General features: G+C 55.6%; 5 protein-coding genes and 1 long non-coding RNA gene across 8 annotated transcripts; 2 read left to right on the top strand and 4 right to left on the bottom strand.

The window, feature by feature from the left end:
• The first annotated feature begins 18095 nt into the window (after positions 1-18095).
• Positions 18096-56539, top strand: PAK6 (p21 (RAC1) activated kinase 6). The gene is made up of 11 exons (XM_081113169.1): positions 18096-18110; positions 19336-19416; positions 32085-32202; positions 44782-44990; positions 45820-46464; positions 51516-52013; positions 52138-52271; positions 52607-52733; positions 52839-52964; positions 53421-53555; positions 54989-56539. The coding sequence occupies exons 4-11, from the start codon at positions 44787-44789 to the stop codon at positions 55154-55156; spliced, it is 2037 nt and encodes a 678-aa protein (XP_080969295.1). The 5' UTR covers positions 18096-18110; positions 19336-19416; positions 32085-32202; positions 44782-44786; the 3' UTR covers positions 55157-56539.
• LOC308526579 lies at positions 30365-30985 on the bottom strand. The gene is made up of 2 exons (XR_013996561.1): positions 30895-30985; positions 30365-30635 (listed from the first exon to the last, which is right to left on the bottom strand). It is a non-coding gene; the product is annotated as an uncharacterized lncRNA (long non-coding RNA).
• Positions 56540-57984: 1445 nt separating the features above from the next.
• Positions 57985-61579, bottom strand: ANKRD63 (ankyrin repeat domain 63; the record flags this gene model as incomplete). The annotated part of the gene is made up of 1 exon (XM_081113181.1): positions 57985-61579. One exon carries the CDS (start codon positions 61577-61579, stop codon positions 60425-60427), a length of 1155 nt encoding a protein of 384 aa, XP_080969307.1. The 3' UTR covers positions 57985-60424.
• A 4940-nt stretch (positions 61580-66519) lies between these two features.
• On the bottom strand, positions 66520-86697 carry PLCB2 (phospholipase C beta 2; the record flags this gene model as incomplete). 2 transcript variants are annotated; one of them, XM_081114063.1, is made up of 31 exons in its annotated part: positions 66520-67636; positions 67993-68079; positions 68694-68751; positions 69189-69284; positions 69401-69477; positions 69580-69730; positions 69812-70037; positions 70449-70524; positions 70658-70752; positions 70925-71029; positions 71540-71639; positions 72299-72463; positions 72950-73104; positions 73676-73800; positions 73922-74006; positions 74767-74863; positions 74983-75143; positions 75269-75419; positions 75927-76011; positions 76255-76337; positions 76604-76761; positions 76928-77074; positions 77172-77338; positions 77492-77592; positions 80933-81008; positions 81115-81168; positions 81253-81332; positions 81468-81608; positions 82162-82230; positions 82781-82858; positions 86614-86697. In XM_081114063.1, the coding sequence occupies 31 exons, from the start codon at positions 86695-86697 to the stop codon at positions 67433-67435; spliced, it is 3537 nt and encodes a 1178-aa protein (XP_080970189.1). In that variant the 3' UTR covers positions 66520-67432. The 2 variants fall into 2 exon arrangements, with proteins under 2 accessions (XP_080970189.1, XP_080970190.1); XM_081114064.1 differs by having other exon boundaries at positions 74983-75119.
• Positions 86698-96235: 9538 nt separating this feature from the next.
• Positions 96236-99209, top strand: INAFM2 (InaF motif containing 2). Of its 2 annotated transcripts, none has more exons than XM_081113147.1 (2): positions 96236-97346; positions 98912-99209. In XM_081113147.1, exon 1 carries the CDS (start codon positions 96473-96475, stop codon positions 96926-96928), a length of 456 nt encoding a protein of 151 aa, XP_080969273.1. In that variant the 5' UTR covers positions 96236-96472; the 3' UTR covers positions 96929-97346; positions 98912-99209. The 2 variants fall into 2 exon arrangements, with proteins under 2 accessions (XP_080969273.1, XP_080969274.1); XM_081113148.1 differs by having other exon boundaries at positions 96236-98042.
• Positions 99210-108210: 9001 nt separating this feature from the next.
• CCDC9B (coiled-coil domain containing 9B) lies at positions 108211-113672 on the bottom strand (the record flags this gene model as incomplete). Its single annotated transcript, XM_081114083.1, has 11 exons — positions 108211-108741; positions 108824-108866; positions 109399-109498; positions 109605-109658; positions 110273-110331; positions 110608-110804; positions 111381-111503; positions 111594-111749; positions 112302-112409; positions 112577-112690; positions 113463-113672. The coding sequence occupies 11 exons, from the start codon at positions 113670-113672 to the stop codon at positions 108211-108213; spliced, it is 1695 nt and encodes a 564-aa protein (XP_080970209.1).
• Between the last annotated feature and the right edge of the window lie 10910 nt (positions 113673-124582).

The raw sequence follows: 124582 nt of genomic DNA, 5'->3' as shown, positions 1-124582 counted from the left end.
TGAACATCATTAAAGCATAGTGATTAATCACAAAAACAATATGTAATTATATATGTGTTTTCCGATGGTCTTAGGCGACCCCTGTGAAAGGGTCGGTCTACCCCCAAAGGGGTTGCGACCCACAGGTTGAGAACCACTGCTTTAGGTGTTCCTGACCTTTCACTAAGTGGTCTAAATTGAAAAGTAGATAAAATGATTTACACAAGGCCCGATTTTCTTAACTTTCAAGTGGCAATATTATTTTTTCAATATATCTTAATTAGAAGCCCGGCCTGTGGGATCGGGCCAAAACCAGCTCTCTGACATCCCCCAAAAAGTCCTGGATTGCAAGAGGGCACAGGCCAGCCCCAGGGACCCCACCGGTGCACAATCGGGGCTGGGGAGGGACACGGGAGATTGGCCAGCCCAGGAGGAACTGTGGGAGGCTCAGTCCCAATTGGCCGGACCCCAGCAGCAAGCTAACTTACTAGTCAGAGCGTCTGCTCATTGGTGGTCAGCATACGTCATAGCGAGCGGTCGAGCGGCCTTAGCATATCATTAGTATATTACACTTTGATTGGTCGAACAGACGACCAGACACTTAGCATATTAGGCTTTTATTATATAGGACGTTTTAATTTTTACCCACCAAACCCCTTTGTTTATATAATCTAGAGGTGGTGTTGCTACTGGGCCTCTTGATTGTGACAGTGGCTATTAGAAAGGAAAAGGAAAGGTTTGCAATGTGGTTTAGCGACCCTTTAGAAATGGAATGATCATCATTCTGTTACATACAGAATGACTTGGTAGAGGCTTGAAGGAATAGAAGATTTTGTTGTTTAGAAGATTTGAAGAGGCAGAGGTCAGAATAAAAAAATAAAATAACTTGAAGTATGGAATAATTTGTAAGAGAATGGTTCTAGATGAAGTAGTGAACCCCCAAATGGAAGCATGAACTACACCTGGCCTTGGTGATAGGGGAAAAATTAGTATAAAAGGGCACTGAAAATTATCTCTTCATATCTAAACATCAAAATTACCAAATATAATTCCATGCAGATGCCTGATATTTTTTAAAGCTCTAGTTGTCACTGTTACTGCTGTGACAGTGAAGATTGCTGGAAAGTAGAAAATTCTTAATATATCTCAACTAAAAATATTTAAGCATATATAGTAGTTGAAGCACTGAAACATGATTTGGATCTAGAAGATCCAAGTTAGAAATTCTTGCTCTTATCCAAAATAACATTTTCATGTTTCCTTCGCATACAACTGATGATGTAAAGTTACGTGTCTGTATCTTCTATGTAACTGAGCCCTTCAGCACCTCTTCTTTCCTCATTGTTCCATCTACTGCTTTGCACAAAGTGATTACTCTGAGGTTGGACAATCAACTTAGATTCTTTCTTAGCATAAGCTTAGTTACAGTCTAGTGAATTCTTCAGCAACCTTGACAGCATGGCGACAAACCAGTGCTTTCTGGAGAAAGCTGTATTTCTGAAAGTCCACTTAGAGGAGAGCAGGAGAATCTGAGGAAGCTACTTACTAGAGAACTTGCAACTGTTTTGCCACCTCTCCCTCCATTTCTCATCCCCTCCAACTCCAGGCCTTCTTGGTAGAGGAGAGAAAACAGTATCTGGTCAGTTAGGACATCTTAGCATAAGCATAAAACCGCAAAAAGGGCACATTTTCATTTCTCTTATATTTTCTGCTTGTTTGTCTTGGGAGAAAGAAGCCTGTGATTTTTGGCAGAAGGTTCAAATCTTATTTCTTGTCTCATTAAGGCAAGGATAGCATAATGAGGATTTGGAAGAGAAAAAAAAACAAAAAACAGCTGAAAAGACAGGATTCTCACTTTTGTTTGAGAAGAGACCATGGAATATATAGTGCCTCACCATTCACAAAGTGTGCATCCACTAATCTTCTACCTCCTTGAAAGCCTGTGTCCTCCTGTGCCGGTTGTATAGGAACCTTCCAGTTACAGTGCCCTAACTAATGCCAGGCCTGAGTGGAAATAAAACGGTTTCCTATAACAGCTGGACTTTAGACTGTGAGTTGAGCTATTACCTCAAGGATGATAAGAAGCCTTTCAGATGGTTAACACAGGCTCTTTGAAATGAATCTCCTGATTGTATTTAGGCTAAAGTTTTTAAGCAAAGAAGTGCTTCTTTTCTGTTACATCTGAAAATGAGGAATTATTCATCCAACTCTTTCTAATATGTTAAAATTTGCTTCTAATCTAGCTCCTAAAGTTAAGACCTGTGAAAAAGATACATTAAAAAAAATTTTTTAATATAACAAACTTCAACCTTAATGAGGTTCATGGTTCCACCACAGACCTGAGAAGCCACGACTAGAATAGGATGGAGGTGGCATTCAGATCGGTGTGGGAGGTGGATTAGCTCCTCCCTGCTGTGGAAGCAGTGGATTGGAGATTGAGCTCTGTCATCAGCGCCACCACTAGTGTGTGCAGTACCTCCTTACGAACTGGAGGAGGGCCCTTCCTCTAGTGCAGTGATTCTCAACCTTCCTAATGCCGCGACCCTTTACTACAGTTCCTCATGTTGTGGTGACCCCCAATTTCATTGTTACAAATTGAACGTAATTAAAGCATAGTGATTAATCACAAAAACAATATGTAATTATATATGTGTTTTCCGATGGGTCTTAGGCGACCCCTGTGAAAGGGTCGTTTGACCCCCGAAGGGGTTGCGACCCACAGGTTGAGAACCGCTGCTCTAGTGGGCTCTGCCTCTCAGTGCACTGTTGCTTGGCTGATTTCAGCCCCTGCTCAGCCTGGTGCCCTTGTGCAATGAGTAAGTTGCATGGCTATGTACTGTGGCCTTTGCCTATTTTACTGCTTACCCACAAAACAATTTTAGATAGATCAAAAATGTTAGTATAAAAAATGAAAATATAAAATACTAGATGACTTCGTAATCTTGTCTGTGTAACATAAAACTAAGATATAAACAAGAAGATTGCTGTATTACTATAGTAGGTAAACAAAATCTAAGATGGCCACTTATCTTTCCCCTCAGAAACAAGAAAAACACACCATAAATTCAAAGCAGGAAAAACTACTTAAAACATATACTAGCATCATCTTTCACTTGGATTGTCTCAAGGTCTCATAACTGTCTCAGTATTTCCCCCACCTACCTCCAGTCATATAGGAACCTTCCAGTAGCTTTCCCTCTCACAGCACATCTAAAGACCTACCACCCTGACAAGACCCTACCAGATCTGACCTCGCTGTTTCCTGACCTCTGTCCTGACTCCTGGTTTCCTTGTTCACTCCATGCCAGTCTGCCCAGCTGCTTGCTGCTCCTCCAACATGCCAACTGGTTTCTCTCTTTATGGACTGTTTGCTTTGCCATTTCTCCTGCCTGGAATGTCCTCTCCTGGGTTTTCTTCACATTAATTACTCCCTTATTTCCCTTCATGTGTCTTCTCAAATACCCATTTTATCAGAAGTCTTCCCTGGCCATTCTGTACAAAACAGCATCCCCAGACTCACTGCTATCACCTTCTACCCTTCTTTACTCTCTATACTCGTTTATATTTCTTTTCTTGTATCCCACTACAATCAAACCTCATTTCTCGAATGTCTCCCATCTCAAACAGTTCCGTTCTCAACCAAGTTAACAGACAAAAGTGTCTTGGTTGTTCACCAAAACCTCCGTTTCCAACCTAACAACCTTTTCATGCTGATACCTCAGCATAACAAAAAGCATCAAGCTTTTTGGAGAGAGTGCTTTTGTTGCAGGTGATTAGCACTATTTTAAAGCATAAAGAGGCCATCAAGAGTGCTAATGTTGCTATGGGTGTGAAAGTGCTCACAAAACAGCAATCACAGGCAATTGAATAGGTAGAAAAACTTGTTGATTGGATAAAGGTAAAGCAGTTAGCCGGTGATAGCATTTCACAGGCAGTGATATATGAAAAATTCCTTTAAGGCTAGTAAAGAATGGTTCTATAAATTCAAGAAGTGTTTAAGAAAAGACATATCTAAACTAATAAAAGGGTAATATGCTAATTAGACCAGATGTCCTTCTGGACAAAGCCACAGTGAGGGGGCGGGGGTGGACAAGACAGAGGAGGTTAGGGGCTATCAGGGGAGCAGTTAGGGAGCGACCAGGCAGCCAGACAGGCAAGCAGTTAGGAGCCAGCAGTCCTGGATTGTGAGAGGTTTAGGCCCGATCCTGCAGGGCCTAAACCGGCACTCAGACATCCCCTGAGGGGTCCCAGATTGGAGAGGGTGCAGGCCTGGCTGAGGGACCCTGCCCCGTGCATGAATTTTGTGCACCGGGCCTCTACTACTGGTTTAAAATTGAATCAAGTGGGGGTCTGAAATGGATTAATTCAATTTACATTATTTCTAATGATTCAGTTTTATAACAAATTGTTTCTCAGCCTTCTGAAACAAATTAAGTTCTAGCAAGAAGGTTCCACTGTACTGGAATTTAAGCTCCTAAGGACAGGGGTTTTGTTTCCTGTAAAAATGCAACATAAACCTGAAATTTTCATCATTCACATAGTAAATAGTTGAAAATTGTGTTTGAGGATGAGAACAAATTTAGTACATTATTGGGTGATTTGGCTGTTTTTATTAAGTTTAAATATTTATTTCCTTCAGTTGATAAAGTTCCCTAATATTTATCTTAAAGAAAACTTGGCACAGGTGGTCAAAGATAAAGCACTGTTTGTAATCATTCATTGTCCTCCCTGCTTCTAAAGCTCATTATCCCAAAAGGATAATCAGTGTGACAGATCCGGGGAAAATAGGAGTCCTGGAACTAATACAGAAATGTCAGGCTGTTTTTTGTAGACTGGGGGTGCCTTGGCATTGCTACTGGAGGCCAGTCTTCCAATATGGCATTGAGCCCATAGAGATGGCAGAGCCTGAGTTAGGCTTTGAAAGATGAGTTGCAGGCATTTTCAGCTTATGTTTTTAAAAAAGCTGAGGGGGAAAAGTTATTGCCTTTAGGGAGAGTGTATAGTAGTGGAGTGAGGAAAGAATGAAGGCTTTTACTTTTTAATTTGTACATTTCTGCACATGTTATGTGTATTACTTTTGTTTTATGTCTATAGGATAATCCAGGCTAAGAAATTATGGGCCATGGTTTTGTCATTTTTTCCCTTATCTACATTTTCAAAATAAAGGAAAGCCTAGTGAGTGTTAGTTTTTTGTTTTTTTATGGGAAATGTAGGACTCTTTATTATCCAAATATAAAATTAAGATTAATTTGGAATTAAAATGAGAAACCGAAAATAATTTTAAATAACTGAAGATGATATATCTAAACTTTTCTTTTTAGTATGCTAAAAATTCATATGTGTTCAAATGTTTTGTAATGTTTCTATTCAAGATATGCTTTGTAAAATTACCATCTTCCTACTATTACAACTTCCTATGTCTGTGAAGGGATTGAATTATATAAAGCTCAACTTTTTTTCAAAACAAATATATTTTTTGGCTTTCACATAAAAACTTGACATTGTATGATTAAGAAAGGAACAAACAATGATGAACTTAGGCTAAACTTCTGTAAACATCCTTTTTCCCATCAGAGCATACTGCTTTAAGTAATCTTGCTCTTGTACAGGCTCCTGTGGCAAACTTGGCTGCTAAACATTATTGTCCCATAAGTTCAGATTTCTCTCCACGGGAAATAGTGGTTGCCCAATCAAACTGCTAGTTTTCAAACCCCATGTGAGCAAAGGACTGAGAGCATAGCTCTCAAAAATAAGTAGTGAATTTAAATGTTGGAAACGTGCAGCAATGAGTTTTTAAAGATGTATATTAGAGCCTTGGGGAGGATGGAGGGTGGGATCTATCCTAGGCTCTAAATGTGCCTGGTATGGCAATGTCACTTTCATATCTCTGTGTCACTGCATGTGTGTTTCTTTAACCTTCAGTTGTCATTGGCTGCTGACCTTACGTCGTGCTACACTTTATTGTCCTGTTTACTCTTTTCAGAATTAAATATTTTCACAGATTTACTTATTCCATCAAAATGTGTACTTCATTTCCCATGTATGTTTAATTCAGCTTCACATTTATTTGAAACCGTTATATGAATCAGTGTATGCTGCACTTTTCAAGTGGCTTAATCTCACTGGCCTGGTCATGTGATGCATTTTATTTAATTGCTTCAGTCCTGCAATTAGCAAAGTGAGGATGGCATTTCATAAAAACAGATACCCATTAAAATCTGTGAACAAAAGGATGAATATACATTTACTTGTGTGTTTTTTCTTTATTTTCTTTTCCCATCACCATTTATTTCCCCATACCTTCTTCCCATTTACTTGTGTGATTTTGCATTTTTTAAACAAAATTGTAAAAGAAATTTGGTAACACTAGAATAAAGTAATAAAAATATTGAAAAGCATGACACATGAAGATTGGATCATTTAAGGAAATGGAGAGTGAAGGATGAGTGTGTATGTGGTACAGTGAGCCGGGGAGTCCCCGTGAATCCAGGGGGTCAGGTGGGCAGAAGTGTGAGCTACGCAGAGTAGACAAAAGTTACCCAGCGTTGCTAGGAGGGACTCCAGGTCAGCTGTGCCCGGTCACTGAACAGATAAAAGGCCTTTGCTCAGGACTCCCCCAGCCAGGTACATCCCACCGCATGGGCCAGTGGTCGAGGTTCCATGATGTGTAGACCACTGGGGCGGCCCATAACGCCTATCTTTAGCATTCCCTACCACATTCTTAGTTGCCTAGGAAAGGTACGTGTACATGCCTTACCTCTAACTCAAATAGGCTCTTTGGGAGAAGATCTGTGTCTTTTTATACCTAGTTATAACTTGCATGTAGTGCTCACATTATAGGACATCAACTTCACAGGCCTAGGACCTCCTAGAACCTCCTCCATATTGAGGTGCCTCCCTGCCTATAGTACCAAACCAAACACTAGCATGGTGGTTACAAATGCTCTCTAGAATCCAAAATGCCTGGTTTTGAATCCTGGTTGTGTGGCATTGAACAAGTTACTTCCTCTCTGAGCCAATCTTCCGGTATAAAAGGAACCTGAGTGCCTAGTTTACAGAGTATGGAGAACTAAAGCTTTTAGTACAGATACTTGTAGATGTTGGTACTGATTTAGTTCTAAAGTTTAAGTGGTCTAAAGTTCTCTGGAAACCTCTCAAGTACATTGGGATCCCAGTTAGTTGATTGGAGCCTCACTGTCTTGGATTAATTTACAGTACAGAGTATAGCAAAATCTGTAACATAATGAAGATAAATGAAAGAAATGTATTCTGTAACTTTAAGGATAAGGGAAAACAAGTTGTTTCTGTTGGGAGTTACCTTAAGGGAACCAAATATTTGTACAGTCCCAAGATCAGTCAAATACCAAGCTATCAGGAAGGTCCATCTGGTCCCCAATCCTTAGTCTCAAGATCATTTCAACCCAAAGCATCTCTGGCTTATAGCCTCTGTTGCTTCTGTGCCAAGTTCAGAACACAGGAACCTTGAAAAGACGGCCCCTGGTCTGGTTGCTCTGATGGCTCGGGCTGAGACTTGCTGCTAACATTGGTGGGAAGCAGGCTGCAGGTCCCTTCTCTAGCCACCTACAGACAGACACATCTTAATCCTCTCCTCTTTCTCCTGTCCCATATCAGAGGAACAAATTTCTGGCTTGGGGAGCAGGTCCTACTCAAGCCAAGATACTTAGTCTTCCTGAGACTTCCTTGTAGAGCTTGGAGCTATTTCTACTTTCTACTCTGCTACATCCCTGTCCTGAGCCAATGGATGAAAGGTGACGACTGCGTAATAGGAAAGGGGAGGCACAGGAAGCCCTATAGACTTGATCCAGGAACTGGAAAACCTCATATCGTCCATCTGCTTCTTACTAGCTGCTGGATCTGGGCAGGTCAGTCTGCCATGTTTAAACCAGTGCTGATGGTTCCTACCCCAAAAGGCTGTGAGAATTAAAAACATGATATGGTGCCCTGGCCAGTGTGGGTAAGTGGTTAGAGTGTCGATCTGCGCACCAAAGTGTCATGGATTCGATTCCCATCAGGGTATCCATGGTCAAGCCCCGGCCCTGGTGCATGCAGGAAGCAATTGGTCTCGGTCTCTCTCTCTCTCTCTCTCTCTCTCTCTCTCTCTCTCTCTCTCTCTCTCTCTCCATATATACTGTATATTCTAGCCTATATAATAAAATGGTAATATGCAAATTAACCGTCACACCCTCACAAGATGGCTGCCTACGACCAGGCTGGCGGGGGTTAGTGAGGGATGATCAAATGACTGAACAAGCAGGCTGCGTGGGGTGACCAGGCCCAGTGGGGGGAGGGGGGGGCCAGTTGGGGCAACCAGGCCAGCAGGGGGGGCAGTAAGGGGTGACCAGGCTGGTGGGGGTGGGGGGCAGTTAAGGGCAGTCAGGCCGGCACGCAGAGGCAGTGAGGGGTGATCAGGCCAGAACAGGGGGCAGTTAGGGGCAACCAAGCAAGTGAACAATTAGGAGCCAGCAGTCCAGGATTGTGAGAGGAATGTCCAACTGCCGGTTTAGGCCCGATCATCAACCGGCAGTTGAACATCCCCCAAGGGGTCCCGGATTGGAGACAGTGCAGGTTGGGCTGAAGGGACACCCCCCACCCCCAGCACGAATTTTGTGCACTGGGCCTCTAGTATATATAACTAGAATTACATATACTATAGTTATATATAACTATATATATATATGGTAACTATATATACTAGAGGCCCAGCGCATGAAATCGTGCATGGGTAGGGTCCCTAGGCCTAGCCTGCAATCAGGGCCATCTTCCACCCGCTCACCAGTCCCCAGCCCCGTCCCACTGCTGCCACCTACCCTGGTTCCCCGTTCGCCATCCAGCGATCGGAGCTGCAGGGTTGTTGTGGGGGAGGGACCGAGAGGTGGTCAATGCACCTCATAGCGACTGGTCGAGCAGTCGTTCTGGTTGTTACGCCATTATGATCACTGGGCTTTTATTATATAGGAGATATATATATATATATATATATATATATATATATATATTAGTGTGATACACACACACACACACACACACACTAGAGGCCCGGTGCAAGAAATTCGTGCATGGGTGGGAGGGTCCCTCAGTCCGGCCTGTGCCCTCTCCAATCTGGGACCCCTTGGGGGATGTCTGACTGCCAGTTTAGGCCCAATCCCCACAGTCGGACATCCCTCTCACAATCCAGGACCGCTGGCTCCTAACCGCTCGCCTGCCTGACTGATCACCCCTAACCATTCTGCCTGCCTGCCTAATCACCCCTAACTGCTCTCCCCTGCTGGCCTGATCACCCCTATGCAGCGCCAGCACAGCCAGGTTTGGTGAGCCTTAAAGGGGGCGGTGAAGGATTAAGAAAAGACAGACAAGAGAAGAAAGCTGGGGCTGTGTGGGATGCTGCTCTCTCTGATGGAGAGGCAGCGCCAAGGCCTGCAAGCCGAATCTTTATTTTATAGCCAGATTCCATGAGGCAAAGTAAGGGCGTGGTTACAGTGTTCTCCTGGGTTTCAAATCTACTGAATTACATGCACTTGATCAATTTGTTTACTTGCTGCACCTCCCCCAGCTTATATCACTTAGCCACGTGGAACCACAGGTTCAGACCATAACTTGTCCAAACACTGTAGCTGCTCTTCACAGCCCCTAACTGCCTTTCCTGCCGGCCTGATCACCCCTAACCACCTCTGCCTTGGCCCCTGCCACCGTGGCTTTGTCTGGAAGATGTCCTGTCTAATTAGCGTATTGCCCTTTTATTAGTACAGATGTATTTATCTGCCCCTCCTCCCTTTCTCCCTTCCACTCTCTAAAAATCAATGAAAAAAATGTCCTCAGGCGAGGATTAATACACACAAAAAATAATATGGTTGCCAAACATGAAAGTTTCCTGGCTCATAACAAGCAGCAGAGTCCTGTCTATCTCCTCAGCAGCCAGCCCAGAGCTGGGCACATGGGAGGCAGGTGGAACTGGTGTAATCCATTGTAAAATCTAAACACTATTGAAATGCCTAACATTGTTATTTAGTCAGGCTTCCAGCTGCTACCTGTTGACGCCTTAATTTAACGTGTCCATTTACCAGAAAATATCTCTAAATGTGTCAAAGAAGGTTAGCCAATAAATATTTATTAAGCTCTACTAGAGCTCCAGTAAGGATGTAAAGAAATATAAGGCATGCTTACTCCCTTCAGAACGTTTATAATTTAGAGAAACAGGATATTACAGGTTAAAAGCCAAGACAATAAAGAAAAGTAGGTCAAAGGACATCTCAAAGTAAGCCATGACCAGAAGCCGAAGGAGAGGAGCAGGTGTGTCAGGACACAGCAGGATTGAGGGCCAACTGGGTTGGGGTGTCCTGGAAGCCATAGTGCTGTGACAGGGTTTGGAGGTGGTTTACATTAGGTCGTCTTCACCTGCGCATAAAAGAAAAAATCAGAAAAAAAATCCAAGATACTATAAGGCAGTGGTTCTCAACCTTGGCTGCACATTAGAATCCCCTGGGAATCTTTAAAATCCTGATTTCTGGGCCTCATCCTCCAGAAATTCTGTTTCTTTGTTATGGGGTGGGGCCACATTAGTAACAAAAACAATTTCCGGAGGATGAGGCCCAGAAGTCAGGATTTTAAAAAGATTCCCAGGGGATTCTAATGTGCAGCCAAGGTTGAGAACCGCTGCCATAAGGAGTAAGAACACCTGCTGTTTCACATAATGAGCCTGGCGTTCAGCTCAGAAGAACCCAGTTTCCACCCGTCTGTCCTGCCATGTTCAGCATATTGGTTTGTCTTCAGACTGGTCCCCTCAGGGAACCACAGCTCCAAGCTCAACAACTTGGAGTAGCACAAGAAAACTTACCAAAACCCTCCCAGCAAATGTCCCCTCCTTTCTTGGCCATATTGTCACATGCCCTGACAAAAGGAAGGGAATTACCAAAACTGGTCCAAACTAATTAAGATTCACCCTTGGGACTGGTGTGGGGGGCCCTTCCCTGAGTACACAGGAAGGGGAAGAATGTACATCCTAATACACTGGGTTTCTTCCAGCAAGTAAGAAGGGAGATGAGATTGCTTTAGTGAGGCAACCGGTAGTGTCTGCTGCACGGGTGCTATTGGGAAGGAAAAGGGATTTGGTGGCAAAACAGCACCTTGGCCCTGGCCAGTTTGGCTTAGTGATTAGAGCGTTGGCCTCTGGACTGAAGGGTCATGGATTCTGTTCCGGTCAAAGGCACGTACCTTACCTCAGTTGCAAGCTCGATCCTGTCCTAGTCGAGGTGCATGTGGGAGGCAAGCAATCGTGTGTCTCTCACATGGACGTTTTTCTCTGTCTCTCCCCCTCTCTCCCATTCTCTCTAGAATCAATGAAAAAATATATCCTCTGATGAGGATTAACATCAACAAAAGAATAGCATCCTGGACTCTGAAGCCGATTCTAAAACCCTGTCCTGTTAGTGACCTGAGCAAGTGGGTTAACTTCAGGAAGCCTTAGTTTCCTCATTTCTGAACCAGGATAATAGTTCCTACCTAGATTGTTAAATTACATGAGGACAGGGACTCGAGTTTTGTACCTAGCAAGTACTCAATCCAATCCATTCATTGAATGGATTCATTCATTGGGTTAGTTGAGGATTTAATGAGTTAGTGTATGGTAAGGGCTTAGCATAGTACATAGCCTATGTGTTCAAGAAAGTTAGCTGTTAGCCAGTCATTGTAGAGACATCAGGAACCCGCCACCTATGTCCATTCGCCGCTTTGTAGCACCTGTGCTGCCAGATTATCACTAGTCCTTGCTCATGCGAACGGAGAGTGTTAAGGAGACTGCTCCCAGTGGACTAGGGCTGGGCTGGCAAAGACCCTCACGTCCTCTGCTGAAAAGAGGACACAATTGTGATCCAGCCCCTGGGACTCTGCTGTGTGTAACTCTGCTCTGACCAGTTTCTGAGCCGCCCCTCACATTGCTAATAATATCTCAGGGTCAAACTCCTGAAGTGCCTGGGACCAGCCTAGTGGACAGGGATGCCCATTTCACCTTTCTTTTTCACTCCGTCTTAGCAACAGCCTAGCCAGTTTCTGCTAGTCCCACCTTTTCCGTGCTCTGACAGAGATGGGTCAACCCGCCCATAGAGGCTGCTCCCAGGACAGGCTGGCCCCTAGGAAAGGCCTGCTCCCAGCCACCGAACTGGGGCGTGAGTGCTGACTCCCTCCTGAAGTCTAAAGGCCCGCACTGTCCCACAGGGACGAAAGCCATCGGAGGCAGCACTCAGCCCATCAGAGCAGGTGTGGTCAGACCCCAACTGTGGGCTCCCTTCAGGCATCTGTGCAGTGTCACCCACCAACAGTCAAGCCAGAGCTGCCCCAGGAGTGCCTGCCTCAGCCACGGGGGTCACAGTGAGCGCCAGGGCAGTACGCTGAGCCTGATTCCTCATCTGTACAAATGGGGATCATAACATTGACCTTTTGGTGTTTTGAGGATTCAATGAACTAACAGGTGGAGAAAGCTCCTAGCCATACTATGCTGGCACATGCCAAATACTTCATAGAATTGTTTTCAGCTGCTGCCACCCCATCTCACAAAACCAAGTATTTTCACACTTCCATCCACCCCTGGAAAAGCAACCCATTACTTGAAGCATACTGTTTCTCCTGAGGGGAAACTCTGGAGGTCAACAGCAGAACCCCTAGCCAGGGTCACCCCTAATGCTGATGAGATTCTGGTCTGTGCTCCCACCTCTTATGCCCCCTGTAGCACCGTGATGGGCTGGGCAACATGGGAAGACCACCTGACCCTCCCTTCTCTGGGTGTCTCCCCGCTGACCATGCCACTGCCAGCTCTCTTCTGGCTTCCTCCAGTGCCCCAGCGACATGGGGGATGCTAAACCAGCTTTTCGGACATAAGCCCTGTTTTCTGGGACAGCACTATGGTCCCTTCGCTTCCTCCCACGCCCCTGCCCCTTGGTCCAGGCCGGTTCTGCAGCCCAGACGAGGCTATTGGAACGCCGCCACGTTCCCTCTTTGCTTTTAGGCAGAGGGCCAGCCTTGGGCCTTCTGATCAAGGCCAGAGTGGCAGCAGCCTGGCGGCAGGGCTGTTGGTTGTAACTCCTCCCAGGCTTTTCCAATGTGCTCTAGTTAAAGGAACAAGTTCCTGGAGAAACCCCCCAACCTGCAGCCCAGTAGGCACTCCTATTCCATGGAGCATGATAGAAGCCCCTGCCGGCCATCCCCCACACAGCTGGCCCTGCCCCCAGGGCACTTCACTACCATGGGCACGCGCGCGCGCACGCACACGCACACACACTCACACACACGCTCACACACACACACACACACACACACACACACACACACACACTGGATGGGAGAAGGAGTGGGACCAGAGGAGTGAGCACAGAAGGTCCCCAGAGCATCTTTATCTGACAGGCCCGTAAGCATCCTTCCTACTGGACCTTCAGGACTTGACCTGGTCATCCTCCCATTTGCTACCAACACTGGAGCCTGGGTAGGTGCCCTGGAGGCATCTGCTCCCCAGGCACCCCACCTGCCATGCAGGAAGCCATTTAGGAACATCTCTTGGAGGTGAGGCTCTTCCTTCTGGCCTGGCTCTCCTGGAGGCCCAGGGCTGAGGGACACTTCTGAGGTAACAGCAGCCTTGGAGTGCAGGAGGCACCTCCAGTGACAACACCTGCTCGTTAATCCCAGGCTTTCTCTCTGGAGCCTGCCCTGGCTTGGATGGTAGGAGGTGAAGGCAAGCAGAATCTGTTCCTCCCTTCCTAGCCCTGAGGTGCAAGGTGTTGACAAGTGTAGACAGGTGAAGACAGGCCCACTCAGCCGTCAGAAAACCTGTATAAGGCACCCTCTATCCATGCAGCACAAGAAGGTGGGAAGTGTGTAGAAGAATCTAAAGATCTAGAAAAATGTGGCAGTGAAAGGGAATTTTTCCCATATGCTAGAACCCTAGACTTTGTTTCTGAAACTTCATTCTTTGGGAAAACCTATGAAGCATGAGTTCAGGAAAATTTTAGGACTTCATTGTTACATGGCCTTTCTAAACATATCTCCAGATGATTCTTTTAAAATCATGCAGTAAGACATCGTTGATGTGGGCAATCATTCCAGCTGAACCTGACTCACCAAAATAGTGCAGATGAGGCAAGTTGTTTTTGAGGCTGTAAGTATATATCCATTTTCAAAAACAAAAGAGCTTCAAGTGAAAGACTTTATTAAGAAATTACAGGCCCAGTGCACAAAAATTTGTTCACTGGAAGGGTGTCCCTCAGCCCAGCCTGCCCCCTCTCACAGTCCGGGATCCCTCAGGGATGTCCTACTGATGGCTTAGGCCACAGTCTCGCCTCCCTCTGCAGGAGGCGACCGGGCCAATCGGGAAGGCGCCGTCCCCATCACCGGCCACAGTCTGGCCTCCCTCTGCGGGAGGTGACCCCATTGCCCCACTGCTGCTGCCACTGCCAGCCGCTGTGGCTGCCGGTCCTCCTTGTCCCTCGCAGCTGCTGAGGCTTTGTCCAGAAGGATGTCCGGTCTATCTGATCTAATTAGCATATTACCCTTTTATTAGTATAGATTGTTGCCCTAGCTGGTTTTGCTTAGTGGATAGAACATCAGCCTGTGGATCAAAGGGTCCCAGTTTCAATTCCAGTCAAGGGCACGTACCTCAATGTGTTTCTCTCACATCGATGTTTCTCTCTGTCTTTCCCTCTCTCTTCCACTCTCTCTAAAAATCAATGGAGAAGTACCCTTGGATTAAAAAATAAAAATAAGGAAGAAAGAAAAAAATGAAGAAAGAAATTATAAGGACATCATCCTGACTGATTTGCATTGCTGCAACCCAGGGAGCCAAGATTCAAAGGCAGAAATGCCTGTGGTGACATCACCACCGCTGCCTTGACTAAATTACAGAAAACCACACTTGGGGCTTGAGGTAGAATGAACCTGTGGGACAGCAAAGGGAACCACAGGCTTGTAGGAGGGAAAACCACGTTCCAGTCCTGACTCTGCCTCCAATTTCATATGTGGCTTTGCTGAGTCACCTAATCTCTAGACTGCAGTTTTCTCACCTGGAAAGAGGGGTGGGGCTGATGACCCTAGAATTCCTCTCAGCTCCATAATTCACCATAGTCCAAGTAGGGGTGGCCAGAGCACAGAACCTCTTCAGATGTTCATTCAGTCATTCATTCATTCAACAAAGATGCTCATTTGCATGAGCATCTCCTGTGTGCCAAGCACCATGCTGGGATTCCTGCCCTAGAGCGCTCACAGCGTACTGGGAGGCGCAGAGAGGTGAGTCCACTGGGATAAAGAAGGGCACAGGGCACACCACTGGCCCAGGAGCAACAGGCAGTCAAGCTTCGCAGAGTTTTCTCCAAAGGCTGGCAGATCACACACTCCCCTTTCTACAACCTGTGAAAGAAATGGATGTCAGTTTGCAGATATTTTCACCAAATCAATAAGTCATGCAACATTATAGAGCAGAGGAATGAGACTGTGCAGGCTATCAGTTTTCAGAAGTCCCTTGCCGCGACCTGCATGGCTGAATTCAGGAACTGAGGAGGGGCCGATGCACAAATGAAAATGCTACACATTGCCGAAACCGGTTTGGCTCAGTGGATAGAGCGTCGGCCTGCGGACTGGAAGGTCCCAGGTTCGATTCCGGTCTAAGGGCATGTGCCTGGGTTGCGGGCACATCCCCGGTGGGAGATGTGCAGGAGGCAGCTGATCGATGTTTCTCTCTCATCGATGTTTCTAACTCTATCTCTCTCCCTTCCTCTCTGTAAAAAATCAATAAAATATATTAAAAAAAAAATTAAAAAAAGAAAAAAAAGAAAGAAAATGCTACACAAGAAATATGAATTTAGATGGCATTGCGGGCCAGGTGGAGCCTCTTTCTTGAAGAGACACACCAACTTCTGGCCTGGTCCACTATTTATTTACTTGAATACACATTTGCCCTTTAGCAAGGCATACAGGCATATCAAAGGTAAAGTCTGGTAAACAGTAAAAGGATTATCAGGTTAGGAAATTGCCTTGAGCCACCGCTTTCTCAACATGAACAATCCGTCCTTAGCGTCAGCCCTGCTAATGCCCAAGGTCCATCGGCCTTCCGTGTTCCTTGGTGACAGTATTGGCAAGCAGTGGCTTCCCGCAGTCCATGAAGACAACACAAGAATCAACAATTACAGACTATGACACTCCAAAATTTAAAATTATTAGAAAAAGTGCCAAAGATGCTGTGGTGACCTTTGGCTGGTTTGGGGCCTCCATCACCCTTTCCTTTAGAAACAGCACCCTAATCTTCACCACATCGTGTCTGGTGACAGAAGCACTGTGCCCCGGCTACCCCACCACCACCAAAGGTGGATACATGACCTGAGGCGGCCAACCAGATGCACCCTGCTCTGGACTAGGTGTGGAGGTGCTCTAGGTGGAGTGTGTGGTGGGAGCACTTCTGTCCAGGTCAGTCCTGATGCCTAGAGACCTTGGGGCTGCCCTGGCTTCTGTCCTAACTTGATGCTCCAGACTTCTCATCAGTACTGGGAATTAGTTACCTGATGGCTATAAAAAAAAATTTCTTTCTTGCTCGAAATGGAGTTAAGGTGGGTTCCATGGCTGGTAGTTGGAGGACCTAATTGAAGTTTTTATGATTAATGCCATGTGCTCCAATACTGTGCAGTTCAATGTGTTCAGCTTGAGACCTTTGCACAGGAAGTGACTGAGGTCCCGGTTTTGGAAGATTAATCTGCCACCAGTTGGTAGGTGGATAAGAATAAGCAATGAGCAACACAGTCATGACAGCTAAGAAGAAAATTCATGTTTACTGAGCTCCTGTGCCAGGAGCTTTGTTCACTTAATTCCCACAATCCTGGAAGGTGGGCAAAATCACCCCCATTGTGTGGATGAGGGAATTGCGTTTAGTTGGTTAAATAACATGCCGAGGTCACTTGGTTGATGAGCAGAGCTGGGACTTGAAGTCAGGACAGCGAAAACTCATAGCCTGGGCTTTTAACCAAATGCCATGTTGCTTTACTATGGAAGAAAATGGATGAGTTTCCAATATAATATGAGCAGCCTAGTGCCACCTCGGAAATGAGGGCCAGGTTCCCACCTGTCAGCAACAGTGGGCCCTGGGAGCAGGAGCTGGCCGGTCAGGGGCCAGGGTGGCACCTGCAATGAAGCGGCAGGGTGTTGGCCCCGCGGTGAGCTTTTCCAGGTTGACGGTCAAAGCCACGGAGAGGACGGTGTTCCACCCGCGCGTGGGGAGAGAGGATTAGGGAGTCAGAGCTGAGCTTGGGCATCCACAGCTGGATTCTGGGAGAAGTAAAGGAGCCAGTGAAGGAGGCGGGAGGCTGGGAGAGAGGGCACGGCGGCAGGCCCGCTCCACCTGGCGCGCTCAGAAGGCTGGCCGGTAGGTGCATGCGCAGAAGAGCTCACGAGACTCACCTGCACACGCCCTGGTTTCTGACGGGGGAGGGGGCATGATTCGCACGGGGCGGTTGAGTGGCTGGTTTCACTGGTCCCTGCAAACCCAGGACGCCAGCGTTCACGCTGCCCAGCACTCCCTGTGTGCCACTCACAGCAAAACCAGCTGAGACCCGGCAAGGGAGCTCAGCCCAGCTGTGTCAGGGCCAGGCAGGTCTGAATCCCGCAGCGCTGCGGGGGTGGGGAGCCTGGGAGGTCTGGCTGCGGAGCTGGGGGAGGCGCCCCCTGATTCCGGCAGGCAGCTCTTCCTCTCCTCCCGCTCGGTGAAGGAAGGCAGGGGAAAAGGCTTTTATAAATAGCTCCAACCCCAGCTGATTTGTAAATTCAGTGGGTTTGGTTTTTTTTTTTTTATGTCAATGACATCACTCTCCTCCCCATGGCAACACTCGACGATATCAAAATTGCCAAGCAACGTTGGAGCAGGTCGCTGCCTGAGGATTTAATGGAGAAATCCCAAAGTGAGCCGGGGCGCGCGGTGGAGGAGGGGCGCGCCGTGGCGGGGAAGGAAGCTGGGGCCCGCCGCCCGCGCCGCCGGCCCCGCAGCCCTGCGCCCGCGGGAGCTCCCGGGCCGCGCTCCCGCTCGTAGCGGTGGAAGCAGGTGGAGGAAGGGCCGCTCCCCGCCCGCCGTGCCGGGAGCGGGAGCAGCCATCCAGGTGACTAAGCTGGCCCACTGGCACTGAGTCACCTGCTGGCCCGGGGGTTTCTTTCTTCTCTTTTGCATCTGATTATTTTGGGAGCTGGAAACTTGGAGCTGCATCTGAGTCCCGCCCCTTCCAGCCGCCCCTCCCTGCCTTGGGCTCCGAGGAAGATGAGACCTGCTGAGACTCTGCCACCCCTTCCTGAGGTTATAGAAGGCGCTGTGGGGGCCGGAAGTGCCATGGGAGAGGCGCCAGCCACCGAAGTGCAATAGCCGAAATGGTGATCCGGCTGCCTTGTCCTCCAGAGGTGCTGGGAGAGGAGGGGAGTCTGGTCCATGCCGACTGGATTCCTCCCGGGCTGGCTTTGAACTCACCTCCCACGAGGTTTTTCTGTAAATGAGTGGCTTCTAGGGTCAGAGTGGCATTTGGAGAGCGAGGCTGGATTGGCTTAGGCCGACCTGGGCAGGTAGGTGGCTCTGTGCTGGGTGTGGCCCCACGTGTGAGAGAGTGTGTGTTGTCCCCGTGCTGAGGACAGCAGGGAGTCCACAGAGAGCCGAGGATGCGGGATTTGGCAGCAGCTCGTGCTAACTGATGCTGGGCCAGCCCAGGTCCTGAGACGGGTGTTGTGGAAAGGGACACAAGCGCCTGGCCTGAGCAGGGTGAGAGCAGCGCCCGCTCAGACAAGCCCAGGCCCTCTGAGTCCACAGCTCAGACACGCGGCAGAATGCCGGGGCAGGGAGCGGTCCAAGGGCTGGCCAAGGATGGAAGCCAACCTGCCAGCCAGCCGGACAGCACATCGCTGCTCCCTCTTCCGACAGCCCTGGGCTCTAAGGAGACAGCTTTCTACCCAGGAATGCTGTCACTCGCCCATGCAGTGCCAGTCAGCATCTATGTGTGTTCTCTGCCAAGCTCACAGGGGCGCGTTTCCTGAGAAGAGCGCCGGCCAGGGCACAGCTTCCCCATACTCAGGGCCCAGCCAGGGGCCACTGCTCAGCCTGGCCCCCACGAGGCATGCTCTGGTGCGTGTCAGGCCGAGGGGCGTGCCCCCCCGCCCCCCCCCCGCCTCCCCCACACAGCTGGCAGCCTCACGGGCACACCGGTGAGTAAGCTGCGGAGGGAGGAGGCTGTGTGCCCACAGAGGCAGGACGACACCAACCAGGAGCCTTTGGGAGAAGCGGCTGGGTGAGAAAAGCACTGAGGTTTTCTTTTTCTTTTCTTTTTTTCCCCCTTTTGCCTGAAGGGAGTGGCGCTTCCTGGGCTAGAGACAAGCACCAGCCTGCAGTGGGGAGCTCGAGGCCCAGCTGCCCGGAGGAGCGACACGGTAAGGTCCCGGCTACCTACATAGGCTCGGGCTTCCCAGGCAGGGGTGGGGATGTGGAGGTGTCCAGGCGATGTGCCATCTGGGCAGGGGCAGCAGCTGTGGGTTCCTGTGGGCCCCATCCTACCTGCCACTCCCTTTCCAGATGGATTTTGAAACATCCCAGTCCAAGCTGGCCTCTGGCTTCCCGGCTAGAGAGCGAAATGCTTATTTCTGCTGTTCCCGCCTGTGCCTCCCCTCCTGCTGGGCCGACCCAGTGCCACCAGGACACCCCTCCAGGATGTCCTCTTACCCTACCACCTCGAGGACGCTCCCCTCTTGTATTCATCCCACAGATATTTACGGAGCATCTTTGGGGCCCAAGCTCCAAGTCATGCCCTTATGCAGAGCCTAACCGGGCACAGATGCTGACCCTGACACTCAGTGGCAGGCCGGGTTCCGGGGGACTGGCTGAGCAGTGAGGCCTTGGGCTCTTCACTTCCGCTGCAGGCGTTAGAGTCCTGGTTTGCTCTAGGGTGTCAGGCCCAGTGAGCTTGGGGTGTTAAAGTGCCGGGGCCCAACCAAGAAGCAAGGCTAATATAGCGTGGTTTGTTCTTCCCTGGTGTCACACACCAAGGCCGGGAAGGGGGGGGGGGGGGCTGCTTGGGTTCTTTTCTACGCCGGGAACTGGGCTCTAAGAGTTGAAGATAAGCTCTAGGCTGCCAGGCCCTTGGGTCCCTGGAAGCTCATCAAGCTGGGAATCAGGCCTTTGGGCCAAGCAAGGGGTCCCTCTGCAGATCAGGAGGGCAAGCGGGGAACCCTAGTGCCTAGTCAGGACTGGGTGAGCACCAGGAGCAAGGCTTCTGTTCTGGAAGCACCTGATTTGGGTGGGAAGCTGTGTGCCCCTGTGGGTAGCCACAAGGGGGGAGTGTGGGGGCTGCACGGGTCCCGAGGACAGACTGACTCTGTGCGCTGAGTTCCTGGGACGTGCCAGGCATAGGGAAGGTGCTGCAGGAGGGGCACATGAGCCCAGCATCAGGATGAACCCTGACATGTCCCCACCTGGCTCTAGGATGAGCAAGTCCTGCTCTCCCCCCTGCAAAAGGTGACTCCAAGCCTGGGGGTGCGGGGGGATGTCTCTCGTGTGTGCAGAGCTGAGCAGCGGCTGGTGCCCAGCAGCTGGTGCCCAGCTGGGTTCAGAGTGGCAGAGGCTGTGGAGTGCCTGACAAACAGCAGGCTAGCAGGGTGGCAGCTGATGGAGCCAGGAGGGAGCAGAAGGTAGAGGCCAGGTATGGGGGCAGGAGAGGGAAAGCCTGCCTGGAGTTTAAGATGGCGGAGGGAGGCCCTGGACACTGATTGTCTCATGCCTGCCCACCTCTGTGGGACAGCCGGCAGGGAGTGGGCGGAGACGCTGAGAGACTGTATTCCTTACCCAAGGGGCCCAGAGACACCTCTAGCACACTCTGTCCTGGGTGCAGAGGCCCGAAGGCCTCGTGGAAAGCTGTCCTGCGGCCTGAAGCAGGGCCCTTCTCACAGGATGCCCTCTCCACCAGGAGTGGGAAGGCCCAGGCCTCAGGAGCCGTTTCTAAGACTTGGGCAGTAGGAAGGGTGCTGACAACCCTCACCCACAGGCATTCCGCAGCTGCCCCTGTGAGGGCTTTGGGAGAGAGTTCATGCCTGTGGCCCAGCCTTGGTGGAAAGAAGTGGGCCACAGGCTGGAAGAGCATGGAAAGGTGAAAGCTTCAGAGGCAGGAAGAGCTCTCAGCCTCCTGGCCCCCGCTGGGCCTCCTGCCTGGGAGAGCAGGCTGACCGGAAGCCCCTCTTCCGAGCTTAGCCCTGGGGCCCATTAAGGGCTAAGGTGAGATGTGAAGGGTGTGACAAGAAGGGGACTATGTCTTTTCTTGGCAAGATGAGTGCTCCAGGCAGCCCTTGGAGATGGCGGTTGGCACCTTGTTCTGGCTCACTTGCTTGTGGGCAGAGAACAGGGGTTGCCTCCTAAGTGCAAAACACGGGTGGCAGGAGCAGGGGGTGGGAGGAAGAGCCACGAAATGACCAGGACAGAGCCCTCGCCCTGGGGAGTGCACAGTCCTTCAGCAGAGGAGGGAAAGGAAGCATGGGGCCAACCCCACCCGAAACCAGCCGAGAGCCATGATCAGCAATGGGCGGGCGTGGGGGTTGCCCTTCTCTTCACTCTGGGTCCCTGATTCATCACGGTAATTGTCAGCCATTGAGTCCAGGTAATTTATAAATTTAGACCAGTACCAGGAGATGGTTCTTAACATAGAACTTTATAAAGATGAATAAAAAAAGATTAGCCAAGAGTGAAAACACAAAGGAAGAAATAGCTTCTACTGTTATGGGCAGAAGGCAGATTCTCAGAGTGATAGATAGGAAAAGGCAGAACAGTGGATGGTTACCAGCAGGTGAGTGTCAGGCCCGGGGCTGCCTCTTCCCGCCTGGGTGACCTCAGATAAGTTACCTCACCTCACTAGGTCTCAATTTCCTTTCCTGTCCAAGGGAGATAATTACAGTGCCTATGAGTTCGGGCGGTTGAGAAGATTAAGTAAGGCTATATGCAAATACCCTTAGCAGCATGGCTGGCACATAAGTGCTCAGCAAAGATAATGTTATCATTGTGATGAATATGACTGTTAGAGGGACAAAGCGCCAGGAGGGAGAGACCACACTGGGGTTTTCAGGGCAATCAGAAAAGGCTTCATGGAGGAGGTGGCTTTGGAAGAACCCTTCCCTGAAGAAAGCTAGCTGTCAGAATGCTGATAGATCCATGCCCAATAATGCTGGGAAGGAAAGCACTACCAGATCCATTCTTTTCCAAATGGCAAATTGTTTATCCACTGAAATTCTCTAAGGAATGGCAGAGGCTGTGGAGTGCCTGACAAACAGCAGGCACTATTAAGAGTTCCCTTCTTTTGGGGGGTTCTAGAGTTTGAAGTCTTGAGAACTTGACGTGAACTGTATATAGTGAAGGAATCCAAAGTCTGACTGTGGTCACACTCTTCTTTGGGCCTGCAATCTTGTCACAGGGTGGCCCTGATTCCTTGAAGAACTGCGTACTAATGAGCCCCATCTAAAGCACACACTTGGAGGTGCTTTGTACAGAAGGGCCAGCCTGGAGACCACAGCAATCTCCTCGACTACCATGACGTGACTTAGAAATGCCCAAGAATCATAAGGCTCAGACTCAAAGGGTTATCATTCTATTAATTTAAGAAAGGTAATCCCAGGTTCTGTTCACCTAGAACAGTGGTCGGCAAACTGCGGCTCGCGAGCCACATGCGGCTCTTTGGCCCCTTGAGTGTGACTCTTCCACAAAATACCGACTTCTGCGCATGGGCCACGAAGTTTCAATCGTACTGTACGTGCGTGCCCGCATGTGGTATTTTGTGGTATTTTGTGGAAAAGCCACACTCAAGGGGCCAAAGAGCCGCATGTTGCTCGCGAGCCGCAGTTTGCCGACCACTGACCTAGAACAAGGCAAACCCAGAACATGACAGACTTTCATATCCTGGGGGAATTAGCATACAAAAAAACAAACAAACAAAAAATGGGTTCCCTCATAACTACATGTGGCCTCTCAGCCCCAGCAAAGGGACACCCACACTGGCCAGCATCTATACTAATAAAAGGGTAATATGCTAATTAGACCAGATAGACGGGACATCTTCCAGACGTCCTTCTGGACATCCTTCTGGACACAGCGGCAGTGCTGTAAGGGCTGAGGGCTGGCGGTGCGGGAGTGGGAGAGGCCGCGGCATGGGCCTGTCCAGCGTCGAGGCCCCTTCTGCAGAGGCAGCCACAGAGGCAGCGGCGCGGTCCCGTCCTGGTGCCAGGCCTCCACAGAGGCTGGACGGGGTGCGACCTGCTGTGCCTCAACCTCCCACAGCCCCTCCCCCGGCGGGCCTGGCCCCAGATCGCCTCCCACCCACCAGTGGACGGGGCCAGCGCTAAGAAGTGAGGGCTGAGGTCCGGCAGCTGCAGTGGCAGGCTGGGCTGAGGGGCCCCCCACCCCCAGTGCACGAATTTTCATGCACCGGGCCTCTAGTTTTCTATAAAATCTCATTATGACAAATCAGGCAGTGCAAAATCAGGCAGTGCAAAGACCCAAGTCTTTATAGAAAGACAACGAGGACCCTTTTGTACACCTATGGGTTCTCTGTGGCAAAACTGCCCCCTCGGAGTGCTGTGTCGTCGGCAAATGCCCGCATCTTCCTGCTTGGCTCTGGTTTGCCCAACCCTCAAAGCACTCAGGCCCCTGAGCCTCTGGCTGAGGGGGTGGGGCAGGGCTGTGATCTGCACACTCAGGCTGTCCTGGACCTGGAGTGGGGGCCTCTGGGTGCTCAGAAAAGAAAGTCCAGAAAGCTCAGGTCAGCTGCCACATGGTTCCGGTTTCTAGTCCCAGTGCAGCAGGTCCCCCCAAGGCAAATAGCAATGAACCAGTCACGGTGCTCACGGCAGCCTGCCTGTGTGCCCCGTTCCTGAAGGCTGCAGCAGCGGCAGGGTTAAAACCAGAAGGACTGGTTCTCTGGTTCAGCTTCCTGGCCTAGAGCCTCCAGCCTCCATTTTCTTTCTTTCAGCTTCAAATGAGGCTTCAAGTGGAATTACGCAAAAAGGCGCAGAGGGTGTAGGGAGCCGGGGACCCGTTATGCCACAGCCGCCCTGACCATCAAGGGCACAGTCCCAGGTCAGTGGGTAGATGCACAGAGGTGGAAAGGGCTGCTCCAGAAAGGAGCTGGCCTTGGATTGCTGTAGCACATGCAGGCCAAAGGAAGTCCCCAAGAATGTTTAATCCAGCCCCCAAACTTTTAGAGGAAAGAAGAGCCCCAGAGAAGGAAAGTGGGTCCTGGGAGCGCACAGCTAGCGGCAGCAGGGCCAGTTTCAGGCCTGGGGTCTCTGGCTCCCAGTCCAGTACACTCACCACCCAGACGGCCTTTCCATGGGCAGCAGCATCAAAGGCACCCCGAGGAGGGACAGACACTTGATGGCTTGAGAGAGGTGGCCTGACCTGACAAAGTGGGAGGCCAGACAGGTCCCAGCACTCCTCTGTGCCTCCTGCCCTCATGGGGCCCTAGTCCTGCCACCCCTGCCCCCATCTTGCTCCACATGGAGCCCCAGCTCAGCTCCTGCTCAGTCAACAGAGCCCCCAAGAAGAGGCTCTACCCACCCCACCCAGGCCACTCTCTGAGTGTAAATGGATGGACTCAAGTTGTATTTGCCTGGGAAGCACTTTACATTTTAACTAGAAGGCTGTCATTGCCTTAAGCCAGAGAAGGAGGGAATGATGAGGGCATCTAGGAATGAAAGGGAAATCTGGGCAGAGGTTAGAGGAGGCAGCCTTTTCAACGGTATATACTCTGACCCCAGGCAGGAGTATAAACGTCCACTGGCCATCATCAGATGTTGGATCTCAGAAGCAGGAGGCCTATCATCTGTCACCCTATCACCAGGCCCAAGTGGACAAGACGACTTCCGTATTACACTGCAGTGGGCCTTACTGGAGATGGTGTGTCTGGGGTCAGGAACGGTGGAGAAAGGTGGAGGTCTCAGACCCGGGGGAGGGATGGAGCCAAGGCCAGGAGAACAAATGCAAGGCCAGGAGAGCGCAAGGGTGCAGGCTCCTATGGAGGAGGGGGGTCAGGACAGGAGGAGGAGCTGCCTCCAGATGGTCCATCATCCCAGCAAGGGCATCATGCCAGCCACCAGTGAGGGCGAAGCCATACACGCCAGGCCCCTGCATGTCAGCACTCACATGAAGATCCTGAAGGCTGCTACCATGGGGCAGTCAAGGTGTGGGCCAGAGACTCAGAAAGGAATGACCCTGAGAAGGGAGGGCAGCAGCTGCCTGCACCCCTCCAGGACCCTCTGAGCACAGCACAGCGCAGGGCAGACACAGAAGGCAGAGTCCAGCGAGCTCTACAGCCAGGTGATCAGTGCTCCCGCAAGACCACACAGCCCACAGCCTGTGAACTTGTGCATTTAGAGTTAAGGCACTGCAGCTGGAGGGCTGTGCATGGGGCTTCAGCAGCCAACACTGTGCTTCCTCAGGCTCTTTCCTTTCTCTGGCCTGAGCCCTTACCCGGCCACAAGCCTCCTACTCCCCCCCCCCACTCACCCGTCCTTCCTTAAAGTCAGGCCCTGGGCACCCACTCCAGACTGGGGCAGCCACCAGAGGCTCAGGAGGGAGAGAAAGGACAATGAATGGCTTCCATTCAAGGAAGCTTCCAGCTGTTAGTTCTGCCAGCAAAAATGCCAGCCAGAGAGCGAAACTGCCAGCAACAGACATTTGGATGGCACTTTGGAGCCCATTAAGAGTAGAACCTGCAAAGTGATCATAGTGAGAAGATATTAAGTGAATTTATCATGTCTCTAAAAATGAGTGTCCTCAGCACAGAGGTGACTCTCTCTTTTCCCAGCCCTCCCCAGGGTGGCTTATAGCCCCTTGTACCTGGGAAAGGTGCCCAGCCTGCGCTGCCCTTGCTTCAGCCCCTGGGGGTGGGTGGACAGTGGCCCCTGCATCTGAGTGGCTTGTCCAGGTCACCAGGCCCCTTTGGGAAGTCAAGCAAGTCTGGGCCCAGTGTCAGTTTGTGTTTGGAGAGGACTGGCCTTGTGTATCCCATTGTCATAGGGAGCCTATCACAGGTGTAGAGCTTGAGAAAAAGATGGAGAGAGGCTAGAGCAGCGGTTCTCTACCTGTGGGTCGCGACCCCTTTGGCGGTCGAACGACCCTTTCACAGGGGTCGCCTAAGACCATCCTGCATATCAGATATTTACATTACGATTCATAACAGTAGCAACATTACAGTTATGAAGTAGCAACGAAAATAATTTTATGGTTGGGTCACAGCATGAGGAACTGTATTTAAAGGGCCAGAAGGTTGAGAACCACTGGGCTAGAGGCTTCTGGATGTGGAAGTCTCCCTCTACTGAGGTTCAGGGCAGCAGCCAAGCAGGGGAGCCCCATGGACTTTTCCCAAATACCTAACTGGGCCCAGACAGTGCTGCCCCTGGGCTGGGTTCTCTCTCCAGGATCTGGAGGGGCTAGACCTGTAGAACTGACTTCTTAGCAAGTTCTCCTGGAAGAACCCTGGCATCCTGCCCCTGGGGCACACGGGGCTCAGTGACTCCCCATGGCAACTACAAGCGTGCATGGCATGGCAGAGGGGACCCTCCTCCTCAGTCCCTGTAGCAGCTGTGAGGGCCAAGGGTCAAGAACTTTTCACCCGGTTTGGGGTGCTGATCCTCCGGGCCCCTGCACTCCAGTGTCCTAGATCTCATCATTTCCCCACCTTCTGAACGGAAGCTGGCCCATTATACACATCCCTCCCCTCTTATACACATCAAGAAGCTGAGGCTGAGACAGGCTGGCAGTCTAGAGCAGGGGTCCTCAAACTTTTTAAACAGGGGGCCAGTTCACTGTCCCTCAGACCATTGGAGGGCCGGACTATAGTTTAAAAAAAACTAGTTGGCTGCTAAGCAACAGGCAGCAGCAGCAAAAACACCCGGCGGGCCGGATAAATGTTTTCAGCGGGCCGCATGTGGCCCGCGGGCCGTAGTTTGAGGACCCCTGGTCTAGAGGGGCTCCGAGCGTGCAGGAAGCCATGTTATCTACAGCTAATCTCTCTCTCCTCTGCTTAAGGACCCCACGGGCCTGGCAATGTTAACTCCCTCAACTCACGCTCCCAGGCCCTCAGAGGTGGCCACCTGCCTCTCAGCCTCATCAGCAGAGAGAGATGGTGAGGGACCATCAGGGTGAGGGACATTGCTCAGGCCACCCCAAGAACAGGAAGGGACAGCTGTTGGACAGCCTGGAAGAGAGGGAGATGAAGGAATCTATAATAATAAAAGCATAATATGCTAATTAGATCGGATTGATGAACAACCTTCCGGACGTCATTCCAGACATCCTTCCGAACCAAGCCCCAATGGCAGGGGCCAAGGCAGAGGTAGTTAGGGGCATCAGGCAGGCAAGCGAGTGGTTAGGGGCAATCAGGCAGGCAGGTGAGTGGTTAGGGGTGATCAGGCAGGCAGGCAAGTGGTTAGGGGCAATCAAGGCAGTCAGGTGAGTGGTTAGGGGTGATCAGGCAGGCAAGCAAGTGGTTAGGAGCAATTGGTCAGACAGGCAGAGGCAGTTAGGGGCAATCAGGCAGGCAGGTGAGTGGTTAGGGGCAATCAGGCAGGCAGACCAGTGGTTAGGAGCCAGCTGTCCCGGATTGCGAGAGGGATGTCTGACTATTGGGCCTAAACCAGATGTCAGACATCCCCCAAGGGGTCCCGGATTTCGAGATGGTACAGGCCAGGCTGAGACACCCCCCCCCCCCCCACCCGTGCAAGAATTTTGCATACCGGGCCTCTAGTCTACTATAAAGACTGCCCCTCTCCTAGGGCCAGAGGCTCCCTCTCTTCCAGGCTCCAGGGGGTTCCTCCAGCCAAGCAGCAAGCAGGTGAGCCAGGCCCCACCTTCCCAGCAGTGCCTGCATGTGGGTCTCCTGGTGCTGGGCCCACGCTGGGTCTGTGAAGGACACAGGCTGGATGCCGGGATTTCAGGCAGGGTGCTGACTCATGACTGGGGCAGTCCAGCACCTGGTTCCTAGCAGAGCCTCAGGGACAGGGTGGGAGCACCAGAGGTCCCCTCTGCCCCTCACACCCATTGCTGTGTGAGGGTCCTCACGCCCTCGTCAGAAATGAGGGAGGGTTATCCCCCACCGCTCAGTGTCACATGACTTACCCATCCAGGGTGGCACAAGAAGGCCAGAGATCAGTGCCTCCCCCAGCAACTGTTCCCAGGAACTTAACCCGACTTGGTCAAGTCATATCAGACAGTCCTTGGAACCAGGGGCCTCTGAGCAGGATGGAGTTAAGAGAACAGTCTGGGGGGATACACTTGGGTTGAAAATCTGGCTCCACCACTCAATCACCACAAGACCCTGAGCTGGTTCCTTAACCACTCTGAGCCTCAGTTTCCTCATCTGTAAAATGAGAACAATAGTATCATTCTTCTGTGCCAAGGTTGTGGCAAAGACTTGGGTGAGATAATGTGTATAAATAGCTTAGCACGTGGCCTGGCCCACCGGAAGCATATAATTGGCAGTAATAATAATTACTATTATTATTACTATTACTAGAGGAGGGCAGAGTCCTCCAGAGAAAGGAGTGCTGGGAGTGAGTGAGCTTGTCAGCAGTCTTCCTGATCCCCAGGCAGCTTTTCAAGTCATGCAGCAGAAAGTGCAGGGAAAGGATAATGTGTTTGTGTTTCTAAACCACAGTCGATCCATATCTTTCCTCTTTGGTCCTAACCCAGGCTCCCAGCCCTAGCTGTAGGTGCTCAGACGTTACAGCAGGCCCCGACAGCCACAGGCAGAGAAGGAGCCAGGAAGCGCCCGCCCCGCCCAGCGTGCCTTCCCAGACAGTTCGGGTTGGCCAGTGCCCCAGTGCTGGTGGGGCTCCAAGAGCCACTGGCGGTGGTGAAATGTCAGTTCTCAGTGTCCGTGTCTAGAGCTCCTGCCCAATTTGTAGAATGGCAGTGTATGGACAACTCCCTCGACCTGAATGCCTCTGCCAGCTGCCAGGGCTCTTCAGAGGAGGGTGTGTCTGGTCCCTTTCCCTGTGCCCAGCACAGCGCCATGGGAACAGGGCCAGAGGGAGGCACGTGGATGCTGGAGGAGATGCTGTCCTTCAGGCTGTTCCTGCCACTTCCTGCACTCTTGCTCTGCCCTCTCATCCTGGACAGGGCTGAGTTGGGGGTGAATCAGAGGAGGATAGAGAAGGGGGATCACACACAGGAATTAACCACTCAGGACCCAGTCTGCACATCCCAGCCATCCTAATTTGCAGAGGTCACCCGGCCCAGGAGCGCTGACCCACCTGTAGATGCGACCACAAGTGCAGAAACGTGGGGTTGTGATGGGCCGGCGAGTCCTCTCGTCCAGCCTAGTATCCAGTACGGGAACCTTAGTTCTAGCATACCTGATAGTTATCTGGGGTCTTCAGTTCATGGTCAGTCTTACCTCCATGATCAGTCTTATTTGGAAATCTCTGACTCTCCGCAAACCCCATTGATGTTCCAAAAGGTAGGAGGACCTCAGGGTTACCTAGACTCACTCCTTACAGCATGAGGATGGGACTTGGCTAGTAGCCTTTATGGGATACCCAAGCCTGGATTCAAACCAAATTAAATACCAGTTCACTTTTGATAATATTCTAATGTTCACACTTTATCACAGTTCAACAGTTCAGAAGTACCGCTTGGAGTTGTCGTTTTGATATATAAGGTATTTGTATAAAAAGAATGAATTCATGTGTGCATCTGTGAGTCAGTAAAATATAATTTAGGGTGTTGATTCTAGGTTCAACAATGTTAGGCATTTCATTCTAGCTTTGGTTCATGGATCATTTCAAATCCTCAGCAACCAGTAGTCCCTGCAAACCACACCCCCACCCCCACCCCCACCCCCCACAGCATAATGGGCTTTCCACAGCCAGGACTCCTGTGTCCCTGGGTAACTAAGCTTGGAGAAAGCCGTATTTGTATCACAGGCCCCTTTGTCCTTGGCTCTGCAGGCAGCTTCCTGGTGGGGGTGGGGGTGGGGTGGGGGGTGGGAAGGGGGAGGTCAGAGGTTGGCTAACAGAGTCAGGCTAAGGTGTGGCCTGAGGAAAGAGAAAGAATCCCCTTGGGAAAGACACGGAGAGGAGAGGAGACAGAGGGTAAGGAGAGGAGCAGAGACCTGCCTGCAGCTGCCCCAGCTTCCACACCAGGCTCCCGCTCACAGGCCAACATCTCCAGCGGGCACCGCCACGCTTCCCCACAGAGGCTGAGGGCACTGGGGCTTGTGGTGCAGCCAGACAGGGTGCAGGCCTGTTTGGGGCGCGCGAATTCCCACTCACCACCTTAGCTGTGTTTGGCAGGAGTCTAGAGTAAACTGTGCATAAGCAACAGAGCCCATATGCAAACGCGGTATCCATAAATTGCACTGATATATCTAAAGGATCAATGAACAAAAATGACACATGACAGCAGTGACCTCAGTTAACAACTGAAGTTTGAAGTTCCCAACAGTGACAGAAATCTCTGCAGTCCTGGGTCCGCTTGCTGTGACTGCAGCCACCCAGCCTCTGCCTGGGGGCCATTTGGAGTGCAGATGTGCTGAATCTCCAAGCCAGAATCCTCTCAATTGGACACAGGCCTTCCTGGGGGCCAGGTCTAGGACAGCAAGGGTCTTCTCACTTCCCTGTTTGGGGAAGAGACAGGCAGGTGGTCCCTCCCTCCCCCCTCCCCCACAACATTAATGCACAGGAGAAACCACCCTCCGAGCCAGAGGAAGCAGGGCAAAGGGCAGCCAGGAGTGAGCCTCCCGCACAGCCATCCTGCTCCTGGGCCAGGGCACTGCTGGGCGCAGCGATGGATGGATGGATGCGGGCTGTGGAGTCAAGCCCCACCGTTTGGGTGCAGGGCTCCTGAAAGCTTACTTTCCCCCAGAGGTCCCCTACCTGAAACCAGAGGGTTCTCGGAACTGAGCAGGGTCTGACAAGGAAACTGGAATCTCGCTCATTCCAGCTTTCCTGCCCAAGACCGTCTTAGGGCCTCGTCCAGCCAGACGGACAGGCCAAGGTGGCAGGTGGCAGGTGGCAGGACTCCAGCCGGGGCTCTCCAAGGGGGTGTGGGTGGGCCCGCAGCACCTCCAGGGCCTGAAGGAGGCAGCTGGAGCATCTGCAATGCAAATGAAGGAGTTAATTACACAGAGAGGGGCTCAGCGGATAATCAGGTCAGGCCCCGCCAGGCGGCCCAGGGACCCCCAGGGACTGGGAGCCACCGGCAGGCCACAGCGGGGCATGGCTGGGGTCGGGGTCCTGAGTCGAAGGGCCCGAGGAAGCGGGAGCCCCGCGTTAGAAAGGGTTGAGCGTGGAAGCGCCCCTCGGGCAGAGAGGCTCACGGCCACGGCCACGGCCCCCCGCGTTCTGGGGCGGCTTTTCCAGGGCTCTGTTCGCCGCCGAGTCCTACCTGGAGCCACACCCTGAAATCAAACTCGCGGCCAGGTGAGGCCGGCGCTGCACCGACTTGTACTAGTCAGCGCGGCCTCCCTCGCGCTCCCGGCGCCCAGGTCCCTCCTGCGGAGGGCGGGCCTCCCTGCCTCTGCGAGGGCTCCGAGGCTTCCTGCTCGCAGGTGGGTGCGCCAGCCGACCCCTGGAACTGGCGGTCCTCCCCGGGCTACGGGACGAGCGAGCGGGCAGGCCTCCCCGAACGCGCGGCCCCTTTTCCCGGTTCTCATTCTCGGCAGGTCGGGCCGCCGGCGCCGGGCGAGGCGCCAGAGCGCAGGGCCGGAGAGGTCGGGCTCTGCGACCGGCACCCGCGCCACGAGGGCACCCGCGCCACGAGGGCGCCCGGCGCGCGCCCCGCCGGCGGAGGGGTTCCCGCCCGGTCGGCGCCTGCGAGGTGGGCTCCGGGGCTGCGGTGGTTCCAGGGTGGCGGGACCGGGACCGGAAGCGCTGCGCGTACTGTCCCCTCCTCCCCTTGCGCCGGTGGAGATACCGCCGCCGCCCCTTGCACCTGAGCAAGTGGCTTAGTGGGGAGGCTGGTCTGGGGCGGGTTGAATGCTCTGGATTGCGGCCATGCGCAAAATCCACCCGCGGGGACACGTATGGCATTTGTCACAATGACTTTCTTATCTGTTTCCCCCCAGGCCCGCGGGACTGGCCGGGGAGGTCCTTCGTCCTCCCTCTCCTGGTGCCTGAGAGCTCTGCCCGCTGAAGGGTGAGGAGCCAGGAAGAAGAGGAGGCAAGGAAGGCAGCCCGCGGCAGGTGAGTGAGGGACCGCCTGCCCTGGCAGGGTGTCCAGGAGACCAACGTGAGGGACAGGTTGGAGGGGCAGTGAGGCCTTCTTGGGCTAGCCCATTCTTGGTACTGCTAGGCAACAGTGATCCCTTTTTTCTTTTTTAAATGTTTTTATTCTAGTGAGAGAGGAAGGGAGAGAAGCATTGAGCGGTTGCCTCCCCCAGGCACCCTGCCTGGGGATTGAGCCTGCAACCTGGGCAGATGCCCTGACCAGAATCGAACCAGGGCAGCAGCGGTTCCTTTTAGGTGCCATGTCTCAGTCCTTAGTGGATGTGCATTGTTACTTCCATCGCTTCAGCCCACAGCAGGCCGCTGAGCTCCAAATGCCCCGCCCTGGCCCGGCCTCTGCATGTCATCAGGTCTGATGCCCGTCTGGGGCAAGACAGTGTCACCAGAGCCCTGCACCGAACTCTTGCTTGGGGAAGAGGCTCCCGAACAGGAAGGGCAGTAGCAGGCCCAGCGCCCGTGCTGAGCAGCGCGTTCCCCGGATCTCCAACCTGCTAAAATCCCCCCAGGTTTTCTGGCACCCAGGGCGCAGCATCCAACGCGGATGTAGGTGCTGCGAGGAACACTAGGGCCGAGACATAAAGAGCTCCCAGGACGTGGACTGCTCCCTGTATCTGGCCCCCTCCTGGCATTCTCTTGGGCTCGTCTGATGTGCTTCTCTGGGTGGGGGAGTTGGGACTGGGTGTGCTCAGGTCTTTTGTGGCGGGTGCAGCATACACTGCGATGCGTTCTCATGCCGTGCACAGGACAGCGGCTGAGCACCCATTCGGAACCAGAAAAAGCGGGGTTCGAATCCTCACTTCACCTTTGATCGCTTAGGCAAGTTGCTTTGCTTCTCTCCCAACTTGAATGTCCTCGGCGATAAAATGGGGAGGATCATGCTTTCCTCACGGGATAGTTGTGAGGAGTCACAGTGAGACATGAGAGCAGCCCAGCAAGGGACCATGTCTCACCTCCACTTGTCAGTATTGGAAAAGCGGAAGCTACCTGAGCGCCCCTCGCTTGGAGAACTTGGAGAACGGTCTGACTGTGTAGCAGGACGTTGTGGAGGCCGTGAGAGCAAAGCAATGGGAAAGCAGTAAAGGCAGAGTGTCCATGGGGGCAGGTAGTGAGGTGGCGCGGGGAAGGGGCCGTTTCTGGAAGGGGATCTGAATTTGGAGGCAGAAACAGCAGCATGCTCTGAACATGTCACATATGGTCACATGTTCATGGGTGATCCTGGTCACAGGTGTGGCCTGGGGTAGGAGGAGCCTCTGGCTTGAGGCTTTCAGTCCTGTCTCTCAGTAGCTGTGTGATCTGAGACGGGTCATTTAACTTCTCTGGACGTGACAGAGGAGAGGGGCTTGGAGCTTGGAGTTGGAGAGATCTGAGTTTGAACCCCAACTCCACACTTACCATCTCAAACAGTTACTTCTCTCCAAGCCTTGGTTTCTTACCTTGCAAAACAGAGCTTATAATATCTCTCTCACAGAGTTGTGACCATTAAATGCACTAGTAAAAAGCACCCACCCAGCACAGTGCCTGACGTGTACAGTGTATATCCCTTTCTCATCTCCTCCTTCCTCTCCCCAGCCTCCTGTCATCTTTAAAATGCACCCAGTAAAGCAGGATTGGCCCAAGTCACAGTGCTATTGTGAGCATAAAGTGAGGAGGAAGACAGTAAATATAGAAAGTTAAGGGCTGTATAAATATAATCATGCGTGTGTGTGTGTGTTTGTGTGTTGTGTGTGTGTGTTGTGTTGTGTGTGTGTGTTTGTGTGTGTGTGTTGTGTGTGTGCGTGTGTGTGTGGTGTGTGTGTGTGTTGTGTGTGTGTGCGTGTGTGTGTGGTGTGTGTGTGTGTTGTGTGTGTGTGTTGTGTTGTGTGTGTGTTGTGTGTGTGTTGTGTGTGTGCGTGTGTGTGCGCGTGTGTGTGTGGTGTGTGTGTTGTGTGTGTGTGTGTGTGTTGTGTGTGTGTTGTGTGTGTGTGTGCGCGTGTGTGCGGTGTGTGTGTGTGTGTGATTGGGGACCTAATTTTGTGAGTAGGGACTCTAGAGGTTCTTTCTAGGCATTGCGAACTATGGTGAGCTCAGGCCTCTGCCTGCGGAGGCTGTTGAAAATCTGGGCTGGTGAGGAGGTGCCTGGCCTGCGGCCCTCCCAGGAAGGCCATTCTTCTCTCTTCCCTTGGAGATAACCCCGTGCCCAGGAGAGCACAGTACTGTGGACCCAGGAGGGGGTTAGAATTTCGAGTACAGCGAACAGAGGTCAGAGAGCTCTGGCTGGAGCTGCTGCTGGACCACAGCTCTGCGTGTGCAGGCTGGAGCCGGGCCTGAGAGGCGAGCCTGAGTCAATATTAACCTCCTCTGGCTGGCCAGCCTGGCTCTTTGGCCTCTTATTCAACTGGAGTGTTGACACAAGTGATTGAATGAGCTTTATTATCATATTCTTTTCAACAGCAGCCCCATTATCTCTCCCCTGGGGATTCACTGGGCCTGCAGTGTGGGAATGATGACAGGGGCAGGGAGCCCAGACGTGTGGGCTTATTGTGTGCACAGTGCCCTCTGCCCTGCACACACAGCTTCTCTCTGGGCCACTCCAGGGGGACCACAGGACCTGAGCGCTACTCGGCATCCTGGGGACACTGCAGCACAATGGTCCTGGGCAGACCTTACAGAGGCCCAGGCAATGGCAGTGAGGGCCACAGTCTGGGTCTAGGACCCACCCCCTGCAGGTGACAACCAGGCAGAAAAGCAAATCAAATTCTCTTCAGGCCTTTCCCTGGCATATTTTTGGGGGCCAGGAAAGTGTGCTGAGGTGCCACCTCTCCTGACACTCATGTCATATGAAGAGGGACAGATGGTGTCCTGGACCCCTGGTGGAGGCTGAGGGGAGACAGAGGGCAGGGGCGCTGGGGAGGGGGAGGAGCTCGCCATCAGCAGACTCCCGGAGCAGTGTGAGAGCAGGGACAGGCTTCTGTTGGGAAAGCCACTGAGGGGCTGCAGTTTGGGCCGGAGCAAGTCCCTCAGGGCGAGCAGCACCATCTCTTCCTGCAGGTGGTGAGCTCAGGAGGGTGTCTAACGTCTAAATCCTTTTGAATAAATGAGTGAATCGTATAATTTTATATTTAAACAAACCCCAGAAAATAAAGTTTGAGAAAAATCTTCTGACGGATGAGAATCCTCTAATGAGAGGCTGGCTTCCGTCCACACTGTCGTCCACCAGGGGCCGAGACCCACACGGCCCCTCAGGAAGGGTGTGGGGGATGCCAGTTCCCAAGGAGGCGTGAGGAGGTTGGGCAGCCCGACTGCAGGGGTCAGCGTGGGAGGTCAGGCTCTGGAGGGGACAGGGTCCTCTGTGGTCACTCTGTGACTGGATGGTGACAGCAGCAGGGGCGCCTGTGTGATTGCTGTCGTTCCTCTGCCTCAGTGCCATGGTTCTAGAATGGTTCCTCTCCCAAAGCAGCACCTTGGGTGGGCCTGAGAACTACGCAGCGTGGGTGCTGGGAGGGGACAGCCGACTGCAGCCAGGTTCCCATCAGGATCTGGGTCAGACAGACGTGGCTCTGCCCCTTCTTTGCTGCTTGACTTGGGCAAATCATTAATCTCTCTGAACATCAGTTTCCTCATCTGCATAATGGGCCAATAACAGTCTTACCTCACAGGCTTGTGGCGAGGAGATTTTGTATGTGAAATACTCAGCGCACAGCCCAGCTGTGAGGCTCAGTGGTTGAGTGTTGACCTATGAACCAGGAGGTCACGGTTCAATTCCTGGTCAGGGCACAGGCCCGGGTTGTGGACTTGATCCCCAGTGTGGGGCGTGCAGGAAACAGCCGATCGATGATTCTCTCTCATCATCGATGTTTCTCTCTTTCTCTCCCTTTCCCTTTCTCTCTGAAATCAATAAAAAATATATATATTTTCTTAATTAAAAAACTGCTCAGCACACAGCCTGGTGCTCACACTAGGCATTCCCTGAGTGGTGGTTACCGAAAACACCCAAATGGACCCTCAAGCTAGAGCAGATGCTGTCTCCTCTCATTGTGCTGGAGAAGCCGGCAGGGGTGAAGGAGCCCATTCCCTGGTCACCAGCTGAAACGCTCAGGCCTCGGAAAGAGAGTAGGTCACGGCCACAAGCCGCTCAGGATCCCCGTTCCCTGGGGCCACACTGAGCCAGAGCTCAGCTCTGATTAGCAGGCCCTGAGCCTCCCGAGGAGGGAGCTGGGGTGCGCCCCCCACTCTGGCTCACTGGCACTCAGAGCAGGGCCCCGGGTGCAGCTGCCTCCTCTCTTCCATTCGCCTGGCTCCCTTCCTTACAGTTAACCACCATCCCAGAACTTAACCCACCAAGCCCACCCCGTTCAGAGTAGCTGTGTGCTCCTTTGGACTTGCTCTCTGGAAGCCACCTTCCCAGCCTGCAGAGAACTCTTGTGAATCCCTTCCGTGGGCTAAGTGTCGTTTCCTTGAGAGGGATTTGATGTGTGGACATAGTAAAACCCACTCGAAGCCAGGCCTGGGAGGCGAGGTGGCTAACCAAGTCAGACACCGCCGCCTCCGGTGAAAGCAGAGGCGACAGGCTAGGAGAACAGTTGAGGTTGGCTCAAGATGGCCCCCAGTTGTCCAAAGAGAACTTCTGGAAGTGCTGGGGCATGTCTCAAACAGAGTCGCTCCCAAGGGTCTGCCTCAAAGGGCAGCACTCATTTGAATGTCTGAGCTCCAGTCGGAGGTTTAAATGCAGACTCATTTCTCTGTAGCCGTGTCTTGGGTTTGTGGGGCCCTACAGCGTGGTGGCCCTGGCACCCCAGGCCCTGGCAGATGATGGATGTCCTCCTCCCAGAGGAGAAGCAGTTCGAAAGGGTGGCCCGCCCACATGGCTGTTCTGCTTACTCTGTGATGGACTCAAGACCGGCCAAGCCACAGTGCCCTGCTCTGAGGGCCACCACCCAAACCCCATGTGGCCGCGGGGCAGTAGCATCAGCCACGAAGCTCTGCCTACCACTCCTCGAGCCACGCCTGTGGGTTGCCCAGCTTCAGGCTGAGCAAGACCCTGTGGAGGGGACCTGACCTTGCTGGAGAGAATCCACTCCTGCTGCTTTTGAGGCGTTTTTCATCTGTGCCAGGCCCGACAGCAAGGCCGCCAGTATGAGCTTTTTGGAATCCTTTACCCGCCCTTTGCAAGGCAAAAGGAAACCTGGTTTCAAACAAAGTAAGGGTCAGCCTGCAAGTCGGGGCAGCCCCAGCTCCCCTGGCTTCTGACTCACGCATCAGCCCAGGAAAGAACCTAGCAATCTTGGATGAGGAAGCGGGCCCTGGCCCCCCCCTTCTCCACACTCCCATGAGTTTGCTCAGGCTGCTCAGCCCCATTCCGGTCATAGAAACTCGGGGAAGGAGGTTAACAGCAGCCCAGGGCCCTCCGAGTGGGCATGGCGGATGGAGCAGGGACTTAGGAACCACATCCCGGCCCGGGCCCGACCCAGTCACATCCTAGTTCTGTGACTTTGAGCAAGCCCGACCCAGTCACATCCTAGTTCTGTGACTTTGAGCAAGTTACTTTCCTTCTCTGAGCCTCACCTGGATTTGATTACCATTTGTGAATGATAATAACACCTACCCACCAGGGTGGGTGTGAGGATTAAATCTGTGGATCCTTGGAAGGGCCTCGCACATAGTCAGTGCTCAAGGACAGTAACTTTCCTTTCTGTCTCGGGTCTCCTCTAACATGACAGTCCCGCTCCTCGTGACCCCAGCATGTAGTTCCCTGAACTCTCCCACCAGCTCTGCCCTCGGGGTTACTGGGCGTGGCAGCACTTCCTCCAGAAAACCTCTGCCAGGAACTGCCCGGCTCCTCCTCTGCCAGCTCTGCCCAGGGAGCCTCCTCCTCAAACTGGTTTGGCCTGGGCTCTCCCCTCCCCGCACTTGGCATCCCCTCTGGTCCAGTCCTGGGCCAGCCAGCCAGAAAGTACTATCTGCAGACATTCAGAAGAGCAGAGTTCAAAGCATTCCTGTCCCAGCAATGCCTCCCCGCCTGGGAGAGAATCCTCAGCACCTCCCTGCCCTGCGATGGGGAGAGGTGTCAGGCAGACAGGAGGTCACCCTGAGGCTGAGCTGGCCCCTGCCTCTGTCCACTTCTACTGCAGAGTCTCAGGCCCATATCACTGCCTTCAGGCTCAGCAGAAGGAAAGGTAGGGACTGGCTCTCTGAAGGAAAATTGTCTTCCTTCCTCCATCCCCCTCCTTCCTTCCTCTCCCTCTCCCACCTTCCTCTTCCCTCCTTCCTCCCTCCTCCTTGTTCCTTCCTCCTCCCTCCTCCCTCCTTTTTTCCTCCTCCCTCCTCCCTCCTTCCTCATTCCTCCTCCCTCCTTCCTCCTCAGGGGTAACTCCTTTGAGGAAAGCTCCTCCACTAGATGCACTGAGTGTGGATGCAAAGAGGTGAGATACTGGGGGTGGCAACTTTAAGGGTTGGCATGGCCTGATTTGGTTTAACACTGCACCCTCAGGGCCGATGCAGCAACCACTCTCCCTCAGCTCCCGGGTGGGGTCGGGGTGGGGCGGGGGGCGTTTGGCTTAGGTCTGAGGTAGGAACGGGGGTGGTGGTGGTGGTGGTGGTGGTGGAAGATGGAGAACTAGAAATGACAACTTGACTGTCGAATCTCAGAGGGAAGGCAAATCTCAGAGGGAAGGCTTGGGTGGGTGGGTGGTGGGAAGAAATCAACCAAAGAAAGACCTTGTCTGCATATATGTATGCATAACCCATGGACACAGACAATGGGGAGCGGGGGAGGGCAGGAGCGGCTCTATAAGGGGTCAATGGGAAAAATAGGGGATACTTTCAACAATACAGATTAAGAAAAAAAGAAATGGCAACTTGAGGCCCCCTGTCTGGGCAGGCGGGTGTACTAAGGGCGTGGGCTCTGTGGCTGGAAGGATGCAGAATGTTTGTGTCTCAGGTGTTTCATATCCAAGACTTGGCAACATTAGATACTTGCAGGAGGCAGCTGATCAATGATTCTCTCATCATTGATGTTTCAATCTCTCTCCCCTTCTCCCTTCTTCTCTCTCTAAAATTAATAAAGGCTTATTTAAAAAATCTATATATTTTGGCCTGGCCGGTGTGGCTCAGCAGTTGAGTGTTGACCTATGAACCAGGAGGTTATGGTTCAATTCCCAGTCAGGGCACGTGCCTGAGTTGTGGGCTCGGTCCCCAGAAGGGAGTGTGCAGGAGGCAACCAATCGGTGATTCTTTCTCATCATTGATGTTTCTTTCTCTCCCTCTCCCTTCCTCTCTGAAATCAATACAAATATATTAAAAAACATGTGTGTGTGTGTGTGTGTGTGTGTGTATTTGTTTTCTTTAGAAAAGCAGTCTATCATCTTTAAGGAAATTTTAGAAAAGTAGAAAGATGAAATAGGAAGAATCACTTATAGCCCACCAGTCAAACACAACAATAATGAATATTTTTCTGTATTTCCTTCAACTATTCATTGTATTCATACTACATTTACAAGATAATCTAGGTGAAATTTTTATTAATTTTAATTTATTTATTTTAGAGAGAGAGAGAGAAGAAGGGAGAGAGAAAAAAAGAGAGTGAGAGAGAAACATCGATTTGTTGTTCCACTTACTTAGGCATCCATTGGTTGGTTCTTGTATGTGCCCTGACCGGGGATGGAACCTACAACCTTGGCGTATTGGGATGACACTCTAACCAGCTGAGCTACCTGGCCAGGGCCTAGGTGAAATCTTTAGAAAGAAGCCCAACTGCTAACCTGTGACATTAAGGATTCTACTTTGGTGTGGAAGAAAAAGGGTTTTTGTGGAAAGTAACCTTACAGGGTGATCTGATGATCAATTCCTAACTGGGCAGGTCATGGTGGGGAGTCACACGCCAGCCAGGCCTATAACTTCTTTAGCTAAAAGGCTTATCTTTGCCTTCAGCAAGCCCTGTGCATTGTTCCTGTGCATCTTGGCTAACACACCTCTGAAATGCCCCCTTTCAGACCCTCCTTTAAGCCTGGGAGCACATCATCTTAGCAGTCCTGTAGTCCAGGGCCACCTTCCTGTGATCCTCCCAGTGCTTCCTCCTCACTTTCAAATGCGTAAGAGAAACGGCAACACTCTTGTTCTCCGGAGCATGTCAGAGCTTGCTCCCGAGCAGATGTTGTCAGTTTGGCTCAAATAAACTCTTATCAACATTTTTTTAAAATTCTGCTTTGGACAAAGAAAACCTGGTAGGGGTCCCACGAAGTCACTCACAGGGGCCCTGGGGCAGGGGACGGCCAGACATTGGGCGCCCCCTCTGCAGTCCCCACCACCACTCCCACCAGCTTTATTATTTTATCTTTCGCATTTAGACCCAGTTAATTCTGAGGGATGATACGAATTCATTTTCATATGGATATCTAATTGCTTCACTACATTTATGGGAAAGGTCATCTGTTTCCACCGCATTGCAGTGTCACCTTTGTCATAAATTAAGTGACTGTATATGACTGAGTCTATTTCTGGATTCTTTCTTCTAGTCCATTGGTCTAGTCATCAATCTGTGTGCCAATTCCACACTACATTAATTAATGTAGCTTTATAATAAACCTTGGTATCTAGTAGCGTGATCCTCCAACTTTGTTCAAGATTGTCTTGGCTCTGGCCAGTGTGGCTTGGTTGTTTGGTGCGTCATCCTGCACACCAAAAGGTGGTGGATTCTATTCCCAACCAGGGCACACACCCAGGTTGTGGGTTTAATCCTCAGTCAGGGTGAATGCGGGAGGCAGCCGATCGATGTTTCTCTCTCATGTTGATGTTTCTCTCTCTCTCTCTCTCTCTCTCTCTCTCTCTCTCTCTCTCTCCCTTCCTCTCTCTAAAATCAATTTAAAAATTTTTTTTTAAAGATTACCCTGGCTATTCCTGGTTCTTTATGTTTCTCTATACATTTAGAATCAATTTGTCTATTTCCACCAAAGAAATACACCGGGATTTTGATTGAGATTGAAATAAATCTGTAGGTTAATTGGGAATAATTGACATCTTTACAATATTGAGTCAATTTCTGAACATCCTTCAATATCTCTCATTGTTTTATACTTTTCAATGTAGAAAACTTGCACATTTTTCATGAGATTTATTCCTAGGTGTTTGATATTTTAATGGTATCTGAGGTTTTTTCCCCCTGATAACACTTCTGAATCAAATGAGAGAGTTCTTCCTGAGACCATTTCTCCAGCTTGGATACCAACTGGGTGTTCAACAGTTGAGTCCTTTTCTCAGGCCTTTCTTTCTGCCTCTGTGGAGAATGTTCTGGAATTGTTGTTGGGGTAGCCTCAGGGATCCTAGAGTCATTTAGATGATTTGCTAAAAATTCTGTCTCCTGCAAAAGCTGGGCCCTTGGGCTGGGCAAGGGAGTTGGTGAGAGGGATGTTACTGGGGGGAGGAAGTATTAGCCAGCTCTTCTATTCTTTTATTATTATTTTTACTAGAGGCCCAGTGCACAAAAATGTGTGCACTGGCGGGGGGGGGGGGGGGGGGCGTGTCCCTCAGCCCCACTTGTGCCCTCTCACACTCTGGGACCCCTCGGGAGATAACCACCTTCTGGCTTAGGCCCGCTCCCCGGGTGGCAGATGGCAGGCCCGATCTGTTGGTGCCTGCCCGCCCCCCCAGGTCACGCACATGGCAGGGCCAATCCAGGGGTTGGGGCACCAACCCAGGTCACGCACACGGCAGTGCCAATCCGGGGGTTGGGGTGCCGCCTCGGGTTGGGTCGCACACGGGATGCCCCGGGCGGGCCAGCCTATCGCTGCTGCCCTGCCCGGCCGCCCTGGATCGGGTCGCACACGGACGCCCGCTGCCCCGGGTCGCAGATAGCAGGCCCAGATGGCGGCGGGGCAGGCGGGATGGCGCTGTCCCGCCCTGCCTGCAGTATGAAAATTAGCCGCCATCTTTGTTGGCGGTTAATTTGCATATCGTGCTGATTAGCCAATGGGAGGTGTAGCGAAGGTACGGTCAATTACCATGCTCGTCTATTATTAGATAAGATTACTAGAGGCCTGATACACGACATTCGTGCACTGGGGTGGTGTCCCTCAGTCTGGCTTGTGCCCTCTTGCAGTCCGGGACCCCGAGGGATTCTTAGCGCTGTTGCGGAGGTGGGAGCGGCTCCTGCCACCGCCGCCGCTGCGCTTGCCAGTCACCAGCCATGAGCCCAGCTTCTGGCTGAGCATTGCTCCTCCTGTGGGAGCGCACTGACCACCACGGGGCAGCTCCTGCATTGAGCGTCTGTCGCCTGGTGGTCAGTGCACATCATAGCAACTGGTCATTCCACCATTCACTCAATTTGCATATTAGGGTTTTATTATATAGGATTGTTGTTTTCTAGAGATAGAGAAAGGGGTGAGGGGAGAAAGAGACATCAATCTGTTGTGCCACTTAGTCATGCAGTCATTGGTTGATTTTTGTATCTGCCCTGACTGGGGATTGAACCCACAACATTGGTGTATCAGGACAATGCTCCAACCAGCTGAGCTCCTTGGCCAGGCCCTTACCCAGCTCTTCTTTAACTCTTGGATGTGTCCCTGCATCTCCAGAGGAGTTAACAGAGTTGGGGTATAGGGAGAAACCATCAGCTAAACTAAGCCCAGAATAGAGGGTCTGTGTCAGATGTTGTGAGGACAGACTGAGGGATGAAGACTCTTCTGTGGCCAAAGGCTGAGAGCAAAGAGATCAAGTTTTATCAAACCTTCAAGAGTCAAGGAGGAGAGTTGTCGAGGGCCTGAGGTCACAGAAGTCTGTCCTGGGCACTTGACAGGTGAATCTGAGGTCGGGGTTTGGTATCGCTCCCAGACTAGTATCTGCTCACATTCCCACATCTGTAGGGCCCTGAGCTTAGAGACAGGAATACACAGAAGTAACACAGCAACAGGGACAGCCCCCATTTACTGGGGATCTGCTCACTTAATACTCCCCAAACCCTTGAGATATATTTTATTAACCCCATTTCATAGATGAAGACCACTGAGGCTCAGCTCATTTAGGTTAGTGGGAGACTCCCTTCAGCTCACCTGCAACTCAGACAGGTGCATGTCCCTCTGAAGTCCTTGGTCCTTAGGGGTCCTGCATAGGGGGCTTTGCCTGTAGCACGTGTTTGGTGGACTCTTGAACCTTAAGGTCCCGAAAAGTGGCTGACATTCCAAGGGGTATGCCATGGACTCGGATGGTTTCTCACCTGGTGGACTCTAGTCGGGAAGCTGTGGCGGTGAGCCCGCAGCCTTTCTGAGTGGGCGCCAAGTGCCTCCCGGGTCTGTGACCTACTCTGGAACCTGCTAAAGTGCCCAGGAAAATGCTGTGTCCAGAGCAGCAGCCAAGAGAAAATGCCCCAGGATCCGAAGACACCCCAGATCTATAGATAGATGAATGGCCCAAGCATTCAGGAAACTAACATGTTTCTTGAAACCTAGAAGTGACTTTTCCCAGTAACCTAAGAACCCACGGAGTGTATTTTACCACGATAAAGAAAAATTTAAAAACCCAGTGAGCTGCCTCAGACACAAAAGCATTCAGTGGGCACCTACTCACATCACATGAGGACCCGTCAGGGACTCCCTGAGGTGAGGCTGGAGCAGTGCTTCCAGTCTCCCTCTCTCCAATCCCCATGCCAACACCGCTCTGAGCTGGTGAGGGAGCTCACCAGGGCCTTAGAAAACCCCACATCAGCAGGGAGAGGGAGGGGGTTGGCTGCAAGTGATGTTTTGTACAGTCAGAGTTCTGAGACCCAGAGAAGAGGCCCAGAGGTGGGCTCTCTGTTGCCTGGAGAGCTTTACCCCTGAGACAGCTCCCCCCCGCCCCCGCCCCCAGGGCTTTCCAGAATTAGGGCAGAGCGCCTGGGAACAGGAGGGTCCCAGATGGGGCAGCGTGTCTGCGACTCGGTGGGGTGGCGTTTTGTGAACGTTGTGCATAAACACATGGACAGGTTTTCTGCCATTGAACCATCCTGGGACAAACCCCAGTTGATTGTGAGAAAACAAAAAAAAAACAAACCAACAAACAAACTTTAACAAATTATTGGATTCAGCGTGCTGGCTTTGTTTAGGATTTTCACAGTCATGTTCCTAGGTGAGGTTGGTTTACATTTTCCTCCTCTTGTACTAATCTTGTCTGGTTGAAGAGTCAAGGTCATGCTCACTTCATAAAATGGGGGGCCGGCTTCCCTCCCTTCCCCCCCGTTTAATTCTTCGACAGCGGACGATAATTGTAATGGGCTTGGGTTTTATAAGAACACCCCCCCAGAGTTTGCCTGCTCGACATGGGACGTGGCACAGACCAGAAGACAGACACCTGCTTTCTTTAGTCTGTGTTGCCTTCACTATGGTGCTTTTGTTGTTTGTGGGACCCTCTGCTGGGAACTAGCCACTTTCCTGAGGAAGTAGAGAGGAGGGATGAGGGGAAGCCCTGGACCCAGACAGGGGAGATGTGCTGGGGGGAGAGAGCCCAGAGCCTGGTGCCCCACCACCCGCTGCAGCCACCCCTGCTCCCCGGGCCCAGGGGAGCCCCGCAGGAGCTCAGCCTGCCCCTCCCACGCAGGCACCATGTTCCGCAAGAAAAAGAAGAAACGCCCTGAGATCTCAGCCCCACAGAACTTCCAGCACCGCGTCCACACCTCCTTTGACCCTAAAGAAGGCAAGTTTGTGGGCCTCCCCCCTCAATGGCAGAACATCCTGGACACTCTCCGACGCCCCAAGCCCGTGGTGGACCCCTCGCGCATTACGCGGGTGCAGCTCCAGCCCATGAAGGTAAGTAAGGTGGGCGGGGGGAGCGTGAGGCTCCGCAGGTGCCCGTGTCTGGCCAAACCACAAAGGCACCTGGAGGAACCACCTAATCACCAGCTATCAATTAGCCGCTGTTTTCATTCCCTGCTCATCAGCCCTGTGTCTCCCTGGGTAACCCAGGGAGGAGGAGCCTGGGGAGTCCTCTAAAGGGTGGTAGGGCTGCCAAATATAGCAAATAAAATGCAGGCTGCCCAAGAACATTGGAATGTCAGATAACAACAAACAGCCTTTTCGTATCAGCGTGCCCAGGCAGTATTGGACCTGCAGCCCCTGGGGGACTGACTGGGGATTGAGTGGTCTGGGTCAAGAGGGTAGATCCGAGAACCTGGGAGGGGTTGGGGTCAGGATTTAGAGGCCACAAAGCCAGTGTGTGCGGAGGAGGGCGCCGGCCTGGTCCCTGCCTCCTCGGAGGGCTCCTCTCCCAGAAGGCCACAGGCAGAGCCAGAGAATCGTAGGTGGCCCCGTCCCCGTGGTTCCCCTCAGCTCCCCAAGCTCAGCTGCCCACACCATTTGGCGTTCTGGATTGTAACCCGTGGTTACTCACCCGTGTGCCCTGCTGGACCGCGAGCCCCATGAAAATGGCCCTTTTCCCTGTATTTCTGCACCAGCACAGGCCTGACCTGCCATGGGCCCGGGTAAATGACTGGAAATATAAGGAATGGGTGGATGACACAGCAGGCAAAGTCCTTAGGTGTTCCTCCTCAAGGCCCCCAGGGAGGCCCTCGGGCCTGTTCCCAGGCTGCCCTCCCTGGCGCGAATCGGCCATTCACCCACGCTCTCCTCTCTCCTGCAGACTGTGGTGCGGGGCAGCTCTGTGCCCACGGACGGCTACATCTCGGGGCTGCTCAACGACATCCAGAAGCTGTCAGTCATCAGCTCCAACACCCTTCGCGGGCACAGCCCCACCAACCGGCGGCGGGCACAGTCCCTTGGGCTGCTGGGGGAGGAGCACTGGACTGCCGACCCGGACATGTACCTGCAGAGCCCCCAGTCTGAGCGCACTGACCTCTACCTCAGCTGCAATGGGGGTGCACCCACAGGCCGCCGGCAGGCGCCATGGCCAGAACCGCAGAGCCCACGGGTCCCGCCCAATGGGCTGGCCACCAAGGCACAGTCCCTGGGCCCCTCCGAGTTCCAGGGTGCCACACAGCGCTGCCTGCAGCTGGGTGCCTGCCTGCAGAGCACCCCACCCGGCACTTCGCCCCCGGCAGCCCCGGGGAGGCGCGGGGCCAAAGCCATCAGGCACGGCTCTGAGGAGGCCCGGCCACAGTCCTGCCTGGTGGGCTCTGCCGCGGGCAGGCCGGGCGGGGAGGGCAGCCCCAGCCCTAAGACTCAGGAGAGCAGCTTGAAGCACAGGCTGTTCCGGAGCATGTTCCTGTCAACTCCTGCCACAGCCCCTCCGAGCAGCAGCCAGCCCGGCCCCGCACTGCAGAGCAAGGTAGGTCAGCTGGGCTGCCTCCGGCCCCTTCCTCAGGCCGGGGGCGGCCTGGCAGGCGTCCACTGGGGAATGCATGCATGTCTGGCGCGCAGGCCCTGCCTGGCCTTCCCCACCTACAGAGGTGGGTTGGGGGACAGCATGAGGGAACAAAATAATCAAGACACCAGCTCAGCCTCCACTGAGGATTCTACCCTGAACCAACCGAGTCCTCGTCCTCCAAAGGCTTAGCCTGTGTGAGTCAGAGGCTGTGGCCCAGGTCGTTTTCCCGGGGGCTTCAGAGGAGCTATGTACACCCAGCTTACACTCCTGCCCCCTGGGGCGTGGTTGGCAGATACCCCCCGAAAAAGCAGCATTTAAAACATATTATTATTATTGATTTCAGAGAGGAAGGGAAAGGGAGAGAGCGAGAGAGACATTAATGATGAGAGAAAATCTTGGATTGGCTGCCTCGTGCACGCCCCCTACTGGGGATGGAGCCCGCAACCTGGACATATGCCCTGGAATCGAACTGTGACCTCCTGGTTCACAGATCGATGCTCAACCGCTGAGCCAAGCCGTCCAGGGGGAGAAGAAAAGCAGTGTTTTTAACCACAAAAGCCCAGACCTTCCCCTGCCCCCGGTGCCCAGCAACCCCCACCCAGGCCCCTGCAGAATAGGGGCTCCAGCACCAGGCAGGAGGGCATCCTGCCTCCCTCCTCTAGACCCTCTTTCCGCCTCCATCCCTCGCCGGGCCGAGGCTCCCCGGCTCCGCCGAGGTCTGCAGAGGCTCCTGCACTGCCGCTCCGGCTCCGTCCCCACTCAGCTCGCCCCCTCCGGTGACCATGCCCGCCCGCCCGCCCGCGCTTCTGTTAGCGGTGGTGGTTTTGTGTCATTAACGTTTCTGGAATGACTTATTCTCAAGTTTGTGTGTCATATGAGAAGCTAGAGGATTGAATCGGCCTGCGTCCGGAGGTAGCGGGAGGACTGCCTTTGGCCTGCGTGACAGTCTAAAATGCACGTATTTTTCTTCTAAGAAAGGAAGCGGTGAAGGGGGCCTCACGGTGACATTTCTGGGCAGGCAGAGAACAATGCGCTTCTTACATGCCCTATGGCATCCTGTCTGTGGTGACATCCTTTCCCATTTTAGTCAGAAGCCTGAGTCAGAGCGGGTGAGACCGCCCCAGGTGTCGGGAGTGAGTCAGGGAAGGAAGGCACAGAGGCCTGGCTCAGGGGCCTCCGCGGTCTTGGCAGCCGCTGTGCCCTAGCTCCGTCCTGAGGGGCCGGCAGAGGTCTTGGCAGCCGCTGTGCCCTAGCTCCGTCCTGAGGGGCCTCCGCGGTCTTGGCAGCCGCTGTGCCCTAGCTCCGTCCTGAGGGGCCGGCAGAAGTGAGCTTAGGCGGCAGCACGCGACTCCTAAGGCAGGCCTGGGAGACTCGGGCGGCTCGGGGAGGGCGGCTCCCCGCCCTGGAGGAGGGCGGGCCTGGGTCCTCCCCGCTCAGTGAGGGTGCCAGTCTGGTCCAGCCTGAGCGGGGCTGGGGAGTCTGGAGAGTGTGGCCTGGACCCTGAACCTTTCTAAGTCACCACCAGCCCCAGGCACCCAGGGAAGGCTCTGGGCTTTGCGCACTCCAGCCCTGCCCTGGGACGAGGACGGTGGGCTGGTATCCCCTGTGGGGTGGGGGTCTGGGGGGCAGACAGAGGAGCTGTGGCCTGATGCACCCGTTCATGTAAGGAACGTGTCTGTGAGCTGAGGGGTCTGGAAGGCTGGGGAATGGAGACATACCCCAGAAAACCAGGGTGGGAGCAGCACAGGGCACACTGCTTGGGAGGTGAGAATGGGAGCAGGATCACGCGCTGGCCTCTTGGGAGTCCTTCGGGAGGGCTTCAGGGATCTGGAGAGAGGGGGTGTCTGGGCACAGACATGCATGTTTCTGGGCTCCTAGCAGCACCCCACAGCCTCTGTCAGCCTGCCCATACCTGCACACCTTACCGAGTACCTACCCCGGGCCACTGCTGCTGGGTGTGCAGGCCTGGGCCCTGACCTGTGAGGGAGGGGGTGGTTGTCTTGGGCTTGGAGTTGCCACAGCTCCAATCCAGCCGAGTGCTTTCCCTCTCAGTGCTTTGGGCATATGTCTCTAGAGCAGCGGTTCTCAACCTGTGGGTCGCGACCCCTTTGGGGGTCAAACGACCCTTTCACAGGGGTCGCCTAAGACCATCGGAAAACACATATATGATTACATATTGATTTTGTGATTAACCACTATGCTTTAATTATGTTCAATTTGTAACAACGAAATTGGGGGTCACCACAACATGAGGAAGTGTGTTAAAGGGTCGCGGCATCAGGAAGGTTGAGAACCACTGCCCTAGAGAAAAACTCTGAGCCGGGCCCGAGCCGCTCTGAGCCAGGGCTTCTTCGCCTGGCACTGTTGGCATTTGGATCAGACGATCCTTTGGCGAGGGGGTGTCCTGTGTACTGTATGATCTAGTGGTGTCCCCACTCTCTACCCACTAGATGCTAGCAGCACCCCACGGAGGGGACAGCCACAAATCCTTCCAGATATTGCCAAGTGCCTCTTGCGGGGCAAAGTCACCCCTAGTTGAAAACCACTGCTTTAGACAAATTACCTCAGACGGGAAGTCCCAGGAACCCCCAGACCAAAACAGCAGCCAGCCCTCTGCCCTCAGCATATGCCAGGGGCTGGCTCTGGCACTCACAGCAGCTCCCATGGCAGCACTGGTGCCCGAGAGGTGAGGCTGCCAGTGGCCATGTGTGCCAGGAGTGGCTGCAGGAGGCCTGTGGCCCTGGGACTCTGGGACTCGGCCCAGGCAGCTTGGCCTGTGGCCACTCACTTTGGCTAAAGAGCAAAAGAAGACCTCGAGTGGGGGTAGGGGGCCCAAAGAGGTAAGACGGTTATAAGTTCGGGGACGTTGGAAGCGGTTCCACTTAGAGGCAGAAAGGCCAAGTCAAAGGACCTCAATAATCAGCAGACATTGGTTAAGCCCCTACTGTGTACCATGTGCTCCATTGTATGCCAATGATACAGGACACCAATAGGACTGTCGCATAGGGGTGAGGGGCCGGGCTGACGGGGCTGCAGTCTGGCCTTGCTACCTACGACTTCGTGATTCTGGCAAGTTTACCTCTTTCCTCATCACAAATGTGATGGTAGTGCCCATGGGATTGTAAAACAACTCCAGGGGTTATGAGCGTTAAAGGAGACAATGCCTTGAAGGCCCCTGTCAAAGTGTTAAGCCCTTAGTGTATGGTTTTATTATTTTTGTAATATCATGGCATGGCCTCTGTCTTTGGGGCACTTACAGTACAGCCCCCAGCCCCCAGCTGGAGAGCCTGGTGCGGTCACCATGGCCCAGGAGGGAAAACGAGGCATCACTGTACGTCCACGCAGGACTCTGCCCATGGCTTCCTGCTCAAGAAGAGGTCTCAGTCACACAGGAACTCCAGATTAGTCCAGAAGCCCTAACAACTCATTTATTTCATGTTTGTCTCCTTTCCCTTTCTTGGGGTGGTTTAACAAGTTTCATCTGGTCCCCTCCTGGGGTTACATTAAGCAAAAGCTGCCTCCTTGTGGAGACAGGCAGCAGGGCTGATGAAGGGACACTTGGGACCCGACCCTGCTGAGGCGAAGGCCAAGCCTGGCCCCACCAGCCCATGTTCCTGTCCCAGGCGACGTCAGTGCGGGGCTCTCAACTCTGCAGGGAGGGGCACCCTGACGCTAAACAAGGCCTGGGACCGTGGTGGGGGCGGGGTGCTGAAGAGCTTGAAAAGGCGCTGGCTGAGTCGGGTGGGCCTGAGGCCCAGACTTAGAGCTCCCCAGCCCAAGCAACTCAGCCCAAGCGGGCTGCCTGAGATTTCCTGGAAGTTGATTCAGCTCCAGGAATCAGGACAGGAGCCACTGGGCACCTAAACAACCAGATGTGATGGGATCTGAGAAGTTCCAAGAAACCTGTCTGCAGCTCCTGAAGGTCCCCTGTAGGTTATACAGGGCCCTCTCCCCGTGCCCCTGTTAAAAGCACAAAATCCTCACCGGGCCGGTTTGGCTCAGTGGTTGAGCTTCGACCTATGAACCAGGAGGTCACAATTCAAGCCCTGGTCGGGCACATGCCTGGGTTGCGGGCTTGATCCCCAGTGTGGGGCATGCAGGAGGCAGCCAATCAGTGATTCTCTCTCATCATTGATGTTTCAATCTCTCTCTCTCCCTTCCTCTCTGAAATCAATACAAATCTATTTTTTAAAAACAACCCGCAAAATTCTTACTCATGTTGCACATGCCAGCTGCCTGGGGAGAACCCCAAGGAGGGGACCATTTCCTGGCTAGGCTGGCAGGAGAGCTTGGACCCAGAAAGGCAAAGAGCCTTGAAGGTTTCCAGGGGTGGGCACAGCCTGCCACTCAGCGCCACCTTCCCTCCCTGCCCACAGGATAGGCCTATCTTCCCTTCCTTGTGGGGGGTCCTCAGGCAGGAGTTCCATGCTTGGGAGCAAGTGGAGGGGCTCCTCTGGGGAGCCCTTAGAAAACCTCCCCGGGATCCCTGGCCCCAAGGATGGGGTTTGGGTTTCTCTGGAACCATATCGCCAGCCTGAGGGTCTGGAAACCCCCCTATGGAAACATGGCTCTGGGGTCCTCTGTGGGGAGCCATGGGAGCCACTGCCTCTGACCCAGATTCCCCAGGGAGCCCTGCAGCAGAGGGGGGACTGCCTCCCAGTGGCCTCCTGGGGCCTGGCTGTCAATTCCCCAGGAAGAAACACCCAGCACAAGGGCACCCCAGGGACTCTGCCTTTTATATCTTCCCAGGAGCAGGCAAATTGGCTGTAAAGGCTCTCGTTTGGTCTGCTCAGCTGGGAGCCATGGGGGCTGGTTTCCCGAGCACAACTGTGGTTTGGCTTCAGCTCCGTTTGAAAATCTTTGCTTGTGGCACCTCCCCAATTTGGTGTGATGCCCTGCCTAACCCTGCCCATGTCTGGGGGTCCCAGCAGCCACCCCCTGCCTCTGGGAAGTTTGCTCCAAACATTCCCACAGCCAAACCCCTCTCCATGTCTTTATTTTTTTCCCTGCAGCCCAACTCCTCATTCCGGCCACCACAGAAAGACTCCCCCGCAAGCCTGGTGGCCAAGGCCCAGTCCTTGCCCGCAGACCAGCCCATGGGGACCTTCAGCCCTCTGACCACCTCAGATACCAGCAGCCCCCAGAAGTCCCTCCGCACAGCCCCAGCCGCCGGCCCTCCTCCAGGCCGGTCTTCCCCTGCTGGTTCTCCCCGCACCCGGCACGCCCAGATCAGCACCAGCAACCTGTACCTGCCCCAGGACCCCGCAGTAGCCAAGGGTGCCCTGGCCGGTGAGGACACGGGCATCGTGACGCACGAGCAGTTCAAGGCTGCACTCAGGATGGTGGTGGACCAGGGCGACCCCCGGCTGCTGCTGGACAGCTACGTGAAGATTGGCGAGGGCTCCACGGGCATCGTCTGCCTGGCGCGGGAGAAGCACTCGGGCCGCCAGGTGGCCGTCAAGATGATGGACCTCAGGAAGCAGCAGCGCAGGGAGCTGCTCTTTAATGAGGTGGGAGGAGAGGGTGGATGCGGGCGGGCATCTGGGATGGGCAGTGAACACCGAGCCAGGCCGGACAGGTATAAGCAGGGCGGTGGGTCCTACCGGGCACTCAGGCACCCCCCCCTGCCCCCAGGTGGTGATCATGCGGGACTACCAGCACCTCAACGTGGTGGAGATGTACAAGAGCTACCTGGTGGGCGAGGAGCTGTGGGTGCTCATGGAGTTCCTGCAGGGCGGGGCCCTCACGGACATCATCTCCCAAGTCAGGTGGGCAGCTGGAGGGCTGGGTCCCAAGTGCTGGCGGCCCCCACCACTGCCCTGGAAGGGTTTCAGGCAGCCTCGGGCCCAGCAGACTTGGGGGAACTATCAGACCGTCCTGAGCTCACCTGTCTGTTTGGATTCATAGGCCCGAGGGCCTCAGGGGAGTGGGAGGGCAGGAGGTGTCCAGCCTAGGCCCAGGCGCATTTCCGCCAGGTCTGGGCTCCCGCACACAAGGCCCAGGGGCTGTGGGGCCTGGTACCCGGGTCTCCCAGCCCATCTGTCCTGCAGCCCAGCCAAAACTAACATTCTCTCCCAACGGTGGCCCTGCCTTCCCTGTCCAGGCTGAACGAGGAGCAGATCGCCACCGTGTGCGAGGCCGTGCTGCAGGCCCTGGCGTACCTGCACGCCCAGGGCGTCATACACCGCGACATCAAGAGCGACTCCATCCTGCTGACCCTGGATGGCAGGGTAGGGCCCTCCCCACCCTGGCACACCCATCTCCCCACTGCCCTGCTCCCGCACAGCCCCTCCTCCTAATTCACCACTTCCCTTTTCCCTCTTACCCCACTCCAGGTGAAACTGTCAGACTTCGGATTCTGTGCTCAGATCAGCAAAGACGTCCCTAAGAGGAAGTCCCTGGTGGGAACGCCCTACTGGATGGCCCCTGAAGTGATCTCCAGGTCTCTGTACGCCACCGAGGTAACCCCGCCCTCCACCCCCCAGTCCTCCCGGAAGAGGCTTGGGAACACACAGCTCTAACACTCTTGGCCCCTCCCATCAAAATAGCCCTGTTTCTCGGGTTCGCACTTAGTCAGTCCCCACCCCACTGCCCACTGTCCCTTCTCGGATGCATCTGCTCTTGCCTGTGACTTTGCTGCCACAAACTGGTCCCAAAAATGCTAGCCCTCAGCTCAAGGGCCAGGGGTATGGCCAGGCTTCCCCATGTGTGATGTCCTTTCTCAGAGAGTGGCTGACCGCTGTGTCCCTAGTCAAGGTCACTCGTGCAGGAAGTAACTGCCCACAGGGCCAGTGGCCGGGAAGGAGGCCAGCTCACTAAGGAGAACTGAGACCAGCTGTGGCCTCCCGGACTGCAGCGTGCTGCGACCAAGGGGCCAGGCTCTGGCCAGTGGAGTCAGGGACGTTCTCCTCCTGCAGGTGGATATCTGGTCTCTGGGCATCATGGTGATTGAGATGGTGGACGGAGAGCCACCCTACTTCAGCGACTCCCCAGTGCAAGCGATGAAGAGGCTCCGGGACAGCTCCCCGCCCAAGCTGAAAAATTCCCACAAGGTCAGTCCGTGCACAGTGTGGCCCCACAGACCGAACGCTTCCTGGGGCTCAGAGGACCAGAGCCTGGGCTCCAGCCCAGCCTCTCCCTTTCGCAGAAGCCAGAGGGTCTGGGATGCTGGAAGAGGTACCCCTTTCTCCATATGACACCTGCACCTGGGTGTGGAGCCACATCTATAAGCAAACTCCCATGGTCACTCGGACAAGTTTCTACCTGCAAGGGATTGATAGGAGCCCGAGAGAAGGGAACGCAATGCTTCCGGGAATCCCTGATGCTCTGGAGAAGAATCTAGAGAAGCTGAGCAGGAACACTTCAACCCCTTCTCTCAGGGGAGCCGTCCCATCGCAGTGTCCCCCAGTCCATCGCAGGGAATCGGCTTGTCCTCCATCACTGCACACTCTGACCACATCTGAGCTAGTTTTTCCCTTAAAACCTGTGTGTGTGTGTGTGTGTGTGTGTGTGTAACCCTTTTCAACCCAATCTACCCAAACCAGGAGGCCTTACAAGCCGGCCCTCCCCCGCCCCCTCCACCCCACCCCTGGCCAGGTCAGCACAAAGCTGCAAAACGGCACCACCACCTAGTGGCCGGAGTGAGAAGTGTCCCAGAGTGTTGAAGCCCCGTCCCCACGTGGCAAGATCTGTGGCCCCAACACAATGAGATGGGAGGACAGACGGGAACGCCTCAGAGACAGCTGGTCCTTGGAGACCACTGCTGACCACAAGATTAGCAGATAGGGGAGAGTTCTAGTTAACTAATTCCCCAGAGGAGGTAGCCTTCTGTAACAGACCCAAGACTCGGCCTCTCCCCAAGATATTGGCTCAAAAAGAACCCATACAAGACTTTGACTTAGACTCAAGTCTTAGAGCAATAAAGTAATCTTTCTTTTCAGCCCCGCCTTGTTCTTTTCTATTTTCCAAAAAACACTTCTTTGCCGCCGACCTCTTTTTTGTCCTCACTAAAGTCCTGCATGGCAGACAGAACAAGAACATTAGCCCATTTTGCAGATGAGGAAACGGAGGCCTAGAGAAAATTGCAATTTGCCAGAGATTAGAGATAAACCCAGAACTGGATCACTGATACCAATCCCATGCCCCTTTCCATGGAGCCTGAAGGCTGAGAGAGCCCAAAGAAACAGGGTGTGGAACGGTCTGTATTTAGAGTCCAACCCGCCCCTCCCCCCCACACCCCAGCACTCCAGGTGCCCTAATCCCATTGCTCAGCAGCACCCCCTGGAGGCCATCTGACCACTTTTCCTGGACTAATGCTGATTTTCTTTACCTACTTGATAATCCCAGAAGCACTCATCCTGGGAGGAAGCAGGAAGTAAGAAAAGAAAGAGCTTGAGACTTTCACATGATGGTGGGATCAGGCATATGGGTCCCCCCCCGAAATGACTGCAAATTGTCGCTTCATCTCACTGCCTTGTCTCCACAGGTTTCCCCCGTGCTGCGAGACTTCCTGGAACGGATGCTGGTGCGGGACCCCCAGGAGAGAGCCACAGCCCAGGAGCTCCTGGACCATCCCTTCCTGCTGCAGACTGGGCTCCCCGAGTGCCTGGTCCCCCTGATCCAGCTCTACCGCAAGCCGACCTCCACCTGCTGAGCCCGCCGAGTGCGCCTGCCGCCGGTGCCCACAGGCAGGGGACACGGGGCAGCCAGCTCGCCGCCAGGGCCTGCTTGCCTCATCCTCTCAGTATTCTCTCCAAAGATTGAATGTGAAACTCCGCCCCTCCTGCCCCTCTGCCCACTGGGCCAGGCCGGACCTGCCCCTTAGTCCCTCCCCCTCCCAAGAGAGTCCCCAGTTGCCTTTGGGATGATGGAGACCCCTTTTTCAGGATGACCCTTTGTTATTTGCACAGGGATATTTCTAAGAAACACGGAGACCAGCACTTCTGGCCACTACAGCCAACACAGCAGAAAAGGCTGCTGCGTGTTTTTTTAAGGCAGCATCCCAGGCCACCCACGAGGGCAGCGTGCCTGTCTTGACCAGGCTACTTGCTGTTCTCAGCTCCAGTTCCTAACCGATGTTTCGAGAGGGCCATGGGGGAGGCTTTTATTACCTAAGTCTATCTATCTTCCCTTGTGTCTGACTTCCTGAAGGCACAGTCCCACCTGCACCTGCTTCCCGACCCGCCTGCACTGCCAACACACAACACTGTCATGCACAGCCTGCTCCGAACTGTGAACAGCCTGCCTGTGGGCCATGGGAGCAGAAGGGACAGTTTCTGGGTGAAAGAGAGAGACTGGGGTTGGTGGTAAAGGTGGTGTCACTTTACAGGATGCAAGTGCTGGTGTGTGTGTGTGTGTGTGTGTGTGTGTGTGTGTGTGAAGGTCACCCCGACAGCCTGGCCCCTTCAGTAAGGCTTCCTCATCCTCCTTCCCACTGAGTTCTGCTCTGAAGAGACCTGCTTCCTTGGCATGGCTTCCCACCCCTTACGTCCTGTGTCTCTACCCGACCAGAGAAGAGGTTTGTATTGAGGCCGACACGTCCGGAGGGCTGGGCAGCTTTCCGAGTTTCTCCCGTACTATGGAGTCGGAGCCCACGTGTGCAAGGATGAGGAAAGAAACTTCATTTTACCTGTTAGCTTCATCTCAATCACCAGGACATCAGGGACCCTTCATTTCAAAATCCTGGTCTGGGGGAGGTGAACCAGCTCCCGGGGTTCCATCAGGTCAAGAGACTGGGCACCCCGTTTGTGAAAACCATCTGCCTCTCACTGCCTCCTTGGGCACCTGTCTCTTGTCCTCCTTCCTTCCCCACCTTCAGGGCTATTGTGAGACAGGGAAGCCCAGCGAAGCACTCCAGGTGTCTGGGCCCAATCTAGATCATATTTTTAGATTCCTCTGCTCCCTTGTGGCCTGATTTGGGGCAAAAAAGAAAATTACAAGGACTTTTTTAAAGGTCAGTTTTAAAAACAAAAGCATCTTCCCTAGAAACTTTTGTGAATTGTTTGCACTTGTGCCTGTTTTAAATTAAACTGAGTGTTCAAAACCTCGGACTTCCTGTTGTCTCTGGGAGTGGAGCTAAGTTGTCTTTGAATGGACATTCAAATGGACACCCACTCAGAGTGGGTGTCTAGGTGGCCCTCCTCCTCCCCAACGGGAGCTTCTCAGTGGCCACGCTAGTCCACAGAAAACCCAACTCCCTGGTGGTGTGTGGGCAGAGAATGGGGGAAACAGGAAGTGAAATACCCTTGGGCCTGAAAGAGCTGGGAAACAGGTTCCTTCCCCGGGGAGAAGAGCCCAGCCAGGCCCAGGGCCAAGTGTCCGGCTTGCTGGCCCTGCATGGGCTCTGGGGGCAGCCACCAGGGCTGATGACCACTCTGCAGCAGCTTCTCCCTCCCCGGAAAGTCAAAGGCTGCTCTCCTCGAGCTGTCCCTGGGAAGGGCCTGGCACTGCTTCCAATGAGAAAGCTGTCTCTGTTTTGAGGGAGACAGTGAGGAGTTTTGATAGCGCAGTGGCTGGAAATTAAGAAACCCGAGTTCTAGTCCTGGGATTGAGGTGAGTGGATGAAATTATCTTGAAACTTCTAGCTCTGACACTGATTCCAGTACTTAACTTCTTGAGAGTTAAGAGCTGGAAGCATCCTACCGCCTAAGCCAGGGCTCACTGAAACCTCCTAACCAGGAGCAAGGGGCCATGCAGACCATCTCCTGTCCCCATAGCATTCCCAGCTAGCTAGCTGCCCTGCTCCGAGGGCCCTACTGCCACCAGCTCAGCCGGAAGCAGCACCTGAGTCTGACCTTCTGGAGGCAGCCACAGAGGGAGGGGCAGAGACGGAGGCAAGTGCGCCTACTCACCTCTCCAGAGGGAGCCCACCTTCAGGAATGGTTGGTAAGGCAAAGAGAGGCCAGTTCTTGAAACTGAACAATACTGGATTTATTATTCTTTTGAGTTCGAATAGTCCTTCCCCCACACAGTGTCACCCCACAAGCACGTGCACACATCAGTCAGCCTCGCACAGACCAGTTCTGAGGTGGATCTTAGAGGACCAGACTCCAATGGCACGGGTAACGCTTCGCAATGACAGAAGCAACGAGGACTGGAAAAGCAAAATATTTAGAAAGTCTCCTCTAAAGTGGAGAGAGCTAGAGAGGGCCCCAGCCCCAGCGCCCTTGGGGCTGACAGTGAGTGGAAGTTCAGGAAAGCGAATGTGGTGAAACGTTTAAGTTCTGCACGGAGCTGGGCCTGGTAAGAAATCTGCAAGAACAGCAAGCCAGTCGGACACACAGTTCAGTTCAGGCAGGAACAATCGGCTGTTTTTCAGAAACATCACTTTCAACCACCCAGCCCTGGGCAAATCCAGGGAGAGCAACCCTCATGGCTGCTCACCCAATAAAGAGGGCGCAAGGTGACATTCAACCAAAGTCCCGTCAGTGACACTTGAAAGATACAGCACCTTCCACACAATGTGCAACCCAGACCTCATGGTGTTTTGAAGCCAAAATGCTTGTATTCTTACGCCATTAGAAATTTCATGAAAATTAAACACAGTTGGAATAAGTGAGCAAGCAAGGATCAGAAAAAAAGGAGTTTGCACTTGGGGTGTCCAATTACCCCCATCCCTCCCCAGACCCTCTCCCTCTAGCTTTTCAGGAGCTTCTGTATTGTTTACCCACCACCCAGACAGCGGAACGAAGGGAATCCCAGCAGATGTTGGAAAAGAAAGAAGTGAGGAAAGGGCAAAATGCCCCCCAACAAAAGCAAAGCTCGTCAGAAAAAAACAACAAAACACAACAGTGCATAATCGGTAGGTCCCCAGGTTCAGAGGTTGTAAGGGAGGGTTTGGGGGCTCCAGTTTTTCAGAAGACAGCAGGACCACTCAGGACACAGAACCTGAACTTGGAAGATCTTGGGGTCTCTAATGATGGGTCTGGGTTCCCGCTACTCCAAATGCGAAGTGTTTGTTCATTGTCCCTCACTGCATTGATGTGAAATGGCTTCAAGTATAAGGATTTAATATACTACAAGAGTTTGAGGATTCCATGGGTAAATGCACACGGAGGGAGAAGTAGACAGCGGCGATCCCAAATAAAACTTGGAAGTCCAAACTCCGAGCTAGGGCGCAGCGAAGAGAGCGCAGTGCTGCCACCAGGGGGCACCAGAGATCGCGTCCAGTGTAGGGCCCGTGGCCTGGAAAGGTGGAAGGATTGGGGAGTTATCTGACAGCTACCCCACATGACCCGCTCCTCACCCCCAGGCCCAATTTCTCAGCACAGGTCATTCTCTCCTTGGGCAGCTCCCTTCGAGTTACTGGTGAGAAACCTTCCGTTCTGCAAAGACGAGCAGATCGACCTCTTGTAAAGACCCCTCTGCTAGTAAAAAAGGGGGTGCACGTTCAACCTTCGGGGTTCACAGAAAGAGCCCCCACGCGCCTCTACCTGACGGGCGGTGCACAGATACAAGTGCTAGCGCTCCCGCAGGGTCCTAGAGCACGCGATTCGCCAGACCCGCCTAGGCGGTGAGGGAGGGAACGGAACGAGGACCGGCCGCAGGGAAGGGGCTTTTAGCCTCCTCTCTGCGGTTGCCTCTGACTCACTCATCTGCCCAGCAATGGAGCGGGGCGGGCCTGCGTCCCACGCGTTGGAGCAGAAGCAGGGGTCCTTGGTCTCGACTTCTAGCATCCATCATCCGCCCTGCCCTCCATTAACGGCCCAGCGAGAGGCAGGAGCCTTTTAACAGCCCCCTCCCGGCTCTCGCCGGAGTCTGATGTAATTTAAACCCGGGCCTGCGGCTCGTGTGGGCTTCCGACTCCCGCGCGCCGCCGTTTAACGCCGCCGTTTAACGTGGCAAACACTTCAAGTCAATTATCCCCCTCGCGGAGCTTCTATTTAAAGAGACATTGTCAGGTTCTTAAGCCGCGGATCAGACCTGCTGCTTTCTGCTTCATATACAAAGGCTCAAAACACCAGCTCTTTGAGGATTGGAACAAATACAATTAAGCCAAACCTTCGCAACCGGTCCACCCGCAGGAGCACCCACGGTGTGGGATGCGGGAGCTGGGAGGCGGTGGGGGCGGGAGAAGCGCTTAAGTCCTTTTCATTTCAGGCCTCCGAGAGTGAGAGGAAATAGGCTGGGCCAGGAGGGGTGAGACCTCAAAGATGGGACTCAAATGTAGCCGAGCCTGCGATGGGCTGGGTGGGCGCTGGCTGGGGCAATGACCACGCATTGTCAACGACGCTGAATTCTGGGTGGGCCTGGGTCAGAGGTGGAGGAACTGCAATTACCGAGAAGCTGGTTCCAGGGACAAAAAGCATTCAGCACCCGGGGCTCTGCCACTTCCAGGATAGGCTTTCATTGTCCTGGGGCAGGAGTGTCTCCCCAGGAAAACTTAACCCGGTGATTCTTCCCTAATCAGCCCTAGTCTCTGAGGCCCACCTAGCTGCTCCCCTTCTCCAACTTAAGAGAATGGGAAACTTAGGTCGTGCGTGGTACGATTGTCAGCATCCCTGGGAGAGTGGGGGGCTGGGCCCTTGTACAGGTTCAGTCTTCGGGCCTGGCTGCCCAGGTGTGGGGAAACCTGACACTGGGAAGGAGGCCAGGCAGGAGCCACAGGCTCAGGACTGAGCCTTAGGGTGGAGGGCGTGAGGAGGGGCGTCCATCTTCCTGGGAGGCTGTAGCCCATGGAACCAGCCTTTCCGGAGAAGAAAGGCAGGCTGTAGGGAAGGTGGGACTTGGGCAGGGAATACCAAAAATACCAACAAGCACAAAAAAGAAATAATAGGGGTCCCTTTCGGAGAGAAGGCCACTCATCTCAGCAGTGGGGTCGGATGGGAGGGGAACTGCCAGGAAAGAGAGGACCTGGAAGGAAGAGCAATCCCAGCGGAGCAGAGGCAGGCAGGTGCGGGAACTCGCTGGTCCTCTATGCAGTTTACCGCTGATCATGCAACACCACGGCCTCCTCCGCGCCCGCCTGCCCAGGCTGGGGCCCAGGCGTCGCGTGCAGCACAGCGTTGGCCTCTAACTCCGGGCCGCTCTCGGGCCCCGGCGCCTCCCCGACCAGGCTGGGGATGTCGGGAGCCGTGGAGCGTCGGCGCAAACCCAAGCGGCCGGAGCCCGGGCCGCCCTCGGGATGCGGACTGAGGCCGATGGGAGCTGGCGCCAAGGTCAGAGGCGGCGCTCCCTCCAGCACCTCATGCGAACGCCACCGCCCGGTCCCCGACGACTGGGGAGAGTGTGGTCGGGCCATCAGGGCTCCCGCCCGCAGGCGAGCCGCCTCCTCCTCCGTCACAGCTCCCAGAGCCAGACTCATGCTCCGGCCCAGCTCGGGCCGCTCGCTCCCCTGCGCCCGGTGCCGGCCCGAGCTCTTGCCCCCAGAGCCAGCCTCGCCGCCGTGGCCGTGGCCGCCGGCCGCTCGCGCAAAGCGCGCCAAGAGAGGCCGCGGCAGGCGGCGGGGGCTCGGTCGTCGGCGCTCCGGGCTGGGCGCGGGAGCCGGGCGAGCAGGGGGGCTGTCGGAGTTGGAGCCCCGAGCCGCGGCGGCGGCGGCGGCGCGGCCCCAGGGGCCGGTGAGGGCCTGCACGCAGGTTCCGTGGCCGCGGGCGGCGGCCAGTTGCAGCGCGGTCAGGCCCGCGCGGTTGGTGCGGTCGAGGCGCAGGCCGAGGCGGCGGAAGGAGCGCACGAGGAACTCGAGCACCGCCCCGTGGCCGCAGGCCGCCGCCCACATCACCGGGCTGTTGCCCGCCGAGTCGGCCGCCTCGGGGTCGCCGCTGAACTGCACCAGCAGCTGCACGGCGTCCAGGTGGCCGCGCTCGCACGCCAGGCTGAGCGCCGTGCGGCCGCGCTCGTCCCGCAGGTTCACGGCCGCGCCCTGCTCCAGCAGCAGCCGCACGAAGCGCGAGCGCAGCGCGGGATCCGGCAACCCCACGGCCACCATGAGCGGCGTGCGGCCCTGCTCCGCGCGGCAGTCAATGATGCTTCGGTCCAGCGCGTCCAGCACGAAGCGGGCCAGGTGCACTTTGCCCGCCTGCATGGCCTCCAGGAAGGTGCGCGTGCCCGCTCGGGGGCACAGGTCCTTGGGCTTGAGCATGGCACCGGCCGCCGCGCCCAGGCGGCCCGGCAGCTCCGCACGGGGGCGCCCCTGTTCCCGCGCCCCACCGGCCTCCGGCCTCCGCGGTGCTCCGGCGTGGCGCCCTCTCCGCGGGGGCGGCTGCGGCCGAGGTTCCTGGCTTCCCACTCTTGTGCCCCCGCTGCTCCCGCTGCCCTGCCGCAACTGCGCCGCACGCTGCTCCTCCCTTGGGCTTCCCGCCCGCCTGGAGGTGTAGGTTGCTCGCTCCTCCACGCTCGGCGCCTGGCCCGCCACGCGATGATTGGAGCCGAAACTCTGCCCCCTCCTGACTCTCCCGCTGTTTTCCTCGTGTCCGGAGCCTCAGTCCCCCGTGGCTGCAGCCGCGCCACTCACCCGCGCCCGGGGCAGCCCCGCTCCCCTGCTGAGACGGTGGCGCCCGCCTTCCGCGCCTGCCTCTAGCCCCGGCGGGGCGCGCCTCTCCTCTAGCTGCTAGCGCCGCTCCTCCGCCTCCTCCCCTCTCGCGGGGGCCGGGCCACGCCGGGGCGCTTGCTTCTTTCGTGGGGGGCTCAGCAGCGCGGGAGCCGCCGCCCACCTGGATACCTGGCTTTGTAGCCTGGCGGGGGGGGGGGGGGGTTCTCTCTGGAAATGGCTGCCCGGGAAGCGGGCTGAACCATCAAGGCAGAAAAGGACGGGGCGCGGGAGACCGCCCCTGACCCGCACACCTCCGTGGGCCTCGCGGTGGGGGCGCGGCTCCTCCTCCACGCTCCCCTGGGGCTACGGCGGCGGCTGCGGGGGCTGCTCGCTGTGGGCCACAGGCACCAATCCAAAAGTCAGTCATTTCTCCCCGCCCTCTGCCCAGCGGAGTCGCTGCCCTGGGCCCTTTAGGAACTGGCGGGACCTCGGGGCCGTCGGGGAAGACCGCGGGTTGCCCCCAGCCGTCCGGGTGGAAGGAAATGGCGCCCCATGGGAGCAGAACCGGACCCTGAGCGAGCCAGGGTGGCTGCGAAAGGCGGGCTGGGAGTAACTCGGAGGAGGGAGTAGCTGCGCTGTGCGCGGGATGGGGGGCGCTCAGTCTGGCTGGGAACTGCCACTCGAAGTGTCGCAAACCACGCACTCACAATTGTTCCTCCCGCACAGGCTCGCTCGGAGTGGGGGTGGGAGGAGAGGGTGCCCGCCAATCTCCGACGTCTCCAGCCCCTACAACGTGCCCGCCTGCCAGCTCTCGGCGGCTGAGAAGCAGGCGGAGCGGGCGCCTTCGGATCCCGGAGTGCTTGCAGCCACGGTAGCAACTCCCGGGCGCCGCCTCCTCGCCGCTTCAGGACAGGCGCCATCCGGGAAAGAGCAATGATCAAGGGACACACGCAAGGCTCCCCCAGTTCCCAACTCCCTCTTCAGCATCACACCACCCCTGGACCACAAGGCTCTGACCGTGTCTGCTACCTGACCCCTTTGAATAGAGAGAAGAGAGCTCGAGTCAATAGGGGGGTCTCTATGGCAATGGCTGCCCTGGAAACCACCGCATCCAGTCTCCCTCTGGGGGGCTGCCCTGGTGGTGGCCTTGGAGAGCGGGGCCGGCAGGCCGCCGGTGAGGGGAGTCAGGGCGCTCAGAGCTGAAGGGATGTGGGAGGGTGTGTAGGGTTGGAATGGATTTTTGTAAAGGAAGAAGTGAATCAGGGACCAACTACAGAATTTACTGAGATTTTTTTAGTGAGCTAGGCTTCCAGCTGTTTCCAGCTGTGGGAAATACAGAAACAGAAGTTCAGTTCTGGATAGAAAAGACCTCCCCTCTCAAGGGGGAAGACAGGACCAAGACATAAAAAGTGGAGATTATCACCTGAGGGCGGAACACATCTGTTAAAGACAAAGGAGATGGTCCTTAGAAGAAAAGGTCGGAGTTGTTGGGAAGGGAGGCTCTGAAATCTTCTAAGGGTAGAGCTTCCAAGGTGGTCTTCAAGGAAGTGTGGGATGGGGTCTGGCTGCTAAGAAACAAGGAAGAAGACATTCCAGACGGGCTTACCGAAGCAAGGGCATGGAGGGAGGAGGGACAGTGTTGGAGGCTGTTTGGAAGGGTCCCTCCCTATGAAAGACAGGAAATTAAGGGAAGAGTAACAGTGTCCTTAGCCTGGGCAGAGCAGTGACAAAAAGCTTTGCAGCAGGAGTTGCCTGGGGAAAGGTATGGGGCAGGCAGAGGATTTACCTCTAGGAAGAAGCCGGTGGTTGGGTGGCAAAGAGGGCACATGGCCCCGCACCCTGACCTTCTTGCTTCTCTCTAGCTCCCAGGGCCCAGGGATGCCCACTTGCCATGGGGGCCAGCCATGGAGCAGGTGTTCCCAGATCACTGTCCTGAGGGAACATGTGAGGTATGCCCGCATACACTGTGAAGCCCCTCTTTTTCCTTTGCATTTTTCATCCCTGTGCTCAGGGCTCTGCCAGCTTCCTCTCACGGTGTCACAGAAAGGGCATGGTGTTCAACATCAGAATTAAGTCCCAGCCTGAAGGCATTGACTAGCAGAATGGCTCCAGGCCTGCATATCCCCACCTTCAAAATGAAGTGGATAATACCACCCTGCCTGCTTCAAGCAAGATCTTGCGAGAGTGTCAGGAAGAAAGCTGCACAATTACTCAGCAAGCAGAAAGCTCAGTGCCTCCCCCAGACCTGGGGGCCCCTCCTGGCTGTCGCCCAGGGCACGTACAGACTCTCCAGCCCCCATAAGGATGGGGAATGCTCTCTCTTTACTCAGACAGAAGAAACGCTTTTCTTCCCTTTGCGACTCAACTTCCCCTTTCTCCCCCGGAGGGAATTGCTTTCTTTCCTTCTTTCTCTGTTTTCAGGGTCAGGGGAGAGGGCACCTCTGGAATTTGCATGTGGCAGACCACCCTACACCCAGGCAGTGTTGCCCCCCAGATGGAGGAGAGAAGCAGCAGGAACATGGACTGGGTCCTAAAGAGGCAGGCCCCTCTCCCCTGAGCCTCCCTGAGACAACTCTGTCTCATTTATGTCCCTGTGGAGCGTGGAGGGGGGGACAGTTCCGTGGAAGAAGAGGAGCTGAGGCAGGTCCCCTTCAGGGCCTCATCCTGGCCTGTCTGAGCCCCATGCTGGCTGCTCTTTGGCTCCCTTTCCCCCAGCTGGCCTTGCCAAGCAGGCCTGACCTGTGTGTGTGTGTGTGTGTGTGTGTGTGTGTGTGTGTGGTGGGGTGGGGGGGGGGGGGAGATGGGGGGGCCTGGCGGCCAGGTCTCTGGCCCTGGAGCCTTTACTCTGACTTCCCTCCTGTGGGCTCAATATGTTCTGAACAGAAAAGAAATAGCAAAGCTGAAAAAAAGGCTGAGACTTCGCTGCAGAGCACAGAGGCACCAAGAGCCCGAATTAGAAGCTGTCGTTTAGGGAGCTGAAGGCTGACAGGAGATAGAGCCGAGGCAGGCAGGGGGCAGGCAGGCGCTCCACACCCCCCTCCCCTCCCACCCGCTGATCCTCTTCCCCTGCAGGCCCCAGGCTGGCAAAAGGACTCCCTAGCAGAGGCGGCTCAGGTCTGCAGTCTGTCACTGTCTGCCGCTGCCCCCCCTCCCCCCAGGCCTGCTTCTTTCCTCAAGTGTCACCAACCCCCTCACCCTGTCACGTTGCACCAGCTCAGCAGGGTTGGGCCTGGTGGCACGAGGCTGGAAGATGTAAAGAGCTTGAAGGCTGTGGGGGTGCAGGGGGCTGGTGAGTCAACAGGGGACTCTGGCAACTGAATCAGCATTGGGATTGGGAAGTGGGCAGGGACCCTTCAAAGGGTGAACTGAGGCATGACAAGTGGACAGGGAACCTTGCCCCAGCCCCATAGATACACATCAGGAATGGAACCCAGGTGCCCTTCACCTGCCCAGTGCCCAAGGGAGGGCAACTCTTCCTCTGCACATCCCCTGATGCCAGAAATTAATTCATCTCCGAGGCCCAGAGACTAGCATTTCCCCGGGGGCACCTGGCCCTTTTCTAAGAGAACAGAGGCAGGGAGGTGGTACTGGGTGTGCAGAGGCCCCTCTAGGAGGCAGGATTGTGTTTCCTTCCCCATTCCTGGGCTTCCTGGGGCCCAGAGACTCTGCCAGGCCTGGCTCAGAGGCGGGGGAAACAGCCCTCCTCCCCCTGCGCAGTCATTGGCACAACAAGGGGGATGGTGCCCCGTGGTCTCTATTTGGTGCTGGCTCTGGCTTCTGCCCCAGGCCTGGGTCAGTGAGTTCCTCTAGGCCTGGGTGCTACCCTGGGCTGGAGGGCAGCTGGGCAGCTGAGTGCCCAGCTGGAGGACTGAAGACAGGGCACTGCCCTTGGCTGTATCAATGAGCAGGCCCTTAGCCTCACCCTGCGGCCAGGGACTGCTGGGATCCCAGAGGGATGGGGTGGGGGTGGGAGGGAGTCCTGTTCATTTTCCAAAGGCACAGGTGCTCACAGCTATTGGCATTTGCTATAACCCTCTGATAAGAAAACAACTTCTTCCCAGAATCAACGCCACCCTGCCTCTCCCAAACCAGTGTCTCCTCCCATTTGGATTTGGGACGGTGCCATAAGTGCAGTGAGTGGCTGCCCACAAGCCACTCCGCAGCAAGTGCTGGGTGAACCCTAACTACCCCAGGGGCCTGAGGAGCTGACCCCTGTAAGGTGGCCTGAAGGTTTGCAACTTCCAAGAGGGTGGGGGGCACCTTTGTAGAGGCTCTTCTGCTCCAGCCCTGAGGGTGGAGACAAGGAAGGGCCACACTGGGTGAGGGTGGCGAAGAGGGGTGACATCATTTTCCAGTGGCTGTGGCAGCAGGATCGACAGAAAGGGAAGTGAATCCTCTTCAAGCCTGGAGGCAGGACCATTCTGCTGGGCTCTGGAGGACACCTTTCCCCCGGGTTCCACTCCCAAGGGTTTTCCCAGCCTGCTTCATTTCAGGGCTTTCTCCTCCCCTCCTCCCCATTTCTCAGCTGTAGAACAGAGGCCAGGCTTAGGCAGGAAATATTGGGACAGAGTTCTTTTGTAGGAATAAAAAAATGAGAAAAATAAATAAACCTCATAAAGTTAGAAAACAACTGTGACCTTGTCAGGAAGCCTGGGTTGGAGTACATGTTAGGAAATATACCCGCCAAGCCTAGGGAAAGGGGTGAGCCGGGCTCTGGATGGGAACGTGCTCAAAAGGCCATCCTTTTCCTCTCACCACCAGCCACAGCCCCAGTTGGCTCTGGGGCGGAGAGCCAGACAGCTGAGGCAGCGTTTTCATGTCAGCCTCCCCCCACCCCACCCCTCAGGCAGGAAGCCAGAGAAGGGACCTCAGCCTGGAATCCTAGGGGTAGCAGGCCCCAGGGAGCTTGGAGGTAGTGCCAGGCTCTGAATCAGGGAGCAGACAATGAGGCCAATTCAGGGCAGGCCCGCCCGTGATGGGGCCGAGAAGCCTGGGTGAGCTGCCAGCCTTACAGCAGAACAGGTCCTGCTTGAATTACAGGTGCTGAGTGGAGGTTCCAGGAGGTCAGGCCTAACCTTCCAGGTGAGAAAACTGACTCCAGAGTGGGTGCCACTAGCTGCACCCTAGGAAACGCAGGGTGAGGCCAGGACCCCATTCCCTGCCTCTCAGTCCATATTCTTTTGCCCTCAACAAATAGATGACACTAATTCAAGGAGAAGGAGCAGGAGCAGGAAGGCAGCTTAGAGAGGACCTCTGGGCCTCAGACGAGCCCCTGCCCTGATGGCATCCCTGCCTCCTCCTCTAGCCTGGCTGTTGAGGAGACAGCTCCAGAGTCCAGGGGAACCCCAGCTTCCCACAGCCTCCGAGCACTGGGGCTGCTGGGGCCTTTCTTCCTGGGGGGATGGAGCCCCGCCCAACAGAAGAGGGAATGTCCTTGCAGAATGTCCCAGCTGGATGGGGGTATCAGAGGCAGCTCTCCTGGGTGTCTGCATTGACTGTAAGTGAGTCCTGTTCGCACAGCTCCCGGGATGCCTCACAGGACCTCTCGGGCTTGTCCTCAGCCTCAGCAGGGAAGTAGGCCCTGAGGCAGGTCCTCACCGACTCCTTCACCTCCGTCTCCAGGCCCTTCATCCTGGCCTCGTACTCTGCCAGCACCTCCTGTTGCAACTGTGGGGACAGCAAGCACCACCAGCTGGCTCAGGAGGGGCCACCTGCCCACTCTCCCGCCCTTGGACAATGGAACAAGGAGATACCCAGTCTTTGCCAAGCTCCCAGGAGATGGAGGTGGGAAGTGGGCATAGTGGAGCCCATCAGGGAGCCTCTCAGGAGAGGGGGTGCCAAACAAGCAAAGAGACCTGCAGAGCCGCCTCATGTAAAAGGGCTCTAGGGCCCCAATGGAACCCACTGGTGAGGGGTGAGTCCCCGCCTCCTGAACTCCTGACTGGACGCTCCCTGGATCAGGGTCCCTTTACACCTGGGGCCGGGCCAACTCTGTTGGGGGCCAGGGTGGCGGTTCCTGTCACCTGCTTTTCCAGCTCCCGGATCTGCTCCAGGCAGGCCGCCTGCTTCTCCTCCAGCTTCTCCTGCTGCCTCTCCAGGCTCTCTGTCATCTGGTAGGAGTGAGAGGCAGGAAGCAGCGCAGCTCAGACAGGCCATCTGGCTTGGCATCCAGCTGTGATCCCAGTTAACCAGCCATAAAACTTAGGGTAAAGTCCTTTGTCTTTTTAATTTGTAAAATGAGGATAATAGTACCTGTCTCGCTGGATTATTATGAAGGTTTACATGACACGGTTCATGTCAAGCACCTGGTTTAGTGTCTGGCTAAGGGCAGGACTCGGTAGCTGGTAGTTCTGCTACTTTTGCTAATCCCCAGGCGAGCTTTCGGTCCATTCCCAGCAGGCGTTTCCTTTCTCTTCGGACTCCTCCTCGCTCCCTCTCACCCACCCACCCCAATTCCATCCTCCCTGGCCAGCTGGCTCATATCCTTTCCAGACAGGGTGGCTGACAGGTAGTACTCCATCTCCACAGAAAGACCAGAACCTCAGGCTGGCCTAGGGGGTCCCCTCCCCCTGCACTGCCTCCTGCCTTCCCTAGCTGCATGGGCCACTCTGGACAGTATATCTCCTAAGGGCAAAGTAAGACCCATTTTCTCTCTGAGGGAGAGCGTGTGTGTGTGTGTGTGTGTGTGTGTGTGTGTGTGTGTGAAGGACACAGTGTTACACACCTGGTTGATGGCCTGTACCACCTCCTGGATGTGGGAGTTGTTAATCTCTTTCTTCAACCTGTTGGGGTGATCAGAGTTTCACAGAGGGCAGGAGGCCCCTGGGAAGAGCTGGGTGAGATGAAGACTCCTCAGGGTATAGACCAAATAAGGACTATGCAGTAGGGGCAGGAAGCAGCCAGAGGGGTGACATGGGGACCCACGGAGGGTTTGAGGGCCCACTGGAAGTCCCGGGGGACCCTCTGAAGGAACGTGCACTGTCCTTCAAGGTGTGCCAAGGTTTTCCCTTAAATTCTCCTCTCTGGCCAAGCAGGGTTGGCACCTGTGTTTGCCTAAGGAGGTCACTCTAATCGGAGGTGACAGAAGTAAGATTAACTTTCAAGAGCCATGGAACAGGCACATGGCTAGGAAGCGAGTCAGGATGCTCGGGAGGGAGGCCCCTGCCCCCTGGAGTGGCTGCTGCTCAGCGCTGGGCCTGGGCCTCTCTTCCCGGCTCACCGCTCCTGGGCCATCTTGTCAGCGGTGACCTTCACCATGGCCTGGATCCGCTCCAGCCTCTTGGCCTCCAGCTTCTTCTTCATCTCTTTGGTGTCGCTGTGGAGAGACAGGCATCGGGGAGATGTTGGGGTGGGGGGCCGAGCCAGATGTTTTGTGGGGGCCTGAGCCCTCCTGGGAGGTGAGCGTCAGGCTTGGGAGGGAGGCAGGCATACCTCTCTGAGGTCTCCTTGAGGGTCTTAAGCTCTGCGGCCTGTTTCTCTCTGGCCAGCTCCATCATCTTGGCGATTTGCTGCAGGGAGAGGAAGGAGGGGGTTAGCAAACGGGCTTCGCGGGGTGCAGAGGGTGTGGGTTTGGTCGGGTTGTAGCTCTCTCCCCGCCCCCGCCCTGGCACCTCGGCCAAGTGCTGCTCCTTGCGCTTCAGGACGCACTCGCACTGCTCCTCGCGCTGCTGCCGCAGCTCCAGCTCCAGCCGGTCCCTCAGCTCCCGCACGCGCGGGTCCGCGCCCTCGGGGCCCTCGGCCGGCTCCTCCCCGGGCTGGGTCCTGCGGAGGCCGCGTGGGAGCAGATCTGAGCCCCGGGCCGCCCGCACCCGCTCGGAGGGCAGGCCCCGCCACGGCCCTTACCTTTTCTTGCGGGAGCCCTTGCCCGGGCCCAGCCTGCGGCCGCCGCTGCCGCCCCCCGCGCCTGGCGGCCCCAGCTCGGCCAGCTGCGCCGCGCCCCGCGCCAGCGCCTCCTCCCAGCGCCGCGCGCCGCGCCGCTCCAGCTCCCGCAGCTCCTTCTCGTGCCGCCGCTGCAGCTTCGCGACGCCCTTCAGCTCCCGCAGCTCCTCCAGGCTGGCGGTGCGCGGCTCTGCGGGGAGCCGGGTGAGGCGTCCGCCGCCCGGGAGCCCCCGCCTTTCCCACGAGACCCGAACGCCCCCCAAGCGGGTCCTCAGGACCATCAGCAGGCCTCACCCACAGCTTCTTTCCGGCCCCTCCCTGCCCCCCGCCCGGGCCCCGCTGCTACAGGAGCCACAGGACGGGCTGACAGGTGTCCTGGGGTCCCCGGGCTCAGCTCTGCTCCTCCCCGCCCCCTGGGGGTGCCAGCGTGGGCCCCCCGCGGTGCACTTTCTCAGCGCTGAGGCCTCAGACACCCCGTTCCCTTCCTCGGTGAAAGTCTTAGCTTTGTACAGATCTGCCGCCCTGCTGGGAGGCGCCTGCAGATGCAGCCGGAGAAGGCAGGACCCCTCGCGGTAGGTGGGAGGACCCCCGCAGTGCATACCTGCTGACCCATTGCTGGTCGAGGCGGGTGCCCCGTTCACCTGGCTGGCAAGTGGGCTCCCGGGAGAGAAGGGCTTCTGTGTAGGGAGAGCAGGTTAGGAAGACGGCTCCAACAGCCCTCTCTCCCCAGCCCTGGACTCGGCGCCTCCCTCCCCTTCCCGCAGAGGGCAAAGCTGCTGGGGACCCGGCCGTGGACCCAGACACACAGACCTCAGGCAGACCTCCCATGGCTTCCTTGAGCTTCACAGACTTCTTATCATGGGCATTGAAGAACTTGATGGGATTGGCGAGGGCCACAGTGAGATCTGGGTGCACAGGGGCGTCACAGGCCTGGTATGGAGAGTACCGGGGAGCCCGCCCCCCAACCCTCACCTACCCCCAGGATACCCTGTCCTGCCCCCCTCTGGAGGCTGCCTTGAGGAAGGCCGAGTGGAAATGGACAGCCCTGGGCTCCCAGCACTCTGTGGGCCGCCTAACCTGCCCAGGTGTCAGGTACATAGTCTTTCATCTCCAGGAGGACGAAGAGCGCAGGCATGGTGAGGGGCATGTTGCTCTCACTGCGCAGGCACAGGTGGTGGTATCCTGTGGGCGTGACAGAGGGGCCGTGAGCAGAGCCCATTGCCGCCCAGCACTGTATGCCAGCAGCCCAGCACTCAAGGCTTCTGGTTTCAGAGTCAGAGAGGCCAGGGTCCAAGTCCTGGCTGTGTGACCTTGGGAAGGTTGCTTTAAATCTCTGAGCCCTCCTCGTCCGTGAAATAAGGATGACGGTATCTACCTCATGAGGTTAGCAGGATCACGTGAGAATATAAGACTTTAAAGCATTTTAAGTGCCCAATAGATGTCAGCTACTTGGGAGATTGCCCCAGTGGTTTCAGAAAATGACAGACATTCTGTTAGATGGCCGGAGCCCCGCCTCTGTCCGTCTCCTGCAGAGGTGCTGTTCCTGCTGCACTCCTGAGGGCTGATGGCGTGAAGGGCTTAGGTGAAGTTCAGGGCCACCTCCCTGAAGCTGCCCACCCTCTGGACGGGCTCCTGCTGCTGGCCTTGGTCTCAGACCTGCAGGGGACAGTGAAGAAGGGCCCCTACCCTTACCAGAGTTCAGGGCATTGATGGGGATGATGCGGTGTCCGAGAAACTTGCTGCCTTCCTCCATCACAGCCACCCTGAGGGAGGCCAGCTCGGGCATCAAGATCTGGGGAGAGTTCGGGACAGGACACGCTGGGGAGGAGAGGGTGGCCAAGTTGACCCCCTCCCTAGTTTGAGAAGTCCAGGGCCAGTGTGAGAACATAGCAGGTGTGGCCAGGTTTGGTGAGGACAGAGGGCACACTCCAGGCCACGCACATAGACGTCCTCACAGCTCATGTCCTGGCCGGTCCACTCAGGGGAGTAGGGCTGGACATGCAGCCACGGCTCTGGGGGTCATGGTGCAGATAACTGTGACGGCGTTATCACAAGTATCCAGTGGGGCAAAAGGCCCCCTTGGGACCCCATGGGACCTTGCACCCTGGTCTGGGAGTTCATATTTCTGCCTCTGATCCTAACATGAACACACACCCTGGTCTGGGAGTTCATATTTCTGCCTCTGATCCTAACATGAGCACACACACAGGCACACACATACACATGTACACATGGGCACAAACACACACAACCTGCCCACCAAGTATATTTCTGTAAACTTGGTTTTTTGGACTCTTGAAATTCAGGAGGGCACAAAGTGAGGGGTGGGGAGAGGAGGAGGATCAAGGAACTCCCTCTATGTATTTTCTCTTTTCTGTAAGTAGAGGCCAAGAATTAGGGACGCCCTTACCCTGCCCAGACCCCAGCCCCTGCCCTGCCCTAGCCCTTCACCTTCTCAAACACAAAGGGCTCCTCATTCCAGACGGGATTGATGGAGTTGGCAGTGGGGGACAGCTTGGTGCGATAGCGCCTCTTGGGGTCCCCAGGAAGGCCGAACAGCTCCACTTCCACATAGGTGCGCACACTGCGTTCTGACAGGAACTGCCCCGAGATTACCTGGAGGTGGGAGCCGGTGGGAGACCAGCATCAGCTCCCCCACCCAGCCATTCCCCAGCACCTGGGCCTCTAGCTTCTCTGGCCACGGACCAGAGGCTGTGCGGCTCAAGGTTACAGCTCAGCTCTGGTGACGAGGGTGTTTCCAGCATTCAGGACGGGGTGTGGGCCTCCCCACCTCCCCTCCCAGGCAAGGAAGGAATAGGGCTCCCTCCCAGGGCCTGGGCTCCTACACCCCCACTTTGCCCACTCTTCTCCCCTCCCCCATCCCAGCCTCAGTCCTTCCCCTTGGTTTCCATGGGGACCAAGAGGCAGCCTCCAGGGCTGAGGAGGAGGCAGTTTCCAAGGCAACTTGCTACTGCAGGAGCTGGCTGGGGCTGAAGTTTGCAGGATATCAGAGAGGGGGTTGGGCGTGGAGGAGTGGGGCTCCTGTGTCTTTCTCCTCAAGACGCCAGCCCTCCCGGCCCCTTGTCCACCTCGGGGCCTTGCCTTAATGGAAAGGGTGGTGGCTACCACCACGTCGATGCCATCCACCGAGAATGGGTTGAACTGCTTGTCTGGCCGACGCATGAACTCATGCTTGAGGAGGTAGCCGCTCTGCCCATTGAACTCAAATAGCGCCATGTTCTGCTGCATGGGCAGATCTGGGGGGACAGGGTACTTGTGAGGAAGGTCCGACCACTATTTCCATGTTCCCAGCCTTCCTCCCGGCTTGTGAACGGGGAGGTTGAACGACCATGGCATGAGGGTTTCTTAGGGTGTCTCTTCCCTCAGGAAGGGCCCACAGCCTGGAATCATCAGGACCAAAGCCACAGCCAGACCGCAGGCTCACAGTGGGAGTGGAGGCCAGCGGAGCAGGTGTTCCCACAGACCCACTCAGAGAGCAGCCAGCAGCCATGCCGGCTCCTGGCATCTTCGCACACACACTCATACATACGTGCAGTCATATAGGCATGAGCTAACGCATTTCTACCCCGAAACACGCACACAAGGGACTAGGGATCCACAGGAGCTGCCCAGAGGTTACCTGGAGGTAGGAGCCTGTGCTGACTCCTCTGGTGCACATTTATAGACCGGGCCCCCGTCCAAGAAAGGGAGAGGACCTAACAAATACTTGAACATCCGGTCTGTTCTAAAGACCACCCCCCAGGAACAGGAACGGGGTGAAGGTGGGAAGGGCAAGGGAAGGGGCTTAAGGGCCTGAGAGTGCCTCACCCATTGTCTGGAAGTTGAGGGCAACCATCTGGCAGCCAGCATTCCAGAACATCTGGGGCATATAATTGGAGGAGTCCATGCGGGTGCCCTTGGGGTAAATGCGGCTCATCTGGCGCTTGTTGTAGCTGCTCCAGAGTATAGGAGGCCAGCCTGAGGCTGCACCCAGAGTACCCAACAGCCGCCCTTGGAGCCCTTCCCCATCCCTCCTCCCAACCAGGACCCTGGCTCCTGAGGCCTCAAGGATACTCCACAAACTGCACTGCGGCCTTGGAGAGCAAGTCATAAGCCTTGAGCTCCGTGAAGGAGGAGATGACATAACTTCGGTTCTTCTCTGTGGCGGAGTAAGAAAAGGGAGGGTCTATGTCAGGCTGAGGTACTCCCTCCGACCCCCCCCCCCTTCGGTGCAGCTGCCTCCAGCAGAGATGCATCTAACCCAGCGTGTCCACTGAGGCTTGAGGGTCCGGGGGGGGGGGGGTACACGCCATGGGGCACAGGTAGGGGTGCAGCCTGTGAGTTCAGGGGTGAGGAAACAAGGTTACAGAGGTATATACTTTGCACAAGTGTACACAGAAAGAGGTGATCATGTTGGGGACACGCACAGAGGCGGAGAGGAAGGCACCGTTGTGTGTCCGGGGAAGATGAATAACGGTGTGCACAAAAAGGGAAGGCTGCAAGGAGTAGGGTGCACAGGCTGGCTGCTCTGCCTTCCAGCCCTCCCTCCCCCGGAGTTCTTATGCCCTGGGGATGGGCTTCTGGGCTTAGGGGCCACAGAACCTGCAGGAAGCCGCAGGAGCCCCAGGCCAGCCCGCTGAGGTGGCCTGTCATAAACGGCCGGCCTGCCACTGACATACTCCAGAGCATTCTGCACGGTGCCAGACCCCCGGAACTGTGCTGGGAAATGGAGCCACTGCCACTTAAGCCCTGGCCTGACTCCTCTGATGCGTATTTATAGACAGGGCCCCGGGCCAAGGAAGGCGAGGACCCCTTCCTCTTACCCCCGCCCATCGAAGTGCCTGGCGTCAGACACACTTCCTGAGGGCCTCCTGAATCTAGCCGAGCCTCCAGCTTACCACCACCCCGTGCGAACTTACGGGCAGAGAACTCAAAGGAGGTGAACTTGGTGGGCTGGATGTAGTTGACTAGGCTGGACATCTCCTCGTAAGCTGTTGCCTCCAGGCCCGCTGTGCCCTAGGGAAGCGAGAGGAGAGTGGAGAGTAGGTGCCCAGAGCCCAGGGACATGGCCCCATGGCCCCCCGAGGACTCTCCAGCGGAGATGGCAGAAGGGCCTCCGGGCTGTCTCCACACACCTCATCCGACTGCATCTTCTTCATCTCTTCTTCATCCAGGTTTCCCGACTCCTCCTCCTCTTCTTCTCCCACCTCCTCCTCCTCCTCCACCTCCTCCTCCTCCTCCTCCAGCTCAGCCCTTTCCTCACCAGCCAACACTGCCACACACAACTCCATCAGCTCTGGGGGCGGGGGCGACCCCCACACCAGGCTGGCTCTCCATCGTGTCTCCTCCAGGCCCAGCCCCTCTCTCCCATTCCAGATCCTCACACCCACCGCTACCCCCACTGCTCCGGGGCTGACTCACCTGTGTCCCCACCCACAGGGGCACTGGGTGGGCAGCTGCCCTCAGCCTCCCCACTGGGGGATGCTGGGGCTGAAAACTGGTTCTTCTTGTTCTTAATGAGGATCTTGCCACGGAGATCCTCAGGGCTGGGCAGGGGGCTGCCTGGTTTCAGCTGTGGGAGAGGAGAGAGTCAGCAGCCTCGGTTCCTTCATACGGAGCTCTCGCTGCTCCACTGCCCTGCCCACTGCGCAGCCTGGCCTCTCTCTCACCACTGCCCGGGTGCCAAACCGCTGCCTGGCCCGACTCTGCCCTGTTCCTCAGACAGGTTCTCTCTCGCCTGTTCTGTCTGCTAGCACCCCTTTCCCCACTCTCACCAACACAAACACAGCATCACTCTTAGGTTTCAGCTTAGCCATCGCTTTCTCCAGGAGGCCTTCCCCGATCCCCCAGACCAGTTCAGGACTCCCCAAGGACTCCCAGAGCAGCCACCGGTGGGCATGGCCAGGTTCCTGTCTTTCTCCCCACCAGACGGTAAGCAGTGTGAGGGCTGGGACTGCGCCTTTGCCACTAGCATACCCCCCAAACCCCGCACAGTGCCCGACAAGGGGTTAACCTGGCCCTACCGTGCCCCCGGCCCCCCACCCCCAGCCCCAGGTGTCCCACAGAGAAGTCCACTCGCCGGAAACTTTTCCAGGGGCTCGGTGAGCAGCATGTCACCAAACATCGCCCGGCAGTACTCAGCCATCTTGGCCTGTTGGCGGGGCCTGAGGGAGCAGAAGCGGGGAGGGTTCAGCAGCCACCCTCCTCTTGGCCATCCTCCCGGGCCCCTGATCTGGGTCATCAGGAGCACAAGAGGTGGGGGCGGCAGGGACACAGGCAGGAGGGCCTGGGTCTCGAGGGAATTGTGTGGAGGGCATGGGTAGAGGCCGGGATAGTTGGGGGAGGGCAGCACGGGCGGAAGATGGGGACAGAGTAGAGAATGAGGCTGAATGGGCCTGGGTACTCACGAGTCCACGTGATTTTCAAATGACAGTATAACAGGATAGGGGGAGGTCTTAAAGGCACTTTCTGCAATCGCTTCAATTGCTTCCTGAAAGAGAGAGGACTCCTAGGAGCGAGGCCCGTGCTCCAGGCTTCCCCTCCCCCAGCGGCACCCTTCCCCTCTCCCCTTTTCACACCAGAAAGTAGAACCGGAGGGCCACCTTTGGCCCCGCCTCCTCTGATCTCCTCTAGTCCCCATGCTGGTCTGAGGCCCCCAGCCATTCCTCCTGCTTCAGGTCCCCACACCCAGAAAGCTTGGGGACCGGGGCCCTTCCCTAGTACTTCTACCACCAGCCTCCACACTCGGAGTCTCACCTTGAAGTAGATGTCTGTGGTCATGGTGAAGCCATGAGTGATAATGGGCTCCTCATCGGGGAGCTTCCCCTTCCAGCAGTCCAGCTCCACACAGCGGCAGCCCGCCAGCAGGACCTGGCGGTACATCTCCGCAGAGGAGAGGCCCGAGAACTGGCCGGCTGAGGCAGAGCAAGCAGGGGCAGGGGCTTCACTCAAGGGCTCTCCCCACCCCACTCCGCCATGGTCTGTACTGTTGGCAGCCCATGGGCAACCCCGCGAGGAATTCAGGGAACAGGAGCAGCCCCCATAGAAGGAGAAGTCAGTAGTGAGGAGGCCAGGGCCCACCTGTCAGGTAGGTGTTGTGGGAGGAGTTGATAAAGTAATGATTGAGTGGCTGGGTCATGTCCTGGTGAACCAGCAGCTTGTCCTGGACCAGCACGCTGTTCTCCGGCCCACAGAGAAACCACACCATGCCCTGGGGTGACAGCTGGCCTGGGGGGGGGGGGCGCAGAGGATAACTATCAGGGCCACAGCCCAGGGGTCAGAGCAGGACAAGCCCACAGGGGTGAGGGCTTCCATCGGTCCTCACCCCTCTGCACGTTGATGCCACTGGGCTCATACTTGTCGATGAGGCCCTGCACCTGGTCAGGCCGCGCTGGCGGGAACAGTAATGTGTTGAGGCGAGGGTCCCTCTGTTTCTGGTTGATGAATTTGGTCAAGTGCTCCTTGGTCATGTAGGGTTTGGCCTTGGCATGGCTGCAGGCCAAAGAGAAGAGCACAGGTCTCCATCCTCTAGGCTGGAAGCTCAGGCAGGCCCTTTGTCCAGCAAAGCCTCCTAATTGTCAGCATAGCAGGTAGGAATTTTAGCCACACCCTTTCCCCATGCCCAGCCCAATCCAAGAAGCTCACTGGGAAGTGAAGATCTCGTCTATTTCCGGCCGAGGGCAGAGGTTCATGAGGAAACTCTTGTAGACAGATTGTGGGAAGTCCTCAGGATTGATGGCGTCATTCTGGGGAGATAAAGCCACCTGTCACTGCTGCCCCACCTTCTCAGCACGAAGAACCACAGACCAGGCCTGGCCCTGCACTAGGGGCCCGATCCAAAGGAGGGCTCAGGCGGACAGAGGGCATTAAGGACATGCTGAGCCCCACTTTTCTTTTTTCTTTTCTAACTTAAATTCTTCATTGTTTAAAGTATTGCACGAGTCTCCTTTGTCCCCCATTGACCTCTTCCCGGCTGTCCCCCCCTCCCCCCACGCCCCCAGCCCTGTCTATGTCCATTGGTTATGCTCATCTGCATACATACAAGTTCTTTGGTTGATCTCTTACCCCACCCCCCACCCCGCCTTCCCTCTGAGGTTGGACAGTCTGTTTGATGCTTCTCTGTCTCTGGTTCTATTTTTGTTCATCAGTTTGTGTTGTTCATTCTATTCCACAAATGAGTGAGATCATGTGATACTTATCTTTCTCTGACTGGCTTATTTCACTTAGCATAATGCTCTCCAGTTCCATCCATGCCGTTGCAAATGGTAAGAACGCCTTCTTTTTTACAACAGCATAGTATTCCATTGTGTAGATGTACCACAGTTTTCTAATCCACTCATCTGCTGATGGGCACTTAGGCTGTTTCCAAATCTGAGCTATGGTGAATTGTGAGCACCCACTTTTCAAGGCCCTGGTTGCTGAGCAAAGAGCATGCTTAGCTGGTTTGCTTTGCCCCTGAATTTGGACACTGGGTGGTCTCTTGGCTGGGGCAGGATTAGAAGAAAGAATGACCAGAATGAGGAGGAAAAAAGATCTGAAGTAAGTGTGCTGCTTGCCAGAGTAGTGGGCTAGGTGTTGTTTTTTTTTAAGCGGAGAACAAATTTTCAAAAAGAAGCAATTTGAATAAAAAGAATGCAGCTAACAACAGAGCCCCCAAATGCATAATGTAAAAACAGACAGGCCTGGCTGGCATGGCTCAGTAGTTGAGTATCGACCTGCGAACCAGGAGGTTGCAGTTTGATTCCTGGTCGCGGCACATGGTTGTGGGCTCCACCCCAAGTGGAGGGCATGCGGGAAGCAGCTGATCAGCGATTCTCTCTCATGATTGATGTTTCTGTCTCTCTCTCCTCTATCTTACTCTCTGAAATCAATAAAAATATTCTAAAAAAAATAAATAAAAACTGACAGAATTAAAGAGAAAAATAGACAAGTCAACAATAAATAGTTGAAGACACCAAAAAGCACAAGAACAAGAACAAGAAAGGATAAATTGGACTTCATGAAAATTAAGAACTTTTATGCTTTGAAGGACACCATCAAAAAGGTGAAAAGACAAGCCACCAAATGGGAGAGAATACAGGGTGGGGCAAAAGTAGGTTTACAGTTGTGAGTACACTAAGGTTTATTCTTACTTACTAATTATTTGATTGTTTTCCATAAGAACAACTGTGACCTACTTTTGCCCCACCCTGTATTTGCAAATCAGATACCCACGAAGCAACAGCTCAGCAGTAAAAAGGCAAATAACCTAATTGAAAGATGGGCAATAGATTTGAATAGATAATTCTCCAAAGAAGATATTCAAACAACTAATAAACACATGGAAAGATGCGCAATACCATTAGTCAGGGAAATGCAAATCAAAACCACAATGAGATATCATTTCACTCCTACTAGGATGACTAAAATTAAAGAAAAAAAAGATACGTGTTGGTGAGGATGTGGAGAAATTAGAACCCTCACGCTATGCTGGTGGGACTGAAAAATGGTGTGATCACTTGGAAACCAGTTGGCAGTTCCTCAAAATGTTAAGTAAAGTTACCATATGATCTAATAATTCCACTGCTAGGTATATATATATATATATATATACATATATATATATCTCCAAGAGAATTGCAAACATATGTCCAGACAAACATGTGTATATGAGTGTTCATAGCAACTTTATTCATAATAGCCAAAAAGTGGAAACTATTCAAATGTCCATCAATTGATGCATAGATAAGCAAAATGTGATATATCCATACAATGGACTGCTACTCGGCCATATAGAGGAATGAAGCATTGATACATGCCACAACATGGATGAACCTTGGAAACATGCTAAGTGAATAAAGCCTGACACCAAAGATCACATGTTGTATGATTCCATTTACACGAAATGTCTAAAATAGGCAAATCTATAGAAATAGAAACAGAAAGTAGACTAGCGCCAGCCAGGGATTCTGTGCCTTTGCATCCCATCCCAGAAACACGCATCCTCCGTCCTCCAGGGCCACACTGGAAGGCCGACATGAGTTTGGAGCAGGAGAGCGAGAACAGATTTCCCGAAGATTGGCTCTGGGACCCATCAGCTTCAAGCAAAGATGGGCCAGTGGCCCCTACTGGGACACAAGCAGAGCTGACAGATCAGGACTTAGCCAAGGTGGGAGCTCCGGGGGCAGGAAGAAAGGAGAGTGGTGTGTACTGACCGCAGTATGCCCTGCTGGCTGTAGGGCCCTCAGCGGGAGCCCATTCCCCCCTCTCTCCCACCCCAAGCTGGCATCCCCTGGGGCTGAGTGCACCCAGGGGTCACCAGCCCCATAAAGCTGTGACTGTGGGGGAAGTATCCTCTTGAGACTCCTGGGGACAAGTGATCAGTGAGGTCTTAGTTTAATTACAATGTTCCAAATTCTTAGCAGGAGAAAAGACTCCATGGGGTGCAAGTGGTGCCCTGTGCAAAGGCGTGGCCAAGGGGGAAGAGGGGGCTGAGACCCACTCAGTCAGCCAGGCATGAACCCCGGCTCAGCCCTGCATCTGCCCATAATATACCTTCTGGGTGTATTACATAATACACCTGCATACAACTTGTAATTAAAAATTACTTAACTAAAAAGAAAGGGAAAACATTTTTTCTGTGTTGAGCTAAAGTCTGTGTCCTGGCAGCTTAAACCCTTTTCACAGGGTGTGTGATTCTGTGCCTCTCCCACACCCTGCAGAACTGGTCCCTGCCTGCTGCACCTTTCAGATCCCTGCAGACCGCCTCCTGTCCCTGCTGACCTTCTCTGGCTCCTCCGGCTGCAAACATTCATCTCCACTCCCACCCCACCCCCTGCCCCCACTGCCACCCAGGGGGAGGAGACCAGCCTGCTCGAATTTGGAGCATCCCCCCCCCTGCACGCGCCCCCCCCCCCCTTGCCTGGTTCTGTCTTTGTGTATCAGAACCAGCGCTTCTAGAGTTAGCTGGCTCTGGGGCTGTTTGCTGGGACTGTGCTATCATTCTCACCCTCTCCAACGCCCACCAGGCCTGGCCAAGTTGCCTCCTGGTCAGAGGCAGCTCAGGGGACAAGGAGAACAGTGGGGTGGGGAGGGGGAACCACTCACTTTGCCTTTGGGGAGGTGGCAGGCACTGAGGGCAGCTTCTACCCGCTTTCGGTCAGCAGGAAACATCTGGAAAAAACTAAAGGAGCAGAGGAAGGCGTGAGACAAAGAAAGGAGTCATGCCTGGAGAGGGAAGGCTGTGGAGAGCTGGGTGGAAGTGTGGGGAGGGAACGGGGGAGACTCACTTCTTCACAGGAATCTTCCCTTCAGGGTTGAGCTGCATCTTGAGCTTCACCAGGCTGGTGGGCAGAAAGCAGCCTGTCAGGCCCTGGGCTGGCACACTCAGCCCCGCCCCACCTTAGGCCAGCCAGGCAGGCACTTACATCTTGTCCAGGAAGGTGGTGCGGGGGGCGTTGGCTGTCAGCGGGTGCTTCACCAGCGCCAGTATATCCTCAGCCCAGTCCTGCAGGACCCCGGAGCACAGCAGTCAGGCCCCTGACCTCAAAGGTGGCCACGCCACCCCCCGGCCCAGGCCTGTCTCTCAGGAAGTCCAGGCCACGCCCGGTGCCGAGCCCCAGGCCCGGTGACCCCAGTGCACCTTGCCCACATTCTCCTTGTAGGAGACGAAGTTGTGGAAGGTGAGGTCCACCATGTCCGGGCCGGACACCACAGTGAGTGTCTTCAGCAGGAAGTTGTTGTCAGGAAAGTCCAGGTTGAAGACCTCCCGGAGCTTCTGGCTCTGCAGCAAAGGGGGCATGGTGATGGTCGCCCCTGCCCTCCCCCTCGGCCACTGGGGTAGGATCCCAGTCCCATCTTAGGAGCCACCGGCCCAGCATCTTCCTATCCCCGCCTTCAGGGCCTGGGGCCGGGAGGGAGAAACCCACCAGAGCTGAACCCAGGCCATGGGGTTTGGGAGTCCTGAGTATTTTGTTTGCCATTTTTTCATTTGAATCTAGATTCTTAGCTCCCTGGCTCAGGGAATCCTGCTCCCCCAATCCCTTCCTCCAATCTTTCTATGAGCATTAAGCAAATATAGGCAAACCAGTCAGGGAGTTGTGGGGACGGGGGGGGGGGGGGGGGGGGGGGGGGGTTGGGAGCCACACCCCCAAGACAGCCTGGGTGATTTGGGGGCAAGGGCTGGCCTTGAGACAGGAGCAGCCATGCCCCTTGCTCGGCTCAGGGGGAGGCCCGGTTGCCCAACCCAGGGACCTCTCCTCACACCCAGGGTTCCTGCCCCAGCCCCGCGGAGCCGGTGGCCATGCTGAGCCTGCGCTGCTACTGGGCCCACCTACCTTGGGAATCTTGGCAAACTTCCCAAAGCGGGTGTCCCGGATGCTGGTGATATCCAGAAACTCCATCTCCTGGGGGGCCCAGGGGGAAAAGAAGGGAGGTGGACACAGAGCAGGGAGGAGGGAGCTTCCACACCCCTTCACATCCTGGCCAACCGCCCTCTCTAGATGCTAAGACTGTGGGGCTGCCCTTCCCTGGCCGCTCGAGTTACTCAGGACCCGGTAGCCCGCAGTCTCGCCTCCTCCATCCTGGACTCTCCTCAGGTTCTCCCTCCCTCCTTCTGCCTGGGTGCTGAGGCCCGTCCCTGATCTCTCTGAGCCCTCACGTTCACCTGGAACCCCAGGCAGAGAACCAGCCTTCAGTAGCAGCTTTTTCCCTTCTCTCTCTCTCTCTTTTCAGCTAAGGCCGGAGCATCTAGGCTGAAGGCAGCCGTGGTTGGAGGGACTGCACCCCCCACTCCCAAAACAAGTAGCGCCCCCTCACAGGAGATCCCCCCACCCCGAGCCACCGGCGGGTCATTCTACACTCCCAGCATGCACCTCCCGCCCCCATGGCCACGAGGCCGCTTTGACTCCATGGAATAGCAGGAGCTCAGGGCCGCACTAGGAGGGGCTGCCTCACCTTACTCTGATACGTCCAGTATAAGTAGTAGCCCTTGGGGTCCACACGGAGGATGACCGGGGAGGCTAATGTTGTTTCCTGTGGAGAGAGAGAGGCAGCGCCCTGCTCTGAGACTTCAGGCCAAGCTTCCCTGGCCCACACCAGGCGTTTCCGTCTCCCTAGGAGGTGGCTGTCCTGGGAATATGCAGGCATTTCCCTCGTCCTGCGGAGCTAAAGGCTGGGCATAAGCCTCCAAAGCTCTGCACCGGGGGAGGAAAGGGGCAGAGGATTGGAGGTGGTATTTCTGGGAGAAAAGAGGGCTTCCCTCTCTAAGCCCCAAAGAGAGGCTCTCCCTCTAGACCCCAAACGGGGTCTCGGCCCCCACCTCATCCTGTTCGTAAGGGCCACAGCTCAGTCAGAGTGTAGAGTATCTCTCCTGAGAGTCCATACCGCCTCCAGGGCTGCTCAACAGTGAGAGCCGAGAACCCAACTCCCACACCGGCACCCAAGGCCCTACACCAGTGGTTCTCAACCTTCCTAATACCGCGACCCTTTAATACAGTTCCTCATGTTGTGGTGACCCCCAATTTCATTGTTACAAATTGAACATAATTAAAGCATAGTGATTAATCACAAAAACAATACGTAATTATATAATGTGTTTTCCGACGGTCTTAGGCGACCCCTGTGAAAGGGTCGCTCAACCCCCAAAGGGGTTGCGACCCACAGGTTGAGAACCGCCGCCCTACACCATCCGGCTAAAACCTCGCTTCCCACACGCTCAGTCTCCCCTCCATGAACTGCTCCCCCCACCCACCCACGCCCCGTAGATACCAAGTGCGTCCTCACCTCCAACCCTCGCTGCCTGAAACACCATTACGGACCAGCACAAGCCTCATGGCTTCAGAAAAGCCTTTTCTGAAACAGCCTGAGAGGGGCTTATCCTCAGACCTAGAAACCCATCCAGGAAATCCCCAGGGGCTCGGACCCTCAGGAAACAAGCCCGCACTAGACCATGAACCCAGTGCCCCAGGTTTGCTAAAAGAGTGAATGAATGATGAATGAACTCACTTCTAAATTCCTGTTCCGTTCACGGAGCACACAGGCTACCTCTGATTGTAATGATTTGTATGCACATATAACAAGATATTAAAGTTGAAGCTTCCTACAAAACATGGTAGTCCCTGCACCCCAAACCAAGTCAGGTGCAGCATTTACCAAGGAAAGAGTTAAAAAGGTTCTCACATCTGGGGTGCTTAATGGACTGGAGAAAGAGGACACTTTGTGAGGAGGCTAATTTTGGAGAAAGCTGTGCTGTGAGCTCCATTCCCTTCCTTCCCCAAGGGAGGATTGGGGTGCCTGACCCCTCACTTTAAGCCTAGTGAGGGGTTTAACTGCACTTGGAGAGATTTTGTCACCCCTGATATAGTGGGACATAACAGACTGGGGCCTGACTCCTGCCCAGGAACCAGTTGGTGACAGACCAGCTGACTGCTGGAGGCAGAGAGACCCTGGTGTGCGAGATGAGCCGGACCCGGAGTCTGTCGGGACCATGCACACGCGCACACTTGCTGGGTCCAGCGTGGCCTGTGGGAGAGAGGGGCCGAGTCCGAAGCTATAGGAAGCTCACGGCCGTCACTGGGTTCGGAGAGACTGAAGAAGCCATTGCAAGTGGCCTGGAATACAGATAGCAGGAGGGCCCTAAGCAAGAGGACCCCAGTGCAGGGTGGAGAAGTCCTGAGAATCCTCAAAAATGTGCACCAAAGAAACAATAAGCCCAAACGGCCTGCCAGGCACAGAGAGCACGAGCCAGTTGATGATGATGCCTGTTCAATGAAGCCCTTTGATACCCCTTTCTCACCTCCCTCCCTGCACCCCACCCCTGGCGGGACTTGGAGGAGGAGCAGAAAACCCTGCCAGAGGCCTGCAGACCACCTCAAACCATCCCTAGCGGGAGGAGGGCAGAAGGTGTCAATCTAAATCAGTGATGGCGAACCTTTTGAGCTCGGCGTGTCAGCATTTTGAAAAACCCTAACTTAACTCTGGTGCCGTGTCACATATAGAAATTGTTTGATATTTGCAACCATAGTAAAACAAAGACTTATATTTTTGATATTTATTTTATATGTTTAAATGCTATTAAACAAAGAAAAATCAACCAAAAAAATGAGTTCGCGTGTCCCCTCTGACACGTGTGTCATAGGTTCGCCATCGCTGTTCTGAATAAAGGTTGGAGCTCTTCATGATAACTGTGTCTCAAAGAAGACTTGGCTTTGCGAGGAAAAGTGACCACAGAATTGTGTTCCCCGAGAGCAAATGGATTGCCCGTGGCTGCCTGAGTTTCCTTCCACGGCCGGGGGAAAGCTTCTCCCAGCAAATGCATTGTAAAGGGGCATGGGAGACAACATGCAGCTGGGAGTTCATTACATCCTGCACGCTGTGCTTATGCAACACGGCACGGCAGACCCAAGCCACCTGCCAGCTGGGCTGAATAGTCTGAGAGCAGAGCCCTGGCCATAGGTCCATGTGCCTGTGGCTGGGCGTGGGCGGTGCCTGCTGTGGAAATCAGGATTGAGGGCCCTGCAGTGCTCCGCCTGGGGGAGGGGAGGGGGCAGCCACGTACCCAGGTGCTGGCTTGCAGAGGAGGACACAAAGCTTGCCCCCACCCTGAATGACCCTCTGCCCAGCCGGGTTACGCACACTTCCCAGAGGAACCGAGAAAGGCCACTTCGCTTTTCATTCTGAGCCACTTCCCTCATTCCACAGGCTCCTGGGACATGCCACCGCCATGCCACAGCTACCACACACCCCCAGGGAAGCAGAAAGCATCTGGCCATGGCCTCCTCTCCACAGTCATGGCAACCAGATTACTCAGCCCAGCCCAGCCCTGAAAGGCCGAGAGCCCAGGCTACCTTAACTCACAGACCCACAGCCCCTCACCCCACCTGTGAGGAGGACTAGCCAGCCCTAAGGACCTCTCTTCCACCCCCCACCCCCTTCCCCAGCCTTCATGTTCCCTTCCTGGGACCAGCCCCACTGCCTCTCACACAGGGCCAGCCCAGCAGCCTCCCCTCCCTGCTCTCTTCACCTGCCCCAGAGAATCCCTGGCCCCGGGGTTCTGGGAGGACCAGAGGCTGGAGGCAGGCCCCAGTTTGGGAAGGAGCAGACACCGTGGAGACACACTACAGGGCACAGCAGCGCCTCCCCCTTCCCCTGCAGACAGGCAGGCGGCAGGGAGCCGGGTGAGCAGCCCGCAGAAGCAGAAGTCAATCCATTCCTTCCGGGGCCCCTGGGACCAGAAGCCTCCAGTTCTTACTTGGGGTGCAGGGGCCTTTAGGGGCTGCCCCACAGCCGCTTTGGGGAGAGCAGGGCTTTCTCGGGCTAGAGACAGGGACAGGGACAGGGACAGGGACAGGGACGGGGCGGGTGGGGAGGGGCGAACAATCCTAATGGGCAAGAGGGGGGCATCTGCGCTGGGAGCAGGCCCTGGTTCACCGCTGCTTCTGGCCCTGCCTCAGCTCTGGGGCACTTTCCTCCCACTCAGCCAGAACGGGAGCAGCGCACCCTGGGGCGATGGGGAAAGACCCACCCGGACCGGAGAACTGTCCTCCCAGGCAGCCCACCAGCTTCTCACATCCAGACACAGAGCCCTAGCCCCGCAGCCCAGGAACATGTTTGGGGCGCACCCCCTCACCCCCAGGTTTGTTTATCCAGGCAGTTGTGTCTGCTGCCTGGCCAAGCCACACAGGCGCCTGAGTCCTGACAGACATAAACCTACCCACCACCCTGGCAAAGCACCTCGCAGCCCCGCCTGCTACCCGTGTCCCAGCGGCCCACAGCCCTGCCCCACTCACGTCGTCCCATTTGATGAAGCGCTCCCCGTGGCTCAGATAGGCCTTCACTTGCGGGGGCAGCAGGACAGGGTTGAGCAGAGACATGGTGCCAAGTGTTCCTCTTTGGAGAAGCTGGACACGGCAGAGGCCGGCAGCAGGAGGGCGGGCAGGAGGAGAGCCAAGCTGGGCTCACATGGCACCCGCCCAGAGCTGGTCCGGAAGTCTGGGTGCTCCTACAGCCCACGGTGGCAGTGGCTGGGTGCAGAGCTGAGTGCTTCGGACAGAGGCCCCGCTGCCTTTTAAATCAGCCTCCTCCTGCCTGCCTGCAGTGGGGGGCTGTGGTTACTGCTCCTGCCCTGGGAGGCCGGCTCCCCTCCTCAAAGCCCCCGCCCTCACCCTGTGCCTCAGCACTTCCTGCTCAGGGCTTCCTTCTCGTTGCTGTTCAGGGTGCAGTCAGGAGGTCTGGTCCGCTTGGAGCTGGGGCCTCCCGGTCCCAGGAGCAGTTCCTACTCCCCTAGATGCGGCCGGGGGCTAGAGAAGGAATAATGTGGGGCCAGCTGGGGATACTGTTGCGCAGGCAAGGACGGAGGGGAGGAAGCAAGGAGGTGACCAGGGAAGGGACTTCCACAGAGGTGGGGTCCAAAGCACAAGGGTTTCTCACAGAGCCTGAGGAGCTGGGACCACCCTGCAAGTGGGAGTTGAGGGAGGGGCAGGGCCCAGCTGGGACTGAGCATTTTTGAATAAGCAAAGTTTGTTGAATACCCAGCTCCTCTTTCTCAACGCTTCCTCCCCATGAAAATGAGGTGCAAGTGAGGCAATCACACACCTCACCCCCCACACGTGACTCTCCCCTCTTGGATGTCTAGGCCTGGCTGACACCTGGACGCCCTGCTGACCAGCCACCCTCACACACAGCCAGTTGAGCCACCCTTGGCCACCAGACTTCACGAGGCCCTCCTGCCAGGCCCCCTCCTCTGACCTGTGCCCAGAGCCTGGGTGAGAGCACTTGAGGCAGGAGGCTGCTCTGCAGAGGCCTCGGCTCCGGTCACTTGCTCTGGGTGCGTGCAGGGCCTCTACACTGCCCCAGCCCAGGGAGCTCAGTCCTGGCCCAGCTCAGCCAGCCCACTTCCTCTTGCTTAATCTGATCTGCTTATCACCCTTGCTAATTCAACTGGGGGAGCAGGCAGCTCTGCCCAGGACTTCCTTCCCTCTCAGGGCCTGGTTTTCTGCTGCAGGTTCTGCCATGAGCCTTTGTGCCAGCCCCTGACGACTGTGAGATCCTCAGGCCCTAGAACTGTCTCTGCTGGCCAGTCTGGACCAGGGCAGGGGGGTGGGAGCTAAGGGGACTCCCAGCACTAAAATAACCTCTAGGAGAGCAATTCCAAGACTTGGGATGGAGCCTGGAGCAAGCAAGTCCTGACTGAGCCTGTGGAAGCAGCTTGGGAATCCTCCAGCTTCTTTGCCTTTTGCCCTCATCCTCCCACCCCTCCCTCCAAATCCTGCTGTCCCCCCGTCCCCCCCCCCCCCCCCCCGCTTCTCTCCTTTCCCATCCCTCTAGCCAAGGGCCCCTCTGGTGTTCCTGTAGTTTTGGTTCCCTCCTGGGATCAGGTTCCCTGTTTGTCTGTTTGAATAGATTTTGCAAGGGAAATCCCAGCCCCTTCTCAAAGCCCCTGCACCTGTCACCTGCAGCCACCTCTGGCCCTGCACCCACGTCCCTCCCTCTTATCTGCCCTGCAGCCATCAGCCTTCTCGCCACTTTGGGCCTGGAAAGACAATCCCTTCTCTCTCCCTTGGGGTGTGGGGGGAGGGGTAGCAGGGGAGAAATAGGTTTGGGGGTGCCACAGGAAAGCAGGGAGTTCAGGGTATTTTACTCAGATCCTTCCACTCTCTGGCTCTGAAGAGTGAGGCTATGGATCCACAGGATAAATCCTCACCCGTCTTTACCCAGAGATGGCACTGCCTGGAGTAAGTTCTTGAGAACCCCACTGTAGCTTCCGCGGGGCCTATATTTTCCTTTCCATATCCTGCAAAGCAGCCCTTAGAATGCAGAGAATTCACGCAGTGAAGGAAGCTGGGAAACCCTTCATCAAAGGGCTTTTTTCTTTTAAAAATACACTGAGGTTTTTAAAACATGTGTATTGACAAAGAAAACCACTGTATAAATAATGGTAGAATGGCTATGGAGAAAGCAGGAGGTCACGCAAATACCCAGCTTGGGAAATGTGCTCCTGGCCGGGGCTGAGCAGAGGGCTCCAGGCAATCTGCCAATCTCTCCCCTGCTCTCCCCCTTCCAGAGCAGAAGGTGGAAGGGCGACGATGCCCCCTACTGGGCACACTGAAAAGCTCTTGCCTCCTGGGGAAAGGCTGGGGATCAAGGGAGGGCAGATCCTGAGTGAAGTCGCTGGAGGGTCTGTGTCCGCTGTGATGGTGGAGGCACCTACACTGGAGGGTTTGCCCCTGTGAGCTCCGGGCCACACAAGTCACCGGGAACTTACAGTCAGCACATCGCTGCCTCCCGGGGAGACGGTGGCGGCCCAAAGCCTCGGAGGCAGGACCCGAATCCATTGGCTCACTTGGCAGCTTGTGTGAGGACCCTGTGCTTGGGTTTCCCAATCTGCTCATCAGAGAAGTTTAGTGGTGGAAGCTGAACTCAGATCTTCCGGTGACCCGGTTACAAGCCAACAAGAGAGTCAGATTAGTTGGGTTTCTTAAGCTGATGCCGTGACTTCCCTGATGGAGCAGTTGGGGTTCAGGAGCCCTGAGGCCTGTTGTGCCTCTTGGGCCAATGGCTGGCTTCGCTTTGGAATGCGGAAATCTGCTGTGACATCCTCTGGGGTCTGCCCCTCAGTCTGACACACGAGCCAAGTTCACTCCTCTGTGAACCCAGTCACTCACCAGCTGGTTTATCTTGTGATACTTAACCTTCCTGACCTTCCTGTGCATCAACATTCGGACCTGTAAAATGGAAATATCTATGTTTCAAGGAATGTTGTAAGAACGAAATACTATAATGAATATAAAGCACTCAATACCATGCCCACACGTGAGCTTAGGAGTGGTAGTAGCAGCAGCAGCCACTGACAGGAGCAACGCAATTTCTTATTACGTCCTCCTCAGTATATATGCCTCTCTTTCCATAACAAATATCTTCACTGACTTGCTCTTTATTTGTGTCCCCCCCACCGCCCCCAGCAGTCTGTGTGCGTCAGGGGCTGGACCCACCTTCCCAGGGCAGGCCGAGTTAGGGGTGCTCCTGGTTGTAGACTTGAAGCAGGGTGTCCCCCAGATGACCAGAACTCAAGAAGTTGAGTGCCAGCCTCCCACCACCACAGCCCCCACAGCTGATGAGGTAGAGTGAACAGCAGGAGCTGTCCATCAGTCTGTCTGTTTATGTCCAGCTGTGGCTCCAGATCCAGCCACCCTCTACACACAGAGCTGAGTGTGAATGGAGGAAGGAACAAGGCTGGATAGCAGGTGCTGAGGTTTTAATTTCTCATGTAGGAGAGGAGAGATGATCAAGAGTTTTCCGTAGAAGCCCAGGAGGGAGATGTTGCCTCTCCTCCCAAACTAAGCCCTTCTAGAATCACAGAGGGAAACATCTGGGACTTGGAAGTGGAAAAGATCCGGTCCCATGTGTTTCCTTGGAAGTGCCATTTTGGACCAAACTTACTTGGAGATGTAGCGGAGTGAATACCGGATCGTTCTCAAGAAACCCAGATTTTAATCTCCAACAGAGGAAAGGTTTTTGCTGTGTGATCTAGGCAAGTTACCTGAGCTCTCTAATCTGTTAGCTTTTGATCGCTTCTAAGATTCCTTCCAGCTCTAAAAATCTCTCTTTTTCCAATCAGAAGGGTCAACCTTGTCACTTTTATCTCCCGCCTTTCCTCTGGGAGATGTAGAGCTGTAGACAGCAGGAAAGGATTGGCCCCCTGCCGCAGCAGGGTATTCCTGGACACAGTCCGCATCTTCCCTGCCTCTGCTTACCCGTCTGTGAAATGAACCCATTTTCCTAAGTGTGAGGAAAATAAGTTAGACGATGTCCTTTTCCAGGCGGGCATGGTGCCTTGCACGAAGGAAGGCCCTCAGGAAGATGGCTTGCTTCTGTCCTTATTCATGTCCTCGTCCATCTTTTTATCAGGACCTGGGCAAAGCCACAGGGAGCAAGCCCCTCCACCTTGTGAATAACAGGAAGTTATTGTGAATAACAGGAAGTCAGTGAGAACAGGGGATGTGTTGGTAGACACACTCAGGATCCCAAGACCCCCTAACGTGCTGGAGTCACAGCCTGAACCTCAAAGGTGAAATGAACATGGCTTAACTGAGAAATCTGGGCTTGGCTCCACGGCACTGACTGTGCAAGGACAGGGTGGGGAAGTGGCGGCTTAGCAGAAGCAAGTGTGAATAAAACTGAGGGTTTTTGCTGACAGCCAGCGCCATATGAGTCAAATGAAAAGGCTGCCAGAAAAGCAGACAGACTCTGGGGCTGGGAGTTGAAGTCGAACAGAGCCCAGTGGCTCTCCATCTTGATATCAACCAGAATCACCTGGGAAGCTCTGGTAGCACTGTGTCCTTGCTGTGCGCAGGCCCTCTGAATCAGAACCTGGGAAGGGGGAGGGGAGAGAGGGGGAGGAAGGTGAGGAATTTGTATTTCTAAGTTTCACCCTTGGTTCCAATGTGCAGCCAGAGCTCTAGAACCAAGGAAGACGCAGTCACATTCTCATTCCTGTCCTGTCAGGCCACGTCTGATGTACTCAGGGACTTCCGATTAGTTGCTTTATCGTCGGGGAACACGCGGCAGGAGGGCATTTGGTGGAGGACAGCCAGGATGTAGGCTGATACCACACTCTGCGAGGACTGGTGGAGGGAACCATGGCTCAGAGGCTCAGGTGGCCAGGAGGTCTACCTTCAGATGGATGAGACTTGTTCTCCTGGGTCCCCAGGTTATAATCTTAGGTGACTTAGGTGACTAGACTGTCTGAGTTCAGGTTTCTCATAGAAGGAAGATTTGCCTGCAGAAAGTTTATGGGGAGGCACTCTCAGAAACAACATGGCATCCGAGGAAGTGAAGGAGTCAGGACTGAGCAGAGGAATACATTGATCAGCGATCAATCACAACAAAGGACACCTCCACAGGGAGCTCTGGAGTGGGGGTGATGCTTCAGACCTGGCCCTACCTGAGGCAAGAGGGCTGGACCTCTGCGCCCCCACTGACCAGGCGGATTGTCCCTGGGAAGAGCTCGGGAAGTAGGGGCAATCGTTCCTCCTACTTGCCTTCCTGTAAGATTCCCGGAGAAAACAGTCACTAGAATTCTGGAGGAGCTCTTTCCACACAAAGCAAACTGCCCATACGAAGCATGGAGGTCTAAGCCACGTCCGGGGGGGGGGGGGGGGCACTGTTGCGGTGGCTGTGGCACATCCCCCCCCAGGTCCTGCACTCGGGACCAAGAAACATAACCCCAAATTGCAGGGGCGGCTGGGGGCTCACAGCTGAGCCTCTCCCTGGACACTTCCAAAGGGAGCCACCTGGCCGGCTTCCTGAGCAGGGACAACCCGCCTGGCCAATGTGGGGACGCAGAGGTCCAGCCCTCTTGCCTCAGGTGGGGCCAGGTCCGAAGCGTCACCCCCACTCCAGAGCTCCCTGTGGAGGCGTCCTTTGTTGTGACTGCATCGCTGGTCAATGTATTCCTCTGCTCAATCCTGACTCCCCACTCCTGCAGCCTGTCTTGGTGTCACTGATAGTCAGCATTCTCCCCGCCCCATTACCCAGTCTAGATTCTCTTTACTTCAGTTTGTACCTCTGCTGGTCCAGGTGGCTCACCTGGTGGCATTCCTGAGGGGTCTGAGTGCCTAATCACCAGGCCCTTCTCAAACCAGGCTGCTGAATTTGTTTACTTACTATAAAAATTGGGCAAGGGAGTACCAAGAGACACCCAGGTGCATCAACTGTGTGCCAAACATGTTCTTTCCTAACCCTACTGTGTAGCAGCAGCCCTATCTTTTCTAAAGGACCAGGGTTACGTATCCCTGCCAGGAAGTGACTCCTTTCTCTGCCTGCTGGTCTCTTGGTGCAAGGAGTCTGAAGGATGAAAAGCAGCCACACGGAACATCGATGGGATCCTTGCTCTGTCTCCTGCTGGAAGTGTTCTGCCTCTGGGACCCAGATTCTCTAAACCACCTGGAACTGTAGGAATAGGAAGCACAAAACCCACCCCTACCCCAAGGGTCACTGGGAGGGATGGTAAGTGAGGTTATTCCTCCTTCTACCCCTTGTTCCCTAGACCCCTGTGTTTTAGCTGTTGAGCCAAAGCCCAGATTATAGTTATTGGATAGGGTGCATGCTTCACACCGGAGCACACAGTACTAAAATGGTGCTTCAGCTGCACCTTTGAAAGGCAGTTCTTTTACTCCATCAACTCTATTCACCAGTGGGCAGCAAAGTATGTGATGTGCCCAGACAATTATATGACCACTCTTTTGCTAGAAAGTGGGACTCTTGATCTGATGCAACATTATGTGAGATCCTAGGTCAGTCAGGGAATCACACACTCTTTCAGCCCTTGGAGAGTGGTGCGGGTTGAGACCGTTAGCAAGAATATATGCTCATTCACGTCAAGATGGGTCACCAACCCTTCCAGAGTGCCTGCCTGATCGGTTGTTGTGATACCAGGAACCTAAGTGCTGAGTATGGTACCTAGCCCATAAGGGCGTGGATGTTGCTGCTGTCATTGTTCAGAACTTTCCAAGGCTGCCTTCGGGAGCAGACAAGGTACGCGGTCGTGGAGGGCCTTTTAGTTGACGCTCCATAGGGATGTCCTTCTAGGGTCCATTGGAGTATTTACCAAAGATGACCTCCGGGCCCTTTCTGTCCCCACCCTGCCTAGCGGCTGATTTCTCTCACTCTCCGACCCTTAGCGGGGGAGAGGCACTTAGGGAAGCGTATGCACCTTCCGGCCACTAGGGGGCCATTTAGCTGCCTGCAGCAGGAATACACTAATGGTTTCTTAATGGCTCAAGCACCAGGGAGATCAGGCTCAATTATATCTGAAAGCAATTTGAGTTCTGGGGCAAAAGGCACTATGTAAATCCAGATAATAAATAGGGCTTATTGATAGGTTAAAGAATCTGGCACTGTTTAGTTTAGAGAAAAATAGGCTGAGAGGAATTGAATAAGTGCTTCTCAAGTATGCTTATTCTTTAGCATAGAAAAGAATGGCCTGCTGTTTTCCGCTCCACTGAGAACCAAGCAAGAAGAAAGAAGTTTAATTTGCAGCAGAAGAAATACCGAGTGAATTCAAGGAGGAGGCTTGGGGTTGGCCTTACCTGGAATCTTTCGGAATAATTTACCTTGTATAGTTGGTATGATCAGTCCTGCCAGGAAAGCCAGGAGGGCAGGGGAGAGGAGAGGACAACATCTAGAGGCCATCAGGGGCTTTAACTTAGCAGCCCCCCTGCGGCTGACCTGGGCGCAGGCTGGGAAGGAGTGGTTGTCTTTCACACACTCCAAACTTCCAATGTTCTTGAAATTTCTCGGAAAGTGAAAAGGCAGGCTGTTCTGGAAATAGCATCCCGCTGGCCACTGTTAGTGGCGGCTCGCAGCTGGGCCTCAGGGAAGAGAGCGAGGGGTCAGGTTATAGGCTTTGGCTCCCTTGGCCATCAGCACACTCAGTTCCCGAAGCCACCTGACCTGCGTGTGTAATTGGTCAGAACCGTCCAAGGGCTAAGAAGCTGCCCCGGGGAGCAGGCAAGGTCCACCATCACAGAGAATCTCGCGGGACGCTGAAGAGTGCTCCATAGGACGCTGTGCAGGAGGTTCTAGGGCGGTGGTTCTCAACCTTCCTAATGCCGCGACCCTTTAGTACGGTTCCTCATGTTGTGGTGACCCCCAACCATAAAATTATTTTCGTTGCTATTTCATAACTGTAATTCTGCTACTGTTGTGAATCGTAATGTAAATATCTGATATGCAGGATGTATTTTCATTGTTACAAATTGAACATAATTAAAGCATAGTGATTAATCACAAAAACAATATGTAATTATGTATGTGTTTTCCGATGGTCTTAGGCGACCCCTGTAAAAGGGTCGTTCGACCCCAAAGGGGTCGCGACCCACAGGTTGAGAACCGCTGCTCTAGGGTCTGTGGGGGTATTTACAAAAGATGGCCTTTTGGGCCCCTTCAGTCCCCACCCTGCCTTGGTTCTCTGATTTCTCTCACTAGTGCGGGCAGGACAGCAGTGTTGGGAAGGGGATTCCTCACAATGGGGCATCGTGTCTGGATACCACAGGTCTCCTGTGGAGGATGAGGGAAATGGGAAAGGCAGAGGGTCCTGCCCCACAGTCAGAAGCCAAAAGTCAGGCTCGCATCTGCAGGGGCAGAAGTTGGGGGGAAGCTGTCCACCCACAGAAGCCCATCACGGCCACAGTCCTCTCCCCACACCCAGGTGGTCCATACATCCGGTTCTGGGAACCTGGGAAGCAGAATTCAAGGAGGAGGAACCTAGACATTCTGGAAAGTCCTGTAGAGGGAGAATAGGGAGAAGAGAAGGCAGGAGAGAGGAGGGCAAGAGGAGGGGGGAGGCGCCGGGGAAAGCGTCTGCTGAAGAGTCCGAGCTGGGAGAGGGGTCGTCAGAACCGACCCGAGGAAAAAGCTCACATGGGAACGGGGGTGGGAGCGGGGGTGGGGCGAGGGAACAAACGCCCAGGCCGGGAGGGGATGGGAGGTGGGAAAAGCTCTTGGGGTCGCTCCACGGGTTCCGTGCAGCCCCTTGACCTGGGGGGGGGGGTCGGAAGCCCCCCAAAAGCAGGATGACACCTGTTGCAAACGTTGGCACTAAGATGGGAGGCGAGCCTGGAAAACCAGCTTGGCCCGTGGTACTGGCCCGGAAGCTCCGCGCACCCTGACTGGGGCCCTCAGAGAACGAGGAATCGGATCGATTTCAGCCCCGAAGCCCCGAAGCCCCGAAACCCGGGCGGGACGGGGACGGGGGTGGGGCCGGCGGGGAAGGGGCGCGACCTGCCGGGAGCACCACGCGCGGGGCCGGTCCTTGTCTGCCGGCGCGGGGCGTGGGCTAGCGTCGCTGGGGGCAAAGCGGTCTGGAAGGCCTCGTGGAGCGGGGCGCGAGCCGGCAGCACGCGCGTGCAGTCACCCCCGCCCCGGGGTGCACAGGCCTGGGGCCCAGGCAGGGGCCGCTGTCCCTCGCCGGTACCGTCAGCAGGGAGGAGAGTCGCCAGAGTTGACAGCTCCGCGCTGCGCCCGCCCCTTCCCTGTGCGCTCTCCTCCCCACCCGACGCGGGTCCCCCTTTAAAGCAGCAGCACCGGAGCCCCCTCCTCGCGCGCGGCCGGCGCGGGGCTGGGGCGACGCTGCCCCTTTAAGACCAGCCTCCTTTAACCCTCGAGCATCCGGGCGCCCGGCGGGCTCGCGGCGCCGACAGAAGCCCGCCTCCCGCGGCGCTTCCGGACCCCGGCGTCGCCCCTTTAAGAGCAGCCCCCCGCGGCGCTCCCGCCCCGGTCCCGGCGCGCGAGGCGGGGGAGCCGGGCTGGAGCAGCGCGGTCGGCGCGGCCACTGGAGACCGAGCGGCCGGCGGCCGGGCAGACGGTGGCGGCGGCGGATGGGGACGCGGAGCCGGGCGGCTGCGGCGGCTGTGGCTGTGGCGGCGGCGGGGAAGCAGCTGACGGGCCGGCGGCGGCGGCGGCGCTGGCGGCGGTGACTGGCCCAGGCCCCGGCGGCGGCAGCAGCGACGCGGTGGCAGGCTGCGGGCGGGCGGTGTGAGGAGCGCGGAGCGGCCGGGCCCCGGGGCGCCCCCGCCCCCCGTCCTCCAGGCCGCCAGGCCCCCGCCCGCCGGGGCCGTGGAGCGCCGCGCCAGAGGCCGGGGCCCCCCCATGAAGGAGCGCGACGCGGCCCCGTCCGAGCGGGGCAAGCCGGCCACCTACACCGGGGACAAGAAGGCGAAGATGGCGGCCAAGACCAACAAGAAGTGGGTCCGACTCGCCACCGTTTTCGCCTACGTGCTGTCCGTGTCGCTGGCCGCCATCGTGCTGGCCGTCTACTACAGCCTCATCTGGCAGCCGGTGGGCGCCGGGACCTCGGCGGGAGCCGCCGGCCCGCCCCCCGGCGGCTCCAACGCCACCGGCCAGTCCGGGACCTCGGGGGCGGCCGCGGGGCCCAACGCCACCGGCTCGTCCCGCCGCGAGGCGCCGCGCGACGCGCCCCCGCTGCAGGCGGCCGGGCCCCCGCCGCCCGAGCCCCCGGCCGACAGCCCCCTGGCCGGGCCGCCGGGGCGGGCGCGCGGGCCGGAGGAGGACGAGGAGGAAGCGGCGGCGCCCGGGAGCCGATGAGGTCCTCGCCCCCGGGCGGCGCGGAGCCGCCCTCCCGGAGCCGGGGCGCGGGACTTGGCAGCCGGACGGAGCGCCCGCGGCGGGGACCCTCGCGGAGCGAACGCCGCCTTCCCCGACGGCCGCCGAGCGCTGGGGCGCGTGGCCTGCAGCCCGATCTTCCGCGGAGCGACCACGATTTGTCCGGGACTCGGGGGTTTGGTCTCCCCAGGACTGTGCGGCGGCGCCGGGTGTATGAGCCATAAGGGGGGCGGGGGTGTCCCGGCACCGAACCTTGTGCGCCGCTGGCGGTGGTGCATCCTTCGCGCCGGGGGGACTCGGGCTTCCCCCCGAGACTCAGGGGAAAGAGGGAGCCGTGCGGGCTCATAAATCAGCTGAAGCTGTCGGAAGGCGGGAGGGCAGCAGGAGGAGGGGAGCTCAGGTACGTCAGCCTCGTGGCAGTGGCCACAAATGCGTTTAATTTATAGACCCCTGTATATAGTGGCTGACATAGGCACCAGAAGCTGTAATTACATCGTGTTATATATATTCTCCCACCCCTGGGTGGCCGATGGGGCGGGCCAGGGCTATTCGCTGGGCCCCAAAGTGCAGCCGGCCACAGGGCACAAACTGTTTTTTCCATCATCCATTCTTTCCCCTATTTCCCCTCCTACTTCAGAAATAGGTTTATGACATAAAAAGCGTAGAATCACTCTTGGACTTGTTGAAAGGACCGTGGAAACCCTTACCGTGGTCGGCAAACTGCGGCTCTTTGGCCCCTTGAGTGTGGCTCTTCCTAAGCCTTAGGAGTACCCTAATTAAGTTAATAACAATGCACCTACCTATGTAGTTTAAGTTTAAAAAATTTGGCTCTCAAAAGAAATTTCAATCGTTGTACTGTTGACATTTGGCTCTGTTGACTAATGAGTTTGCCGACCACTGCCCCGAGGAGAAGTGGAAGCAGTTTGGGGGGGGGGGGCTGCTGATCTCCTCTTCCCACCCGGGTGCCCCCACCCAGGAGGTTTGCTGTGGCACCCTAAGTGTCTGGATATGGGCCAGGAAGGAAGGAAGGGAAAGAGCCATGCCTGTGTGCTCCAGTCTTCGGCCTCCTCACAGTTGTTTAGGAAGAGCAAGCTTTGTAAGTAGAGTGACTCGCACGTGTTTGTTCTATCCCCCGCTCCCCAAAATCTTGTCTTGGTCCAGTAAGCATCCCAGGCTTCCCTCCTTCCTGAGCTTGTTGTGGCAATTTAGCCCAGCGATCGGGATGGAATTTGTGTGAAATCAGAGCTTTGAACACGTCCTCTGGTTTAAAAGATGGGCTTTAAAGCTCAGGACTGTGCGTTGATAGCCAGTTAATAGATGAGTGGTGGTGGCAAGGTTCAGTGGGCTTGTCGTAAAGAACGCCTGTGCGTTTACTGAGAGGAGAAACATCAAGGGGAACGACACTTGCAGAGCTCTGGGCAGCAAGAATTATACATCCTCAATTAGGATTCCATTTCCTCCTGCCACTTGCTTTTAGGCAATTGAGTGTGGGTATGACAAGATACCAAACCCCTTAATGTTTCCTTTTTGGGAAATGAGGCACCTTTAAAAAAAAAAAAAAAGGACAAATTTCGCCACCTGAGCCCAGAAACAGTTTGTCTCTCCAGTTTTCTGGCCTACACTCTAGTTAGCTCTGATCCAAGGAGGCACAGCCTTGCTTTAAGCCATGTCCTGTTGTGGGCAAGAAAACTGCAGCTGAGCTGTCACAGCCTGGGGGCAGGCTGGTCGCACCCCCACGGTATCCCGCTTGGGGGAGATTTCTGAGCTGCTGACTTGACTTTGGTCATTAGAAAGCCTCTGAGGCCTTTTAAAATTTTGGTGGGGACCCATGGGGGAGAAACATAAAATGCCACTTTATAACTTCAATAATAGCCTGTACTTTATATTTATTGTGTGAATTTTTAGTCCTATATTTTAATAATTTATAAATGGATCTCTTATTCCAAGGATTCTTTGAACTTGCAGGAGAACATCTGGGAGTCCAACCCCCTGTCCCCATCCTGACCCCTGCATTCCGGACTGTTGGATCCACTCTGGGACGGATCAGAGTCTAGAGAGACCACTCCTAGGCCCAACTGCTGGCCTCCTGACTCTAACGCCTTCACTGGAACTGGGACATGCGTTCCAGCCCTAGCTGTGAACATGACCAGAGACATTATTTATAACTCAGCCATTTAAGATATACCTGTACTCAAAAAAGTCTTGTATATTTTTTAAAAGTTTTATTTTTCAGGTGAACAAAAATACATTCTAAGAACTCTGAGTAAGCCTGTGTAAGTTGTTTCTGTTTTCGAATTTCTTGGGGGATGGAGTAGAAGTTGGAAGAGGAAATGGTCTGAGATGTGGTGGATGGCTGATGGTAAATAGCTGTCGGAGGAAAAAACAATTGCCCTAATGTTCTCTGTGCCCGATGGCTTGACTGAATTGATTAGTCAAGGGTGGCAAGATCCATCTTAGTCGGGAAGCAATGACGGGGTTGGCAGAACAGTGATATCCAGCTTTAAAAGACTGAACAAAAAAAAAGTTCTGCTTTTATAGGACTCTGAACAGATGCCTAGCTGAAGAAGCTAAGGGATCAGCCACCATGCATATTAAGAATTATTGCAAATATTGCGCTGGCTGAGAGCTGAGGTGAGGATAAGCCGCCCGATAGCATCACTCTCCTCAGCTTTAAACAAACCATTGGCCCCTAGATAGTTCAGGAAATGCTAACACTGGGAAAGACGCACTGAGGAGGCTGCAGTGGTTGGTCAGAGCTTTGTCTAAATCAGGGGTGGGCAAACTTTTTGACTCTAGGGCCACAATGGGTTCTTAAACGACTGGAACAAAAGCATGGATGGAGTGTTTGTGTGAACTAATATAAATTCAAAGTAAACATCATTACATAAAAGGGTACGGTCTTTTTTTTTTAGTTTTATTCATTTCAAACAGGCCTGATCAGGCCCGAGGTAGTTTGCCCACGGCTGGTCTAAATGGAGGAGGCGAGAAAGCCAGATGCTGAGAGAGCTTTAGATTGCTTCAAAGGTGAGGCTTTTAGTCCCCCCAAAGCAAACAATAAAAGACATGTGGGTGAGAAGCACAAAACTAAGGGATTAGTTATGCCGCAAAATACATGGCAAGCAATTGAGCTCCGCTCATTATTAGAAGGCGCTGCCCAGTACACAACCAAAAGCCAGTGTTGGTGGGGCCCCCTGGGGCCTGCACTTCTACAGAGCTGTTGGGGGGTGGCTGCTGCTCTTTTACATCACCTTGTAGTCCGCAGGGGAGCTGGAAAAAGCCCGCCCTTCTTTTATTTCCCTCCTCAGCCTACACAATGGCTTTCTGTGAGAGGGCTTGGTAAGGCAGAGCCGAGGCGAGGGAGAGTTTTGTGGTTCTAGTCAGGCTCCCCTTCCCGTGGATGGTGACATATGGCTTTTGCTGCTGTCCCGGCTTCTCACGGTGGGCCATGCAGCAGTGTGTGTGTGGCAGGGGCCCGCTGGCTGACGAGAAGGGCACCGTTCCACCAGAGCAGGGCCCCGTTGGTGGGGGGCAGTGGTCTGAAGAGGTTTATTTTCAAGGGTGAGAAGTTACCTTGCCCAACATTGTCCAACAGCTTTTGAGCCAGAGAGGAGAGATTTGTGCAAAGGCAGTTACTTTTCCTTCAGCTGCTTTGTGCCTGCACCACCCGGATAATTCCTCGATGTTTGCTTATATTAGAAGTTATGGCCGTGCGCTTATTCGGACAGCCCGAGTTGGAAGGAAGAGACAGATAATCCTCTTTTGAAAGTGAGGTTTGGGAGGGTGAGGGGCCGGGAGTTTGCTAAGCCGGTTACACTGAGTTTGTGTGGGTATCATTTCTCTCCCCATGGATGCCGAGGTACAAAACGTGCTTCTCTGAAATTTTAAGCATAAGAAATGTTTTTCTTCCTCAGCTCTCGATTTCTGCACAGTATGAGACCGTTTTCTGTCTACCTTGTTTTTCAGTTTTCACCAGGGAATTCTAAGATGCTGTGTTCTCTAGTTGAGTATTTATATCCTGTTTTGAAATGCTGAGTGGAGAGCATCTACTTGTGTCTGCATGTTTCTTCAGGGGGGACTGCGAGGTCAGCTCCTAGGCTTCGGGGCTACCACGGCTATTTAAAAGGGGTAATAATTGTCCTCCCTTCCTGTTTGCAGAGAATGGAGGTATTTCTGGAATTGCAATTGCACTAACAAAAGGGTTACAGCTGTCGGGGCTTTAGTGTGTGTGTGTGTGTGTGTGTGTTGGTCTCTGGGCTGAGAGAGGGACTTTGCTCATTTCTCAGGACCAGCACGAAGCTCAGCGCCTGGCACAGTAGTAGGTGCCCCCCTGGTTAGTCGCTGTGTTGGATAGCCTTGTTCCTTGTGTCATTGTGGTGTCGCCGTCATAATTCACTTGTGGACCCACACCCACGGCCCATAATTTGCTTCAAGGGAGTGGACTGATTGCTGAAGAGAACCCCTGCCAATCACAGCGGCACTGGCCTTGCTATCTGCTGTTTTCTTCATTTGCAAGTTGGGGGACTTGGGCTGGGCCTGCGTGCTCTCTCCAGGCTCCGGAAGTCCTGGGAGCTGTATTCCACGAGGTCCTTAAAGGAGGCAACACAGAATGTGTGACCGTTCATTGTCTCCTCCGTCCTGGCCCGCGATGCCTGGTGTTGAGCTATAAAAATACCTGCCCCATCAACAGTTTTTGGTCACATCTGTTTTACTTGCTGACATAGCCTGTGGGTTTCTGCTGCCAGAAAACCTATGTTATGCTCTTTGTTCCCTCCGGTATCTAATTTTAAGAATACAAAAACAAAACTTTTTTTTTCCACACAGCCAGACTCTACCAGGCTTTCCATCCTAAGGACAGAAACCGCTATGCTCCCAGCGTGCACGGAGCCACCTGGCCAGCGAGGAGCACAGTTCCCGTGTGCTACTCTGAACCTTCACTAAGCTACTGCTAAGGGGCCCGAAAATTACTGCACAGTTCTCACCCCAAGGCACGGACAGCCGTGCCAACAAGGATCTACACCCTTGTTATTGCCCTGTTTTCTTAACTTCAGTAATCTGTTTTTGCTAATAGCTTATCAGTTAAACAGCAATAAGATTCTAACTTAATTTAGATTGTTTTCCATAAACCACTACCATTAATTCAAGAACTATTTATTTAGTGCCTACAGCGTGACTAGTGAGCCTCAAAAGTCCCAAAACCAACTTGTCCAAAAAAGCAATTATGTTGATTACCAAGGATTTATTTTTAAATATACTTCTCTCTGCTGCCTCCATAGTATCCTGAGTCATGAGTTGAGTCTCCCCCGACTGTTCTGGAGGCCACTTATCCCCTCAGCTCCCTGCTGGTCCGTCTGGGTAATGTGTGTCACAGCAGCCAGTCCTTGGTCCATTGACAGCTCACAGTATCGTGAGACCTGGGTTGGAGGCGCATGCTCTTAGGAAGGACTCCTGAATTGGAAACTTGAGGACTCAATAATGGCATTGGTTATGACCCTTGAGAGCAAATGGAGGCGATAGATGCGACAGGGCTTGGAGATCTTGGGAATAAAAGTACAGTGTACACGCATGAGACCTTATATTTTCAAGGGAATCTCTGTCCCTTTGGGAAAAATGGATGCATGGAAAGAAATGTGAAGGGACAGGTAGCAAACACCACACCCGTGCCCAGACCATCAGCATGAGCCTCCCTGGGAACTTTAGAAATGCCATGTCTTGGGCCCCATCTCAGACCAACTGAATGAGAAATCCAGGAATGGAGCCCAGCATTGTATTTTAACTAGCTTCCAGGTGATTCTGATGCACACTAAAATTCAGAACCACTGGTCCGGCCTTTCCCTCTGAACCTATAACAGGTGAGGGTATTCCTGTTATTTATTTTGATTTCAGAGAGAGGGAGGGAGGGAGGGAGGGAGAGAGAGAGAGAGAGAGAGAGAGAGAGAGAGAGAGACATCAATGTGAGAAAAACATCAACCAGCTGCCTCCTGCACATGCCCTGACCGGGAATCAAACCCACCACCTCTTGGTGTGCGGGATGATGCCCAACCAACGGAGCCACACCGCCAGGGCTGAGGGTATTTCTGTTTTGACAGATGATTATCAAGGGGGCTTTTGATCTTTGTTGAAGCCAGCTGCCCTGCTAGGGGGAAGGGAAATGCTGTGTCCCCAGAGTTTGTGAGAAAAGGGGAAAAGCCCACAGTGTTGAATATTTGTGACAGTTACAGCATTACTTGCCCTGGAGAGCTCGTTAAGAAGGAGGCAGTCCTCTCGCCCCTTCCTACAAAGGTATGGCTGTGTTTGCCTCACCTCCTCCCTGAGCCCGCTGCTCCTCGAGCCAGTCCTTAAAAGGAGCAGTGGGTGCCACATTGGTTCCTTCTGGTGCCAGGTCTGCGCAATTTCACTTCCCTGGCGTCAAGTGGATGCTTAATGAGAGGCTGTGACGCGGCCAGCAGCCTTGTTGAGAAAAAGCAGCCTCAGTCTGGGCCTTATGCTGGCTCCTCTCATTGCCTTTCCCAGCCTTGAGTTCGCCCCCTCAGCGAGGTTGTGGTTACCCAGTGTCAGCCCTTCCTCATGAGCCCCGATAACCCTTGCTCAGCAAGACGCTTGCCGGGGTCTGTGGATGCTGATAAATGACTCAAGAGGCAGAAGTGAAGTGGTTGGTGCCTTTACTTTCTCCTATGCCCTTGATCCCCTCTGATTAATCCCCAAAATAAGAAGGTATGTCGGGTTTTTGCAGTTTCCTTTGTTCTTCTGGGGAGCTAGTACCATCTTTACCTGTTATTCCAGTCTCTGAGGCCAGGGTTGGGATTGGAGTTGACTGGTGGTCAAACCTTCCCAACTTGCGCCTTGTTGGGTAGCTGGGGAGCCCCTGCTTCCAGGGATCCCCAATTACCCATCCCTTGACGATAAGAAAATATATTCATGCTGCTCCTTTGGGTGACAAAACACCAGGAGGCATGGAGCGAACTCCACAAGTCGAGTTTGTTTGTGGGGAAATAGTAAAGAAGTAAACACTAGTGGGAGTTCATGAGATTCCTAATGATGTGAACAGAGGAAAAGAAACCGCTCTGAACTGTGGGAGCCAATGTGCAGAGGCAGGCAGACGCGCTTAGCACAGCGGTTCTCAACCTGTGGGTCGCGACCCCTTTGGGGGTCGAACGACCGTTTCACAGGGGTCGCCTAAGACCATTGGAAAACACATATATAATTACATATTGTTTTGTGATTAATCACTATGCTTTAATTATGTTCAATTTGTAACAATGAAAATACATCCTGCATATCAGATATTTACTTTATGCTTCATAACAGTAGCAAAATTACAGTTATGAAATAGAAACGAAAATAATTTTGTGGTTGGGGGTCACCACGACATGAGAAACTGTATTAAAGGGTCGCGGCATTAGGAGGGTTGAGAACCACTGGCCTAGGACATCCTCGGATCCCACTAGTGGGTGGGGACAAAGAACCCTCCCTGTAAGAGAAGGGCCACTTCCCTGAGGCTTTGACTCAGCTAGACTTCCGGGATGAACGCTGGTGAGCTCTGTAAACCATCCCCTGTTTCCCTGAGGGTGTACTGACCCAGTGAACATGAGACTAGAAGAGAAAGTAAGAGCAAAGATGGGAAACAAAGTAGACAGGTCACACCAAATAGCTACTTCATTTATTCAACAAATATTCACTAAGTGCCTTCCAGGTGCCAGGCTACTATTAATAAAGTGCCTATTGTGTGCAGGCATATTTTTCGTACTCTTATCTTTAATTTTTTTTAACAACCCTTCAAGATAGGTATTACCAGCCCCATGTTGCAGATAAGAAAACAGGCTTTTAGAAGTTAAATTGACCAAGGTCATCCCACTGGCAGATGGCAAACAGGATTCAGATTCTGTCGGATCCCAAGGCCCATGTGTGTCTCATCATCAAAAAGGGTCCTTCCCACCCTGGCCGGTGTGGCTCAGTTGGTTGGGCTTTGTCCCATGCACTGAAAGGTCGCTGGTTCAATTCCTGGTCAGGGCACATGCCCAGGCTGCAGTCTCAATCCGGGTGGGGGAAGTGCAGGAGACAGCCGATGGATGTTGCATCAATGTTTCTCTCTCTCCCTCAGCCTTCCTCTCTAAGAATCAATAAAAAATATTTTTAAAACAAAACAAAACACATATCTCCCTTACAATACGGTCTGCTGTTCCTCTCTGCGAAGTGATATGGGCCCAGCACAGAGATGCCTCCTGCCTCTTCCGCGCTCCCCATTTTGAGGCCTTCGGAAAAGTTGTCATCTCCCTGCTGGTTTCCTGTTACACTCTGTGCCCTCAGTTCCTCCAGCTCTGTGCCTGGGCTCCTGAAAGCCATGTCTCATGAAGAATTTCCCACTTTTAAGAGCAATCTTGTCTGTTGGTTGAGAAAAGAAGGGATTCTAAGAGGAAGGCTCCCAACCAGGCCTTAAGGATCCAGGAAGAGAGAAAGCCAGCCTTCCAGGACCCCGAGTTTTGTGGAGGGGCATCTACCCACGTTTCCCTCCTGCTCCATATCTGGTTCTTAGAGCAGGGGGGGTGGCCCTCATAGCTGCTGGTTCCCTTTATTCTGAAGAAGGGCTCCCTTTTTGTTGTTGTTGTTAATCCTCACCCCAGGATACTTTTTCCATTGATTATTTTAGAGTGGAAGGGAGGGAGGAGGAGAGGGACAGAGAGAGAAATATTCCTGTGAGAGAGACACATCGATTGCTTGCCTCCCACATGCCCCAACCCGGGGCATGGAACAAACCCAAGTACGTGCCCTTGACCAGGAATCGAACCCGAGAACTTCTGGTGCGTGGGCTGGTGCTCCACCACTGAGCCACACTGGCCAGGGCAGGGCTCCCCTTTGTTGTTAAAGTTCAGTGATCTTTGCCTCGCCCTACCATCTTCCTCCAGGGAAGATGTCCTGTACCAGTCTTCTTTCCAGCCCCTAGTGACTCCCTTCCTCCTAACATCCTTTTGGATGCGACCCTCAGGGAGAGAAGCCCTATCTGTCCACAGCCTTCTGCCCTGCTTTCTCTCTTGCCTATGTCCTGTTGTGAGGACTGAACCAGAGCTCTGCCCAAATACTAAACCCCCATCCCACAGTCAACGTGCCCTGGCACATCCCCTCGAATGAAGGCACATCTGTACAGTTGGAAGCATTGGCGTTGGGAGAAGTTTGTGAACCTTAGAATTCAAAGTCTTGATCACAATTATTTTTGGAGACACCTGCATTCAAGGGCTCTGCCTATCCCGGCTCTATCCTTTGGGAGTCATGGGCTCCAGGGCCAGAGCAAAGCTCCAACGCCATATCTGTGTGACTGGAAGGCGAGAGGAAAGCTTGAGCTGGGACTCTCTCATTCTTGCCTATTCATTTCACAGGGGTCTTCCTCCCATACGCACAGGAATGTTCCCAAACCCCTTTGATCAACCCACACCAGCCTCTTCCAGCCCCTTCATCCCAGCCCTTTCCCACCCAGCTTTCTCACTCTCCACCACAGGAAGCTGGCAGCCCCACTCACTGGCCTCTCCAGCACCTTCCCAGCTGCCTCAGCTCCCCACCAGCTCTGAAGCCAGGAAGCTCCCCACACAGGGCCAGCGCTTCCTCGTCCCTCACACAGCCAGCAGCAGGCAGGGAGAGTCCAGCCTGTCTTTGCCCCCAGCCCCCATATATGCTGGTCCAAACCCTTACTGCTCGAGTGTGGTCCAGGAGCCAGCAGCATAGGCACCAGCAGGAGATGCATCAGAAATGAAATTTCCCAGGCCTGCCCCCACCTGCTGAATTAGAATCTGCGTTCCTCTGGGCCTTAACGTGTGAGACGCACTGATGGAAACCGTCGGAGCCCCTCCTCACGCTTCCTGAATAGTTGGGGAGGGTGGAGTGAGAACCAGTGAGAAAGCCCAGGCTGCAACCTCATGGTCAAGGCCTCACTTTGACAATGGAAATCCTGGGGACAAGCTGGATACTCCCCAGAGAACCTAGGGAAGCTGGTGAAGCCAGGCGCTCTCAACAGAGAGGAACAGCCACGGCAGGAGCGGAGAGGAGGGGAGCAGAGGGGCGTCCCATGGGGAGATCCAGGCAAGGGCTCCGGGGGCAAAGGGTACACGTGATGAGAACGGGAGGGTCCCTGCCACCATCCCAGTCCCTGTCCCCTGTTGGGCACCTACATTCAAGAACGGCTCCTGCTGTGCAGCCTGGATCTGCCGGATGACTAGGTTTCCTCCCTCCCCCTTGCTGGCAAAGTCACTGTCGCCCACAGGCTGCATTGCTGGTAGTGTGTGCTCAGGAAATGTTTGTTGAATTGAGAGGAAGCCACAGCTTGTGCGGAGTCTGGATAATTCACCAGACGTGGGCCTCAGAGGAGGGGCAGAAATGGAGACTTAAGTAGGAAAGACAAGCCCTGCTGTCGTAGTTATGGAGAGTCGCTGTTTCTCATCTCTGAGATCCTGTCTGAGTCCTTGCTTTTGCCTGACTGTGGTGCAGTGAGGTGGTGCGGGGAGGAAGTAGGCGATGGCAGGAAATGACCCCAGGCTGCAGGGCTGCTCCCTGACCCCATTCAGGGTGCACTCAGTGTCTGATCTGGTGTGGGGGGTGGTCCCTGATGGTGAGCTCTCCCACTTTACTGTGGGGAGAGGAGACTGTCCCCTCCCCTCCCACTCTCACCCCATTTCAGAGAGGAAGTCTTTCTAGGGGAGACCTGAGCCTGCTCTTCTAGCCCCAGCTCAGCCTCTGCAGCTGTGGCCTCCCTTTCTCTGGGCCTCAGCCTCCTTTTCCAGAGGGCAGAAGGCTTCTGGCCGCTGGATTGGCCACCCTGTGAGTCTGGGGCTGTGAGTCATCTGGGTGCAAGGCAGAGGCGAGGGGAAGGGCCCAGGCCTGGACTGGTCATGCCAGCTGCTGGGTGCCTGCACTGAGGAGCTGGACGCTGGCAGCTGGAGAGGGAGGCTGCCCAGCCAGGTGCTAAGTGCTTCTCAGCCTTGCTCTCTCCCTCAGGGGTGGGGCAGGGCGGGGCCAGCTTGTGGCCGAGGTGGCAGTAGACCCAAGAGAGGGCTTACCAGCCTCAGAGACCAGGTGGGAAACACACATGCACAGGGATGTGCACATGAGGTGCAGGGAAGGACAGCTCCTTGCCCCCACATGTCACTGTGCCAGAGAGTTTGCCAAACTGTTGAGCCAGATGGCCACAAGCCACAGCAACCAGACGCCCATCACAAAGAAGGCTCCTGACTGCGATCTTTCCTTCTCTTCCAGCCTGGTGCCCCTGCTCCCAGGAGCTTTGCTCAGCATCTCCCTGCATGGCCAGGGCCCCCTCTTCTACTCCTCACACCTCCTGTGCCCCTCGCTCTTTGGCCAGTTCCTCTGGGGGGCCTGCTTCGCGGTGCCAGGCCCTGCTGGGCCCCAGCCTTGCCAGGCCTGTCTTTTCTGGGTTCTAGGGGCCCTGCTCCTCTTTGTGGCTCAGAGCAAGCCTGGACTTCCTGCTCAGCCTGGGGATCATCCCACCACACAGGCTGCTCAGAACCATCCCACGGGTACACAGGACTCTCCTGGGCCCCAGGCCTCAGGCACACGCTCTTCCCAGGCCCGGGGCTACCGGCGCCTCCTAGAGAGAGGTCAAGGGGAACCAAGTCAGTGTTTTGTGGAGAGCCAGGGACCGGACTGGCTGTCGAAGCTTCTGATTCCCCTTTTGTCCCCTCCGGGGAGGCTGGAGCTGGGCTGGTGGCCGGGGCACTCGGGGGTCTGCCCTGCTCCATCCTGCTCTGTGTCTGTGCATGTTCCTTCTCACTCAGAGTCTGCCTGGTGCTTTCACTTCCCTGAAACAAGAGATTGGCACCGCTGGCTGGCCAACCAGGGCTCACGTCCCTAGCCCGCCCCACCCTCTGTCCAGGTACCCACCTCCTGCCTCTCCACCTCCTCCTTGTCTTCCTTTGTCTCCCACCTGGAGAAACACAGCACACAGTAGGCCCTACTCTTATCCACCCCACTCACATCACCAGCACCGTAGTCCGTGGCTCCAGGGTCTCAGGAGCAACAGAGCCAGAATGAGGCTCCGGGATGCCTCCCTTCCAGCCCGCCTTGCTCCCCGAATTCAGTTTCCTCTGAACACTGCCCTGCTGAGCCCCATCTCAGGTCCCCCGCTGCTATTTATGGCCAAGCCTGAAGCACCCTGAGTTCTGTGGAGACTCCAGGCACGCCCCTGCCTGCGCTGCCTGGGAAAGGCACCTGACTTCCCGGGGGAAGGGAACTGCGGTAATTACCACCGGCCTCCCTGGGCACCAGGCTCTTGTGGCTGCTGCCTTTGCTGATGGCCTCTCCCTGCGTCTCATTAACCGGCCACCAGGCCGCAGGCAGCAGTCAACCAGGAGGCAGAGCCGGGAGGGCTGGAGCGGGCACCCGGACCAGTGTGGTCCTCAATTCCTGGGGCAGAGGGGAGCCAGAACACCAGGAAGCTCAGACACTCCCCCTGTTACCTGCGGGCCCTGCCAGTCAGCCTCTCCGTCCCTCGGGCTTTGCTGTGTAGGGCCAGTGCCACCAAGGGCCTGCTGGATGGCCCACCCTGAGTAGTACCACCTGCAAGAAACGGCCCACAAATCAAGGTGAGAAGAAGGGCCTTTGCAGCCTGGCTCCTTCACCAGCTCATGGGACCCTGCTCCTCCCTCCCTCCCTCCTAACTCACCTTTGCCATCAGGGGACAGTGGTGGGGGCTGTAGCTTCCGGTGGCTCCTGGGACCTAAGTGAGGCCAAGGAAATGGGGGAAGGGAGGGTGACAAAGGATCTAAACACCAGTTTGGAGCAGGGACACCAGTTGTCCTAGGACCAGGAAGCTGTGGGTCATTCCTGGTCCAGTTGTGAGTTTTCTGGCTCCCACACAGAGCCCTGGTCTGACCATCAGGAGGGCTGGGTCCCTTGCTCACTGCCACTCCTGGCTCAGCGGCAGGCCAGCCGCTCCAGCACAAACCTCCCCAGCACCAGCCTCCCCGTGTGTAAGACAAGGGGCCAGGGATCCGCAGAGCTCTGTTCTGTGTCAGGCCAGGGGCAGGGGAGCTCGGGCTTTCGCCCCTGAGGCGCCAACAGCTCAGCGGGACCCAGCACAGACTTCCTCATGAGCTTCTCCCCAGACAGCTGGGTTCAGAACCAGGGGCAGGAGCTGTGGTTTGGAGGGTGAGCAGGGAGGACATGGTGACCTCTGATAGCAAGGGAGAGGAAGGAAGATGTTCTTCCATGCTTCCTTCCAGCTCTAAAAATAAGTGGCAAACCAAGAGAAGAGAAAAGAGAGGAAGAGGGGGACACGGGTGGAAAAAAAAAGCCGAAGAGGGGCAGGGAGTGAGGTGGGGTGCGGCTCACCCCTGGTGCCGCCTGCCCTGCCGGGGCCCTCATCGCGAGGCTTGCTGGAGCCCTGGAGCCTGTGGAGACAGAGCGGCGTCAGGCTGCTGGTGCAGGGAGGACAGAGGCTGCAACAAGACCCACACCTGCTCCACCTCCCCCACCCGAGCCCCAGAACTGAGGGCAGCAGGAAGATGGGCCCAGGAAAGATGGGGGACCCAGTGCTCACACAGAGCCCAGGCAGACCCTCACCACCCGGGGAGGGTCCTACCAGCTCTCCAAGAAGCACCCACAGTGAGCCGACCCCAAGCCCCACAGCATGTCAGCCCAACAAGCTTCCCTGCCCTGCCACCCACGTGGGCTTGGCCTTGTCCAGGTCCCATGGGCGGCGCCAGTCACCCTGTGCATCCCTGTGCCGGGCGAGGCGGGCCAGGTCAATCTCCTCCCGCTCCTGCTTCCACTGCGCATAGTCCCAGCCCTCCTCTAGGGGCCCCCACGCTGGCCGGTGGGGAGCTGAGCGACCCAGGCCTGGATTCCGGGGCTCCCGGGCACCCTGCCAGGAAAACACACTCAGAACTATGGGGTAGAAGCAGAAAGTGCCCTTAGTTTGGAATGGAAATCCAGAGCCTACTAACCCCTTCCTCTCTCAAGGTTTCACTGCCCCCGTGTGAACATTGGGTATGTTCCATCTCTAACGTGCAGTTTGCCATAGGCATGGTTTCCAGCCACTGGCTAGCTGTGTCTTTTGGGCAGTTACTTAACCTCTCTGCGTACCATTTCCTCGTCTGTAAAACGGGGAAATAGTAGCACCTACCCACGGGGGTGCTGCAGGGGTGTGTGGCCAGGCCCAGAGTGAGGGCACCCAGCGGCTGTGGGCTAGAGCCGGGACTAGGTGCTGCTGCCACCTAGAGGTCGAACCTCACACGTGGCCGGTCCCTGGCTCCCTCCCGGCCCCACCCACTTGCCACCAGAGGTCCAGGTAGGGTAAGGGGCTGGATCACAGGTCTGGCTTACCCTCACTCTCACTGCAAGACCACCCAACATAGGGACTGGCCCGAGAACGGAAGGAAGGGTGGGAATTCTTGCTGGTGCTGCCGGGCCATGCCCCCATCCCCTCTGGAAGATATACCCTCCGAGCAGAATCCAAGCTGGCAGCCGTGTGCATGAAGGCGCTCCGGCCCACGCCCGCTCCAGGGGACCCTTCTGCCCCCCGGTTCCTCGCTCTGGGCTTCTCACTCACGATCCGCTTGGCCTGGGGGAGGTGAGTGTGGGCACTGTGGCAGAGCTGGGGGAGGAGAGGCTGCACTCCGGGCCCCTGGGCTGCCCCCACCACCCTGCTCACCTCGGCTTTGTTTTCCATGGTCACGGCCAGCTCCACCCGCTCCCCCAAGCAGAAAGTATCAGCCAGGTCCCCCACCTCCTCATCCTCCGGCATCTCATCGGCTGCTCCAGGCCCAAGGGTGCTCCTTGCCCAGTTCCGGCTGACCACCCGCTTCTCCTGCAGAATGAGGCGCTCTGCCCTCAGGCCTCATGGGCAGTGCTGGGGGCTGGGTCCTTCGGGTGGCTCCCCAGGCTGAACTCCACCCTGGCCCTCCCTGGAATGCCCACAGAGAAGCTGACTCCACGGGTGTTCACATGCCAGCCGCATTAGGTTATCAAGGCCTGGGGCCACCCTGGGGCCCAAGATGCCACCGTGACCGGGCATCTCTGAGCTGGGAAGTGCAGAGCAGTTGGACAATGGGGCTCTGTCCCTCAGCCTCTGTTCCTAGCGTTCAGTCCCAGTTCCCTGACCCCTGGGGCTTGGGGTTTGGGAGTAGCCCAGGCTTTGAGGCCTATGTACAGGGTATGAGGAGGCTTCTATTTGCTGGCCTTTCAGCTGTGGCCCTTAGGGGATGGGGGGCAGCAGCGGCTTGGGCTGCGTGGGGTTGGGGGCTGGAGAGTAGCCCAGGACTGTAAGTGGGAGAAGCAGAGGGGCAGGGGTGTTGTCCTCCCCCGACGTGGGCTGGGCCTCCACCTCCTGCCGCCGGCCCTGCCTGCGGGTGGGGCTTACACCGGGAACCTGGCTGATGGTGACGGTGAGGCTGTCAGGGCGCAGGAGCTCCGGCGTGGTCACAGCCATGCCCCCCTGCTCCGCCTGCCGCCGGTCCTCCTGGATCTCCTGGGGGACGAGCCGGGGTCAGCACAGGCCCCAGAAGCACAGAGACACAGACGCCGCGGGACACCAGGAGGCAGTGTCCCACCAACCGCCGCACAAGGGGTGCGGGTCAGACAGGGAGGACCCCGCCCACCCAGCTGGTCCTCCCGCCCCTGGCACAGCCCACTCACCTGGTACCTGCGTAGTAGGGCCTGGTTCTTCTTGCGAAGAGCAACTATCCTCCGGTCCAGCTCTGCGTCCTTCTCTTCCTGCCTGTTCATCGGGGACTCGGCTCCGTGGGGCCCCTGCAGAGGGCAGGGGGCCCGCGACCCTGACTGCTGGGCCCAACACTCACCAGTGCCCCAACCTCCCCACCAACCTGATTCTCACCACCCAAGGAACAGACCTGAGGCCCAGAGCTGGGGGCACAAGGGGAGACGGCACAGGGAGGGCCCAGCCCCCCCCCCCCCACACACACACCCCCGAGGCCTGTCTGCCCATCGCTCTGCATTCTTGGGCTCAGGTCAAGGCCTCATACCCAGGCCCCAGGCTCCCAGCAGGGGGCTGCCCCTCCCCCGGCTCTCCAGGGAGCGCCACTGCTGAGCACAGCCTGGAATGGGAGTTATAAATGGCTCTGGCAGCAGAACCTGCCGTGACTGGGAAGTTGCCAGGGGATTCAGGAGGCCGAGGAGCGAGTGGTTTGGCTCGTAGGCCGAGAACCACAGTGAGAAGAGAGGCCCCTGATTCGTCCTGAACTCCCAGGCCCTGGACCCCACTTCCCAGGCCTGCGCCCAGCCTGTGGGAAAGCGCTGTCCCCAGGGGTCCAGCCTCTCCGCTGTGAGCTGCTGGCAGTGGGCACAGGAGGGAGCTGGCTCCAGAGAGGCCCAGGTCCCTCCCTGTCTGGCTGCAGGGTCTCCTTGGTCACCAATGCCCCTGCCCAGCCGTCCGCCTGCCTAGGCACAGTCCTTCTCCTCCCAGGCCTAGCTGTCCCCAGCTGCCGCCAGAGTATGGCTTCCTGATGTCTCAACCCTCTCCCAGCCCCAAGAAGCCCTCCACCAAGGGCGAGGTGCCACTCACAGCTGAGTGCATGGCAACAGCAGGCACGGAGAGAATTCCAGAGCAGCCCCGGGGGAGCCGAAGCAGGAGGGACGCTGGAGCCACTGGAGCCAGGCCTCTGCCGGCCTCTCCCTGCCGGCTTCGCTGCTCAGCACACGAGATCATGTTGTGATTACAAAAGACTCCTCTGGGCTCCCAGCCAGGAACGCCTCGGCCGCTGCCCCCACCCATCCACCCTCAGAGGGCAAGGACCAGGCCGCCGGCAGCCAGCTGGCCCTGCCCAGCACCTCTCCCTGCCCTGCCCCAGTGTCCCCAGACAGACCCACAGGACTTCTCCCTGGCAGGTCGAGCCGACACTGGGGACCTGCCCCAGGCCCTGCTTTCCCCATGGCCCTGTGCCCAGCAAGGCCCCGCCTGGCCTGCCTGCAGCCAGATGGGCGGCCTTTAGCCCTCCCTGTAGTAGAGAAAGGCCCACAGGACCCAGGACACAGCCCCTCGGCAACCTGGTCTGAGGACCCCCGCCTCAGAGGAGCCTCCCCTCGCTCTCCTCCCCAGCCCTCGAGAACATAATCTGAAGCGATCAAGAAGCTCACCTGACCTAGTCTCTGCTACCAAATACTACTCATACCTAAAATAACACCATTAGTCACTCATTCCTTTAGGCTGAACGTCGCCTTCCTGTGTTTTAAAGTTCAGCCCCTTCTGGGAGGCCCAGCCGTTTGCGTCTCTTTGGAACGGGGTGAAGGGTCCTTGCCACCACAGCTCACAGCTGGCCACCGGCCTCCCTCCTCAGGCTCCTGACTCTGGGCCCAGGCTCTCTAGGGCTGGCCCTTTCGGCCCCCCTGACCCGGAGAAAGGAAGCAGCCTTTCTTGGGAAAGTTTCTCGCTCAACTTTCCCTGTACAGCTACGGCTGCCCCTGTGCCCAGGGGAGCAGCTTGCCTGCGTCCCCTGCCTCCCCGATTGACAAGGCCTCCGTTTCCCTAATCCCATGCCATGTCTCGTGCCCTTCTGGTTCCGGAGCAGAAAGCTCCTCTGCCCTCTCTGTCTTCCCAGCCCAGCCAGAGGTCCCACCTCTGCTCCTCTGGAACCCCCTTCCTGGGGCCCTCCCCTCCCCTCCACGGTTAGCCTCTTCCCCGGCCAGGCCCTCACACAGCACCCCAACCGCACCTGTCTCCACACACCCAGAGTTCCCTTGCAAATGCCCCTGCTCTCTCTTCCTTTCCTGCCGGATGTTCCCACTGAGTCAGACTCATCTACTTTCCCAGCAAGTGAGGCACCCAGGCTCCTGGCCCTGGGCCTCTCTCTCAGGCACACTCGCCCCATCTCCACCTTCTCCATGCGCTGCCCCCCACAGCCGCTGAGTTCCAGCAGAGCCTCTGAAGGAGGGGGTGGGGGGGTGGGGGGGAGGGCAGGCCCCGGAGTGTGGCCGGCAGGCTTCCCACCCGCTGCCCACACCGTGTTGGAGCCAGAGGCCTGCAGAGCATCAGCCTGGGAGGGGAGATGCAGCTGAGACGAATGTTCTCGACCACGTTTGCAACCCAGGCTCCCAGACCAGGCCGAGGAGGAGGGGTATAGATAGAAGAGGCTGCAAGGGTGAGGCACGGTCTGCTGTCCCCCTGGGTCCCACTCCCAGCCAGGGGAACAGGAGGCACAGGTGGAAATCCAGCCGTCCCGGGGGAGGGTGACCCAGCGCTTCTGGAAGGGCCTGCCAGGAGGGACTCCACTGACCTAGTGGCAGAAGCCCATCGGGCTGGAGGCCCACGTGCCCAGGACAAACCCACAGCCAGAGCCCCCCAGTTTCTGGTCCTGGGCTGTCCACGAGTTACATTGTCACACCTCAGTGCGGCCCCGCGCACGCTCCTGTTTTCTCCAGGGCCTTATTTGCCTGTGTGCTCTCCCGCTGGACAGAGGCTCTCTGAGGGCAGAAATGGGTGCCAAGGGCCTGGCACAGCGCCCTCGCAAACGACAGCCCCCCCCCCCCCGCCTCGCAGAATGAATATGTGAGGGAATAACCCATGCCATCCTGGGCGCAGCTGGGCGTATCTTATATACAGGCAGGCTGTGCCTGCCTCTCACCCAGACCGCAGGCAGCCCTGAGGGAGGCGCGGGCTGGTGAAGGCCACTAAGAGGGAATCCCCCTTCCCTGTCTCGGGGAGGCAGGGAGATGACCAGCGTGAGATTCCTGGAGACCCTGATTCTGTTACTCCGTGCCACCACTAGGGGGCAGTAGAGTCGCAAAAGCCCGGTTTGGGGAGGCGTGGTCTCCCCTTCACTCCTCCTGCTCCCCCAGCTCCTCCTCCTTAAGTCTCTGTAATGCCCACCCCCCCACTCCACCAGGATGGAGGTGAGGAAGCTCAGAAAGGTAGCCCCATTTGCCTAGCCTGCACAGCCTGTATGAGGCACAGATGCAACAACTAGAAACCACCAGGGCGCCTGCCTCCCTTGCGCAGCGCTCTCCCGCGCCCCTCACAGGTCCGGGTCACATCTCTTCCCTTTGGAAGGTAATATGGGTCTATGGTCCACAGACCCAGAGCCAACCCTGAGGGCAGGTGGCTGCAAGTCCGGAGATTCTTGTCGAGGAAGAAAAGAGGAGGAACGCTTGCAGGGGAAGAGAAGGCCCTCTGGACTACTCGCTGAGACGGGAGCACCGATCAGGCAGAGGCCACGCCCATGGAGCCGGCACTACTCAGACCCTGGCCACGGTCTCCAGAAAGGGTGATGGTTAAACACAAGCACTCCTTGCCCTTCCTCAACCTTGTCATAAAACGAGGCAGCGTGCAATGGCAGATTCCAAATTAACTTCACCCCTTGCTGGCTGCGTGGCTTTTGGTAAGTTCCTTATGCCTCTGGTCCTCATCTATAAAATGAGGTGCAACTACTTCGAGTCACTGGCAAATGAAATGAAAAAACACAGCAACATCCGTATGTGTCTCTACTAGGGTGAAGCTCAAAATAGTTTTCTTGCCTCAGGGAACCTTGGTAGCCACCTCTGGACGCTTCCTCTGAGGCACCCCAAAGGAGCGGGGGCTGCACACACTGTGGACGCGTGGTGTGTGGAGACCTTCTGTGACCGGGTGCAGGCGATCCTGAGGCACGCACATTCTCCGCATCCTTTCTGCGCCTCCCTTCATGCTGTTCCCTGCCCCGAAAATCTCCAAGGCCAGCTCCGGCCCCACCCGCTCCAGGAGTCTTCTCTGCCTGCTCCCCTCCCCCAGGCCTTGTTGCCTCTGAACTCCAGGCTCTGGCTGCCACCCAACCCCAGCACCGAGGCTCCTGGCAGCAGTCCCTGTGCTTCACCTGCCTCTGGATCCCACCGGATCCAGTTCCAGGCTCACGTCCCGGTGCCTGGGACCATGCTTTTGCACCGGGGCTAACCCTTAGAGGTCACTGGGCCCACTAGACAGCTCTGGGTGGGTGGGTGGATATTGAGGAAGAGGATGGGCAAAGCTAGATTGCACGAGAGCCCAGTTACTAGGCAGCAGCCCTCTGAGTCAGAAGAGACAAGAAGGTGGCGGAAAGCACCGTGTTCTTTTCCTACAGACCCACTCCCCCCACTCCCCCTATTCCTGGCTGAAGACACTGCTGTGCTCAGTCCTACTGACTAGAGCAGCGGTCGCCAGCCGGTGGTCCGCGGACCGCTGGTGGTCCGTGAGGTCCGAAAGGTTGACGACCGCTAGACTAGAGTATATGCAGGCCTTTCAGGTCCGGCCAGGCCTGGCCCTGGGTGAAGACTCAGAGTGCATGAAATTGGGCCAAAAGGACCAATCCTGGGTAGGCTCCAGGTGCCAGGGACAAAGTCTGGGCCCGCCTCTCCCAACAACACACATGCCAGAGTGGGGCAGGGCCAAAGCCCTTAGACTTGCCGTGGTTCTCAGCCTTCTGGCCCTTTAAATACAGTTCCTCATGTTGTGGCCCAACCATAAAATTATTTTCACTGCTACTTCATAACTGTAATGTTGCTACTGTTGTGAATCGTCATGTAAATATCTGATATGCAGGATGGTCTTAGGCGACCCCTGTGAAAGGGTTGTTCGACTGCCAAAGGGGTCACGACCCACAGGTTGAGAACCGCTGCCTTAGAGGCATCAGGAAGCAGAAGGAAAGCGGGTCTGGGGCCCACCCCTCCGTTCTGCTCTCAGGGCACACCCGGGCGGGCGGGGCCTCTAGAGCTTTCCCGCTTTAGGCCGAGCAGTGGGAGGTGAGCCCTTGTGTGGCACTGAACCCCCGGGGTCTCCCCGATGGGGACCTTTCTTCTCTCTGGAGGCTGCAAAGTAACTCGAGTGTTTTCCTCAGAGCTGCCCACACCAGAGGCCAAGTGCTGCCCCGCCAGGGCACCTACTGTGTGCTTCACCTGGCTGGGGGGACAAGGAGGTGAGCACACAAGTAGGAAGCTGTGTCCAGAGCTGGGGGGGGGGGTCTGGGCCAGGCAGAGCAGTGGGGGTCCAGGGAGAGTGAGCAGGAGGCCTCAGAGTATTAGCACAACTGGGGGTGAGCACAGCGGAGAGGGGGAGGACCGATACAACATCAAGGACTCAGGCCTGCGGACCCTGGAAGCGTGGAGCAGACGGGCTTGCCTGCGTGTGCCCAGGGTGCTCCTTCCTCTGGGCAGACAGAGAGGGTTGCATGGGGTAGACAGGCTCTCCTCCACCTTGAAGCTCACCTCAGGGGCCGCTCATGGGAGTGAGGTGCGGGTGGAGCCACATCCTCTAGGGAGAGGTAGGGCAAGTTTTGAGGGGTAGAGAGCTGGCTGGTCCCACAAGAGGGAATGGCCAGGGGTGGTGTCCCCCATCTCTGGGTGGCGTGCCCTGGACTAGAGGCTTCAAGGCAGAAGAGGTCAACTACCATGAGAGAGAGAAAGAGAGAGAGAGAGAGAGAGAGAGAGAGAGAGAGAGAGAGAGAGAGAGAATGCTGAAATGCCCAGGGCACCATATTCACCAAGGGGAAGAGGAAGCAGCCTGGGGGTGGGGCGAGCAGGAGGGTGACCAATTGTCCCCATTTGCCTGGAACTGACCCCATTTTAGCACTGAAAGTCCTGCCTCCAGAAGCCCCTCAATTCTAGGCAAACCTGGACATTTGGTTGGTTTCAGGGGAAGGAAGGTGTTGCACGAGGCTGGGGCGGGGAAGGGACTTCTCAGGAGCCTGTCAGGGAGATGCCAGGGGCCAGCGGTGGAGCCCTGCCCACAGGAAGATCCCTGTGTGAGCGAGGGAATTTCAGCAGGTCCCCCATGCTCTGCTGACAATAGTAGCAACACCTCCCACTTACATCTGACAGTGCCAAACCCTCACACACCTGATGCCATTTGATCTGTCAAGCTCTGAAATCCACGAGTGAGCCAGGGCAGGTGTTATTAGCTTCTCTTTGGCCCAGGAGCCTGGGTGGAGGGGTGGAGGCCTCCCACTCACCTGCCTGCAGCACTCAGGCGCCTGCCCCAGCCCCGCCGCACACTCTCCGGGGCGTGCCCAGAGCTGGCCACCTTTGCCCTCCTGCAGTGAGGAACCTGTCCACCCAAAACAAGTAAAGAGCCTGCTGTGCTGCCTCCCTCCCCACCCACGGAGCCCAAGAGCAAGGGGCCTTGCAGGCTCTGCTGAGAGAGATGGGATGCCACAGAGCGGGATGTGGCGCCTTCCGCCTTCACTGTCTGCGCACCTTCCTGAGACCCTGGCCCATGGCCTCTACCACTAGCAGACGCCCTCCCGCCTCTCCTCTCCCTGAGCCCAGCCCCTCACCCAGCAATGTCTCCTTTGCGCCCCAGGGCTCCTTTCTCTTCCACGTAGCGCCTTTCTGGCAGGAAGGTGCCACCTCTCTAGCCAGGCAGTGAGCCCAAGCACTTGGCGCGCGCACCCCTGTCAGGCACGGAGCCTAGGGAAAGGGGGACACGTGCGGCTGAGGCCCTGCTGGCACGTCGTGGGGCTGGATAGGGAGGACCAGAGCGTCAGGCTCTGCTGTAGGCCGACTCTCGCCTGCTGGCCTCCTGGGGGCGTCCTCGCCTCTCTCAGGCCTCCCACCCCAGCCAGGCTCCGCAGTCTGTCCTAGCTTCTCTGTCCGCTCATCAAGGCAGGTCTGCCGCCTCTCCGCCTCCCCCCGCGTCCCTCAGTGAGCTCGGACCTTGACTCCAGAGATGGTGAGAACTGGGGCCCTGAGCCCCGAGACCAGAGCAGGGAGCCCTCACAGCGCTCCTCAAGCCTGCAGCCCCTCCGCCCCGCGGGTCCTGGAGGACAGAGGCCTCCCCTTAGGCTCCCTGCCAAAGCTGGGGTGTGTGGAGCGGGAGGTCATGTTTTCAGGGGCCCTGAAGGAGAAAAGGAGGATTCCTGGACGGGGGCCGGGGGCATGGAGGGCTGGCGAAGACGGGCCCTGGGTGGACGCAAGTCTTGCCATTCACGCAGTGTGGGCTGAGGGCTGGGAGCACTGTGAGCACCACGCCTTCGTAAACTTCCCCGTGGGCCTCCCCCTTCCGTGCCCTGGCCCCCCCCCCCCCCAGGCTCACAGCAAATGCATGGGTGATGCAGTAGTAACTCCCCACCAAGTCACGCACCGAAGTCCTTTGCCCACAGTGTTACCAAAGCAGGCTGCAATTGTTCCGAAGAGCGTTCCTGAAAGGAGAGACAACTGTAGGGGGGAGGAGGGGTCCAGGCTAGACTCAGATCGCTGTGGTTGGGACTAACTGTACCCTGGCTGGGTGGCCTCAGGCAAATTTCCTAATGCCTCTGAATCCTGGATTTGTTTTTATCTACAAAAGAAGGGAAGATAAGACTAATCTGCAAGAGCTGATTCGAGATAATCCTATATAAAAAAAGGCTAATATGCAAATAGACTGAACAGCGGAATGACCAGTCGCTATGACGTGCACTGACCACCAGGGGACAGACGCTCAATGCAGGAGCTGCCCCCTGGTGGTCAGCGCGCTTCCACGGGGGAGAGTCGCTCAGCCAGACGCCAGGTTCACGGCTGGGGAATGCAGCGGAGGTGGCAGGAGCCTCTCCTGCCTCCGCAGCAGCAGCGCTAAGGATGTCTGATGGCGTAGGCCCACTCCCACCTAAGTCAGACATCCCCCAAGGGCTCCCAGACTGGGAGAAGGCACAGGCTAGGCTGAGGGACCCCTCCCCCTACCAAGGGCACAAATTTTGTGCACCGGGCCTCTAGTTGATGCTATAAAAGAACCTGATACACAGAAATACTTTTCTGTCCACCATGAAAATAATGGAGAATCACTCTTTTTCCTTCTCTCCATTTTCCAAATAATTTTCTGGTGTGGTTGTTACTTCTCTTTTCACAGCCCTAAGTGAGAACAAATTGACGTACCATAAACTGCACAAATTGCGCGATTTGGTAAGTTTTGTCTGTGTATAATCCATGAACCATCACCACAATCAAGATAATGAAAATATCCATCAAACCCCAAAGTGTCCTGGTATCCCTTTCTAACATCTCCTTCCATCCCCTCCCATTTCCAAAATTCTAGAATTTTCTAGACAGAATTATACAGTATGTGTTGCTTCTTTCATTCGCAGTTATTTTGAGATTCAATCATATTTTAGCATATAGCAAAGTTTTTTTTTTGTTGTTAATCCTCACCCAAGGGTATTTTTTCCATTGATTTTTAGAGAGAGTGGAATGTGGGGAGAGGAAGGAGAGAGAAACATCGATGTGAATGAGACACATCGATTGGTTGCCTCCTGCACATGCCCAGACAGGGGCCTAGGATCAAACCTGCAATCCAAGTATGTGCCCTTGATAGGGAATCAAACAGACCCTTTGGTGTGTGGGCCAATGCTCTAACCACGGCGCCACAACGGCCAAGGCCAAAGTTTTTTTTTTGTTTTTTTTTTCTCCAAATATATGTATTTATTGATTCAGAGAGGAAGAAGGAGGGACAGAGAGAGAAGCACCAGTGATGAGAATCATTTATGGGCTGCCTCCTGCATGCCCCCTACTAGGGATGGAGCCTGCAACCCAGGCCTGTGTCCTGACCTGGAATTGTACCATGACCTCCTGATTCATAGGTCAACGCTCAACCCCTGAGCCTCGCTCATCAAGGTCATCCCAATTTCTAACAGTGTTGTTTGTAAAGCGAAGGCTGCACAGGTGCCGTTTGAATGAGCACCGGTTGTGACTTAGTGGAGTTTTAGGAGGTTAGTCTCCTCTGTAGCCTTGTCAGGACGCAGCCTTTGGCATGTTTTCGTGTGCTGAGAGCATGCGTGTTTGTGTGTGGCGAGCGCTGAGCTGGAGTTGCGGCCATGATGGTGCATTTGCTCCCCTGCTGAGCTCCCTGCTGCTCGGGGTCTTCAGTCTGTTCCGGCTTCAGGGTCTGTGCCGCTGTCCTTTCTGGGCGATGAGAAGGTCCCGCGTGATGTGCCGCCAGGAAAGCCAGTCCCCTCCAGGTCCTTCCAACCCGGGGAATGGGGGAGTGGAGGGATAGGAAGCAGGTGGGGTGCAGCCCTAGCAGCAGTGCAGTGTGACCCTGGAGGGACAGGTGAGGGAGCACCTGGCCCCTCACACGTTCCTTTGCCTACAGTCACGCCCCTGCTGGGGCAGGAAGGGGCAGGGAACTCCCGTTCTTCTCTGGTCTGTGCACTCCTTTCTGTTCTGCATTCCGCTGCTTCAAACCAAGGGAGGAAACCTGCCCTTTTCTGTGTCTACCTTATGGTTGTATCTCGTTTGGAATTCTTCAAGCAATTTACATCTCTTGTCTCATTCTTCTGTGCCATTGTGAAATCGCACAACGAACTCTCCACCGGAAGGACCTTGCCCGGGGCTGGCAGTCCTGGGCCCACGCGCCCAGAGCCTCTCCTCCCGCAGCAGACATGCTGGTCAGTGACCGAGCCTGACACCCCCCCAGCTGAGCCCCCCACTCTGAGGGCTGGCACAGACCACGCATCACTTTGCCGTCTCTGTGAGTCTGAAATCCTTGAATAGTCAGGTTAGAATTAGTAAAAAGCGGTTCCACCGTCTTGAAGTTTTGCATTGGCACCTCCACGGAAACCTTTCTTCTTAAGCTCTGGGGGCTCCCCTAACGGACCCAGCTGAGCCAGCAGAGGGGCCACAATGGCCTGAGGAACCCTCAGGTGCTCACAGCAACTGCACCCTGGGAAAAAGGGAGGGCACCCAGCTGCCCAGCCCAAGCTCCTCAGACCTAGGACTCGGGGGGAGGGCCGTCTCGGGGCCGGGGGCAGAGAGGGGAAGCGGAGCTTCTGGAATCTGGGCTCTGACTCCGCTTTGCTCTTCAGCCTCCATCCGAATCCTGGCGTTGGAAAAAAAGCAGACCCTCCAGGGCACAGTCCAGGAGCTGCGGGGCGCCTCCCTGGCCCTGCAGGAGAGCAGCGTCAAGTGCACGGAGCTGCAGGAGGAGAACTGGCAGCTCTGGAAGCAGGTAACGCTGGGCGGTGTCTGGAACGCTGGGTGAGCCGGGGGCCAGGTGACCCGTGGGGTGACAGGTGTGGGGTTTGCTTTAAAGCCAAGTTCAGTTTGTGACCTGACTGCGGGCTGGGTCATTGGCTCCGCAGGTGGAGGAGTTGGGGACGCAACTCCAGAAGGAAAAGGCCAGCAGCCAGCACCTGGAGACCCTCAATGAAGAGCCGGAGACAGACCCCGGAGGGAGACCGTGAGCACCGGTTCAACGTCACACACACCCTGAGGGCGCACAGGCCGCGCAGGAAGGCCCTCCAGAGCGCGCCCCCTGGCGCCCTGCCTGCCAGAGGGAGCGTCCAGGGCCACAGCCGTGTCCTGGTCATTGATCAGTGATTCCTGGGTGACCAGTTCCCTCGCTAGCTCCAGCTCAGACCAGCCATTCTCAGCCAGGGCAGGGAGATGCGGGCAGGTATGGCCTCCCAGGGGCACTGGCCATCTTGTTGATTGACAGAACTGGGGGGAGGAGAAGAGCCTGGGGGTCAGGCTGAGGTGAGTGCCGGCCACTGGCTGGATGACTGGCGGGCTCCCCAGGGCTCCTGTCCCTCCTTCCCTGTGGCCCCTCGTATTTCCCTTGGACCCTCTGCTTCACGGGGACTGGAAGGGACCCTGGGGACACATGGGGGAGAGGGGAGGTGGGGGTCTATGGCTGGAGGAGACCCTTGCCCTTCCCCGCCTCCCTCAGATCTGCAGAGAGAAGCCACTCACAGAGGCTGCGCAGGCTCCTGTGAGTCTGTGCCTCGCGGGTGGGTTTCCCTCCGCAGGCAGCAGGACCAGCTCCAACAGGAGGCGGCGCTGCAGGAGCTGGGGAGCTCCTGACCACCAAGCGGGAGACCCTGCAGCAGGAGCAGGAGGCCAAGGTCCTGGCCGCAGAAGAGAACGAGAGGCTGCGGCAGGAGGTAGGCAGGTGCCCGCCTCCGCCCGTGCAGGGCAGCTTATGAATGGGAGAGTTTACATTAAGTCCTCAGAACCTGCTGCATATGTTGCACTGCAGGCGCATCTCAGCTCAGACTGGCTGCGCATTCAGTGCTCAGTGGCCACACGTGGCAGTGGCTGCCTGATTGGAAAGTGCACTTGGCCATCCCCATGGCATGGGCCGTGCTGGCCCTTCCGACGGGTGTGATCACACCGAAACGGCATCTCTGCGTCGTGGCCTTTTTCATCTTTTGGGAGCAGAGTCCCAGCAGTGGAGTCACAGGGGCGTGCGGTGCGGGAAACGTTGCTGATCTGGATTTTAGTGTTCACCTGCATGAGGCAGACTTTGGAGGAAGAGAAACGTCACTTCAGGAGCCAGATCAAGAACCGGAGCAGAACCGGAGCCTTCCACAAATGCTTCAAATGCAAAAACTTCCAGCATCACATCAGAGAAGTCTCTGAGCCTCATCAAGGAGCCCCCACTCCTGATAGAAGGCAATGGCTGCGTCCTCAAAGTTCCTATCTGTGCTGGACGCTGCGCCCTGGGCTGCGGGACCCGGGCGGCGCCGGCACCGGCACCGAGGCGGGAGGGTCCAATGGGGTGAGGCTGAGGGGACTCTGTTGGCGGAGAGGAGTCAGGAGGCTCGGGGACCCCAACCCCGGGTTTTGGGGCTCAACCAGCCTCAGGCCCGCCCTGCGCAGCCGGGACGCTGCCTCACACGCCTCCTCCTTTGCGCCACCAACGCTCAGCCGCGCGCTGAACCCTGCAGGTCCGTTAACCGAAGCCACAAGGACGGTCCGCCCCAAGGACGATGCCGGAAG

The sequence above is a fragment of the Myotis nattereri genome (assembly GCF_964212035.1).
Source record: "Myotis nattereri genome assembly, chromosome: 1".
In the NCBI taxonomy this organism is placed as follows: Eukaryota; Metazoa; Chordata; class Mammalia; order Chiroptera; family Vespertilionidae; genus Myotis; species Myotis nattereri.
This window is presented reverse-complemented; position numbering and strand designations above follow the sequence as displayed.

Coding starts and splice junctions, on each gene's coding strand:
- PAK6 (XM_081113169.1), top strand. CDS start 44,787: ATGTTCCGCAAGAAAAAGAAGAAACGCCCTGAGATCTCAGCCCCACAG. Junction 44,991..45,819: donor TGCAGCTCCAGCCCATGAAG/GTAAGTAAGGTG, acceptor TCTCTCCTGCAG/ACTGTGGTGCGGGGCAGCTC. Junction 46,465..51,515: donor GCCCCGCACTGCAGAGCAAG/GTAGGTCAGCTG, acceptor TTTTCCCTGCAG/CCCAACTCCTCATTCCGGCC.
- INAFM2 (XM_081113147.1), top strand. CDS start 96,473: ATGAAGGAGCGCGACGCGGCCCCGTCCGAGCGGGGCAAGCCGGCCACC.